The sequence below is a fragment of the Cyclopterus lumpus genome, chromosome 14, assembly GCF_009769545.1.
Source record: "Cyclopterus lumpus isolate fCycLum1 chromosome 14, fCycLum1.pri, whole genome shotgun sequence".
Classification (NCBI taxonomy): domain Eukaryota; kingdom Metazoa; phylum Chordata; class Actinopteri; order Perciformes; family Cyclopteridae; genus Cyclopterus; species Cyclopterus lumpus.
In genome coordinates this window covers 11,370,556-11,492,979 of record NC_046979.1, presented here as the reverse complement: position 1 = coordinate 11,492,979, position 122,424 = coordinate 11,370,556, and the positions used below count along the sequence as shown (strand labels likewise).

The 122,424-nt window shown below is 40.8% G+C and overlaps 11 protein-coding genes across 16 annotated transcripts; 8 read left to right on the top strand and 3 right to left on the bottom strand.

The window, feature by feature from the left end:
* Positions 1-20,289: 20,289 nt before the first annotated feature.
* si:ch1073-15f19.2 lies at positions 20,290-25,875 on the top strand. The gene is given in 9 exon segments (XM_034550178.1): positions 20,290-20,432; positions 20,671-21,009; positions 21,497-21,600; positions 21,762-21,918; positions 23,694-23,932; positions 23,934-24,153; positions 24,834-24,856; positions 24,859-24,944; positions 25,125-25,875. Coding segments are annotated over 9 exon segments (1,395 nt in total). The 5' UTR covers positions 20,290-20,350; the 3' UTR covers positions 25,270-25,875.
* A 1,285-nt stretch (positions 25,876-27,160) lies between these two features.
* Positions 27,161-30,237, top strand: LOC117742802. 3 transcript variants are annotated; one of them, XM_034550439.1, is made up of 7 exons: positions 27,161-27,275; positions 27,648-27,752; positions 27,835-27,877; positions 28,030-28,145; positions 28,506-28,564; positions 28,733-28,812; positions 29,345-29,420. In XM_034550439.1, exons 1-6 carry the CDS (start codon positions 27,269-27,271, stop codon positions 28,787-28,789), a joined length of 387 nt encoding a protein of 128 aa, XP_034406330.1. In that variant the 5' UTR covers positions 27,161-27,268; the 3' UTR covers positions 28,790-28,812; positions 29,345-29,420. The 3 variants fall into 3 exon arrangements, with proteins under 3 accessions (XP_034406330.1, XP_034406328.1, XP_034406329.1); XM_034550437.1 differs by lacking the exon at positions 28,733-28,812 and having other exon boundaries at positions 29,345-30,237; XM_034550438.1 differs by having other exon boundaries at positions 28,733-29,437.
* Positions 30,238-33,083: 2,846 nt separating this feature from the next.
* timm10b (translocase of inner mitochondrial membrane 10 homolog B (yeast)) lies at positions 33,084-35,279 on the top strand. Its single transcript, XM_034550113.1, has 3 exons — positions 33,084-33,368; positions 33,464-33,559; positions 34,038-35,279. Exons 1-3 carry the CDS (start codon positions 33,339-33,341, stop codon positions 34,686-34,688), a joined length of 777 nt encoding a protein of 258 aa, XP_034406004.1. The 5' UTR covers positions 33,084-33,338; the 3' UTR covers positions 34,689-35,279.
* Positions 35,280-36,342: 1,063 nt separating this feature from the next.
* On the top strand, positions 36,343-43,905 carry ilk (integrin-linked kinase). Its single transcript, XM_034550919.1, has 13 exons — positions 36,343-36,486; positions 37,108-37,267; positions 39,648-39,813; positions 39,922-40,017; positions 40,162-40,258; positions 40,375-40,458; positions 40,541-40,626; positions 40,720-40,829; positions 42,246-42,373; positions 42,532-42,653; positions 42,779-42,878; positions 43,103-43,233; positions 43,382-43,905. Exons 2-13 carry the CDS (start codon positions 37,179-37,181, stop codon positions 43,529-43,531), a joined length of 1,359 nt encoding a protein of 452 aa, XP_034406810.1. The 5' UTR covers positions 36,343-36,486; positions 37,108-37,178; the 3' UTR covers positions 43,532-43,905.
* Positions 43,906-44,618: 713 nt separating this feature from the next.
* smpd1 (sphingomyelin phosphodiesterase 1) lies at positions 44,619-49,928 on the top strand. 2 transcript variants are annotated; one of them, XM_034550798.1, is made up of 9 exons: positions 44,619-44,860; positions 44,952-45,217; positions 45,864-46,184; positions 46,452-46,732; positions 47,102-47,275; positions 47,553-47,724; positions 47,974-48,050; positions 48,451-48,596; positions 48,676-49,928. In XM_034550798.1, exons 2-9 carry the CDS (start codon positions 45,002-45,004, stop codon positions 49,092-49,094), a joined length of 1,806 nt encoding a protein of 601 aa, XP_034406689.1. In that variant the 5' UTR covers positions 44,619-44,860; positions 44,952-45,001; the 3' UTR covers positions 49,095-49,928. The 2 variants fall into 2 exon arrangements, with proteins under 2 accessions (XP_034406689.1, XP_034406690.1); XM_034550799.1 differs by having other exon boundaries at positions 44,642-44,809.
* A 310-nt stretch (positions 49,929-50,238) lies between these two features.
* On the bottom strand, positions 50,239-56,344 carry tpte (transmembrane phosphatase with tensin homology). Of its 2 annotated transcripts, XM_034550988.1 has the most exons (19): positions 55,897-56,344; positions 55,488-55,578; positions 55,292-55,372; positions 55,145-55,192; positions 54,877-55,038; positions 54,316-54,435; positions 53,311-53,410; positions 53,097-53,160; positions 52,900-52,964; positions 52,675-52,735; positions 52,506-52,587; positions 52,101-52,189; positions 51,909-51,970; positions 51,733-51,813; positions 51,299-51,404; positions 51,110-51,207; positions 50,935-51,030; positions 50,767-50,837; positions 50,239-50,672 (listed from the first exon to the last, which is right to left on the bottom strand). In XM_034550988.1, exons 2-19 carry the CDS (start codon positions 55,532-55,534, stop codon positions 50,570-50,572), a joined length of 1,536 nt encoding a protein of 511 aa, XP_034406879.1. In that variant the 5' UTR covers positions 55,535-55,578; positions 55,897-56,344; the 3' UTR covers positions 50,239-50,569. The 2 variants fall into 2 exon arrangements, with proteins under 2 accessions (XP_034406879.1, XP_034406880.1); XM_034550989.1 differs by lacking the exon at positions 55,488-55,578.
* Positions 56,345-57,358: 1,014 nt separating this feature from the next.
* si:ch211-287a12.9 (fibrinogen-like protein 1) lies at positions 57,359-60,078 on the top strand. The gene is made up of 9 exons (XM_034550509.1): positions 57,359-57,440; positions 57,522-57,620; positions 57,872-58,139; positions 58,288-58,447; positions 58,597-58,694; positions 58,831-58,919; positions 59,006-59,131; positions 59,224-59,288; positions 59,544-60,078. The coding sequence occupies exons 1-9, from the start codon at positions 57,435-57,437 to the stop codon at positions 59,722-59,724; spliced, it is 1,092 nt and encodes a 363-aa protein (XP_034406400.1). The 5' UTR covers positions 57,359-57,434; the 3' UTR covers positions 59,725-60,078.
* A 277-nt stretch (positions 60,079-60,355) lies between these two features.
* Positions 60,356-65,542, bottom strand: LOC117742998 (thrombospondin type-1 domain-containing protein 1). Its single transcript, XM_034550710.1, has 7 exons — positions 65,472-65,542; positions 64,254-64,648; positions 63,485-64,145; positions 62,432-62,593; positions 61,854-62,271; positions 61,234-61,771; positions 60,356-61,139 (listed from the first exon to the last, which is right to left on the bottom strand). The coding sequence occupies exons 1-7, from the start codon at positions 65,521-65,523 to the stop codon at positions 60,507-60,509; spliced, it is 2,859 nt and encodes a 952-aa protein (XP_034406601.1). The 5' UTR covers positions 65,524-65,542; the 3' UTR covers positions 60,356-60,506.
* A 3,532-nt stretch (positions 65,543-69,074) lies between these two features.
* vps36 (vacuolar protein sorting 36 homolog) lies at positions 69,075-73,972 on the bottom strand. Its single transcript, XM_034551052.1, is given in 15 exon segments — positions 69,075-69,471; positions 69,866-69,942; positions 70,080-70,164; positions 70,542-70,606; positions 70,751-70,816; positions 70,958-71,077; positions 71,079-71,093; positions 71,311-71,388; positions 71,590-71,622; positions 72,002-72,088; positions 72,605-72,694; positions 72,823-72,937; positions 73,338-73,408; positions 73,501-73,569; positions 73,796-73,972. Coding segments are annotated over 15 exon segments (1,149 nt in total). The 5' UTR covers positions 73,892-73,972; the 3' UTR covers positions 69,075-69,389.
* A 223-nt stretch (positions 73,973-74,195) lies between these two features.
* Positions 74,196-82,488, top strand: proser1 (proline and serine rich 1). Of its 2 annotated transcripts, XM_034550537.1 has the most exons (12): positions 74,196-74,830; positions 74,917-74,982; positions 75,291-75,359; positions 75,573-75,667; positions 75,786-75,879; positions 76,205-76,315; positions 76,605-76,706; positions 77,245-77,323; positions 77,571-77,663; positions 78,799-80,122; positions 80,639-80,783; positions 81,259-82,488. In XM_034550537.1, the coding sequence occupies exons 1-12, from the start codon at positions 74,786-74,788 to the stop codon at positions 81,382-81,384; spliced, it is 2,349 nt and encodes a 782-aa protein (XP_034406428.1). In that variant the 5' UTR covers positions 74,196-74,785; the 3' UTR covers positions 81,385-82,488. The 2 variants fall into 2 exon arrangements, with proteins under 2 accessions (XP_034406428.1, XP_034406429.1); XM_034550538.1 differs by lacking the exon at positions 77,571-77,663.
* A 1,082-nt stretch (positions 82,489-83,570) lies between these two features.
* On the top strand, positions 83,571-87,123 carry stoml3b (stomatin (EPB72)-like 3b). Its single transcript, XM_034550114.1, has 7 exons — positions 83,571-83,696; positions 85,570-85,673; positions 85,783-85,855; positions 85,948-86,030; positions 86,119-86,322; positions 86,544-86,678; positions 86,835-87,123. Exons 1-7 carry the CDS (start codon positions 83,633-83,635, stop codon positions 87,021-87,023), a joined length of 852 nt encoding a protein of 283 aa, XP_034406005.1. The 5' UTR covers positions 83,571-83,632; the 3' UTR covers positions 87,024-87,123.
* Positions 87,124-122,424: the final 35,301 nt, after the last annotated feature.

Here is a 122,424-nt window from a genome sequence, read left to right as displayed (position 1 = left end):
TTGATTGATTCAACATTTACTTAGTATAGATTATGGTTTAATGTTTCTATTTAATTTGAAATCTATCTTAGCTCGGCAGTGCAGTTGACATTAGCTTAGACACTGTCGTATCTTTCAAGCGGCAGTGATGTTGAAGAATGAGGATGAAGGAATCTCCGCAGACACTACACTTCTGATTGTCATAGCCAGTAACGGGGGGTCTCTGGACATTTGAAGACTACAGATAGAAATAGCAACGCTTTCGTCAGACATTCAAAATTGTTGAAGCAATATCATAGAAAGATTTACCCGGCAGGTCATAGCAGGGGGTCCATAACGAGTGGATTCGATGTGGAGTTGGAGAAGAGCATGTCAAATAGACATTAAAAGCTTCAAGAACACTACTTGCACCAGGGAGCACAGAAAAAACTGTAAATGAAAGGAGAAAAAAAAAAAGAAGATAATTGATGCCAGTGCCCTCCTCTTCAAACACCCAGAAATGTAACACAATTGACTCTACATCTGAACGTTCAACACATGCAGGAAGATAAAGGCAGACTCATGAAATCTGCATATAAATTCATCTAACCTTTGATAAAATTACCAAATTTGTGAGCGGAGACAGGCTCAGACTGTTGTCTGTACAATGTATGGTACTGCATGTACTGGTTGCTCCAATGGACTTAATGGCGGTCTTGACTATGATACAATACCTAATCGACATAACTGATGGTGCTTATAGCAGTCGGACTGAAAAACCACTTGCCCAGGGTTCTTTAGGAGTTTCTCAATTTATTTTGCTTATCATTTGACAATAAATTGCTTCCCCAGTCCAACGTATAGAACAAGATGGATGTTGCACTTTGTCATTTGAATAGTTGTTCAGAGGCAGTTTGAGGCTGCCCAAAAGGTCCCTTTCACAGCTTCTCCAAATTCATTCATCACCCTGTCTTCCTCTCCCTTATGTTCTGTGTCGCTGCATAGTGCACACTACTACTGGCACTGAACATTGAAGCTAGAGCAAAATTCTGTAGTGCAGACACATCGAATATGGATGTAATAACAAGGGACCACCGGTTATTGAGTCATAACTACTGCTATTTGACCCTTTTATGCTTTCACTGCCTCCAGCTACATACAGTAGGTAATAGATAATAACATGAATGCTGTTGCTACACAGGTTTAGGGAGTACATGGAACGGTGTTACATAATTAGGATGCAAACTAAAAAATGTATTCTGTCAGAGTTACAGAAGGAAAGATGTGATAATATGACTGATACATTTAGTAAAAATGTGGATAATTAGCAAGATTACAATTTTTAAATAATAACAATAATAAATGCATGCACATGTTTGACATGTTAGCAATCCAAACGTAATGGGAAGTAACTAAGTCAGGATACTTTAATATTGTAATACTTGCATTAGGTTACTGACTACATTTTATTGCAACGTAGTGAGTCAATTATTAATCATTACAGAATACAATAACCCTTCCAAAACTGCTGCTATGATAGGTGTCTTCAGGACCAGACTTTGCCATGTTGATACACACATGCACACACACACACGCACGCACGCACGCACGGACACACACACACACACACACACACACACACACACACAGACTCACACACAGACTCACACACACACACACACACACGCGCAGACTCACATACAGACTCACACACACACACACACATGCACGCACAGACTCACACACAGACTCACACACACACACACACACGCACAGACTCACAAGGTGAAAACAATTTCAGCGTCACTGTCGCGGCTGGTTAAAAAAAACATGAAGAAAACGTTTTTTACATGCCTTTTATACACCTATTAAAGACAATTTTGCAGCTCATTTAGATACGAACAGATGCTTTGTGATGATGTTTTGCATTCAGTTTAATTGCGGCACTATCCCATATCTCCCTCCCTTCCTCTTCCTTTCTTTTTTCTATTCTTCTCTGTTGCTGAGTGCTTACTGACAAACTAAACAGCTCCAATAATAGAGTTATCCTATATTTGGTATGTTTTAAGATAAAGTTAGTAACAAATAAAAATATGAATATAAAATAATTATTAAATATAGGGCACCCTGTTGCCAAGGGTCAACCATGAACTGCACCGTCCTGGGTTCAAGTAAAAATGTCTGCTGTGAAGTCAATTCAGAGAATGCACCTCAGGCTCATGAATTACACGTCTGAAATGGAAAGTAATTTCACAACCTAACACCTGAAATTCAGCACAGTCACTGGTTTGAAATCATACGCAATCACATCCAGAATATGTCTCCATTACTGTTGATAGTACAAGTCTGCAGAGCTGTTACATGTCATTCTTGTGTGTGTGTGTGTGTGTGTGTGTGTGTGTGTGTGTTCACAGAAGAGGATCCTCCTGGGGCCTACATATACAGTTTCTTTTTTTTGTGGAAGTTATTAAAATCCCAAAAGCACAATAACTCCCCCTGGTCATACTCTATCAACAGTTCTACCACCTCTAGCTATCATTAATATGTGGCCCATGTGAGATTTTACAAAGTAAAATTCCCCTCAGGCCAAAGGAGTGCAATCCTCAAGAAAGGCCACACACACACACACACACACACACACACTCACGTTTTTTCTCCGGAACTATTGACAAAATCTTTCTTATGGAATTTAGAAAGACCCTAATAAAACGTGGTGATGCAAGTATTGTATAATTGAAATAACGTGATACAAAAAGTATATGTCGTAGAGAATTTACACTGGCATTAAAATGCTTGTACAGAAACACAATTTGTGTCCGAAATTGCCTCTTCAATGCAATAATTAACAAACAATATTGCTTGCCCCTTCATCTGTTATATCATGTCATATGTAGTGAGTAATTTGGTTTGTAATTAGAGTGAACTCGGGTGAATTATGAAAAACACAGTCATATGCAGTTTTAAAACCTTACAAAAATCATCAACAAAAACGGATTGTTTAACATAGAAAGTTAATTAATTTGTTCATGGTAAACAAGTAAAATGCTTTGAGTAAAGTCATAGCACATAGTTAAAAATCGACATGTCTACCCAAAGGGCACAGCACATGAGATCCTCTTGGCTATTATCATATTTTTCCATCTTTAAAAAAAATAGATAGAAAGGAATAAATAGATAAATCGATAGCCTCAAAGCAAATTCATGTTGACTGACCCTAAGCACGATAAGCAGGTATAGAAAATGAATGGATAAAGTCATCGTATTTTGGTATTTTAATATTAGTGTGTCATTCCATTTTTAGACATAATTTAGCATGCTGATTTTTCAAAAAAATAAAAAGTTCTGTACCCTTATTCGAGCAAAGGTAAAACATCAACATGTTGTTCATGTAGATTTATTCCACTCAGAAATTAGAGGTGAAGGACAAGTAGAAAGGACAGTGTTATTCATCAAGGTGCATCTCAAGGGGCCCGGCTGCTTTACATTGCAAAACTCACTCTTGAGCTGGTAAGATTAATAGGAGTTCTTCTAATATTTCCCTGTGGAGTTTTACAGAGTGTTTTTGCTTTGTAATTCACTGAAACCTCACTTCTTGCCCTTAAGGACAAACAGCAATTTCTCAGGTTTTTTCAGCACGGTAGCCAGTTTATGTTTGCAAATTGATTTCATTCAGCTGTAAAAACAGCTTTGATCTGTGAAAACGTCCTCCCTTTGTGATGTTTATCCTATATGCACCACTAAGCACGTATTTAAAAAAGAAAAGAAAAAGTAATTGGTTTTCTATTAGAAGGGATTCATTTATGGCACTTTGTGTCTATAAGGACATAAGTACATGTTGAGAACACTTCATGCAATGTATTGAATGTCAATTTTAAAAAGCCACCCAACTCATAACATAGCAGCAAACCACTATTGGGAGTAATGTCTACCTAAGTAGAGAATGAAGTCTTTCTCCCTCTGTTTGTGCCATGTGTGCCTTTTGGTGCATTTTAAAGCACAACTGATAGCGCAGTCCCGCAGAGGCATAGCTCCCACCCTCTGGTTTTCCCTCAGGTAAACACTGGTAGCTCTGTCAGCACTGTTACCTTTGTTTGCACTGTTAGCTGCAAGCCATTGGCTTAGACGTTGCCATGTTGAAAGCTGCGTGGAGGAACTACATGTGCTCTTCAATTTTGTATTGAGACCCTTTGAGGATACATTTATACTTTATTTGTAATATGTGTTATTCTATTTGGCCCACGAATTCTCGAATACCAGCTTTTGAGGAGAAATATTTCTCCTTGCATCGGTAAGAAAAACGACTTAGAACCTCAAATTGCCTGAGAAAGTCAGAGCTGTCACATCCTGGCAGCAGGCATCACACCTTAATCCCAGATTAAGCTTTGAGGCAAAGTTACTCAGAGATCAATTTTAGCAGCATTTGGTATGCATCAATCAGTATTTAAATGTGACTTTCAGATCCTCAACCGCACAATGTGTCTTGTGAAATGACAGAACGGATTGCATTAGACAAAAATCTGACTCATTAATAATACATCAATATGTATCCGCTCAAGTGTGTCTCACTTTTTTTTGTATCTACTTTGCTTTTGTGTCTAGATTTTTATTCTTGAAACAAACAAAAAAGGGTTTGTTTCAAACTAAAATGACATGCTCACGGTCTGTGTGCATTTTTGTAATTTGTCACAAATATTTCACTACATACATGTCTAACAATTATACAAATAAGGCCAATTCGTTTTTAGATGCTTTAGAAACATGAGGTCTTAAAAATCTACATTTGAGTAAATATGTTGCAGACAATTACATTTTTTGCAGGATATTTAATCCTTTGTTCATACTTGACTTGTTTCTTTACAGGACTTGTAAAAAGGCCAGCAAGTAGTCCATAAAGAAGAGTTTACAGTACAATCCCTCCTCGGCATTGTGGAGGTTGGTTTATGGCTTCTTTCCAGTTACACTCGTTGTCTTTTTGATTCTTTACAGTTCATTTTGTTTGTACGCCCACTGGCGTTTTGGAGAATGCAACGAACATCGCATTGAGCATAAACTCCCACATCCCCATGAAGGGTCCCAAAAGACATGATCAAATGTGCAAATTATCAATGATTAAGACAAATATATTTATTAAAATTGCATATATTTTGTAGTAGGATTTGCATTTAATTGTTCCAAAATATTATTGTACCCCTCTAAAATGGCAGCATGAACCTAGAGTGTTGTCTGTCTTTTAATCCTTTGAAAGGCCCCTTCTCCTCGAACTTTGCTGTTTTGGTAATTCAGTTTAATTGTTTTAACTAACTTACTGAAAGAAAAGCTTGAGCAAAATTGCTTGAATTCATAATAAATGTAAAAATGTTACACTGTTGGAATATCATAGGAAAACTATACAGAGTTTAAATTGATAAGTGAACTGGTACGTGGGATTTTTTTTAATGATTTAGTTAATATTGCTTCCCACTACTAATACTACTAACTATTTGCAATATTTTTATGTTGATTGACTGAGTGATAATCCTCAGATTTCTGTTCAGAATCTCAGTAAACATGATTTGTTTGTCTGGAGGTTAATGGAGCTCAGTGAGGAGCTGACATTTTCTGAAATTCATCAACAAGATAAAGAGACAAACCGGGACACACGTATGCATATTGTAATAGTGTCACGGTGACTCTGTTCAAATTCAGTCCTGTCTATGAACTTCAAAGAGATAATATATGTTCCTTCTGTTCAGACAAAGGCAAACTACCCTATTTGAACACTACTTTCCTGAAAGGTAATTTGATTTATTTTTCAATGTTGACCATCTTTTGTGTAAGATACAGTGACACTAATTAAAAACCAGAGTCAATTACCTCTTCAACATTTTTGCTGACCTAAATTTGTATTTTTTGTCCATTCAAGGTTTGGTGCAGAAAGACATCAACAATGAATGCCAAATTGTCTCCAATAGATGAATCTAGTTAATTTTGGTTGACACCTTGACTTTCTCTTGTGGCACCATCTGAACAAATTATCTTCACGTAGAGGAGAAATATCCAACTGTATTTGGCATAAAATTGAAATGCATGCATTTTGGAAACGTAAGGATTATGTTTGTATTTGATTACTAAGATCTTTAGGGAAATGTACTGTGGACAGTGGGCTCTAATGTATTTGGTGACCCCCCTGAACTTTCGTCTATCACTAAATTCAGCCCAAGTGGATGTGATTCAACAGTTATCAGCTATATTTTTCTTCATAAAATAAAAATGACATAAACACATATTGTGCAGTGTATAGTAAAGTATACTTTATACATATATGCATTGCCACTACAGTAGTTATGTGAGCTCTCCATAACAGGTCTGATGACAAAATAAATAATGATCCTGCAGCAGCTGTTAGCACTTCTGATTTTCATTCCGGTGTGCTTATCTGATCAGAGTGACTCGGGATGTTGTGCAGCGATAGTGGGCTATAGGAATGCATTCACATACAGTAAAGGGGACGTACATATGTAACATAATTAGACGTGACAAGAATGTCTGTTAAAATTCAGATTTCATTCTGGCCTCCTAAAGACCGCGTACTGCATTTAAAACATTTACCAGTTTCACTGTGGAATCTGATTAGAATGAATGGCTTGTGGAGCAAGTCTAACTGCATGTGCTGCATTCACAATAATGGAAATAAAGGGTGAGAATACTGGGCAGATCAAATGTGAGTGAGAGCGAGAAGGGTCTCTGAACAAGTAAAATAGACATGTGTGTTGGACCATATCAAAGCCCTTGGTTTATGTCTCTGTCTGTCTCTCTTGTATTTCGCTCACTAAACTTCGGTATAATATTTTTTTCACTGATACTTCACCTCTGTCTGGCATCGGCAAATTATACAGAGCAGAAAAAGAATCCTCTTTCTTCAGGCAACTCTCACCAAATAACTCCATCCTATCACGCACTGTGACACTGAACAACCTCTAGTGTCTGCTAATGCACAGAGACTCCTATTGCATTCATAACAACATCAACATGGCCAACACCGGACTGGTTTTCAAATGCAGGGCATACTGGCTTATCTTGGACGGCTAATAACTCCAAAAAGATAGTTGACTGTGAAACAGCATTATCATTTTTTTGTACATCTTAAGAGTACAGCGTCCTTATTCAAGCTATATGGAACTTTATTCATCACACAGTGCAAACAGTTTGTGTCCAATATCTAGTTGTGTTCTATTTCCAATGTGTGAAACATTAACTCTGATGTTAATGTAGAACAGTAGGCGTGAAATACTGTTGACCACGGCCAGAAGGATGTGTTCCTCCTTATCAGCCTCCAATTGATGCAGTCTGACAGCTTGTTATGGGTGGTGACCGATTATGTTTATGTTTTTCTTTTGTGCGCTTACTGTAAGGCCATAGATGAGTAGTGAAAGGTGTGCAGATGCCTAAGGAAAGAGGTAAACTTCTTGCAAGGTAGTGATCTGTGTCACAGTGTGATATTTTAGAAGACGCAGCTTCCTGGACCACTGAATGAATCTGATATGTCTAACTGGAGACTCGACCTCCCCAAGTGTCAAGCAGAGTTTGTGTCTTCCAGTATTTATGCTCCAAAGGAGACTGTGAACATAAATTGAAGTGGTAAAGGCTGTGTGTGTATTCACATAAATAAAAGCGACAGAAAAAGAGAGGCCTTTCTGTGCAAAGCAAAGGAAGTCAAGGTAAGGGTAAAATCAAATCTTGAGTTAATGAGAAGTGTTTTCTGCTCAAGAACCAACTTCTGCAGCAACACTTACAGTCGTAGAAGAGCTACAGAGCGAAACCGAGCAGAGGGAAGCAGAGCAACTATTCATTAAGACTTATTCTGTTTATTGAGGGGGACCGTTAGATCATTCCCTTGCGGAACAGCAGCACTGAGTGCATTTGGGACTGCAGCGCAACAGCAAGCTCTCCTGTCACAATAAGAACTGTCACATGATGCTTCCAGGGACCACACAACCAAACCACCACTGCACAGTAATCTCAGCAAAGGGTGGAAGATGGTAATGTAAAGGAGCTTCCTTGTGGATCCTTGTGGAGAGTCAGTTGTGTTGGACCCAATGCAGATGAGTTCTCAAAGTCAGACTGGATGTATAAATGCATTTAGAATCAACCCTGTCTCCTGTAAAGGACATTTACTCTACATACAAGTCAACTGTTTTTCCAAGAACCTTTTAAGCAATGAAGCCGCTGAGACTGCATTCTGTAAAAAGTGAATTTTTTCGAGTGAAGAAAGTGCCACATTTTGTTCCGCATGCATGACAGGAAGGGTTGACATGTCTTTCATACCTAAGAAAGTGTTTCGGTTGAATGTTAATAAAGTCAGCGTGTCTTGTCTGGTGCTTCTTGGTATTGTTTACTCTTTCCATATTTAGCCAAGGCCACAATATTCCCCCTAATCTAAAACTCTTTGAATAAACTCATTAATATAAGTCACGCTTTTGTTGCTAGAAGCTGATATTGTGGTTAAACAACATAAATATATAATCTCACAGAGAGTTTTGCTGATACATTTCAGATGTATAGTTTTGGACTTGGATACATTAATTAAAAATAATTCTTTATGTTAATAAAACAATACTTGGATACATTAATTAAACATAGTTCTCATGATGTTAATAAAAATAAGATTAAATAAAAAGGAGACCTTGTTGTTAAGAATATATTTGGAATTGGTAATTTCTTTCCTTTTATAAGAAGTGTTATTATTTAATTTTCTGTTGTAAAGACACGACTGAGCTTTAATGGTCACCTATTAAAATGTTTGCCCATATCTTCCGAAGGATTTTATGACAAAAACTGTAATTTCTGTTATCATTTTCCATTTAATAATTCGCTAACAAAGCGGCCCAAATGTGTACGACCTAGGTCTTTTGTCAGGAAGCAAACAATTGTGTTATGGTGAGGGCAGCCTCTTGAACTTGTTTCTCTTCATCATTTGGTAAACATTTCATATATGCAGAAAATAAATATCCATTGGTTCAACCATTATGATGATAAGGGAGTGAAAACAACCCTGACACATTCCTTCATATCTTTTTTATCAAGGACACCAAAGTGGTCTGCGGACAGTGTATTTTAAATCCCTTTCTTGTCTTTGCTATGTATAGTTGCACTCTCCCTGTGTCCGTATGTTGCATTGGCATCGAGCCTACACTTCAAATAGAGAAGCCAGCCTACCAGCTGGGAGTCAGGAAGCACACATCATGACCACGCCATTTCTCAGCATGAGGATACTGGCGCTGCTGTTGCTGCTGTGCTTTACAAGCGAACTAACCGGCTGTTCACCTGGACAAGAGCAGAGGCAGTTGCATTAGCAGGCTGGATGTGGCTCGAGGAGTCAGGTACAGATCCTGCTTTACAATACCGAGATGTCTAATGTGTAAACGTCTTGGACGTCAAATGTGCTCTCGCTGGCAGCATAATAAAGATGAAGAGAACACTCCTATTTATCCTGTGGTTTTACAAGTGTGTATCTAGAAGGTTATGTAATCCTCAAGTCTAGCGCTAACCTGCAGGTTGACATTTTGTGTGAAACGTCTTAACAGGTATTGGAAGAATTGGCATGGAAATATAGTACAAGCATGCATGTCCTTCTCAGGATGGATTGTATTTACTTTGGTTACTCTCTGACTTTTCAGGTCAAAATAAAAATGTGATACCGTTTAGAGAGCCCAACTTCCATGTTGCCACGAATCTGATACTGACAGCCGGTGCTTGAGAAGCACTACTGTACAAAACTGGGATGCTGCGGCCTCGAGGCCAGAGAAAGCCTGTCAATCGCTCTGCAATCATTCTGGCATCTAAACTTCAGCGAAAAGGAGATGCTGGAGCAATGTCCTTGCTTCTGGCACTGCACACTTAAAAATAAGCCACGTGAGGCTTATAAACTTGAGGCTAAGTTTGAGAAAGGGCGCGTCAGTGGTTAGCAGGTCCGTGTTACAATCAGAAAACCGGCGGTTCGATCCCCAGCGCCATAGTCTATGTATCCTTGGGCAAGACACTTAACCCTAAATGGCTCCCCCTAGCTGTGTCTACGGTGTATGATTGGATACAAGCGTCGGCTAGATGAAATGTAATGTGTATTTTATCAACAATTATATAGCTTTTCAATGAGGTAATTTTTTATCTAATGTTGAATTACAAAAAGTGGTACATGTTTGTATCGTTTCTCAGCCTGATTATTGCAACACACTTTACTTGGGTATCAGCCAGGGTTCCCTTCGCTGACTCTAGTTGGTACAAAGCGCTGCTGTTCGACATCTTACCGGGTCAAAGAGGCGTGATCACATCATACATTCGTTCATTTCCCAACACTGGCTCTTTTTTTTTATTGATTTAAAAAATGTTATTGGTTTGGTTTGAGGCTTTAAATGTCCTTCCTTTTAAATACATCACTGATTTATTAACCTGGTATGTGCCTCTCACCCATTAAGATCTGCGGATTCTGCAGAGTTTGTGACAAAGGCTGATGGGGCTTTTGCTATTAGTCTCCACACACTACTGTACTCAGACACACTATGAAGCTTTATGTTCTATTTGTGAAAGCTTTTGGAAATGTTTGATTTCTATTTTTATATAATGCTATCATTCCTCTTTATCTAATCCTATTCATTTTTATTGTATTTTCATCATGAATACTCATGTCCTTTAGCCTCATTCTCATGTTATCTTCCTTGTGTGGGTTTATTTCCTTTTGTAAAATACTTTCTAACATTGTTCAGAAAACCTTCTAACATTGTTCAGAAAGCATGATTATAATTTGCATGTTTGTAATTGGTGACTGACAATACCTGCATGCAAGTGTATGAACATGGGAGATATTTGAGTGTTTTGTTATTGCCCAACATTTTTTGGACAATGATTTTGTAGTTGTCAAGAACCATAATCTCCCAAATTCAAATAGAATATACAGATGTAAACAATCAAAAAAATATAAATTAATGTCATAGCTTTTTCTCAGTCATTCAATCTCCTAGTTTGAAAGTAACAAGAATGTACATTTAAAAATATGTATCTATTACATACTGGTTTTGTAGCAATATCCTGAAACCTGCCCCAAATTATTTAAATTGTTTTCACCTCCACCTCTTAACATTAAAAACTTCTTGATATTTCATATCAAACTAAAAGGAAACTGAGATCATGTGGGATATAAATTGATACTCTTAAAGCTGCTCAATGGTTGTGAAGAAAGTTATTACAAGTGTGGATCTGTCAGTCGGAGGAGCTGGACTGGAGACTAATCGGGGAGGAGGGGGGGCGATCAAAGTGAAATTAGCCACAAGGACATTGAATCATGTCTCAATGTGACTCTGTTACGCCGTGCCAACACAGAAGCACCTTATGTCACTCCAAACACGGCTGCCTAGTTGGCTCTCTGCTGACTTCCCTTAAGAGTGGACCACAGAAACCTCACAGTGCTTCGTTTTGCAGTTATTCATATAACAAGGAAGGTATGAGTCGCCTTTTGTATTCATATGAACAGCCCTCCATTAGTCAAGAAGAAGACGCTGAAAACATCATACCTGCGCTATCTCAGGGTCATTTTTGACAAACCCTTGTCGTTTGACCCCCATGTTAAGCAGCTGTCTAGATCTTGTTTCTTCCACCTAAGAAACATCAGCACATTGAGATCTGTTTTATCTTCAGCTGAATTAGAAACGATCGCACATGCTTATATCTCTTCTCGTATCGATTACTGTAATGCATTTCTCTCCTCTCTCAGTAAATATGCGATTAACCGGTTGCAGGTAATCCAAAATGCTGCTGCCAGAATACTGACAAGCAGGGACGTCGTTAGGCCTGTTAAGCCCCCCAAAATAATTTGGCATTATTGGCTTCAACATTTTTTTTTTTTTGTGATGTCATTAAATGAAACTATTGTTTCTCACATGGACACGTTATTTATCACTCTAACATGCTACATATGTGCATGCGTTCTGGTTTGTATGTTTTCTCCCCCTTCAAATTACAATCCAATAGCCCATCATCATACTTAACAATATAATGCCTGGGCACTAGGACCTTAGCGAGGCTGCTGCGATGACTCTCACTCTGCCAAGTATCCAGGATTACAGCCAATGAGGTGACCTAAAAGTAAATGATGCACGGAGTGAAATTGTAAGTCCAGGTAGTTAAAGAATGTGGCTGTCGGTAGTTTTAACGAGTGTTACCTGCTTACATTCAGGTTTACTTGAGGCAAATGAAAGCGAATTAGAAACTGTCTTCATTGAGCGTGAGTGTGAACGAGCGAATTCGAAATACAAGAAATAACTATCGACATCTCTCTATTCTTTGCATTAATATATATTTTTATTTTTTCCATATTTGGTATATGTGACACTGAACTAGTTAATCTCAGTGATAGTGTCAAAATGAGCATAAAATATCACTTTGACCTGGAAATTCTGTCTCTTAAAACAATGTCAGAAACAATGGATATCCGGGGCCCCAAAAAAGAATTGCTGCGCACGCAAACATACCCATGCGTGCCGCTCCCCTTGGGGCTTAGCCCCCCCTTTCTTTGAATCCTACAAACACCCCTGCTGTCAAGGACAAATAGACGGTCTCACATCTCACTGATACTCAGGTCTCTTCACTGGCTCCAAGTAGAGCATAGGATCCACTTTAAAATCCTCATTCTCATATACAGAACACTGCCAGACTCCTTCATATGTTGCTGAACTACTTCGCCCATATTCAACAGCCCGCAATCTCAGATCCAACCTCCAAAATCTTCTGTCAGTCCCACCCGCCTTAAAACTCGTGGTGACCGAGCTTTTGAGGCAGTAGCAACAAAGTTGTGGAATGCCGTGGCTGCACCCATAAGGTTTGCTGATTTAATACTGTCATTTAAACACTAACTCAAGACATACCTGTTTACACTGGCGTTTGTTTAATTACATATTTTATGGCCTGCTTTTTATCTGTTTTGTTTATTTATTTATTTTATTTGTTGTGTTTTTTACTGCACCATCTTTTACTGTTGAAATGTTTTTGGCCCCTGTTATTGTCAATTTGTTTTATTTGACTACTGTACTGCACTTTGTGACCCTTTGTCTGTGAGAAGTGCAATATAAATAAACCTTTCTTACTTAGATTTTAGTAGGAGTAGAAACTGTTAAGAATTAGTCGTATAATAAATAATTAAAACCATACCATGTATAAAAGTGTATAACATCAATATTGAAGCATGACTGTGATTGTTGTGGGGGTACAATGGATATTGCCCTTTATTTAAGCAGTATTATGATCCAATGTGCCCTATTTTTTTAAATGGTAAAATACATACTGAAATGGACAGGGGCCTTAATGTGACCAATACTAATGTTGACAAACATGTGTTTACAGCACTCAGTGTGTTTACAGCATGTTTACAAGAGTGTGTTAAATGTCTGTCTGCTTTTGTGCATGTGAAGTAGCAGAAATTACTTAAGAGACTAATTCCATGACAGAGTACTGTTCTCTCCACAAAGGTCATGTTATTACAGAAAGGTTCATAAGGAACATGTGTTTTTGGGATGTTGTCTGATGTTCTAGGTAAGAAGAGCCACCCCCCTCAATGATTGTAGTGCTTTATTAAAACACATGCTACTGCTAATGCCACGACACACTGAATACCAACTGGAGCACATCGAGAGACAATATTACCAGACCCCAGTGGGAGCCCACTTGGTCGTACAAATACTGCCTCTATGATTGCTTTGGATTGGACTGGAAGGAAAAAGCTGGAGAGCAGTTGTTTACTTGTCCCCTGGCCCAAAACACACACACACGCACACACACACACACACACACACACTTCTGAGCAAGATTAGATTTAATTTCTTTGTCACCATTCCAGTCAAATGATGGGTATAAATGCACCCTCCTCTGCAAATCTTGTCTCACAGTGCACTCTCAGAGACCTTGGACACGTTGTCAAAAACTTGAACCCTCTCAAATATCATTGTAGATGATAACAGACAAATTACCCACGCAGAGAAAATTCTCAGACACAAGCTGTTTGTGTGCGTGTGTGTGCATGCATGTGTGTGTGTGTGTGTGTGTGTGTTGAGGAATCATGCTTTAGCATCAGGAAGTGGTATTAGTTTGATAGACTGAGCTGGGGGTTGCTACGTGAGTCCACACATCCATACTGGGTCCTGGGTCTCACAGATACTGCAACAGCATGTGCAGATGTTCAAACATCTGCACCATTATTTAGCATGTTTGTACCTACCTCGTTGTAGGCTACCTTGTTGATTCTGACAGTCAACTATAAGCTAACTTACGTTTAAAGTTATCAAGGCTGACATTTAAAAAGGAAGTTACCTTTTACACATCCAGCAGACACAGTATGACATTAACATTCCTTAGGCGTTGTTATTCTAAACATTATGAATGTAAGACCAGTATTTACTCTCCTTGTACCAGGGGTATCCACCAACGTATTTACTGTAGATTAGATTAGATCTACTTTATTCATTCCCAGGGGGACATTTCTTTGTAGCAGCAGCAGGCATGTTTACAATATATACAATACAATAAAATAAAATAGCAGGGCATATTATATTTAAGAATTTAAATAATAAAGGAAATGAAAACGGTGCAAGGGTGCAAGGGTTAAACAAAATGTTAAAATCTCCTCAGCTTGTCTTAACCACAGATCTTTGCCCGCCTGTTGTCTTGTGCTGGACTGGTAGCATACAGTGAGTTGAACAGAACTGTACATGAAACAATGAGCTAAAAATAGGCTAGCTTGCAGAGAGTGGGTCAAGTATCTGTGGATTTGACACTATGAGTCACTAATTTAACATAATACATATTAATCCATTTGATCCCACCTGACAAGATTACCTTACCTAAAAGTAGTTGTATTCCACCGGTAGTTCCTTCTGGGGGAGCAGCTCAAACGCTCAGAAAGTAAGCTGAGGTTTAAAGACGATGAATTACGGCAACTAAGGAATTCCAGGTGCGTTAAGACTTTGTCGTGAGAATTAAGGTACAATCAGTGGATGATGAGAGACAGCAAGGAACCCTGAGGCATGACAAAGTACAAGATGGAGCTGCATTTATCACAATAGGAATGAGCCAACAGTTGGAGCCTGAGGTTCTCATCTGTTGGGTTAGTTCTTCCTCAATGCACTGGAGACCCTGAGGACTGAGAGACCCTGAGACGTCACAGTATAATGGTTCTGTACAATAGCAAAACATTAACAAACTCCAGTACCTTCAGTTTTCTGGCTCATTGCTTGCCTGATTGTCGAGGCACTGGAAGATAAATTGTAATAACTAAAAAGTACAAGTCAACATCCTATTTCCGAAAAATATTTGTGCCGTCAGAGAGATCAGTGTAAATACATGAGACAGTAAAAAGAAGGAGCATGTCTTTCCCACCGGAGGGAGTCAACGGAAATAAAAGGGATTTAAGATAAACAAGAGAATTTAACGGCTTTCACAAGGAGGAAATATGACTTGAAGCTGTTGTTTGTTTAGCTTCATAAGATCAAAAAAACAATGTGAGATATACCAAGAATAACCTCCTCTTCATCACTGGAGGAATGTGGCTGGATGCCATTCCTTTTGTTGTGCAGAATAGCAAGGGGGGACATTTCTACATTCACAAACCTACATTGCCAACACATTCACTTGTATTCACCCTGCATGCTGTGTTTGATAGAGATATATTATTCATGTCCAGGGGATAATTGGGGATTATCGGTTCTAAGCTGACATTTTGATGGCTTTTAAAAGAACACAGATTTCCTCTGAGAAAACCAATAGTGTGTTTCTAAGTATAGTTGTATTACGAGTATGTTTCTGTAAAAGAGGGAGCCATTACGAAAACAGTATAGAATAAAAAGGAAGTAACCTCAAACTGAAAGGAAATTTCCCACCTAATTAAATCAATCGCTTTCTGTTGTCTAAACTATTTAATTAGGCATTGACTTAAAGTTGCTGGAGCTGTTGCTACATTATTTTTTTGGTTTTAGTTTGTCTTTTGTGAATGAAAGGTCAAGAGATATTGGTTAATTTTGAAGGGGGCAGAGGAGCTCATGCGACCCTAATTGATAACATACTCCAACAAACCCACTGATGATGTATGATGTATAATAATGTATTCACACTGTATACTACATGTCTGCACTTCATTATTTCACTGTTCAGTTCACTACAGTGTCTGGTGTTGCTTCTTACTGTGTCTTTTTGTTCTTTTTTTACAAAGTTGGAGAGTGATGAATACATTGTTACATTTCAGTTTTTTATACCTTACACCCCCATATTCTATTCACCATCTTAAACCATTAATTCAGTGGCCCATTGTGTACAGTCCTGACAAGTTACAAAACAGATTTTTTTGTCCACCACAATGGCTTTCTCAATTTGTCTCTCCCTCAGTCACTCTCGCCCCCACTCAGGAAGTTTGATGTTGTTCTGAGTTTGGGGTTTCTCTGCCACTGCTGTGCTTGCTGTTTGTGCACATCCATTTATTCTTCATAAGAAACCCTGAACATTTTACCAAATACCATGAGGAAAACAGGAGCTGCACATAAAAGGAACAATTTGTGAAAAAAGGTGAACACAATCATTGTAAATGTGTAATTTTCTGGATGGGTAAAGCCTTCCCCCAAAATAAAGGCAGTATCAAAGTCCTCCCAAATGTTGTGTTTCCGCACTCCACCAAATGGCCTCATGTTGTCATATGTCGGTTCACTGGCTCTGCATCACATTGGTTCTATATAGCTAAAGATGCAGGCCTACTGAAGGTGGTATGGGTATTTGTTAAGCACACCCTGACTTAACTCTGACCTCTTTTTGAAAGAGTGCCGTCTCTCTGTTTCCTGTCTGCTCCGCCCACATTGCAGTTCCTGCAGCACCTACACCTGAGAGGCATCAGTCAATCAGTGGACTGGATACAAACTCCCATAACAGTGCTTCTGCCTCGTCCCTCTCTGAGCTGTGAGCGCTCATATCTTTTGAACCTGTGTTATCATTTTGCCTGAGTGCAGGCTACCATTTGTCATAATTTTGGGGAAGCTGTGTAGAGGTTCTCTGCTATTTACTGTACCTTGTCATTTCAGTTTTCTCCTGTTTTGTGGATAGTTGGGGAGCTCAGTATTGTTTTTCTTTTTGCTTCGGTAGGCCTGTTGAACGTATTTTCTAGTTAACATTATTTTGGCCTGAGAGACACTGAAGTCCTTCCAGGCTTCCATTTTAGTTGGTTTATCTTTGTTAACCACAAAGTGTTTCAACTGCCTTTAACATTTCATTTTTGGTTCAACATTTGCCAAGGTTTTCTTATACCCTGATGTGACTTCCTGTGTACTCCCAGGCACTATATAGGCCATAACAGTATTTCCAGAACGTGATTTTGGTAACCTCCCAGAAATGTCATGTAGCATCACTAGTGTAAAAAGGTAGAGTTAATGTTAGAAGCAAAACGTTTTTTAAGCCACACTAGCTCTAAGGATAGGTTTTAGTTGAGAGCAAATATTGGATGGATTGTCGTTTGACATTCATGGTCTCCAGAGGACGGAGCCTTATGACTTCCCCTGACATTTCATGTTGTCCAATATATACATTTATGACCAAATAGCAGCAAAACTTACTCCCATCAGCATCAGCTATACTTGTTGTTTAATAATAGTGTATGTTGGCATGTTAACAAGTTAAATTGAGGTGGTGAACCTTTTCCTGCTAAACATAAATATATTAACATTATAGCCTAAGCATGTTAGCATCACGATATTAGTATTTAGCTCAAAGCAGGTTGTGCAAAAGCTGTCCTACAGCCACAAAAAGCCACTAGTATGGTGGTATAGAGTAGTGTATGCTCTGAAAATGACATAACTACAATATCCTACATATCGTATTAATAACATTGATATAAATGCATGAAATAAATAGCAGATTTTTCAAACTGTCAAGTTTTTTTCTCAGTGGGAATAATTAGAGGGACAAGCGCAGACATGGTAAAAGAAATACTACTAATAAAATAAAAACATATGTGCTATGTTGAAAATGTCCAGGTTGTCCATCCCATCAGAATATTTCACACTGCTAAACTCCGGCATAAAATGTTACACAGGTTCCTATAATAAAAGTGTTCCTAGTTAGAACCATATATATATATATATACTTGTTCACTGAGTCTTCATCTTGCTTCCTTTAAAGTTCTAAGAACATTCACATCCAGATCACGTGTGCACCGTGATCAATATTCTGATGTGATTGTTAAAATAGATAGCACGTTCATTATCTTTTGAAAGAAGGTATAGAATGTGAAAAAAGTACAAGTTACCCTCTTTGTTATATTTTGCACTAGCCTCTCGGGGCACTGACTGGTTTGTAGTCAGACAATCTGTCCAATATGCCCATATTTAAATAATTCATTGCCTCTAAACATCCCACACATTCAGAGAGATAACTCAGTGCTCGCAGCAAAGCATATGGGAACGTGGATAAGTGAGCAGTGCAGAATATGTTTAAGTGTGGACACACACACACCCCTTGAGGTCAGCAGTCACAAAAAACACACACACACACACACGGATACAACTCTCTACACACGGAATAGACAACTAAGTGTTCTCGTGCAAAATGCTGCAAATACTTCAATTTGGTGCAGGTCATAGGGCAGGAGCCCTCAAGCCCTCAGTGTGGAACTATTAGTGTGTCAGGAGGGGCAGGGTGCAGCAGCAGGTCACAGCACTCGTTCCTTTTCACCATGCATGAAAGCAGCGAGCAGAGCCTACCTAGAGCAGTAATTCATTTGGTTCATTATTATTTAATTGTGAAGGAGAATAGTTCCCATTTAACTTTTCTGTCTTGAACACTAGGAAGTCATTACAAGCTACTTATCGTCCAAAATGCCTGGCATTTGGTTCCCGACATTATTTGTAGGCCACTGAATGAAGTAGTCTCGGCGATGTTACATTCTGTCAGAAATCCCTGAGATTTCCACGCCTCTCCAGAGAAGCGATGATGCCCTTTTTAAATAGAGCAACACTGCGAAGTCCCGTTACACTTTGATGAAACACTGAGAGAATACTGATATAAATCTTCCTTTGAAAGTCACTCTTCTACCTAATTAAATAAAGGTCACTGACTGTAAAGTTATTAATCATCTAAAGGCATTGTGGTCTACAGGGAATCTTCAGAAAATATAAATGGGAGAGCTCATAATATGTGAAGATAAAATGAATGAATGTTGGACAAGCTGTTTGGATAAAAGTATTTTGTGATATGAATAACGGTTACTTTCTTTCTGATTGACTAATGAAATGTAATACTTCTGAAAACATGGCAACCCATTCATCAAATAAGTATCTCAACAAGTTTATTTTGTATCCCTGAAGAACATTTCCACAAAAGTGCATTTGCCTAATATAAATATAAAAAAACTATAAATTATCAGTTATACCTATTTGAGGAATATAAAGCCATCTCTGCAAACAAATTATTCCATTCTTTAAGAATTACTTTGCGCATCAAAAGTTCAGTGTTCAATGTCTTCCAGGAAGAATGTCCCTCATCTCTAAATAATATTGTGTCAAGCTCCGAGACATTTTTCCCACGAACAAGCACAGAGGACAAAACAAGGCTGTCATCTGAAGGCCAGATGATAAAGCAATCAATTCATCATATTTTTAAAATATATCATTTTTATTATTATTTAATGCAAGTTAGTGGCTCACCTTGAATACAAGATAAACCAAATGAGGGGAGGAGGAGAGGAAAGGATTGCCAAATGTAATCTCTTGAGTATGCATTGACCAACAGATGGAGCTAAAAGAAACAGACATCATAGATACAAACCTGCAGGTGTGTGTTCGGAGTGTCTCTCTGTCGTGCCTGTAAGACTCCATTTTTATTTGCATTCAGTTTCTCATAAAGACATTGTACTAAATCAAACTTTGAGTTTATTACAAAAATACAGTTCACATAATTAAATACCATATCATTTAATTGTTAACCTGCACGTTTTAAATGACTTGATACTCATTTATACTTTATACTCGACTTATGCAAAAATAAGTTTATTAAATAAAGCATTAATCTTTCAGTCTTGTTTGTGTTTGTGTGTTCCCTTGGTATTGCCTCATAGATGTTTTGACTCATCAGTGATGTAATGTCAAAATGAGTTAATTATCAGCATCCTGTTAGCTAGTCTAGAATAAAAGTACAAAATCACGAGGACTGCAGTTATTTATTTCTGCTGCAAGTATCCGCTTTGCACTAGAGGTTTTCACCGCAAAGCTACAGCGCTACACATATGACTCATTCTGTGTGGCTTCCTGTGAAGATAAGTAATCCTGCACTCTGTCTCTCTCTGTCTCTACCCCACTCTTTAACCTCAGTCGACAGTCTACTCTCTGTCTGATTGGTCGTTATGAGTTTGGGGAGCTCAGACATGGCGAGAGCCGCCCTGGGAACGGCCTTCTCTCTCCTGCTCCTTGCCTCAATTATTCAAGGTAATCCTGGACCACATGTGCTGTCATCATGTCATGTAATACATCAGCAACGATGGGATATTCACCATGGGTTGGACATGTGTATTGGCTTTTGGTGTGACAAGTTGCCTCAGTATAATGCTATGATTGTATCTGCCTGCATCCCAGCGGACTGCAGTCTGTAATACCAACTTCAAAGTGGAAGTGATTTTGTCTCCTCGCTGTTCTTGCTTCCAATGCCATCTGATGTGCTCAACAGGGCTTCAGGAGGTTGAGAGGCTCCAATATGAAAGGATGGAAGCAGTAGTGGGCCAGAACGTTACCTTGCTCTGCACTATAAAAAAGAGTCCTGATCTCAAGATCGTCAGTATTGAATGGAGGAAGAACAAACATGAAAGCACAAAGCTGGCTCTGTACAACCCAGATAAAGGACTCGTTCTTTTTTGGCCTAACGTCACCATGCAGGTTGACAACACATCGATGTGCTCCTCTCTTCAACTTTACGGGGTGACAACACAGGACAGTGGTATCTATGTTTGTGACATGGCAAGTTTTCCTCTGGGCTCCATCTGGAGGGAAACAGTGCTAGAGATCAAAGGTAAGATGGAGGCGAGTACATGCAAAGCGATACCTACATAACACAACCAGACGCTGCAGCATAGAGATGTGCAGTAGCTTTCTATCCTGATGTCCAATTCATACATTTCATGTTACTCTCGATCGCATCAGAGTCCGTTCCTCTGCCAATCTCAATATTTTTTTGCTTCTGAGCAAATGCATGTAATAATTGCAAAAACACATCCAAAAGTATGTATTTTCTTCCCTCTGTTTATCTTACATTATTTGTCCTTATCACTCATTTAGTTGTCCAATGATGCAGGCACAATATGCCCTTTAGCTGTAAGGGTACTGAAGGGGTGTTATAAACAAAAAAAAAAAGGGCAGAAGAGGCTGTTCATGTGTGTTGCATCTAACATAATTGTTGTTGCTAAGTGTCATTTGCTGTATTCATTTTACAGCAGATGTTTTAAATAGGCAGTATTGTGTTGTCACTCCAAATTAATCTGATATTTTCTCTCTATTAGATGACATAAAGTGTGATGTGGAGAGCGCAGTCGAGGTCCATTCTGGAGAAAATGTGACCATTAAATGCAGACTGATCCCTGATGCAAAGTATAAGTGGACTAAGGTATCGGAGACATCTGTTAATCAGCCCATTTCTGACCTTAATTTAATTTTCATGCATCGAACGTCAAGATGATTTGATTACCTCTGACATTAAAACCTACAATACACAAAAGATCTCTGTTTGAAAAAGGTATTTTTACACATAATCTTGTTCTGCCCTAGAACAAGGCGCTGGTGTCAGACAATGAATCTCTGGAGCTCTGGTGTGTGGCTGATGCTCACACAGGGGTTTATACACTGACTGTCAGCACAGGAAACCAAAGTCTGCAGAAAGAGTTTATCATCACAGTGCTAACAGCAACCACAAGCTTAAATATAGGTGAGCCTCTACATTTCTTTGCTGTTATGTCTCTCGTGTCAAACTCAATTTCATCTTTTCCTCAGGGCTGGATTAACAATCTAGTAGAGGGCCCAAGAGACCGAATGACTTAATAGACTGCACTCGACCAAAGAGCTGATACTTGACTTGTTATTATTATACTGGAGCTCACTCAATTTAATTTTTTTAATTAGCAAAAAGGAAATAGAGATTCAAAGGATGTTGAAGCTGCCAGCCATGTTATGAGGACGCACTAGTAGCTGTGAATAAATTGGGGCGCTACAAAGGTTTAAGAGGGAAACTTGTAATGTTTTGCTGCAAATCAATTGCCTCGTGGGACCAAGCTCGACTGAAACAGTATTCACAGTTTTAAATTGTAAAACAACCAAACTGCATGTTGTCTGCCACCCACTGGTGATGTAGTTTGGTAGAGTGCCATCAGGTGCCTGTGCAGGAAAGTAATGCTCAGCTGTCTTCTTTCTCTTTGTGATAAGATAAGATAAGATATGTACTTTATTCATCCCCCAGGGGGAAATTACTTTGAAGCAGCAGCAAACATGTTTACATATAGACAATGAAATAAAATAAAATAGCAGGGCAGGACATATTTCATATATATTCATGTTTCTCATATCAAACTATAACAAAAGTAAAAACGCAAGCCACAGAGAAAGGAAGAGCAGGAGGGGACTTTGGATGTCTATCTACTTTCAACACAGCAGCCTGTATTCTGACACTGGGTGAGAGCACAATCTGTTGGACATACAGGAGTAGTACAGTCCAAATGAAGGCTTGAAAATACTGAATTTAGATGCTTGAAACACGTTGCATTTGATCACAATGCACCGCAACATTGGATTGCATTTAATATGCTTTTCTTAGTTACGTCGAATGGGGTATGGTGTACCATGTCCTGGTGTAAACGTGGGGGTACGCAGGGAAGAAAACAAATAGTTGAAAACAACTGATGCAAAACAGATTATCTAATGTACTCAATAATTAGGAATACATTAACACCATAAGATTGTATTTGCAATTCATGGCCACGCTTATTCCTCAGGAACCTTTGCCCATGGTTTCCTGGTGCAGGTTCTTGAATAAACCCTGTTGATTATGCACAGAGTGGCCTTGTAAATGCCAACTCTGTCCATGTTTTAATGATGTTCAACTATGCACTGTGGGTATTTTAAAGTTTTGGAGTGCATCACTTATAGTTCCGACTCCAGAGTCAACTTTCCAATGTTAAGCTTGTTAAAGGAATGGTTCAACATTTTGGGGAAACGTGTACAAAAACCAAGATGTAACATCGACACTTGCCATTTTATTGGAGGTTAAGTGCTGGATTATATCTTAGCCGGTAACAGTTGCCAGGCAACCCGCAGAGAGGTCAGGAAGTAAAAATATTGTTCCAGCACATGATTTGACTCCTTTTACTGCTGTAAAACTACAACCCACATTTCTGTTTGTTCAGATTAATCAAACTACACTCGTAGACCGATTGGCAATAAACAATTTCCAGTCGTTATGCTTTAACTAAGCAGCTACATTTGAATTCTTACAGATTTGAGTGGCATCAAACTATTTCCAAAATATGCCAATTAGGTGAATGCCGCCAACAATTTCCTGGCTACAGTTAGTGAATCCAAGTGCAGTTTTCCATGTCAGGTCTTTTTTTGAAGTAAGCACCATGAAAGCTTCCAGAAAGTAGGTATTTGATTCTGTGGATGGTTTATGGTTGCTGACAGCACATTTATTCCATGTTTTGCTACTTTCAGATCTTGTGACAGTGCCACCACAGTCTAACGTAACTGAGGAGGGCCTTTCCACATCAGCGACCACTGGGCTTTCAACAACTGACACCAATGTAACTTGGACCATGAATATGAGCACTGATGTAAAAGATGAGAATCCAAACTCCAAAAATGTCTCAGCTGAAGAGCATATGACCTCTTTAACAAATCCTACACATGTCAGTGTCACGCTATCCCCTATCACACACACTGACCCCTATCATTTTTAACAACTCCAATGATCAGGAGATACACCCAACTCACGATTCTAACACGGTCACTCTTTCTGACCAATCAGTGGCATTCAATCTATCCACAACATTAAGTTATGGTAATAAGGTTTTCAGATCAACATATGAGACGACGAATGAGTCCATGGAAGGCAATCCTGGTGCATCCCCAACTCTGAGCACTGGAAATACAACGATAGTCATTGAGGATGAAGGTGATAATTACTATTTAGCACACACATTTGATCCAGGTTGGCAACGTTGTTACATTTTCCTCCCTTGAATCGAACATTCTTAGGTTAGAATCTGTGACCATGATCAACCGTGCCATGCCCGGTCTTTTGCCTGAGATCCTACATCTTTGTTTGCTTGAAAAAGGTTTAGTGGTGCTCTCAGATTGTTTTGGGCACATTTTGTGCTCTAAAGGGGCCGAGAGCAGCAGCAGTGATGGCAATAAAACAATAGAACATTTTTTTTAAAGAAGCAAATAACTCAAATGCGCTAAATGCTCGAAGGCCAGACCCTCTTAAGAAAAATGCAGATAAATAACAGCCGCAGTTTCTTTGATTTCACCATTTGTATCTTCATCACATATGAAGGCTGTGCAGATTCCAGTTGTATCAGCTTCTGGCTAGATGCATTTTAAAAAGGTAGAAATCTTGTTTAAAAAAAAAAAAACGTCAACTTCTGACTGCCACCTGCTGAGGGGGAGGATGGCAAGACACTTTTCTGCCTCAAGGCAAAAAAGGTGTTGTAGCTTTAGAATTATTATCCATATTTGTTGGAGTCTGCAGGGTTTCACCAGAGCAAGCTGATTGACATCTTAGAAACATATCTTTTGCTGTTGCTGTCCTCCCAAATGACACTATTTTCCCTGACTGCATTTGCTTCTCAGGTACTGGTGGGTGCACAGCGTCATCCTGTTGTTGTCGTTAATCATTGTTCCAATCCTGGTATTGATAGCTGCGGCTGGCTTCCTCTACTTGAGACAAATAAGGAAGAAGAGGTTAAAACTCTATCCATGCAACTACTCTCGACACCTGCTGCATTTATTCTGAGTAATGCACTCATATCTCTCTTTTTTCCCAATAGAAACACAAGATCTTTAAAAAACGTATGCTTTTTGGATAACTTTCTAGCAATGGCACGAGTCAATATTATACTCTCTCTCTCTCTCTCTCTGCAGAATGGATCTACCGCCTCCGTTCAAACCTCCTCCTCCTCCAGTCAAGTATACAGCTGCAAGACACCATGCGATTTCAACACAGCATTCAAGATGTGACTCTGTGATGGAACCTAAAGATATGAAACAAATGTGTATTAATGTATAATGACAAATATATTATTAATGGCAGTTGATGCATTGCAAGTTCCTGTGGGGATATAGTGTGTGCGCTGTATCCTATTTTGTTCACATGCAGAATTGCAAAGTGTATCACTTGCAGTTATGGTCAGTTAAAACTGCAGTTACAACACAGACAATTGTCCTAATGTGACTCACTGGAGGGGGTTATATGCTTTTGTGTATAGCAGTGGTGTAAAAACATCATCATGTTTTCTAACCTTTATAAATATAAATACAAGTTGGTTTAATTTGACTCTGGGCGGCTGTGGCTTTTTAAATTAAAAGATTGTCAGCAGGAAGGCTGTGGCTACGGTGAACGGGTGTGAGTGGTTGGATAGTGCTGAAGGGCATCAGTGTATAAATGGATGAAGACATGAAGTGTTAAAGCACTTTCAGTGGTCGGAAGACTAGAAAGGTACAAGACAAGTACAAGTCTATTGACCATTTAAATTGACCTTGAGCAATTACACTGAAGGTGCTTGTCTTATTTACTTTTGTTTGTATGGTATTCTTGCAATATTATATATTTACATTGTCTTTTTTAATAAAGTCCAAGCTACTATATCTTATGCAGCAATGAATAAACATTTTATTTCCAGACAAACAACACACTTTGAACTATTTGGCTGATTTACTTTCCAATTATGTCTTTCATCTCTTATAGCTGCGATTTAGGTTTTCTTGTCCAAGATGTCCAATGACTCACTCTTTTACCTTTTGCAGCTGTTTAGTGCTGATGCAGCAAATTGACGGACATATTTATATCAAAAGACCACTGTTGTCCACATGTACCAGAGTGACACTGGAGAGTACAAAGTGGGACTTAAACCACACATTACATGGGCTAAATGTTTAACACATAACATCTACATGATACCAACACACACACACACACACACACACAGGAAGTGTGAATTGGAAATGTTAATATAGATTTTCATAATTTGTAGTATTTACAGGTTTTATACATTTCTTTTATTCTTTTGTATTGACATTACATTACATGTCATTTAGCTGACGCTTTTATCCAAAGCGACTTACAATAAGTGCATTAAACCATGAGTCCAAACTCAGAACAACAAGAATCAAGCAAGTACAATTTCTTCAATAAAGTTAAACTACAAAGTGCTATCAGTAAGAGACATTTAAGTGCTACTAAAGTGTTAAACTACAAAGTGTTATCAGTAAGAGCCATTTAAGTGCTACTAAAGTGCTACTACGGCGCTACCTTCCCTATTCAAGGTATATTATATTATTGATTATATTGATTGTTTATTTGAGACAAACTAATTTAGTATGTAGACCACACTAAGTGGGCCTCCCTTGATTTGGTAAAAATATTTTTTACTGAGAAACCTTTCAAAACTGCTCTTGTTTTTCTTCTGACTTTCCGACCGCAGTAGCAAAACCACAATTATACTCTGTGTAAGGCAAACTACATTCTTGATATACATAGCTCTGAAGCCCCAAGCACACACACAGCCCGTGTAATATATAAAGCTCAATTGTACTGTATTCAAAACCAAATTCACAGAATTAGGTTCAGTAAGTTAGGGCTATAATTGGGGTCTTTTTTCATTTCCAAAACATGTAAACATTCTTAGCTCACAAATAAATGAAATGAAAATGTTAGGTTTTTAGGGTGCAAAGTCGTATTTGCTTGTTTGTTTATGTGCTGACATTTTGTTATAACAATAAATCTATTTAACTTGCTAATGAGATATTTCTTAAGATAGTCATTTATTTTAGATTGTATTGTACCTCACAACGGGACTGAGACTGAGTGCCTCAGAATGAGGTTACATTGCTTCCTGTTCGTAACTGAAGAGCAGCCCAAAAAGCAGTGTGACAAGAAAGAGGTAAGAAACGCAAAGTAAAAATAGACTACATTGTAGCTCACCTCACTGACTAAACACGGTGATGCCCTGTAGTCGGAGAGCAGTCGTTTCAGACAGACAACCAGATTTGTTCAAGACGGCTGGAACATGACAGGTAGGCTGTCCTAAAATTAGATTTAGATCTACAACTAAATAGTGCTCCTTTGCAATGCTTTTATTATGCTTCATCAAATGATTTATTCAACTTAGAAGTTAAGATACATTTACAATAAAACTGTGGTTACAGTTGAAATAATGAATTTCCTATGAAATGTGTCAGTATTGTTTAGCTGAAATTGCTACAGTGTGTATTTCTGGTACAGTGCCTAGAATGAATAACGTTCTATAACGGCTACTTTCCGTTTTTCCTCCAATTTCACATCTTTAAAGTCAGGGATTGGCATGGTTCAGGATATAATAGCTTTTACCTACATCTCACAAAAAAAAAAGAAAAATAGTGAGTAGTCGTTTTGTGTTTGTCTTTTAGAATCCCTCAACATGCTAGGTCTGGGGCTGTTATCTCTTGCCTTGTTCATCTCTTTGATGCTCAATGTCATCTTCTGCATCAGACGACGGACCAAATTGTGCAGAGGTACCGTATTGTTACACGTAAAGTCATTGTTTTTGTTGTTGTCACCATTGATTCTAAAGCTCTCAGTATTTTGTTCATGCAGACACTGACGAGCGCTGCTTCACACACATTTGCACAGCAGAAAGGTATTCTTTTATTTATTTAATGAGGCTTAAACGTGTGCATGTTATTCAGTCCATTAGGTCTAAATTTGTAGTAAGAAATAAGTATTCCAGTATTTCTTTTCTTTTTGATGTGGAAAAATACTTAGAAATTGTTCTTCCATATTTTGTTGAAGCCCGTCTCAAGATGAAGGCCATCATTTTCCTAACCTCAATGATGATGAGCAGCAGGACAATCTTCATGGGCAACATGAAAATCCGATCTACGGCAACATCAGCTCAGATAGAAGAGGTGAGCACCGACTGCATTTTGTCATTTAACTTAAGATTTATAACAAATCACTGCATCTTTCAAAGAAATTATTTTTCTATGATTTGTCTACTATATATTTTTAATAATAATGACAATTTTATTGTTTCCTTTTAGAAACATTCAGTGTGTATTTAAACAAGACATTCCATGCAGGTTATACTTTAGATACATGCATAAATAAATGCATTCGGATAAAAACTGTATATCCTTTAAGACCACTGTTTAAAAAAATGCGCCGTGTTTGTTGAACCTTTAAGATATTTCTCTTTTGTCATTTGTGTTGCATGTGTGTGTATATTGCGATTACAGATGTCCAAATCCTGTGTTTTACTTGTTCAGATTCCATAGACGTCTGCTATGAGATAATGACCATGCAACACACAAGAGATCGTATGAAGGTAATGGCTTTGACTGTATACTTAGACTTCTGTCTGTGATGATATTACTTACTGTATCCTATAGTGTATCATTATATCATACATGTGATAGCCTGTGCAGGGCCTGAACTCATTATTGAGTTATTATTTTCACAGATCCTAATTGCACAAATCTTTGCATCTTTGCAGGGCCATCCTTCAATAAGAGGGACGGCTGTTCGATCCCCGGCTGCGCTAGTCCACTAAACCCCAAATTGCTGTATGAATGGGTACGAATGCTTAGTTTGAGTCCTGATGGGCAGGTGGCACCTTGCATGGTAGCCCCTGCCATCTGTGTATGAATGAGTGAATGTGTCAAAGTACTTTGAGCAATCAGAAAACTAGAAAATAACTTTTCAAGTACCATCTCCAATATTTAATATCAATAAAGCAACAGCTGGCTTTATGAGTTCTTTACAAAGTATAATCATATTCTAGACCAGTCGCTTGACTATAATTTGTACATCTAATATATTTGTTGTTACATTCACTAAAATGTGAGGGCATGTATGTGGTGTAAAAGTACACACGTCGAGTACAGACTAGTTCACACCATGTGGAAAAATTTGCTTTCATAACGGAAGGCAGCACCATAGACATTGTGGTCACGATGAACACAATTAAGCACATGTTCTAAAAATAAACTAGACTTTCCGAAATACATGAGAACCTACAGCCACAGCCACAATATCGAGATATAGCATTTAAACTGCAGCTTTTTTGTTTATTAATACAAACATTGTGTCTCTTGTTTGACACAAGTCTTTAGAGCCTGACCTGAATTATGCCTCGCTGGATCTAAAGATGGCAAAAAAACGCATGAAGAAGAATCGCCACCTGCAAGGCCATGCTCAGCGAGGGAGCACACTTCCAGATGAGATGCCAGTCCACCTCACACCCTCTACGAATGCTTTATTTGAGGTGGAAGCAGACATGGATGCTCACCTTCCTTCCAGAGACACCAGCACCATGGTTTTACACAGTAGCATCTACCTGAACAGTCAACAGATAGCCCAAGAAACACAGGAGATGGAAAGAGAAAGGGGCATAAACATGGAGAGGGAGGATGTGGGTTGGGAGGGAATACGAAGGAGGGAGGATGGGCAAAGCACAAGGTGGAAAGGAGGGCAAGGGAGTGAGGACAGAAAAGATAGACAAGATAGTAATGATGCATGCACACAGCTGGCCGAGGTAGAGGCTATTTCATCAGCAGCTTTAGCATGATAGTGACCAACAAGATTAGACAGACATCGAATTAAGATGTTCAGAAGTAAAGACACCTGAAAAGTAAAACTGATTGTCCTTTACTGTGTCTGCAAGGATGAGAACTATGTCACCTTCAATATTCAACGAGCGGTGCGCAATTTCCTTTTTGTTGCGAACAAACTACTGATTGAACTCTTCACACTGAGTATCTCAGGAACTAACCGTGTCCTTTCTGTGCAGATGATGTAATAAATATAGAGGATATAAAGAGAAAAGGAAACTGGGTGACATTTAGAGGTCAAGGGCCACATGGAAATGTTCAAATGTATTGCGAAAGACAACGAAAACAGCATCACAGGACACGAAAGAGCGCTATTGTTTTGATGCCTCATAATCATACATCAACAGAAGTCTCAGAAATGTGCGAAGGGAAAAATAAATCATAATTTTTTTTCCATGCTGAATCGCCAAGCTTTTAAACTTTCATGAATAAATGTTGAATAAATGTCGTCTAAGCATTTGTTAATCAGCTTTTCAGTCATGTAATGACTGTAGACAGATATTAATATGAAGATAGATTTAAGCACAAGAAAGTATAAAAGTGAAGTGGTATATATAGTGCAAGAAGTCATTTTATTTTCCTTGTTGGCATATTGTCATGTAAATGTCACACACAGAAGATTTTCCACATCAAAGTTACGATAATGGTCATTAGCTTCATAATCTATTGCTCGTGTCCACTAATGCACCGTCTGCTGAAATGGTTCTTTCCCTCTCTGTAATCCCCACTTGGGGAGGATAATTTACTGCCCTCTTATCTGCTGAGGGAGCTGAGCTCTGAAGTGAACTCAGCAGTCAGAGACCTGCAGGACACTAACTGGTTGTCAGCTTTTCAAAAGCCGACCATGGCCTCTTTCCCCTCTATGGATTACACAAATAACAATGCAATAGTAACCGTCACATCTTGGTATGAAACCAAAAACTGAAAATATTTGCCACGCAGAACGATTCACAAATACATTCAAATGCACACAAATAAATTACGATTTATATAAATCCATCCATCCATCCATTTTCAATACCGCTTATCCTCATTAGGGTCGCGGGGGCGCTGGAGCCTATCCCAGCTGACATGGGGCGAAGGCAGGGGACACCCTGGACAGGCCGCCAGTCCATCGAGGGCACATAAATGTAAAAGAAAAATCACAAATACATTTCTGCATTTCTATGTGGATTTGTATGTATTTATTTGTCGATCGCACTGCATTTGTTTGTGGATTGCTCCACATGTCTGTGTGGGATTTATGAGACTCCCCTGCTGTGGCTGGATTCATAAATGCGGAGGGATATACAATTAATGTCTCTCTGTGTGCATTTGCAATTATTGAGACTGATCTGACCCCATATGACAATAGCTTGTTTTTACACTCACAAGCAGTGAAGCTGATCCACCACATACCCACATGCCCTGCTTGGAACTCTTGATAGCAATACATCCCATACAAATATGTTGTATAGTTATAGTAAGCAAGGCGAATGTAAGAACTGTGTGACTGAATGTTGCCATACAGTAACTAGGTTGGAGGACAAATGAATGAAATGCATTGAAGGAGGGAAGTTCTACTTTGACCTAGTTTGGCTGAATAGTGATGTGCCAGGACTTCAGGATATAGGGGAGTCCTTTTAATGCATGTTAGGGAGGTAATCGGCAGTGGGTATGAGTGGGATGGGGCTGCACGTGAAAAGTGGGTCATTGCAAAGTCAACTCCAGGTCAGCCGTCACACACACACACCTGATCTCACAGTAGACATGCCGTCACACACACACCTGATCTCACAGGAGACATTACGGCTGTTTAGTCTGCAGGTCAAACGCTGTCAGAGAGGTGCAAGTGAACAGTCTTTGATTAGACTGGCCTCTTGAGGAAATCTAAGACAGATGCATTTACATATTTTTAAATATCATGTCAGTCTAATTACACAGAAAAAAATACACTCAAAACATTATGCAGAGCCCTTTGCAAACTGTCAAAGTGATGGAGGGCAGAGCAGACGGACTGAGTAACGTGACAGTGAGCTATTTAGATGTGTGGCTCAGGGTTGTAGTAAGCAGCCAGTAATATAATATCCATCTCTTTCTCAGTTACACCCAATCAACTTGGGATATAAACTGAACAGGCAACATAAAGAGAAGACCCAAAAATCAGTTACAGTTATGTGACAGTAAATATTGTGAGTGCATATTTATCAATATGTGGGGTGTAGGGCCATAACAACAAACAGCTGGTCAATGTAAAGCAAAGAAAATCTATACAATGTTCACAGTGTTGTTAAGACTGTGTCAAAGGGGAACCTCCGGTTAGAGGATGTAGTGCGGAGACGCGCTCCCGGCTACTTTTTATATTTGACCTTTAAGGCCTCCTTTGTGTCATACTTTTTAATATACAGAAAGTGGTCAGACCCATCCCCAGGTGAGGGGATGCACTTCGCCCTCGACGGACGCCATTACAACAGCTGTCCTCCCTGCACCACAATGAAAGAAGACATGACGGCGCTGATTCAGACCTCCTCTCTATCATTGCAGGCCTCCATGGACGCGTTACGAGTGGATGTGGTTTCATTCAACAAACGTCTCACCGAAACAGAACCTATAGTGGGAGAAAACTTTGAGCGGCTCCCTTCGGCTGAATTTGGGGCCCACATTAATGTTGGGATACAATAATAGGAACTGGACATGGACACCCCCCATATTCTCATTTATTTATTATTTGCATTTATTGTTAATTGTTTTGTTTATTCACCTGACATTTGTTCATCTGCAATATAAACTGAAATGATTTAGGTTAATATTTGGTTACAATTAGTAACGTTCATACAGGCACTTAAATCAGCTCAGGGGTCCTTTGTGAAGCAGGCGAGGGGAGACTTTGTCGCTAAATCTGTTGACTTTCCAAATCCTCTTTTTTTTTTTTATCAAAAGCCAATAGCGACAAATCTAGCGACTTTTTCTTGTGTAATTGGAGACTTTTGGATACATTTCATGTCAAACTTTGTGATATAAAAAACATGACAACTCGAAAGGCAAAGCCTCATAACGGTTCCACTCAAAGCAAGATGCAATTAATGAGTACCAAAAAAAATCCTATATCATTATATTCCTGTCTCCATTACAATTATGAAAATTAGGCGATGGCGTCATTGGCGACTTCTGTCGACTTTTCGGACAGCCAATAGCGACTTTCCTTACTGAGGAGTTGGTAACACTGCGGAGTGACGCATCTTGCAATTCGTAGACGATCTTTGTTAGAAAAAAATGGCAGCGCGCATGTGAATGTCATGCCATCCTAAACCATTCCCTAAACCATATTGCGTTTTGGGTGCAATGTGTTGAAGCTGACGTATAAATTAAATCTTGCGTGATTGTGCTGTCATTCACCCCCCCCCCGACAGCTACATATCGGGGAATCAATAACTCGCTCGTTTCTATCTTTCGATGTTAGCATTTTAGCTAACTACAACATTACGATAGTCAACTTGGGGCGGAATCACGATGGAGCCGGAGCAGCAGCAACTGAGAAATGTAAGTCTCATTCAGATACAGTGGCGGATACTTTGGGTATTTATTTGTAAAAGAAGCCGTTTGATTGTGAGTTTGGGTGATTGTGTCTCCTACAGCTCCGGGATTTCCTCCTGGTTTACAACCGCATGACTGAAATTTGCTTCCATCGATGCAGCAGCAACTTCAACTACAGAAACCTCACCATGGACGAGGTACGAATCATATGTGTTTCACTTCGACGCGTCACCTTTCACGTTAACTGCCATTTGTGTGCTTGTAATCTTACAGAACATGTCCAAATCGGCATAGACGCACAAACATGACATATCCAGATACGTTTTGAATATCCCAAAAGCATAGGCATGAATACGCCTGGCTTGGTGTCAATTCATCCCAAAAGGTGTATTAGGTTGAGTTCGGGGCTCTGAACGAGCCAGTGACTTGGTTTGTGCATATGGGTCATTGATGGTGACATCACAATGTAATATTCTACACAACATCATGCTTTCACCTTAATATTACATTATGCTCTAGTTTTAAGATTCTCATTTATTGAACCTAATACAAACCATGAAATACAGAGTCTGTGGACATGTTAGGCTTTATTTATACGGCACTTTTCCAACCCGTTTTTTGTTACAAAGTGCTTCCTTTTAAGTGATCCACTCATCATTGCTGTTGTCCATCCAGGATCAATGTGTGGACAGCTGTGCGGGGAAGCTGATTCGCTCGAACCACCGCCTGATGAGCACCTACGTGCAGCTGATGCCTCGGATGGTGCAGCGCCGGATGGAGGAGATGGAGAGCAAGGCAGCAGAAATGGCCAAGGCAGCAGAGGCTGCCGCAGCCGTGAATGTGGAGCCTCCTGCCACAGAGGCCTCACCAGCATCTCAAACCCCCATCGCCTCATCTCAACCCATGCAACTATTGGATCAACCTTTTTCCTCAATGACGATTGACGATGCTGGACCAGGGGCCCATGGCTCCGTCTTAAAGCCAGGAGGGTTGAATATTCCAGTTGAGCTAGACACTGTCATGTCCAATTCCACGACAGCATCAAAAGTCCAATTATCAGCTGCAACACCGCTCACACCTGTGATCGAATCAGCACATTTCTCTGTGCTTAATGGAGCTGGCAATGGACCATCTTATACAGCAGGTTTACCTCTGCCGCCAATAGCTGGTGCCACAATTGAGTCGGATATCTCTGTGCCTGTATTTACGCCATTTAAACCAGATGTACCCTTGTCAACGGTAGCTGCACCGACAGTGTCTAAATCCATTGAGAGCCTGTCGGGGCCCCAGAGGGCCCCAGAGGTTCCCCCGCCGTCGGGCCAGTAACGACGGCCCGTCCGGGTGTGTCTCCGGAGGTTAAGCTGTAGTGCTTTGGCCTTTACTCCCTCCACAGAAAAAAACAAATGTGACATTGCTGAAAATAATTGCTGATTAATAGATTGACATGCATTATACAATAACATAAACTTTTCAACAACTATTATAACTGAACTCTTCATGTCATATTGTCTTTTTTCTGAGTATATTCTCTCAAATGGGAACATTTTATGTTTTTCATATTTCAAATAAAGACTTTTAGGTTTTTCAGTGCTTGTAGTCACGGTAGGCTGTTGACTAATCAACATAATTTTAGATTACATATTTACTGCCCCCTGATCTGACAGGAAGATAACATGAACCCCTATGGTGACAAAACAATCAAGCATGTCACTCTTGATAAGAATATATAGTTATTTGTGAGTGTCAGAAATATTAACAAAAACAACTATGCAGACATTGCAATCATAGGTTTAAATGTTTTTTCATAGATACAAAACAAGAAGGAAGTTATTGTAACCATATGTATGTGTGTGTACTATGTCAGTTGAAATTATATGATTTAGTGATGCTGTCAATAAAAGCTCCATATAGATCAAAGCTGCCTCCTTGATCGTCGAGGCTTGATCGTGTTTGGACTTACATCGGCCCGGGGGACTCAATCTAATGACACCCTGAACACGCTCATTTCTAATAACTGTTTGAAAGGTGATCATCTTCAACAATAGAAATGAGTGCATATTGCTTTTGTCATGTATTTGATTGAAATGTTCCATTGACAACCTCTTAAAGTCCTGCTGCCGCTGGATGTCCTAACACAGCAGTGGTCTGGGCCTATCGTGCCACGCTCTCACTGTTTTTGATCACTCAAACTTGATCAATAACACAGTAAATATTCTTGTCCTAGTAGGAAAACATTAACAATGGCTGTTCTATTCAAGAGTCACAAAACGTCATGACAAGTGAGTCAGCAAGCACAGAAGCTTTTCTTTCTGGCATGTCAAAAAGCATAAGCCTGACCAATAAATCAGCCATACATATGTATTAGCTGCATGTTGGCCAATGAGCCGAAGAGCCAAAGACACCGTTACATAGTTTGACTGCCAGAGAGAGTTCTTCAGATATGTTTTTAACTCTGAAAGCTCATAATCAGCACAGTTAGGCCTTAGGAAAGTCATGTTGACTAGTCAAAAGGAAAGCCCAGGTGTAAAGGATGTCATTATTGGTCATTAATTGTATTAGTGACACCTGTGTTTTTTTACTAAAACTATTTTCATTGGGTTTTTCCTCACGAATGTTAATATCGGCTATGAGAACAATCTAGTATTGTTCAGGCTCCAACTATGAATCACATATCGTATAGTGATGGTAAGGACACAAATAATTGCACATCTGTCTATATTTCCTCCAACACACTTTGGTCGTCGTCTTGATAAGCAGTTTGTATTTGTATTTCTTTATTACCATGCATTTGGAACACAAATATGAAGTTCGTGTAGGAAATTGACAAATGACAGAAGGTTGACCACATCCGCCACCACGCCTGAAACTCGCTATTTTGGGCCCCGTGCAGTTGCTTTGCTGGATGACCGCTTTGCCCCCAGCAGGGGGCGCTGCTGCGTCAGTGTCGCCGGACATGGGCTGCCAGTAGCAGAGCTCCTCTAACTTCTCACCAGTAGCCAACATCAACTCTAGGAGCGGGGCGTGGACTCCGACCGACTATTCTCTGCTCTTACATTTCAGGAGACGACCGACTTTCTGGGGGGAAAAGAAAGAAACGGACAAGAAACCGATCGATTCGCAGCTGGTAAGAGTTTTGAGAATGTTTTTTAATTTTTTATTGTAAACTAGTTTTGTTTCTATTGTGGTTGCGGAAGTTTTGTTGTGGATGTCCAAATTCACTTTGACTTTTTAACAATAGATCTCAAAGTGATCCGATAGGCCAGCCCTTCCGATTTAAACGGAGGTGAACAGAGCCGAGGGGAAATATGGAAATGTACAGCTATATAAATACCTCATCATTTCATTTCACTATACTCTGTCTGGCTTTATGTTTCTTTGCGCAGCAGATTGGTGTAAATGTTGCATTTAACTATCATGAGGCAATGACTCGAAGTTTGGTTTATGATTTTCTTAGGAATATACTGAAACCATAAGCTAAAAAACAAAACATAAAGTACACGAATCAGACACAGGGCTACATCTATGGGGATAAACACATTCATATGACACTATGGGACATTGACCTAATGTAAGAGAACTTAGAGACAGCGTTATGTCTGTTTACCTGCCAAAAGCAGTCCTCGTGGAAAAGATGTGCAGTGCTTGGCAAACTCATTTGAACCAATGTATGTATTCAATACAGTTATTCAACAGCGACATCACAAGCTCTCTTATACAAGGAGTCTTTGTTTAACACCTTTTGCAGACTGCATGTTCCTGATCTCCTAAAGCGACAGAAAGAGCAAACCGTCAAGAGAGGCAAGCCCCAGCACAACCATGGATGACATCTTCACACAGTGTCGAGAAGGGAACTCTGTTGCGGTTCGTCTGTGGCTGGACAACACAGAGAATGACCTTAACTTGGGGTAAGCGGATTAATCAAGCAGTCACTTTAGTCGTGTACACGAAGACGACAGTCTTCATCATCTCTCGGATGTGAGAGTCTGGCTGTAAAGTCCGTGCAGTAACAAATTGAGTACAGTCCTCTAATGAGTGGGGTTGACTTTATAGCAAACGTACCACATTTGGTATGGCGGGCGAGTGAGTATGCGCTGGTGTGTGTGCATACAGAGCAGTCCTTGGCACATTAGAGGTGGTCAAATAGTTTCCATATTGTGCTCCCCCTGCAACTCCACACACACTGCTGAACATCACCCAGCGTTGGTAATTCCACTCCAGTCGTTTCCCTCTTCTTCTTAGATTTCTCTCCTTGATGATGTCATCCCCAAAAACTGTGTCTGTCTAAAAGCAGTGGGTGATTCGTGGAGGTTGTGCAATGACGTGAATTAATCCTGAAATCAAACAGACACTTTTAATTATAGTGCTGAAATGATTTAATCGATTTTTCGAAAAAGAATCGTATAATCATTTTAATAAGAGTATTACGGGTTGTGTGCTGTTGGCCAGGCGAAACAACCAGTTTGAAGATGTCACTCTGTTCTCTAGGATCAAGTAATGGGCTTTTGAATAATGAATGAATCCTAAATATAAGTGATAATGGAACAATGGACATGAGTTGCAGTCCTATTAGATTTCTAAAGCAATGTTTAGAATCATCAGAGCACTTCTGCCTGTTAACATCATTTCTTTGCCAGAAAGGAGCTAGACCTCACTGCTAAAGACCTCGGTTATCTCATTCTTAGGCCAGGCCATATATGTGCAGTTTGTTGACGCTGACTTGGAGGGCTGCAGTGCTGCTAGCCAACCACGCAACAGCCAAGGCCATTTCCTCTGTTCAACTCCATACAGGGCCGGGCCCTCGCTGAGAGAGCTTCTCAGGCAGCGAGCTGCAGTCCCACATAAACATCTGAAAGACCAGTCATTATGCCTGAGGCCCCGCTCTCGCTGTTAATAGGAAGAGACTCGATTGTTTGTGTCTTTCTTTTCTTCAGGATATCCAATAGTTTGTAGTTAGTGTTTTGTTGCTAGGAAAATGTGCTTTCCCCCTAATTCTGATGCTGAAAGTAGGAACTGGAGAGGGAGTCCACTGAGACAAACATTAAATGCCATTTCAGATCTCCCCTGGGAGCTCTCTCTCTCTCTCTCTCTCTCTGTCTGTCTGTGTGTGTGTGTGTGTGTGTGTGTGTGTGTGTGTGTGTGTGTGTGTGTGTGTGTGTGTGTGTGTGTGTGTGTGTGTGTGTGTGTGTGTGTGTGTGTGTGTGTGTGTGTGTGTGTGTGTGTGTGTGTGTGTGTGTGTGTGTGTGTGTGTGTGTGTGTGTGTGTGTGTGTGTGTGTGTGTGTGTGTGTGTGTGTGTGTGTGTGTGTGTGTGTGTGTGTGTGTGTGTGTGTGTGTGTGTGTGTGTGTGTGTGTGTGTGTGTGTGTGTGTGTGTGTGTGTGTGTGTGTGTGTGTGTGTGTGTGTGTGTGTGTGTGTGTGTGTGTGTGTGTGTGTGTGTGTGTGTGTGTGTGTGTGTGTGTGTGTGTGTGTGTGTGTGTGTGTGTGTGTGTGTGTGTGTGTGTGTGACACAGGAAAGCAGAGAGAGGGAGACTCTCAGAGAATGTGAAGAGGAGGATTCCACTGTGTATTTTCCGCTCTGTTTTTTCACTTGTTACTTTTTATAGCACACAGGGTTGGCCGACTATGAGCTGTCTGTCCACAGAGCTGGATTCAGATTTGACAGAGAATGTGACTAACTGCTATTTCACTTTAGTGCGAGCTAGTAATGCAGCTATTTCCTACAGGGTACACAAGCCCTCTTAAGGGTTCTTGTTAAATAGAGTGTAGAGTTTGTGGCTTTGCGGGGAGTTGTGAGAAGCCCCAGCAGCTGCCCCGGGGTCAGCTGATGTAAAGGAGTCACTTGGGTTAAGGGGCCCGTAACACATAGGTGGTAGCTTGGCTCCTTGTAGACGGCAGCAGCGTCATGTACGCTGTCTGCGTCTTTGCATATGTTCGCAGGCATTCCAGCTTGCACTGACATATTTATCACTAGCCAGTCGTCGGATGGATGAAGGCGGCCGGCAGCACAAGGAAACGTGCTGAAGTTTAAATAAAGATTGGTAGGTAGTAGTGTGGCTGTGTGTCGAAGAGCAAACCACACAGACAGTGTTTTGACAGCTGGTATATACTCAGAGTTGTTAAGAGAGCACCGCATTTGTCCAAATATTGTCATTTTAGAAAAACATTCTAATCAGACCTTGTTTATAAAAATCATCAGAGCTTAAATGATCACAGCTTAAAGATTGATCACCTTTCATCTTTTAGGAATGCGTCCTCCTTTGCTCTTCATTCTTCATTCTTGTGTTTTAGTGACGACCATGGCTTCAGCCCTCTCCACTGGGCATGCAGGGAAGGGAGGAGCGGAGTTGTCGACATGCTCATCATGCGAGGCGCTCGTATTAATGTGATGAACCGCGGCGACGATACTCCATTACATCTCGCTGCCAGCCATGGACATAGAGACATTGTGGCAAAGGTAAACACACTATTTGGTTACAACTGGACCCTTCATGCTCAGTTTACATTGTGGGGGAAAAAACTGGCTTTGTTGCTTATTTTTGTCTCTCTGACCTGTGAATGCCAGCTGATTCAGTGCAAAGCCGATCCCAATACAGTCAACGAGCATGGAAACACACCACTGCACTACGCCTGCTTCTGGGGCCAAGACGAAGTGGCAGAGGTGCAGTACAACACACACACACATTGAGACGCTCCTGTTCTTTTAGCACAATCTGTTGCTGGAAATGCCCTCTTCTGGGGAGAAGCTGACCATACAGTGCACATTTTTGCTAGTGTCTTTGTTTTCATAACTCCTATTTTTTAGGACTTGGTGACCAGTGGTGCCCAAGTGTGTGTATGTAACAGGTATGGACAGACCCCTCTGGACAAGGCCAAGCCTCACCTGAGACAGCTGCTTCAAGGTCAGAGGTCATTTATGGGCATTTTAACACCCAAACCCAAAAAGTACATAATTATATTGGCAAAATAAGGATAAGGATCATCACTTTATTGTTGTATTGTTTCTTCTTTCATGTAGAAAAGGCAGAGAAATTGGGTCAGAGTATGACCAAAGTACCCTATAAGGAAACTTTCTGGAAGGGAACCATGCGAACACGACCTCGTGAGTAAAATTCCCCTCATGAAAGGTACTAATCATCGCATCAAATCAGGATGTTTGATTGTTCCTGCTTTGGCTCTTTCAGGTAATGGTACCCTCAACAAGCAGGCTGGTATTGATTTTAAGCAGCTTTCGCTCCTGGCAAAGATCAATGAAAATCAGTCTGGAGAGGTCGGTTGCACTCGATGTTTATTGCTGTGTCAGTCTTTTTGAATTTCTTTTCAGTTCCTTACTTGTAAACTTGGCTGTGTGCTCCGTCTGCAGTTATGGCAGGGTCGGTGGCAAGGGGATGAGATTATAGTGAAGGTGCTTCAGGTGAGAGACTGGACCACCAGGAAGAGCAGAGACTTCAACGAGGAGCATCCAAAACTCAGGTAATTTACACATCAGTTTGCTAAGAATGAAAAAGCAATGGTGGTGGTTTTGGTTAGTGCTTATGAGTATTTCTTGTGGTGTCTGCACACAGCACATAGATATCAGAGTTAATTTATAGGCTTCACATGATCACGTGCCGTCAATCTGTTTGCTAGCATAAACTGACTCTTCAGAGCCTATTCTTTTATGAACCATGTGCAGTCTATGAGCATTTGGACTGACTATTTCATCCTGGGAAACATAGTGCTAATGTGAGTATGCATATTATTGAGTGTCTGTGGTGTCAAAGAGAATTTAAGATCTGGTGCAGAATTCTTGTACAACAAGGATAAATAACTTATTTTATTGTTAGAGGTCAAGGAAATGGGTTGTGGAGGGTTTTGTGATGAAACAGTTGTTGGCAGCTGTTTAATGTGAAATTTGCTCTGCTCTACAATGTGAAAAACAAACCTCCTTTCATCTCAGTAAACATGGAATCCATTATAACATGGGATTGAATTAATCATAAGAGAAGATAAACAGTATTTTGAATTGTGTTTATGATGGTGATGATCGTTGCACCATATTATTACTCGTAAGCCCCAAAGTTGTGCTTTTTGCCATGTATGTACAGACAATTTCAAGACATATAGTGATGTTAAGACGGGTTCAGCAAGGCCCACACACAGACCTCTGCATTCAGTAAATCATTATTGACATAATTAAGGCAATGTTGTTTTGGGAGCAGCTCTCAAGCAAGTGTCTCGTGTATTCACACACAAATATCCAACATGCATCTATTAGCAATTTAACATAATACATAAATTGGCCCTGTTTAATCAATGCAAACAACTTCAGACCAACTTTTAAGTGACAGAAAAGAACTCTCAATAAAACCTTAATAGGACAAAAATGAAGAAACCTTTGAGCAGGCCAATTCAAAGAATTAACATGCAGCAGGAATTGGAAGAACTTGGCAGTGCGCTTTCAAGTTGGCTTCAGTTCCTGCCCTCTCTTAAGAATTGTAGCACACATGAAAGTACTTGGGATGAGTATATGCTAAAAGAAATTCTGAGGCAAAATATAATCTGACGTGTACTGCAAAAATGAAAGAGCTTCAGTTTAACTCTAAAAGGCCGAGGGTGATACCAAAGGGTTCTTAAAGAATTTTATTCCTTCATAACAACTTTTTTGGACATTTCTTGCCCTAATGGGTTTTCTTTAATAGGGTTTCCTCCCAACAGCAACATTTTTTGTATTCCTAATCATCTGAGCAAGACCTCATGTTTTAAGAATATATTACGGTGTACAGAGTGTAAATCCCTCTGAGGCAAATGTGCAATTTGTGATTCTGGGCTATACAAAATAAACTAGATTTAATTGAATTACTGTGTACTTTCACATTTACATTCTCTGTGTCTATCATGTCTCCATAGGATCTTTTCTCATCCAAACATTCTGCCTGTCCTTGGGGCCTGTCAGTCACCTCCATCCCCTCACCCCATCATCATTACCCACTACATGCCGTACGGATCCCTCTTCAACATACTGCACCAGGGCACTAGTATGTACTTGAATTTATAGTGGAAATGTTTTTTTTTTACTGCACCAAAGCACTATGGCTGAGGATTGCTACTGTAGATGGATGACATTGCACACCCAGCCCCACCCCATCATCTATTTAACCTGTCTCTCCTGTGTCTTGCTCTTCCTCTCCCTCAGCTCTGGTGGTTGACCAAAGCCAAGCAGTGAAGTTTGCATTGGACATTTCCAGTGGCATGGCTTTCCTTCACACCTTGGAACCGATGGTTTCACGGCTTTACCTTAACAGTAAGCATATCATGGTGAGACACTACATTACTGTCCACAAATAATAACAAAAAGATTTTAGTCAAAAGACTGCCTCGACACAAACTCACAACAAAGGTGATCCTGTGACTTATTGACCAGCCAGATATTTGATTTGCAGATTGATGAGGACATGACAGCCAGGATAAGCATGGCAGATGCTAAGTTCTCCTTCCAGTGTCCTGGTCGTAGTTACTCCCCAGCATGGATGGCCCCCGAAGGTATTTTATCCCTTTTTTGTTCTTTCTTTGTTTGCCTCCCTTCCACCTACCTCCTCCTCTCATAATGCCTTCTCAGACGTTATGAGTCATGTAAGGAACATGCCATGTGGTATAATTTAGTCCCACTTAAGTGGTAGTCCTCTGGTGTGTTACAGAACAAAAACAAACCAACAAATGAGTTATCCCATCATGATTATGAGCGCCCTTGTGCCTCGTGTTTGCAGCCCTGCAAAAGAGGCCTGAAGACATCAACAGAAGATCTGCTGACATGTGGAGCTTTGCTGTGTTACTGTGGGAGCTGGTGACCAGAGAGGTCCCTTTTGCTGACCTCTCACATATGGAGATAGGCATGAAGGTAAGTGGGTGTGTTATTTATCTGTCCACTGACTTGTCTGAAAATGCTCACACTCACATGTCTGTAACCCTCAGAAATACAGCTCCATCCCTTCAAAATAGCCATAGTTTATTACAGTTTTTAACTTGGTATCCGCCCCATTCCTCAGGTGGCTCTCGAAGGTCTTCGGCCAACCATTCCACCAGGGATTTCCCCTCATATCTGTAAGCTGATGAGGCTCTGCATGAACGAAGACCCAGCCAAGAGACCCAAGTTTGACATGATCGTCCCCATTCTGGAGAAGATGCAAGACAAGTGAATGCATTCACAGCAATCTGTACACTCCTGTTAAAATGTTGTTTTTTAATCATCAAACCACTTCACTTCAATAATGTATCTGCTAAGCCACTGTAAATAATGTCAGAGACCACTTTTGCTACACAATTTAAACAATACGTATTATATTGCTGTTCTTGTATAAATTAAATTAGAGGTATAAATGTTCTTTCGCCCATGTGCTCTTATATTATGGCTGAAACATGTTCACTGGAATGTAGGCAATCTTTTGAATCCAGTGTGGATTATATTCAGTGTCAGCGATGAAACTGATCCAAAGAAATGTGTGTAGAAACAATGCTTTTATACACGTTAGCGAATACCAATGCAATAAATGTTTTATATTTATGACAAATCCTCCATTCTTTTATTTATTTATTTATTTTTAATCATGCTCCAATTAGTTTACAAACAATAATTAACAGCACAAGGTCCGATTGATGGAAAGTCTTGAGCCAAATCGTGTGGCTTTCTTCATGGATATAGTTTTCTATTGAGATGATTCAGTTGGTAGTTCAGTTGTTGTCCACTGAGCAGTCTCAATCCACTGATGAAGCCACAAGATGGGGCTGAACGCTTCAAATGTACAGTTAGTGTGGCCATTGTGCTTAAAAGTTACTGTCAAATAACTTTTTCTAATGTCTATAGTGAACCTTCAAGCTCAACTCACAGGCTACGGATGCAGATTTCTCAAAGAACTTCATAATTGAATTGCTTTATATGATCCATAGTCCTATTTTGATCAGAGTTAACGACATATCACAGCAAATCCAATCTCGACGGATTATGTTGGGATGCTGTAAAATGAATGTGGGAGAAGGTGTAATTTGGGTTCATGTTGGGAATGTAGCCTATCGTTGAACTGTTTTTTAGAGTAAGCGTAGGCCTACTGTGTAAATGATGCACCATTAAAGTGCTGAGAACACAAAGTAAGCTGGTCTAAATGATAACCTGGGCTGCAAAGTCCAACGCATTCCGCAAAAAACGACTAAATTGATCTACTAGCTGCAGCGTGTTACAATTTGCTCAGCACTAAAGTGTGCCACGTGACGAGTCAGCTGACTCTCTGTGCTTTCATAAGAGCAAACGGGGAGCTCGACGCATCACAACAAGCAGCGAGTCGTCGACAGGCGCGCGACTTTGTTTCTGCCGGCTAAACCTTGTGGAGGTGGAAACGGGACTGCCCTTGAATCTCCTGAGCGGCATTTGTCCTCCTCTCTCGGGAAGGACGACGAACACCGTCCGGGGCTGCACTTTTGAGGTAACTGTGGTCAAAAAGAGGAGCTAGCTAGCGACCTTTTCCGCAGGTTATGTGAGTATACGAGTCACTTCTTTCAAGTGTCAAACGACCCCTGCTGAAGCATCACTTCCTTGACCCTTCTCGGCTCCTGTCCCTCGCGCAGACCGCCAACCCTCGTATTCCTCGGAGGACTCCTGCGGTCAAGTCAGGGCGATGAAGCTGCCGCGCTCCTCCGGACTGGTCGTCTGCGCTGTGTTGTTGATGTGGCCGCTGTTCGCCTCGTGTCACCCCGCACAGACTTCAGATCAGCAGCAGCCCAGGTTGCTGTTCCTGGAGCAGTTCAGCCGTCAAAGTGTGGGATTTAACTGGAGAAATGCCACCTGCTTCTTCTGCAAAACGGTCTTCAGCATCCTTGATGTCATCCTTCTGGTAATGTTCGAGCACTTCTCCTAACTAGTACCCTTCACGACCAAGGTGGTTTTTATGGGATATCTTGTTTGAGATTATTAACTTGATTAAATTAATGCAGTTTATTAAAACATCCCTGCTGCAAAGCCCATCTTTAGAAAAGGCTATATTCAATTTGAACTGCAACTTCTAAAAAAACATTGATTCAACATAAGGGTCACTCTGGTAGAAATGATAATTCATTACAATCCAACAACACCAAAAATACATGAATATTTTGTCTTCTTTTAATTGATGTCATCCCAAGTTAACTGTATTTCTGACTTATTTATACAGGATTACTCCAGTTTGACAATGTGACGCTAGGGCTGCCTTATGGAGATGGTCCAGTTCATGTTCTTCCTCATTAACATCCTCTTTGTGTCTGAATTGGAATAATTCTAATTGAATGCTGCACTCATCCAACAGTGACTCGTGCGTATATAATGTCAAGCATTACATTGTGGTCTATTGGTTTGGAAATTTAGATCTAAAACATTTAAGCGTGGCTTTTTTTTCCTGGGAGTTTGAAAGGTCCTTCGACATGATGCTTACACACCTCAGAGTAATCTTATTTAATTGTATTTGCACACCTTTTCTCATCGTGCTTTTTTGTTTCTTCTCCTAGAGCAACACAAATGAAGAGCGGGTGGCACATGCAGTAGGAGAGGCATGCATTCGTCTCCATCTGGCTGATGAGCAGGTGTGTCACGATATAACAGAGTTGTTCAGGGATGACTTCCTCCGGGCTCTGGAGCAGTCCTTGCTGTGGCCCACTGAAGCGTGCGCCCTGCTTGTGGGCCCTTCCTGTGGCAAATTTGACATCTATGCCCCGTGGAACATCACCCTGCCAAAGGTCCAAAAGCCCCCTGTTACACCACCTGTTCTTCCCAAACCTGGCTCTCCGCAAAGCAGGGTCCTGTTTCTAACTGACATCCACTGGGACAAAGTGAGTGTCATTGAGAGATTAGCCAAAGACGAATTTAAGTGAACTAATCACAGCAAGTGCTGGTACAGTTTTATACTAGCAAATGTGGTTATAACCCCTTTCTTTACTTGTTTGATAACAAAATACTAAATTATTTGTCGCCCCTCAATGTTCATCTATCACAAAATATGTGCATTAAATGCAGTTTTAAGTTGATAGTGCACGGTATAAATTCCAGGACCGCAATCTACCCTCTAAAACCCCCCAAAAAATCCTCTCCACTGACAGGAGTATTTAGCCGGCAGTGCCGGAGACTGCAAGGAACCTCTGTGTTGTCGTAAAGACTCGGGCATTCCCAGCTGGCGGCAGAGGGAGGCTGGGTACTGGGGAACCTACAGTAAGTGTGACCTGCCTCTGTGGACGGTGGAGAACCTCCTGGAAAACGCTGCCAGAGACGGACCCTGGGACTGGGTCTACTGGACCGGAGACATACCAGCGCACAATGTTTGGTCTCAGACCAGGAAGCAGCAGCTGTCAGAACTTACGGTCATCTCCAGCCTCATCCAAAAGTAATTTTCCTTTAGGATTAACTTGAGTATTTTGACATGAATTTAATTGCTCCTTTCACACATGACTTAGTGGATGTGTAGTCTCACTGTTACTGCTGATAACTTTACCATTTGGTAGTTTTTAATAGAATAACCATGTTACTGCAGTATAGACAAAAAAATAAAAAGCCACATCGAGGCGGTGCTTTTATATTTGATCTTTAACGTAAGGTGTGCAGCATAAGTCGCCATGGCCAAGTACCCCGATAATAAGTGAGAGAACCAGTGTTAACATTAAGTTGCATCGCTTGCCCCAAATCATTCTTCATCGTACAGGCCTCTAGAATTGATCCAAACAACTGTTGACTCTTACCTCTATCTCCTGTCCAGACACCTGGGGCTTAACGTGACAGTCTACCCTGCTATAGGGAACCATGAGAGTACACCAGTAAACAGCTTCCCCCCACCATTCGTTCATGGCAACAGATCCTGCACCTGGCTCTACAACACTATGGCAGAGGAATGGGCCCTGTGGTTACCAGAGCAGGCTTTGAAGACTTTAAGGTTTATATTTTTATTGTAATGTTTATTGTGTGACATTGCTGTGCAGGTCATGCCACCTTGTAGATAAGTCATAAGTGCTGTTGTAACAAAGCAAATGGTTATGTGAGATCATAAGCTGTTTTTGTCATTTTGTTTCACCTTTTTTTATTTTTACATCCCACTTTTCACAATCAGAAGTCTCATTTCAGTATATTGTTCCCTATTGGAAAGATTTTGACTGGTGGCCCAGAGCTGAAATTAACATTGAGTCTATCTATTTCTCTTGCTGCAATTTCAGATATGCAGGCTTCTACACAGTGGAGATTGAGCCTGGTCTGAGGGTGGTCTCTCTCAACATGAACTTTTGTGCGCGAGAAAACTTCTGGCTGATGGTGAACTCTACTGATCCTGCAAACCAGCTGCAGTGGCTGGTCCATATTCTCCAGGCCAGTGAGGACAAGGGAGAGAAGGTGAGTACAGCAGCAGCAGCAACAACAAAGAGGAATGAAGATATTGGGCTAGTTTGGTCACTAAACATTGTAAAGCCAATCAAACTTGGTGTGGTCCATGTCTTTCTGAATGTGCTGCATTCTAGATGTGGGTAAAGATGATGGCTTTGCTATTTTTACCTCTAGTATATTCCCCATATAGTTGGTATTGAGCATGAGATTGCACATTTTGTGCAATAACTTTCTGTGTCCTGTCATATTGTCTTCTAGGTCCATATAATTGGTCACATTCCACCTGGCCTGTGTCTTGGCAGCTGGAGCTGGAACTACTATCACATTGTCAACAGGTTGATCATTTAGAACTAAAGATGCAATATCCCAGAACTTTTTGAAATTGCTGTAGTGCAGTAAAGACACTTGAAGGAGCAGTAAATGGTTTGTGTGCCCTGTTTACTTGCATGACTGAGCAGAGTCCATGTGTATGGTACATCAATCCTTTGTCAATAGTCTGGGGCTCTTTGAACAGATCGTTGGTTACAAAACAAAATGTGTGTATTTTGATTGACTTGGTACTAGCAACACTTGTTTGACTTCCTCTTTGTTTGCACTGCTAGATCGGATCTTTTGTGTCAGCTTTAGTTAATCAATATGTTCTTCTTTTTAGAGGTCAACAAGATATTGTGGTTAAAGTTGCTGCATGTGACCGATGAGAGAAGTTGTAAAGGTTTCTCTTGACATCCCTTTCAGATATGAAAGTACAGTCACTGGACAGTTTTTTGGCCACACACATTTTGATGAGTTCCAAATGTTTTACGACGAGGCAACCATGACCCGCCCATTAGGAGTGGCATTCGTTGCGCCCAGTGTCACTACTTACATTAATCTTAACCCAGGTGAGTTAAACTAGTACAATGACCTCCCAACATTCAGAAGCAACACACAGCTAAATAATGTAATTGTTTCTCTTTCCAGGTTTCCGTGTCTACTATGTGGATGGGAATTACCAAGGCAGTTCCAGGCTGGTACTTGACCATGAAACCTACATCCTCAACCTCACAGAGGCCAACCACAGTCCAGGAGCACCAAGTATCCCCGAACCGAACCCCAAATGGACCCTGCTGTACCGCGCTACCGAGGCCTACGGTCTGACAAGTCTGTTCCCTTCCGACTACGATGGGATGCTGCAGACCTTCATCAAAGACGACCGGGCCTTCCAAAAGTTCTGGTACTTCAGACATAAAGGACACGTGTCGGAGGCCTGCAGGGAGACATGCAAAACCACGCTGCTCTGCTTTCTGCGAAGCGGGCGATACGATGAGCTGGAGCAGTGCGACTTGCGCAACGGTTTTGGAGGTAACATGGCACGGGCTGCCAGAAAAACCCTCTGTTGACCAGAGGGTGTTAAAAAATATGAAAAAAATTACCAAATCTGAAATTGTGTTTTAACTATTATATTTTTTAGCTGGTTGTAAGGAACCATAGTACACAAGGAATGTATTGGTTTAAGAGCAAAGTTACGAGAGCTCCTAATGTGAACCTGACATAATGGATAATGGCTAAAGAACTTGGTTATGCCTTGCGTTATCGCTAATGTTTTTCCAAAGACGTCTGATTGCAAGCCTTGGGTTTGTCAACTGCTGTTTTGCAATACCAATTTTGTAAAGACTGCTTGAAATTGTCCTGAAAGCTGTTCTGTTTACTTGACATGCAGGAGTTTGGTCAACAGTCATAATGTATGCAATTCTATTATACTTGGTGCCTTGTATTGGGAAAAATTGGCAAACACATCTATCCTTAATCTTGTCTTAAAATAGCATTAATTTAATGATTCAGTGTCCTTGAAGATAAAATATCACAAGACACTATCAATGTCTTGTAACTTGTGGCTACGTTGTCAAACAAAGCAGTACGCTGCTTACTCTATAGAATGTGGATTAATGATCTCAGCCATCGCTTAAGGTTTGAGCGTTGCAGTCATTTTCACTTTAGCAACTCTGTGGGGATTTAGGCCAGCAAAGTATTCACTATATCAGCACATCTGCCTCAAGACTTCAAAAATAAAGGTGCCGTTTTCCCACTGAGGTTCAAATCTGTCTGCACTTTAGGTTCACAAGCACAGGAAATCCGCTCAGTCTTTGGTGTGACCAGAAATGCAACTTGTAAAATGAGCAACAATTTAAAGTGACTGGATGGTATAAGCTGATGTATTAAACTAATTAAAGTGCTTTGTTGTGATAAAATGTATCAAAAGCCAACTTCATATTTTAATGAATCGTTTCTGCTCCCTGGCCTTTTGATAAGGCAAATACAAGTCACATGCAGATGACAATCCCCTTACAGAAACTGAAATGTCTCGGCATGTTAACTGGTTTTCTCCCTGAGAACATTCCCACCCGAGTCTCGTCACTAAACACTTTAGTAGCTAGACATGGTGCTTTTAGTTTTAAAATGACTAGAGGGGATTGACACTGGGAAGTAGTTCATGACTCAAATGGACTGTCAAAGACATACAGCCCAACTGCTCGGCATCATAAAATCAGGTACAAATGTTTATTTTAGGACACCCAAAATAGTCACCACACAAACAGATTCAGTGGTAGACACGTAATGGTAATTATTCCACACGCCCCTCCATTATACATTTCAGTTAAGTGCCACGGCTCTAATCAGAGCAAGACTACAGTATACAAGATGTGATTCAATAGAGGACTTATGACCCTCAAGCTCAAGCAACATTTGAACATAAATCATGTTAGGCCTCTATGAACTCTTCATTTCTTGAGTTAGTGTTCAATCTACCAATTTCTGCTCGCTGTCCATTATTACAAGTACGACTAACAAGCCATTTAATCCTTTTCATCTTTTATTATGGTTCTGAGAAGAGCATAGTGACGCCAAAGTCCTCCTTGTACAGGTCCCACATCTTCGGCTTGTGTGGGTTGTCCAGCTCTTCTCTGGGAAGAAACAGCCTTTGGAGGAAATGAAGAGTTCAGTCAGCACTAATGTCACAATAGATAAACTATCTAGTCAAGAGCTAAATAAGTCAATGCATCAGAGATTTACCTGTTGTCCTCTATGAAAGACGTATTGAACCAGAAGTAGAACGGAACGTCTTCGTATCCTTTCGGAAGACCCTGATGAAAAGGACACGCACACGCACACACGAGACTCAAGCTCAACACCAGCTTCACTTGCATAATGTAGTTCGTCGGTGTAAATGAAAGCACTCACAGCACTGGATTCAAACATGACCTTCACATCCCCTTCAACCACAGGCCCATTCTGCAGGCTGATGACTGTTGCATTACTGCCCACATCAGGAAATACCTAAAAAAAAATAGTCACACTCATTCAACAAGTAAACCAGTATGACCCGATGAGTGCATGTGCCGAGTGTGTGACTCACTGTGCAGTTTTCCCGTTTGGCACACACGCATTGAAATACTAGCTCTTTCTTCACAATTATCTTAACCTTGAGATCACTGCCATCACCTTTACCCACACCTGGGTGAAAGCAAAACAACAAACAAGTAGATATTAACACAGACCCAAAGAGTTATGTAAAGCATAACGTCACATGGTTTGCTGGGTTCACCTCCTATGGAGTGGATGCGGATGCTCTTGATCATGAGGCTTTTAGGTGGAGGCAGCCGCCTGTTGAACTTGGTCTTCATGGTCTCGTAGTACCCCACGTACCGGCTCTGTGGTTCACACAGACGCAACATCTTCAAACAGTGTGTGTGGTTTTGTACGGAAAACTAGTTCGTAGCTAAATGTATGGCAGATTATACAAATAAATAGAATATACAGTATATATGGTAAATGAGGTTACCAATGGGGACTGTAGTAACTTGCAAACTATTTTAAGTTCCTGTTTGTAAAAAGTAAGTCATCACTATTTCTTGCTTTCACACCTTCTGCCAGCCACAGTTAAATATTTCTGGCAGGCGCCAGTCAGACTTTTTTTAAAAGTCCTGAAATTGTCAAATTTCTAGATAAATGCCTCTATTCCATGCATCTTGCTCCAACCTGAGAGGGCGTCTCCACTCCCTGAAACTTAGAGCTCTGACTCTTGTCTGTCCTCCTCTCACCAAAATACTCCAGACTGTCCTGGTGGACAAAGAGAAATGAATATCAGGAAGGATTTTTTTTTTGACGATTCAATAACCCTTCCTTTAACAAATGTCAAACTAAAAGAGACATACTTTTGCACTCTCAAACTGGTCACTGTCAATAAACCAGGTGCACACCAAAGTACCTGTGCGACCTGTGAAAGAGAGCAGTGAGGAAGTGTGACATTTACTCATTTCAAGCAACCGCACACCAAACTAATGTCTTTGTTCAAGTCAAACAATTCACAAAATGATAATGAAACAAGTCGTGATCTTTGGCGTCACCTTTCCCTCCTTTACAGTGAATAGCGATGATGTTTTTGGGATCAGCAGACATCCACTCCCTCACATTTGCTGTGTATTTCAACATGTCCCTAAGACAGATACAGTCGTGGGCAACACATTAGGACTTTGAGATAAGCTGGCAAACTATTGTACAACACATGACGGTAGTTGGTAATACATCTTGTTTCTGTATGAGCTCAGAATACTAAGACAGCACACATGCCTGTAATAAAAATAAATGTTATTGACACCAGCAGTCATAACGGTAGTGTCAATAATGTTGGTCTAGTGCATCAATATAGTAAGTACAGTAACAACAAACGCTATCATAGATCTGTAATCTGAATTATTACTTAATTACAAATGAATGGGAGGGGTGGAAGGAAACAGAAAAATGTTACTCACTCCAATGAGGGGACATTGTGGTCATCAATGAACACCCGCTCAACCTTGTAGTGGAAGAACTGGGGGTCGTAGCCTTTCTCACCTGGAAACAAAATATGAGATCAACATGTTTTGTGTACTACATAAAAGGGGAATGCAGTGCACGTGACGAGAGGAGGTGCCAACTTACTGCAAAGGTTGTAAACTTTATAGTGGCCTTCATGTTTAGTGTCTAGGAACCTCGCCACCTCCTACACAGAAAGAGGAATAGGTTGAGACTCCTGTGCAGGTGTGAATACTTAGAAGTCTATGGGTCTACTTTACGTTGGAAGTTCTTTGTAACAATGGATTAATTTTGGAATTGTGAGTGATTAGTGACGCTATCTAACGTGGACCCTGGTTGTGTCAGAATTACCCTGATTGGATTCCTGTAGAACGACTGCTTCCCAGAGGAGGGAAAAGACATGGCGATGACGCGGTCTAAAGTGGGTAAAGATGCAAACAAATGTTCCATTGCTTAAATGGTGTCATTTTTTTTTAAAGTCATCTAGATGCATTTTCTGACATGCATTTATGGTATTTTCGGGGCATTAAACAACATGTAACATCTACCTGTGACATAGGTAAGGTCAAGGTCAAATCCATCCTTTTGATAACGCCGCTTGTTCTCTGAAACCTGAGAAAAACAAGTTAATTACCAGGAAATAGTAGACATCTTTCTTCTCTCTTGATGCAAACTATTTCTATACCACTGCAAAGACTCCAGTGAACGTTATACTACATTAGAGATTCACAGTTTACTACGTATCCATGGTAACAACCTTACCATCCTCCTGGTGACCTTCTCCAACTCTTTGCTCTGAGCGGCCAGTCTGAAAACCCTCACCAGGATTATTATTCTCAGGAAACGGAGGAACGACACCACCCTGATGAAGAATTAATACAAAATAGAAATATAAACATTAACGGCCTAATGGCATCAAGTATGATGTACGCGACATTATTTTAGGGGTTAATGTTTTTTTTTAATTTTTTTTTTTTTTTTTTAATTAGCCAATTCTTTTGTAAGTATTGTAGGGTGATGTTGATGTTTGCCAATATGGTGAACATATTACATTACTTCAAATATTTTAAGATATCGGTAGGCCTATACTCAAAATGCAAAAAAATATAGTGTTGATGTTCCCTGTATTGATTGTATATTGTTCACTCTGAGAATAAACTAAATATAATTTTATGAAATGCTCTGCTTGATATGAAAAATCTCTTAAAATCATTATAAAATAATCCACTGCAGAAATAGTATTATTATTGCCTTTAGGCTCGCAACATAGTTACAGGAAACATTATTTTGATGTACTGAAAGGGTCCCCAAGATTTGGTAATTCCTACTGGACATAGGCTTTATGAAATTAAATAATAGTCCTGCACACCCACAGGTGTTTTCAATCAGGTGGAAGCTGGGAACTACTCTTTGGACAGAGACGTAACTGGTCACACACCAGCAGGTGCAACACAAACAGGAGTAGGAAAGAGACGTTAACCAAGCACAGTTTGCACACAGTCCTGAGTCTAATCAGGCCACATAAGTGAAAACACCTGTGTAGGTGGACTATGAGTGCATTTTTAAATCAGCAGAACATCAATTTGAGGATCATTTCAAATGAATCTCCAGCTTCGAAATTCTTTATCCACTACAAATGCACCCAACAATCCACTACAAATGCACGCAACAACTGTAGCGCTATATAAATTAAATGCATTATTATTATTATTATTATTAACTGTGTGAGCCACTTCTAGTGTTAGCTGGCGATGTAGAGGGAAGTACCTGGGGATGAGGCTGGCTCCCGACAGGTCAGAGAAGGTGTAGATCATGGTGACCACCAGCGTGACGACCACAACACAAGCGTCTACGATGTTCAGCTTGGAGCTGAAGTAGACTTTGAACCTATAAAAAGACACAACATGAGACAAGTAACGTGCAACATCTAGTGTGCGTCTGAAACTCACATTACTGTAGGAGAAAGCATTTAAAATCAGTGACACTCATTATGTCCCAAGGAAACAGCCCTGTACATGTCATACATTTCCTGTCAAGCTTCCTCTTCAGAACTTCCTGTTTAACAGCTAATCATACTTGATTTCAGCTGACAGGGCACTCCGGGGATGTTTGCTTCACTCTTTTAAAACATTTCTTGAACTCACATTTACTAGCAAGAGATAACTGAAGGCATGTGTAAACCAAATGGAAAATACTGGGTGCAGTTTACAATATATTGCCATCCAATACAGCCACACCACAAAATAGTGACTGAATTATCCCCCTTCCAAAAATAAGTAACAAAACATTACAAAAAGGTATGCTTTAGAAGGGGCTCTACTCACTCACCCCTCCACATAGACCCGCAGGAGAACGTCAGCGAGAAAGAAGAATGAGATGGTGAGGGACACGGCCTCCAAGGCATTGCCAACCTCTCTGCTCTTGGCTGGCAGGGATAAGTCCACAATCACCAGCACAAAGTCCACTAGGATCAGTATCACGCCAAAAATACTGGACGAATAGACAGATACACTTAATAATCAGCAAACACTACATGGCATGGAAATAATCAGCATTGGCAATTATACTCCAAAAGGAGTTCCCAAAGCAGACCTACCGAAATCCAAAGGACATAACAAAAGGTGTAATCTTCTTCCGGACATTGCTGCAAAGGATAAAAGAAAGTTTTGCCACTAAATATGCTCCTTCTGAATATAAATGTTGTATACCAAACTGTGTGCAGTCCAAGCCCGTGTACGCTTACTGATACGTTGTGTCTGGGACCATACTTTCATCCTTTCCATCGTCAATCTCCACTTTAGCATCCTCCATCTTTGCAACGTTTCTAACAGACAGGTAGATGAGATAAACATGATACGATAGACACAAAAAAGCAGGCCGGAAAAGACACCATCACCACATTCACATGGAAAAGCCCCAGCACACATGGCATTCCGCACCCATTTACACCTGAATCCGACCCCGGACTGAAATAGACCGAGGACATGGTGTGTGGGTCTTCCTTGTGGCTTTGTTCGGAGCGTGTGGTTTCTGCATTTGAAAACAAGAGCGGAGAAAGATTAAACTCCCTTGTTCAGCATGCCGCTCCAAAGTTAATGTACAAATGAGAGAGACGAGCCAGAGGACTACCAACTCGTCTTGATATAAAATGCTGCATCTTTCACATACATCCACTCTTTGATAGAAAGAAAAACACTCGAATCAAACTTTTTAAAAGAATCAGCATCCAGGATACATTAGTGCTCCCTAAAACAAAACAAAACCACACTAAACACACAAGCAAGACATTTGCAAATTGCTTTGAAAAAAAAAAGAAAAGAAAAAGTGCTACAGACAATTCAATGTTACCTCGAAGAAAACTGAAAGTCACAGGATTCAAGCACACAAACAGTCTCAGCTCCTCTGGGCTGAGAGCCCTCCTTCCCACAGTCCCTTCTTCTCCTGCAACAGTTTGTTTATCCGTCGAAACCAAGAGATGCACTCTCGCCGCCTGCTTACAGCTGGGACTGTCATTCGTGAAAGTATACGGGGAGTTTGTCTTGTGACTTCTTCTCGTGAGGACAAAGGACGACGGTTCAAAGGTTAACCGGGTAGAGTTTTTTTTTCTTTTCTCTCCATCCACTGTTGCTCTTGAGTTTTTTTTTTTTTTTTGCAAACGTAGCGGTTTCGGACTTCCTGGAGCTCAGTGAAAAACGCTCAGCCCTTTCCCCCCTTCCTCCTAGTTAATCGTTACACATCTTTCCGCCTGAGAACCGATGTGACGCGTCGTCTGTTCCGAGCCTTACCGTACCCGTCCCGTCCCGTCCCGTCCCGTCTGGAGCTGCAGCCCCCTCTCTCTCTCTGTCTCTCTCTCACGCCTCCCTCCTCCTCTGAAACATCTGGTTTTAATTAAACGCGTGTTCAAAGTTGAGCTGCAAACGCATTTATAACGTTATGGTGTCAACGTTGTGTTGGACGATCGCTTTTTATTTGCAATAATAATTTGTATTTGTGGAAAAATATATCTATATGTATATAGATATATTCAGTTAAACGTATATATAGGTATATATATATATATATATATTCAGTTAAAGGTGAACCATTAAAGAAAAGTCCAACTTTGGCAAAATCCTACATTACATGTAAAAGACGCTGCAGTCTGACACAGAACAATAACCGTATTGAACTACTCTTTTATCTGGGTTTCTACGAGCTTAAAAACAAAGTCAAGAAAGGCTATATTCAAAAGGGACAAAAATGATGATCAGGCTTTCAACATCTCCTCCTAAATCCCCTTTTCTCTGTACTTGGTTGCTGAACTCTTTTTATAGCATGTGATTAGAATATACTAAGTTTATTGTACACATACAGGAACGTCCACTTTCACTTTCTTTATTCTTTCTGATCCATTAGCCTACTTGGAATCAATGTCCTGACACTTTTCTTTTTAACATGTAGGAGTGACTTTTGAAGGCTTGTTTACCCACATGTTCAACTGAACCCACTGTATAAGGGTCACTTTGATTTCTGTTTAATAAAGACACCATGTTCTATTAACATGGATTAATACATACACATTTTTTTAGAATGATTTTGTTTAATAAAATTTGAAAGGAAACAAAATTTAAAAAAAATTTAAAGGGCAGTACTTCTTATTTAAGAAATGGAGTCCTTCCATGTGAACATTTGCAGGTCTGGGATCAGCTACTCTTCCCAAATACCTAGTTTATGATGGAGAAGGAAAGCGTCAAACTGGCTGGAGTTTAGGGTTTGGCAAGGTTGGTCAAATCTGGATCCGCTAATGTGGACCAGGCAGAACCGGCCAAGCCTATAAATAATGTACTGACACATTTTTAGAGGAAAAGAACACTGAACCTCGAGCAAACAAGGGGAGGCTTCGTGCAATGAAGGTAGGCTTGTGGCGCAGATACTTTGAAGAACGTTTGAAGAATTGTAGTGTTTGTTGTATCTTATTGTGTCTAAAATTTCAGACTGGTATAGAAGCAAAGGACCTTTTCCCAAAAGTCATGGCAGTGCTGCTGTTGTTGGCTCTGGTGTGCCCAACCATGGCCTCTTCCACACCATTGTCTGTATGTAGCTTATCCTATACTTGTTAAGGGCTTCTGTATCTTTATTTTAAAACATTGGGTTCAAAAAGCATAAATTGCAGGCAGTGCTGTAAAAAAACGATCATTTCTAGAAAGTCCAGAGTCATGATGAATCAAATATGTTTAATAAATACCTGCTCTAGGTGCGGCCCTTTGCTTTTGCTGGCCCGTCTAGTATTAAAACGAGTGTAGAAATGTCATGTTTAACTTGAAATTGCTTTTCCTCATTGAAGGCTCTGGAATCGTGTGGGCCAGAGGTTGCTGCTCTCAAGCGCAGCATAAGGAAACTGGAGAATAGACTCTTTATCGGGAATTGGCAGGTTGAGTACTTGCAGAAGCACAAACACTTCTGGCCATTTCAACCTGCTTTGGCTAATACTAAAGCTGAAACTGACACTGCCCCTGGTGTAAACCACAGCAGCAGTGGGGCATTAGACAGCTCTAACAGGACACAGATTGTACCGCTTCCACCTGGAGGCAATTTGATTGTCTATGACAAAGGTAAGCAACAATAATTTATAATGATAATAATAATAATCATTTAGTTTTGTGTCTATTTTAAGAATTTGGAACATCCAATAAGTGAGTTGAATGGTAAGGATATCTTACCAGAGCTATCTTTACAGCCTTTTCAATGCTATCTTCCTAGACTGCTCTGAGCTGTTTGACCGACTGAGACCACCAAGCGGTTTCTATCGCATCAGACCCAAATTACACCAGGAACCTTTTTTGGCCTACTGTGACATGGAGGATGGGGGAGGCTGGACGGTGTTTCAGAGACGTCGGCATGGAAAAGTGGACTTCAGCAGGTATTTAATTAAGCAAAGAATGTAGCCTACTATATGGTAATATTAAATATTAATATTAAAATCTTTGCAAAGCATCATATTACAGTGTAGGTGTTGTGTGGGTGAGCTGTTTCATGTGAGGTAATATATGTGCCTAATTCTCTTTCTAGAGACTGGGTAGACTACAGAGATGGCTTTGGTGACTTCAAACTGTGGAATGATGAGTTTTGGTTGGGGAATGAGCACATGCATTCGCTCCTCTCAGAAGGTCAGATATGATTTAAATCCCAGAATCAATTTTAAAAAGCAGTATTTTATTTTGAAATATCTTTTTCTGTAATGTTCTGCCGGGTTTGCTGTTTTTTCTTCTTCTTATTTCGTGCCTACATTTCCTTGCCCTGAAGGTAAGAACCTGGTAAAGATAGATCTAATGGACTGGGATGGACAGAGAAGTTATGCATTTTATGAGAACTTCAAGATCACAGATGAGGCCGTAAGATAAACAGTTTTACAGTTCTGTTGGTCTCAGAAGTCAATGTGATTCCCAACATACAATACATCCCTTAATGCCTATTCCAGGATAAGTATCGTCTCCAGTATGGGGTGTATAGTGGGAAAGCTGGAGACGCTCTGACTGGTAGTGGGGGGATGGTGGAGCAGTGGTCTGCTTGCCTCAGCGGGATGCAGTTCAGCACCAGAGATCAGGTTCGCCCGCTATCCATTTCTCCCCATATATCATGTTCTGCTGACAATGTGCAAATGATGACTGTGATAACAGTGATGATGGTCATTGACAGGACAATGACCGCTACCTTCAGGGCAGCTGCGCTGAGGAGAATCTGGCAGGTTGGTGGTACAACAGGTGAGACCTTTCAAATAAAACCTAGTGTGTATCACTATTGCTCTGTGCGTTATCTTCCTTCTGCCGGAATTTTGCACAAGCATGACCATATTTCTGGATTTTCATATTTAGAGGAATAAAGTTAGAATTTCTCTACTGAGTTTTGCTCTCCTTGATAAAAAAATCAATTACATTTAAAACACAAAGCAATTGCTTCACTTTGTCTTCAGGAAAATGTAGCATCCTTAACATTGTGTACTTGCTTTGTATCTATAGATGTCATGCAGCCAACCTAAATGGGAGGTTCTACCGCAAAGGGAAGTACAAGGGCCCGAATGATAATGGTGTGGTGTGGGGGACCTGGAAAGGCCTTTGGTATTCCCTCAGACACACCACCATGAAGGTGCGGCCTCTGGTTTTCTTGGATGTCACGGGCAGTGGAGCAGGGGAAATTTAAAAATGGCAGGCTTCATATTCCCTTGTGTGATCCAGAATGAAAAATGAGGGGAAAGACTGATGTGTTTAAATTCTTTGTATTTGAACTTCAACCTTTGTTTTATCATTTAAAACCATAATCAAATGTTGACGGAACAGTACTATTTTCCAGTAAGCACTGCTTTCTATTAAGTGTATAATATTACTCAAACAATAAAACAAACAGCATCTCAGCCACAATGCTTCCCTGATGTTCATACACCTGCATACTGCAGTCACACATCACTAAACAGTAAACATCACAGTGAGAGTGACTTTAGTAACAGCACAATGTTATACAATGGGACTTCACAGCATGATGAAATAAGCACATTCAGGAATGTAGAACAAGAAGACTAACCTGTCCTGTGTACTGTTTTTAATGCGGTCATTGACAAGAACTCCACATTGCACACAGATGTAGGGACAAGGCCATATCACTTATTATGGTAAATACTGCCCCAGTAGTTGATACACAAAGAAACCGACAAAGATCATATGTTAAATCATAATGCATAGAAAATTTAGAAAAATTAAACAATTCAAATACAAAAAAATCTATGAAAAAAAACGTTATTTATAACAAAAATAAAATGGTGTTTTTCTCTCTCCCTTATATATAAGCAAACTTCCAAAATCTCAAACATACAATACAATCTTCATTGATATGTGTGTCTCAGGATCACGTCACAGATATGGCAGAGAGGATTAGGTTAGGAATGAATGTAATTAGCAATAGAAATTCCTCCCTGGTACTACAAACCTCTACACCTCTTCGCCCACATATGCTGAGGACAGATCTAGGTCCAACATCCTCTGCTCTGCCTCACTCAGCCTGTAGGGGGGGACACCACTGCTGCCATAACCTCCAGACATGGGCAGAGAGTGGCAGCGACCTTTCCTCTGCTCCGAGGCCGATACACTGAAGGTGGAGCTGCGCTGCCGCCCCTTGACCCCGGAGTACGACTGAGCGTCCTTTAATTTCCGGGCCAGGATGTTCCTCTGGATAGGCGATGGCCCACGACGGTTCCAGTTCTGCTCAGCACGCTCTGCCCGATCCACACTCAGGCTGGCAGGCCTCGCGGCTGGACCCCCGATCCCTGAGATTCCCTCTCCACCTCCTGCCTCACCACTCCTTTGCCTATCCTGAGAGCCACTGACTTCTGCATCCGCATGTTTCGCTGATGCTGAAATGCTGTTGGTTTTGGTTCCTATGTGTTTGAGTTCATTGTTGTAAGAAGGAGAAGCTGTCTCTATCCAAGGCTGCCTCTGGTAATTTATCTGGGGTCTGGATTTAGCCCACTCTAGGGCCCCGTGCTCTGGAATGGGGTAAGAGCTGTATGGCTGCCGTCCTGCTTTATTCCAACAACTTCCTTCAGGAAGGGTCCGAGATCCAACCTGAAAAGGACAATGTATTATCTATGTTAATTAAGAAACATTATCTACAATATATAAATACATATGAACGCATGAATAAAGCTGGATAGTTGACCTGGGTCAGACTCCTTTCTCTAAACGGTCTGCAGTGTCCAGAGGATCGAGGTTGGGGTTTGGTGTCATTAAAACTGGAGGTCCGGCGGAAATTTGGATTTGTATTAAAGGAGTTTGCCTTCCCTGCATCTACTCCTCCTCCTCTGAGACCTGCAAACCCACTTCTCTCTACCATCTCCACCCAGTCAGCAGTGCGGTCACGCCATTTTGAGCTGCCCCCACTTGCACGAGCAGAAGGACCCAAGACAAGCTCCACTCTGGGACTCAGTCTGTCCGGCGTGAACCTAGAAGTCTGCAATGGCAACTCAGAAAAGGGAGTTGCAATCTGAAAATGATTGTAGTTAGTGTCTTCCTGGAGGCCCACGGAGAGTGTGGGATGAGCAAATCCACTTGGTGTAGGAATGGAGGAGTTTGTGGGTGAAGCAGATGTCCCTAACACAGTGTCATGGACTGGGCTTGAAGAGACATGGTACATCTGTGTTGCCTCCTTTAACCCTTTCTTCTTCATTTCTTTCAACTGCTGCTGAGCCAAATGGTACCTAGATAGACAATATTGTCATTTATAAGACTGTGGAGTGACAGAAGACGTTGACAATAATGTAAAACATAATCTAAACATACCCAAATATTGGTGGCATCATCTTCTGACCTGTAGGGGACAGCCTTTCTGGGTCCTGTGAGAGAGGAATCACCGGGGTCTGTGAGAGAAGCTGACCCAGGGAAGGCCTGTCTTTCTGGGCTACACCCACAGCTATGCCCCCCGGTTGGCCATGGCCGTCAGACAGGCTGGGTCTTTGGAGGCTGTGGCCAAAAATGGACGCCTCATCAGAGAGCTTGCGCCCTCCAGGGGAATGCATGGAGCCTCTGCGTACAGAGCTGCACTGAGGGGTCTTGCAAAGCTTTCTCCACAAAGTCACCAGAACCGTAGCCAGAATCACAGCCAGGCAGAGGGAGATACCAGCCACCACGACCATGTTACCACCCAGAGGGGCAAGTCCGACAGCCCCAGGGGTGAGGGATGGAGAAGGAGTGGGCAACACTAGGAGCAAGAAAGGGAGACAGTTATGTTAATATGTGCAGTATGCTCAAAGCACATCTAGTTTTTTGACGAAGAGAAAGTTCAGGAAAAATGAGCAAGTAAAAATCAAGGGACAGAGAGAGTAAAACTGGAAAAAGAGATAAGGGATGGAAAGACTGACCGACACAGTCCTCCAGCGAGCAGAGGGACTGTTCCTTCACCATGCCAGTACACTGCATCCCTCCCACACCTGAGGGCAGCAAACACTCACGCACTCGTTCCCTCACCCCCTCTCCACAGCTCACACTGCACACACTCCAGGGCAGCCATGAGCCCCATGACTCTGCAGAAAAAATATATACAAAATAGTAATAAATTAAAATAAATTGCAGATAAATAAGTAATTGTGCAAGCCTTAATTATGTGCTGCTAATATCAATGTCATGCAATTCTACGGTCATTTTGAGGGAATAAAAAGCCAGTAGAAGTATAATAAATAAGACCCTTCTACATGGAGCTGAAAAAGAGCAACCATCAAATCACATGACACCAATCAGTTAATGCTTCATCCCCAAAATAGACAAAGTGAGGACACAGCAACAAATGCATTTGAATATTTATAATGTGAGAGTGCAATGGTTTATTATTAGTTATTATTTACTAATTAGTAGATGGCCTTCAATTTGGTGTTGCCTATATACACTTCAGTATAATGACACTTCAGTATAATGTGACATTATGAGATTAGTTACAGTAGAGTGCAAGATCATGTACAAACGTTAAGTGTGATCTTGTTATGCAGTTGAGAAATAAGAGGTCATCCTCCACCTCAAAAACAAACACAAAAGGTGAATGTTTCAGTCATGCCTTGAAATAGCGATTAGTGATGTGGTCTTTATGTTCGCTTCTCAAAGTTTGATTTTCATGAAAAACAATCGTATGAGGATGAAATCTTTTTTTATGATGCAATGTTCTATCTCAAAAGGATATTGCTATTTATAAATATTGAATGACGGCGCGACAATGAGCAAGCAGACACAACATCATGACCCAGAAAGCAAAGCAACTAAAAATAATTCAGTCATTATTCATTTTAAGTTGAACACCTGTGCTTTTCATATTCTGGCCGGTCAAACATGTCCCCTATAAAGAAAGCCCTCTGCCCACTCCTTAATTAAGCCATTATTTACCTATTGACTGCCCAATGAGAATGTCTCGATCTATTAAATCTCACCTGCACTTCTGTGAACCACCAAACAGGTCTGTGCAGGACTCGGGGAGCGACTGAAGTTGAGAACAAAGCGAAAGCAGTACTTGTTCCTTCCAGTGTAAAACACAGAACAGTTGAATTCTGTCTCGTTCTCTCCCTGGGTCAGCCAGTTAAAGGCCAACGGGGGTGAAGAGGGCTCCTCTGGTCCCAACCCCATCAGTGCTGTTTCACCTGCTTCCATCCCAGGTGAAACTGCAATCCCTCTCGTAGCACCTGCATCCTTATACAGTAAAACCTTCCCATTGATGTGAGCACACGGTGGAGTTATCAGTTTAACAGTCATAGTTCCTTCGCAACCACTCCTGTAAGCGTTGGTATTTTCCACCAGCAGCTTATAGGAGAAGATGCGGGACAGGTACAGCGGCCCAGAGCTCTTCACATCCTGTGCTTCATGAGGAGACCGTAAAGCCACTCGTATGAAGTCTCTTTCTGTGAAGGGGAAGGCGCAGGACAGCTCGACACTCTGGGAACGGAGGGGTTTGATTGGGTGTCGTGTGCGGGCTTGGACCTTGTCGATGCTGATTCGCCCTATCTGGTTGTACTCTATGTAGCTGACTTCCAAGAAGAGAGCCGCGTCAATGCCCCTGGAGCACGCCTGAAAGTGTTCATTAGTGGCTATCCCAACCTGGAGAGAGAGAGAAAGAGAGACAGAGAGAGAGGCATATTAATCACTCTGGTCCTCGTTCTGCAGCACAAACCTTAGTGATTAAAGTTTGAGGTCTTTTCTTCTTGCCTGAAATGATCCTGAGTGGTTTCCGGCCCTTTCCACAGCGATGTGAAAGGTGGGCCACTGCACCTGCAGCTCTGAGCTCCACCACCAGGTAGTGCTCTGTGCGCTAATGTCCTGTGTGTCATTAGCATGAGAAGCAGCAGTGATGCTGGTCTGCTTCAGCAGGAACCGGAAAGTTCCTGCATACAGGAAGCAAGAACAGTTGAACTCCACCCTACCGGCCGATTGGATGTCGGAGATGGTCCTGGTCAGAAGGGTGGTGTTGGTTTCCGTGTTGATCAGAGAAAGGCTTGTATTGCGGATGGTGCTGCTGTTGGATTTTGTGCTGAAGTCCACAAATACACTGGCGTTGCTAAGGGCAACGTGGAAGGAGGGCCAGATATTGAGCCCTGCAAAAGCTACAGGAAAGGATGAACAGAAGTCAGATAAGGCAAAGAGAAAGACTGTTGTACAAGCATCTTTCTGAGTATATGTACACTATGGATAATATTTAGTCTCACAGATTGTTTTGTCTGTGTGTCTGTGTCTATTTATATCGGCTGCTTTTTGTCCATCTGCTTTTTCATTGTTTTTGTTTTTCTTGATGTGACTTTGCAAGCTGTTACTGTGGCTATATAGGTGTGTTTCTGACTCAGTTTACTGCAGTGATTCAATAACTTGACATGTTCTATAATTGATATGTCCTAATATCGGTTTAGGTCTGGACAATATGTTAAGTTGTCTACTTAATGTTTGGACTGTATAGTAGTATAATAGGAACTGTCATTTTTAGTTGACACACATTTTAGAAATCAATCTGGGATAAATATGATATGTTGTGTCACTCTTGACAACATAGCAATTGTGCATCATGATTTATGACACCAAAATCCCATGCACAATTATCTAACAACAAACGATGTAAAGGTCTATTTATATAGTATTTCCCATGTCCAGGTGGCATCCAGTTAAATTGCAATAGGCCTATCAGCAGCCATTATTTTGAGAGCTATTGTGCTGTTTAGTGTGTAAATCCTGTTGTGAAGACCTCACATCCTCCCAAAGCAAAGAGGGTGTGGGCAGAGGAAGCGGCTGACCCTCCATTACACCCTTCATTCCTCTGCGTTTGCCTCCAGGGTGGTAGAGCACATGTAAGTTAAGTTAAGTGAATTCAAAATCAATGATCCCGCCAGCCTTTTTTAAACATGCAGTTGTATATTAAGATTGTCTGGTGACACTCACCATATCCCATGAGTGCCAGCAGAAAGGGCAGCAGTGAGACAGCCTGTGGCATTCCGATGTCCGTGCCTCGGTATTCTCCTTCACCACATGACCGTCCTCTTCCACCATCCCTAACCTCTACAAATCAGAGGCCACAAGAAGGCAGCAGGCAACAACCAAGAGTGCGTCAGACAGAATCAGACTTGGAAGATGTAGTGCACTGATCTGAGGTCAAACAGGAAGGCTGCAGCATGAAGCTCTGAGTTATGAAGCAGTCCATAACAAATATTTATGAAGTAGTGCCAAATCCTTGTTGTTTGGTTGCCTGCAAATTGTTCACTTATTTTTTCTCTACTGTGTCCTTAGAAATGTAGACTTTCAACAATATTTCTGGCAGCAGGCTGCTGCCTGTATTTCACACTCCCATTCAAATCGCAGCATAGTGGTTTACTTTGCACATAGCACGGATCATAGACTGCATATACAGTCTATGATCATCGCACAACTTAAATCAGTACATTACGCTACTTGAATGCACCCTATAGCTGGATCACAAAGTGTGCCTAATATTTATTCTTAGGTGAAGAGTTTAATAGTCAACTATTTAATACTCATCTCAAAATTATCCGTGCTTCGCGACAAAGAAGGCTGAATCTATAAAATTTGACTTTCTTTTGAATATATAATACATAATAAATGTCTCCACAAATATGAAGCGTATCCATGGTTCTAAACCTGGGTTTTAGTGTAGGCTTTCTAGTGCTTAGACCAAGTGTAAGTTTAACATCTCGGACGCATCTGTCCACAACCCTCTTTGCTTTCAGGTGGACCATAAAGCTTTTTACTTACATGTGTTGTCGACTCAGCACAGCATACGTCCCTTCCGATTGTCCAACACGTCAACCGACAACAACAGTCCCTCCATGTGCTGGTTGAAACTGATGCTACTAATAATGACAGTCTGTCAGCGGGACCAGCGTCTTGGACCCAACTGAGTTCTGAAGAGGCGCGCGCCGGTGACCGAGCGCGTGCGCGATCCGCTCACAGTCACTTCACGGTCAGCAGCGGGGCGGATGGAATATTATCCACCACTGGCTGTTGTTTCTTCCCAAAACGTACAAGCACAGTCAAGACAACTGTGCAGCGGTGAACTAACCAATAGGCTTTTTCAGGAAGCAATTCAGCGATAAATATAAATGAGGAAATGTGTTAAACAAATATGTATAGCCTTTTGTATCAAACAATCACCTTTACTAAGATGCATAACCCGTTTCTCAAGTTCCTTTTTAACTGTGTTTACAGAGGAACATTATGCAAAATGAAACAAGTTGTTCTTACAATTGTGTCCTGAACTTCTTTGATGAAATTGTTAGATATTGTAGCAGACTGTCTCATGTGTCAATTTCTAAAATATTGGTTCTCAAGTATACGGAAAAACCCATGCATGCAGGTTCATTTATATACAAGAAGATGTTTTGCTACAGGCAAGGGCCAAAACAAAAGCACAAAGGACAGACCCATTCCTGTCCTGCTGTTTAAAAATGGCATTATACTGTATACAAGTAATAAAGAGATTGTTATCACCGCAGACTGCGGTCATGCGAGCCGGCATCCGCGGATACTCAGTCAAGTGAGCCGCCACTTGAAATGTAATGCACCTCTATTCATGGTGTTACGGTACGAGGGCTTGTGCAGCCCAAAATACACCGAGATAGACCCATATTTAAGCAATGATTTGTCGAAATTCAATAATAATATTCATAATTTCACAATATTAGCAGATCCTTAAAAGGTTATATTCTATTTCCACTAGATTGTTGTTCATGAGGTCCACTGCTATGTTCATGTCTATTTTAATGAGATTTTACTGTACAGATTTTGTGAAAATTAAAGGCAAAGTCGGCTCAAATGAAATGATGATATTCATAATTGCCCGATATTTTAACTGTTATTAAAGCAGCTCCTTAAAAGGTTGCATTCTATTTCCACTGGATTGCTGAGGACCTCTGCTGTGTCCATGGTTATTCTCATGAGATTTTACTGTACAATTTTTGAGAAAAATAAACACAAAGTAGCTCAAAATAAATAATGCTATTCATACCTTCCTAATATTTGAACAAGTTGTATAGCAGATCCTTCAACGGTCTGCTCTGCTGTTGTTTCAGATTTGTTATATCAAATTGGACAAATTATTGCTTGGGAATAGGTCTCTCTCTATGCTTTTTGGGCTGTATAAACCCTCGTACCGTAACACCATGAATAGAAGTGCATTACATTTCAAGCGGCAGCTCACATGACCGAGTATCCGCGGACCACTCACCGGCAGGCACCTGGGTCATCAGAGGAAAGTGACTACATGAAGAAATATGTGAACTCCAACAGCTGGATATATAATTCCCTCCTTCAAGAGCCATTCACAGATGTATTTATTTTTTTTGTAGGAAGGTGTGGAAGACTGTCTAAAAATAATCTCATGACAAAGTCGTATGGAAAATCAGATAGAGCATTGTGTATCTCAATAGGCCCGGAAGGCAGGCTAAAGACAACAAACATTTACACATTGCAGTTATAACAATAAATAGAATAACTATGCCTCACAAACATTCAGATGACCTTCACCCCACATAAGATGACTGACAAGTTATTCTTCTATTATCCATTGATGAAAGAAAACCTTACTGAGATTTGAGCAGATGACACTCAGCCATTCAGCATCATGGGCTCACTTAAAATGCACCATTGAGTAAGTCCATACCAACATGCAAGAATAGGACCTATTTTGTCTTGGAAAATGTTCACAAAAAGTTCAATGTCATGCATGAATCTCTAATTATAACGATCAGACCCGCCTCCGTTTAACTCTTGAAACAAGGAGGTATATAAGTGAACTATACATGGCGGGGTAATCTAATCAGCTGTAGCGCTATGTGGACCTTCACATTTCCTCAAGAGACAGCTGAAAACAGGAAGCTTCTCAGAAAATGAAACACCCTTTACTGTTCAGTCGAGTTAACAATGGGAACAAAGAACTTCTTATTCTGTGTGTAAGACGCTCTTCAGGGACACACAGAGATTATAAATTAAAGTATAAACAAACTTTTAGACATGAGGTTAGACCAGATGGGATTCATTACGATATGCTGCTATCTCACTAATTCATTATTACTTCTGCAGTTACTCTTTATATAATTTACTGTGAGTAGGATTTTACAAGGGCATGTATAGGGTGCTTACCTTCCAACATAACCTCTGCAATGAAAGGATTAATTGTCTATATAATTACATTTGTTTTCAATGTGAACTAAACTAACAGCAGACCAGGTATTTTTATTGTATCTTCTTTATCTCTTCTCGAATGTATTATTATATTCAAAGACCGTTTGACTGGAGAACAACGGACCACAAATCACATTTTGATGGAAAAGATTGAGACTTAAGAAGTAGGGTTCCTAAATTCTTTGTAACCTGGATATGTTCTGTCCCTCCTCAGAAGACGAGACAAAGCTTCATTTCTTGTTCATTTATTACAGAAACGTACATTTTACTTTGGAAAACATGTAATCACTTGCTATGTGCCTTTCATAACAATCCATAGAAGAATGTGTGAAGAAAATGTATATCCCATTAGATCAATTTTCCCAGAACCTATTTATTACTAAATGCACATGATGATGACTCCATCAAGAAGAGCAAATCTGGGAACACTTTGTTGCATGTACATTATTTAAGCAATTCCTGGAAAAGTATCTCTTTGATAAACTTTCGAAGTAGACTCCAACTAATAGAACACCAACTGTTAAAAAGTCATGACCAGACTGAAAAGGTACATTATCCCGCTCACAGTAGAGCGGACACTCGGCTGTGCACTGGCACGCTCATGTAGTGGCGATGCATTAGTCTCTCAGCAGATCCTTTTCAGCAATAATGACTATGAACAGGTCAAAAGAGGTTTGGGTAGAATCTCAAACCCTCAACAGAGTCATCTCGACACAGGTGGCCCATCTTCTCAGCCAGCAACAACCTGGAGATGAGGAAGGAACAGAGAAGAGCACACATGTGACTGAATGCAGCGATGAAGAATAATACAATGAGAAACAAAAGACAACTCTGAATATTCTCAATGTTATAACAATCGGGACGACTGTGGCTCAGTGGTGAGCAGGGTCGTCCTTCAGTCAGATCCCCGGCTTCGCTTGTCCATGTAAATGTGTCCTTGGGTAAGACACTTTGCTCCCAAATAAGCTGTGCCTACGGTGTATGAATGTGTGTGAATGGGCGAATGATGACAAGTAGTGTGAAAGCGCTCTGAGTGGTCGGATGACTAGAAAAGCGCTGTACAAGTACAGTTCCATTTACAGTATTGTGTTATAACATATTAAAACAGACTGCCTGTATCAATGAGATTCACAACTTACCTTTCTTTCGAGAGAAGAACAGAGAGACCCAAGAGCTTTGCAAACTCCTCTGCTGTCAAAGAGCCTTTGTCTGACACCTGTAGAAGAAGAAGAAGAAGAAGAAGAAGAAGGTGACTTATCTCAATATACATTCAAAGAAATAAATCCAATGCAGCATGCTGTTTGATCTCAAGCGTGTCAATGTCAGTATAATATTTGTATTGGTAAAGCTTACATTGTCCAGTGCTGAGGCTATCATTTCCTCTTCGCTGTGAGACTGCAGCTGGACCACCATCACACCACTGTCAAACACACGCAGCCTACAAAGAGGACAAGATGGATGAAGGAAACAGTGTGTGTGTGTGTGTGTAATTAATATTGTTTTATGAAGCTAAAATAGGGCGCTGGCTGGAGAATGGCAACCAGTTTGCGGGTACTAGGACCAACGTGTTGCGGAAACCGGACAGTGATTCTTTTGAAACACTGGGAAGTGACAGGAAATGACAATCGCAGAGGTCTGGACAATACCTCCAACAACAGGAAGTCAGACAGGAAGAGTCTGGCCTCTGGGATACAGTGCAGGCGTCAAAGCTGCACTATACCCCTTTAATAAACACAAAGCCTGATCTATATATGAATGTATGAAAGAGGGCAGAGATAAATTAAACAATACAATACAAAGACAAACAAAACTCACCTCAACGGGAGCTTCAACGACTCAAACATCTTGCAGGCGTTTACCAAATCTTCTGGAGATAAAAGCTGCGGAAAGGGAAAGGAAAGTGACCTCTGTGTCTGACTGAATGTATAGAGAGCAAAGTTGTAGATTATCAGTTCAGCTGGAGTGAAAATACATATATCAAGTACGATGTTCTGTTCTTTAGTGTGTGCATCTGTGAGCATTACCTCCATCCCTCGAGCGCGGTTGACGAGACAGTACACCTCTGTAAGAGCCATCATACCCCCACGCTCCTGGGAGAGTAGGTGGAAAGAGAGCAAGAGCAATAGTCAGAAAGTCAGAAAATGGAAAAGTAAGTAAGTAGATGATTCAAACTAGAGTTTGATCTTAGGCTGTGGAGATGTAAAAACACATTGAACAAAATTCACGCCTACCTCAAGAGGAGCCTGTAGCATATCGTCCAGCTGCTTAGCTAGCTGCATATGGTAATGTGTACCTGATCCATGCGTTTCCCTGGTAACGGGGTCAGCTATACCCATGCTCAGCAGGTAGGACCTTAAACCGAATTGTCTATAAAAGCAGAACATACCTGTTAATAAAAACAAACAAAACTACTTGAAAAAACATTGTGGGCAATTAAGAGTAAACTAAATTACATAAATTGTGTGCATAATGGTCCAGTGAGGTTCGAGAGAACTTTATGATTAGTTATTGCTGTATGTACAGTAGTTTGAAACCACGCCTATTGCACTCCTGTTTCTGTTTCTGATTATGCTTCAGTTCTTACCTCATCTTCTGTAATGTTTCCCTGCTTGTCTTTGATCTTGTTGGCTATAGATCTGGACAGCTCCACCATCTCCTTGGCCTGTTATTTAAAGTAGGCAATCATTCAGCAAATCCCACCGCGTAGCCAAATATGAGCTTTACACAGGTTTTATATCTATGGTTATGATGTGTGAACAATCATACAGAATCACGGATAACATAAGAAGACTTCAAAAAGGTAAATAATTATATATCAACAACCACAGTAAAATATGAACATACAAAGGAAAACATTCTTTACCTTTACCATCAGCTTACTGAGATCCTCGAAGGCCTGAAAAAAAGAGACGAAATGGGTAATAAGGCTCATTCACAATTTTTAAAAATATCATGGCTACATGATTTAAATACGATTTAAATATAAGTTTACAAAAGCCCCACCCATCCTCGGTATCTGTAGGATAAAACAGAACATTCTCCCTACCCGACACCCAAAACATTCTTTTTCATTAAGCTTAATGCATGTCATTTTTATTTGATTTTATTGTATTCAAATTCAACACATAACTTAATGGATGCTGAATGAAAGATTTATGTGTTACAATAAATTCCACTCTGTATTCTCAGTGTTTTCACAGTATTATCTGTACAAATATGGGTAAATAAACACCTTCAGCTGGGAGCTTTGAGGAGATTTTTTTGCTTGACAGTACCTCAGAAATATTTTTGTCCGTTTCTTTCCTCTTCTCCTCTATCTTCCTCTCAATGCCAACAATCCCCACGGCACGTGTTCTTCCTGCCTGCATGACCACAAAGGAAAGAAAAACACACGCACTTTTAAAGAAGCCTGAAAGGGCAAGGAAAGACAAACAGTGAGGAGGGATCACATTGTGGTCAACCGCTGTTACAGTACATAAATCAATTTTAGTGACTAGTGTTTGTCCACAATGTATGTAATCGCATGTAGAGACATATGACATAATGGAAATGAAAGGACAGAGTAACAGCCAACACAGAAGTGTATGTTTACTTTGTCGTGAGCCCTGTTGTGGGATACTATACTTAAATTGATGTCAATGTCAATTTCTACCAATTGAGCAATAAGTGTCACTATTATATTATTGGTGAATGAATCCAGAGGCAGCATTTCTGACCTGGACAATAATATAGTTAAGCCCATTGATGTAGAGACAACACTGCCACCCTGTGGTACATACATTGAATTGTACATCCCCTAATAAAATGCTGAAAGGCAGTTTGGCTGGTACAGTTAAGATTCTATTCGGATGGGAAGGAGCATCTGTTCAGCTTCTGACCTGAGAGCCCGTTCCTATGGGGATGGGCTGTGAAGCTGGTGTATTCTCCCATCTCTTCCGAGTCATTTCTTCTGTTAGTCTCCTGTAAAACTGCAAGCAAATGCCACCACGTTAGTTCCCAAACGTAAACAATCCACAACAGTCACACTTAAGAATGCTCTTGAAGAGATAAAAGGGTAAAGCAACAAGTGTGTAACTACTTGTATCAGTGGCACTACCTCAATCTGCCCGTGTTCTTTGAAGGACAGCTTGATGAAGGAGTACTTGCTATGTTGGTAGGGCCCTGGCTCCTTGTTGGCAGGTGTTGCTTGCAGGTGGATAACTATTTTTGCACTACAGAATAAGAGATGTCAATAGTTAATTATCCATGTACTTCTTTCGAATGGTGCATAAAATGATTAACAACATTAAAAAAAGAATAAGTTCGACCTACAATTTTTTCACAGAGCTTTCAACTGCAGGGGGCTATGATATCATCCCCAAATACAACCAGCAGTTATCAAGTGACCAAAGTTTCACAATTTATTTATGTGACTACAACGGAGCCATCAACAATATGCATTTGCCAGCTCCAATAAGAAAGCTATTAAACAAACCATGATTAAAGGTTTTGGGGTAAAATTACACATTACGGTATAAAAACGCACAAATCGTGTTGTTTGCTAATTTCTTAATGCAATTCTGAAAGCCTACTTCTCATTTCTGTGCTCAATATTTATTTACAGACACTCACCTCTTTCCTATTCCTGCAGCCTGCTCCTCAAACAAGAGGATCTGTGACAGGGGCATGGCTATGCAGCATTCCTACAAGGGACAATAGAAATAAAGTCATCGAGAGAAACAATACACGTCTGTAAACAATGACACCAGTTCTCTCACAATCACTGCTGTCTTACGTGGTTTTTAACGTCCCTCCAGATCAACCGATGGGTGCTCAACAAGGCAACCCCAACGTCGAGCTTAGCCTGGTCCAATGACAGGAGAGTACATGACGTTATGTTCTTATATTTCTTCACCAACAACCATAATTATGTAGCTACCTTAACTTCATCAGCACCTCGTGTGCACCGTCAATACTGCCGCATCATTTAGTTAACGTTATCTTACATTGTTACATTGTTACATAAACGTTTTTAGCTACTGTATTGTTGTCAGGCCAAAAACTTAGCGATCAGAAACACTAAACTATACCTTATCATCACCGTCATACAGTCTGACACCTCGTTGCTGGATCACTAAAGTTTCGTTTATTTCCAAGAGACCATTTGACCACGAAAAGCGGTCCATTTTTACTATTAGAGACGATTATTGTCTATTCTAAACTCTGCTGCCGAGACCCATTTTTATGTTTACTTCCTGTACGCTATTCAGCATTGCCCTGAATATGCCTGCCAAGAAACACTAACATAGAACATGAAATAATAGATCAAATAGAATCAATTGAACTGATGATTGTGTTGCAAATAAATCAAGTCGGAGAATTAATTAAATCACCTAACTACGAGTCATTTTGTTATATCTGCATACTTTGCTGCATGGTGTCTTTTCTGACAGGCTGCGTTTATAGGGGTCCTTTCCACTGTTGACGTTACTAGCGCCAGCTGTCAGTGGAAGCTAGCAAGACTGCTATCGTTCCTAGCGCGTTATTTTAAAAATTGTAATGATTTATTTTTTACACTTTCAGTCTATATCGCAATTGTCGCTCGCACTGGATTTGAACTAAACTTGAATTAACTAATGTCCCAAAAAAATCCGCATTTTCCAGTGTCTTTTTGTTGAGTTGTGCACAGAATTAAGGATTGCTATAGCGGGCTAGCTTGTTGTTAGCTGCGGACAAATCTGGTGCAGGCAGGTTTTGCACTGCTCCTCTTGTTTGGCAGTCATTGTTCATGGGCGGAAGTTGTATTTTACAGAAGGACTGTAAATATCTTGCAGCTTTATTAAGGAACTACAGTATACGGATTTACTGTAAATATGCAATACTTTGAATTATGCTTTTGCAGCATTTTGATTTTAAATCAGTAGCGTGGACGACAGCATGGTATTTCGACTTTAAGGCACCCGAATGCGTTTTATCTCAAACCATCCTATCTTCTGTATTGTAAAACGTGTTTTACCAATTGCTGGTAAAACAACTGTATTTATTGACCAAGAGGCGAACGTGTATTTAAATCCACAAACATGGATAAGAAATCATTTGATATAGTCTTGGATGAGATAAGAAAGGTAAGGAGTGTCTAATTACAAATCTTTTGACCGATTTGAAATTGTGTCGATTTCGGCGTTTGGTAATTCTTTATTCTGTGTTTCAGTGTGTCCTGACCGATCAACGGATCAAAGCCATAGAGCAGGTGCATGGGTATTTCTCCAGTGAGCAGGTAACTGTCCAAACAGCAACACAGCCATGTAATCATACTGCGTTTCACCACACTAGATATACAGGGTTCCCACACAAGTACAGTTGTTAACATAATGGAACTATTATGTATTTGCAATAGTTGATTTCATGCAAAGTAAAGGCTACAATTGGTTACAACAGAGGAACACTAAAATATGGTTGTGTCAAAATATATATTTTTATCAATAATACTGGTAGTCAAAACTGTCATGGTCTTTCATACCACCATACTATAGCAGCGCAGCTCTTTTGTTTATGTAAGTTGTAACATGTCTTAAACATCTGCAGGTGATGGAGATACTGAAATATTTCTCATGGGCAGAGCCACAGGTCAAAGCAGTTAAAGCTCTGCAGCATGTGAGTAACACGCATCAAAGCAGCATAAAGTTTACATTATTTTACATTGCTAAATTTAGTTTTCTAAAAATGGATATAGTTGAATTGTGTAAAAACAACATTCATATTAGTAGGGCTGCAAAAAGTTATTATTTTGTGGTATCACCACCTCATTCTGTCATTGATATGTTTTAAAGCTTTAGTGAAACACGTTTCTCCTTCTGTTGCCTTTAGAAAATGGTTGCAATCCCGACAACCAAAGTTGCAAATATCCTGAATTGCTTCACCTTCTCAAAGGACAGACTGATTGTCCTGGAACTAATTGCTTTGTGAGTACATTTTTGAAATTCAAGCACCCTGAATAGATTGTAAAAGAACATAGATCCAATGTTGTAATATCAGCCGATTGGGCAATTAGTTTTAATATAAATTTCTGTTCTCATACAGGAACATTTCAGATGCTCAAAATTATCGTCCGGTGGAGGATCTGTTTCGCATACACTTATCTGAGAAGAAGCGGGCTCGCAGGATACTGGAGCAAGTAAGTTCACCTCTGCAAATTTTATTTCATGGTGTTTTTTTGTGTTCTAGGTATTTTAGCATAGAAAACCCTATTTGCAAATGTTGTGTCTTGGTATCAAAAGCCCCTGTGGAATCGCTGTGGTAGCGATAGCCCCAGCAGGGCAGTCGATTGATGCAATTTAAAGATAATAAAACGGTCTAAATTGATGTTTTTAGAATAGCAGGGTGCATGTGTTAATGCATTATCTTTGACATCCCTACACATTTGAATGTTTCAGTGCATGCTGTAAATACAGGCAAACACACACAGTTTCTAAAATAATACTTCACTTATGTGCCACTAGGTATGTAAGGTTGGCTGCAAGGCTCCTGTAGCCATGATATCCTCCTGTGGTATGATACCAGGAAATCCATACCCTAAAGGTAGACCCAGCCTGGTCAGTGGCACATTCCCTGTAAGTATGTGCATGGCTCTCCATTAAGCTTTCCTGAACCACTAACAACTTGCACTGTCTGGATGCCAAAATATAGAAGGTTAAGTTAAATCTAAATTGTGAATATTTTACTTTGAATGTTTTACTTTGTATACTTTTTTTGGTAAAAACTGTGTATAGTAGTGATAGTGATACTGAGTTTGTTTATTTGTCTTGTGATTTGAATTTAAGTGCCAGCAAAAAGGTGGCACATCTGACCCATGTTGTCTGCTCAAAATAAGCCTGGCTTTGCTCTTGTTTTTGATCACAGGGAATTCCTCCAGTAAAGAAAGACGCAGAGAAGAAAGAGGATACTTTTAACAATCTTGAGGGGAAAGGAATTTCTGCTCGAATCATTGGACCTTTCAAACCTGTAAGCACAAGAATAGGAATCACAGACCGTTATGCGGTTTCTCTGGGGCATCCTGCTACTGTTGCACCATCCTAAAGGGTCAAGGCCTCACATGACTATTAACAATGCTCATGCTTAATAAAAACTTGTCATGGCTTAAAAGCTAATGATAGACGACTGTGAGTGTGCTAAATGGACTGGAGTAAAGACTGTAAGCAGAATAATGGCAACACATACATAAATAAAAGAGTAAGAAAACATTAACATACACTTAACATTTAGATGTTAAGTATGGAAATCAACTTTGCACATTGTATTGGTGACTGATGAGGCTATAAATAATGTTTGACATTATATTCAAACGACCACCAGCATGAAAATGTCTCATTTTTTAGGCTTTTATACAAAGCAGTGGTTTCATCTTCCACCTGTTTCCTTTTGGTTTTCACTGTGTTTTAACAATGTAATCAATGTGTAAGTAGTTTTATATCACTTTTGAAAACTTTCATTACAGATAGCTGATCTTTTTTTTTCTTCTTTTTTTCTTGTCCTTTTCTAGTTTCCATCGACCTACAACCCTCATCGGCCAGTGCCGTATCCTATACCACCGTGCCGACCCCACGCCACCATCGCACCAAGTAAGAAATGACCCTCATACCCACACATACGCCTGCCTTTCCCCGCCCTGTCAGCCAACACTGTTTACACAACTTGACGATGAGAAGAAGACGGATATGTCAGATAGAGGGCTCTCAGACAATTGAGGATTGCTTAGTGTGTGTGTGTGTGTGTGTGTGAATGTGTGTGTGTGTGTACGTGTGTGTGTGTGTGTGTGTGTGTGTAAATGTGTGGTGGACGCTATTAATATGTGCAACTACTACTCAGGTGCGTACAACAACGCAGGCCTTGTTTCTGTGGGAGGGGTTATAACAACCAGCGTGGCCCCTCCCCCCTACAACTCCACCCACAAAGTAGCAGGTATGATTTGTTGGAAGCGCGCGTGTGTGAGAGCAAATAGACTTTCCTTGAAGCTTGCTGCCTAACTCTCTGGCATGCTGCGTACCTGCGCTTCTCAGGTTTAATGCCTTTATCAGGTGAATAATGTGGCTCTTACTTCTGGAGTACACTGAGTGACCAGAAAAATACACTGCATCGTACATTTTAGTGCAACCCAATGCAGAGCTGTGTACTGGATTGCTTTTGTTTTAGGGTTGTTAGAGAGGTTGATTCAGTTTAGCAATATTATTGTTATGGGGGGTGTTGCCATATGCGGTTGCTTAATATCTAATGGAACCACACTTCTGATCTTTTGATATAATCCAGTATTTGTTCTCCTCCAAGTATGTGAAGAAGACGCAATCAATAATTCAATATAAATACGTTTCAATATAATACAGTCCTGAACAACACTACAGAATGGTCAAAGGCAAGGCTGTTGTATTGTATTGCAGTACAACATGAAGGTACTTTTGTTTTCTGGTCAGTCAGTGTAGAAGAATGCTTTGATGAAGACGGTGTGGTCCAGGAATTTAAACTAATGTCATTAATCTTTTTCTTTCTGGAATCATCCTGTGGGCTGGCATTTAACATGCATTGCTTGGGATAACTTGTATTTTTTTTTTAATTCACTCATGCTTCTCATACGTTTTCACAGTTGAAATACATCTTTTAGGGCCTTTGGGGAGACATATGGCCACACGCACAAAGATATCTCAAGTTGTGCTAAATTGACAAATGTCCAAAGGAGAGTTGAGATCAGCACAGTGTGTGATGAAAGTGAATATGCAGTTACCAAGCCAAATAAATTACTTAAACATTTCCCCAAAGGTAAGAAGAAGACATATTCCAATCTTGACTTTTTTTTTTTTTGTATTTCCATATAGTAAGTTGCACGCAGGGATGCTCGCTGGCTATTCCTCCATTTCTTCTTCGACCTATAGTTTGTCGGATTTTAAACTTTTCTGTCTGTGTCCTGGAATGATAGTTTTGAACGATAACACCAGCGATCAGAAAAAAAGCAATTATTTAATGCAAATATGTGGTACACCTATGTATTACTATTATCTGAGACGACGATCTTTTTCACCAACTTTGATATTTATTTCCCTCTCAGGTTACGCCAAACCAGGCAATCCACAGCACACCACACCAGGAGTCAACAGCGGGCCCCTCCTCATTCCTCATGGGTCCACGCCTTCTACCCCGGTCCCACCTCAAGCTTCTTCTGCTCAGCCACCTCCAACAACGCCTATCACACCCGTTTTCCCTGGCATGGTGCCCTCTCACAACCCTAATGCCCCCTCCCCTGCTCCGTCCCCATCCGTGATCAAAGCAGGTCCACAGACCCCCGGTGGCCATGTTACACCTACACCCTCATCTGTCATTAAATCCCACACACCTTCAGGCACCCCTTGTGGAACTCCTGTCCCCGGCAGCGGGGGCTTCTCCACTTCCCCCTTCCATGCCATTTCCCGACCAGGCACCCCTGCTTCCTCCCGCAGCGGCCCAGACCCTTTATCGCAGACAAACTCCATGGGCTCAAATCAGCAGAGGGTTTTTTCTCAATCCACAGATAACCAGTCAGGACCCACCCACCATGGCATACATCCACAAGCAGGTAACCCCTCTGGGTCAGTGATCCGAAGTTACACCCCCTCTGGACAATCCACTCCAGTTCTTCCGAGCTGTTCCACCCCAGGTCCAAGTCCCAAACCCTCCCAAGCTCATTCAGCACAGATTCAGGCTGCCATGGCCGCGGCTGGAGTCATGAACAGACACACTGGGGGTAGTAACAGTGGCAGTAACAGCCCTGTGCCCTCTGCTTTTAAGGGCACCTCTCGCTCGGGCACACCTTCTGTGAGCTCTTTTGTTGTGCAAGGTTCTGCCCAGGCTGCCCTGGCACGTTCCTTGGGTCTATCACACCCAGGTTCTCCTCAAGTCTCTCTCTCTAGTCCTGTTGGTATGACCGGTTTCCAAGCTCTGTCCTCTAGCCAAGGACCCTCTCATTATCCTGGCCTGTCCCCCTTTTCTTCCCTTTCATCCTCTCTCCCTCCTTCATCCATGCCTGCAATGCCTCCCACTACCAACATTTCTAACCACCCACAAGCCTCCATCTACTCAGGCATGGCCTCTAATTCTGGCCCTGGTATAGCCTCCCCTTTCGGTCTGGGCCTCACCTCTGCCCCCTCTTTATTCCCAGGCCTTCCGCCTGGTGCTAGCTCTGCTGCTTTCCCAGCAATGGGGGTTTCAGGAGGGCATGGTGCTGGGAGCCCTGTGTTGTCTTCATTCATGGGTCTGCCAGGGGCCTCTTCATCTTCAGTATCATCTCCACTGCATGCGGCAGCCGCGGCGGTAGCCGCGGCCGCAGCTGGAGTTCCATCATCATCACCAGTTTTACCAGGCTTTGCATCTGCTTTCAGCTCCAACTTCCAGCCTGGGTATGTGAACTTTGAACATTTTTACTTTACAGTATTCAGAAGCCGTGTTGCATGGATAATCTAAAATGTACCTAATGATTTTATATTGATTTCCTAATATTATGTAATTTACTGTTAACATGAAAAGACCATAGCCGCTACTAAATTGAAATGTTGAAAAGCTCTGTGGAAGTTATTGCTCTCATATATTTGTTATCTTGTCAATGAACAAGCGTTGCACAAACCACATCATCGCCATTTGTTGACATTTCATCCACTCGACAGGCCGGTGGTGTCCTTCTTGCAAGAGCTATTCAATGAGCCAGTATGTTATACATCATAATAGTGGTGCATTTAATTAGTATAGCGGCACAGAGTACAATCAGAATATCTTGTAATCTTACACTCCACGATGTAACTTGACCAAATTGTTGAACAAGTCCTTTTTTAAATACATACAGAATACATCGTTACGGAATAATGTTGCACTGTATACTATTACAAGAGCGATTACAGTAACTGTTGTGCGTATTACAGGTTGAGCAGTGGACTCCAGCCTCCAGGAAGCAGCGGGTTCCCCGGCTTGCTGTCCTTCCCGGGGGTGCCGGGCTTCTCTCCCTCTGCTTCTCCTGCAAACCTCGGTGGCCTCCACAACCCAGCCATGCAGTCTGCCCTGCTGCAGGTACACACACACACACACACACACACAACTCATTGACACCAGGACAGCAGAAAGTCTCTACATCTTCTGTCGCAAACTAAAAACACATCTTTTTCGACTATACTTTGAATAGGGAAGATAGAGCCGTAGTAGCACTTAAATGTCTCTTACTGATAGCACTTTGGTAGTTTAACACTTTAGTAGCACTTAAATGTCTCTTACTGATAGCACTTTGTAGTTTAACACTTTAGTAGCACTTAAATGTCTCTTACTGATAGCACTTTGTAGTTTAACTTTATTGAAGAAATTGTACTTGCTTGATTCTTGTTGTTCTGAGTTTGGACTCATGGTTGAATGCACTTATTGTAAGTCGCTTTGGATAAAAGCGTCAGCTAAATGACATGTAATGTAATGTAATGTACTCTGACATTCAAATAATGTTACTATGCCAGTTTGATACATGTTACAAACCCAGATTTTCTTTGTCTTGTTGCAGGCTCATCAAGCATCTGCGTTGGAGAGCTTCCCTCCTCAGCCCAACAGTTTCACCAACTATCCTCCAGGCCCAGGAAACCCCTTTCCCCTCCAACCCGGCCTGCACCCCCAGTTGGGTTGGCAGTAAAACCCACAACACACTTTGAAACATTGAGTACACTTACACGTCGATCCCCACCGTACACCCTGCCCTACCCCTGAGCAGTTGACACAATGTATTTTTTTGATCTTGAACCCTGAAGAACAGAGGACAGATTGGAGCGTTTCAATAATGTGTATGTTACAGCCAGATGATTACTTCTACAAGTAACACTATTGTGAAAACAGTCGAAATAGTGTGTGGGGGAGATGGCATATTTCCTCTATTATTCATAGTGAACAGTTGTAAATATCAGTTGTCAAAGTTGTTAGGTTTTACAAGTAGACCATGAATGGTTTAAATGTTAGCTGGACTTGGCTGTTTTTAATCAAGTTTATCAACATTTTTAGTGAATAATGAATTATAGAAATTAAATTGAAAAATGTACATGATATCATGTAACGAATTGACAGTATGCTCATGTAGTATTTCATGCAGTCACAGTGGGAAGGACTTGCGTATGATACTGGTTGAGTATTGTGTTATGACATGAATTCTTTTGGTGGCTTATGTTATATTGTGCTATGTGACGCAGTCATATTTTGAGGGGGGAACATCATAAATATTTTTTAATCCTCGTTCAGTGTCATGGGTGGGAGTGTTGCTTGCATTTGGCAGTTCCACTCATGTCTGTTAAATTTCAGTGAACACCCGTGCAGTTTACTGTGATTCACATTGCATATGTTTACACATTTCTTTTGACAGATGTCACCCAGCTAGTGCTATGATTACAGTTTTGACCAGATGTACTGTATGCAGATGTTTCATGAGATCAAGCTTGATTGATATATGGACTTGAAATACAATGTCTATATTCTTCAGTAAGGCTTTGCAACATAGTGAAAACTGTAATTTTACCTCATTTACTGTAAAGCTCAGTACACTCCGAGACAGTTGAGAGTAATAGACACGCTGTTTGATGCCCTGTGTTTTCTTTTGTCCTTTTTGTATTTGCACCTGTTTTGTTATTTTGTCAGTAAACTGCTGGTTGCTGTAGCTGTATCTCTTTTAGTGCCGTGGCTACCATTGCTTTTAAAGAGGCGTAACAATCATCACCCATTTATGTTACTTTTTAATAAAATATCAAATAAGGCCTCTGTCTTGTGACTTGAAAGTGCTCAAAAGTGACCAATTAATGACTAGCGCTGAAGGCTGTGGTAAACATGTGTTAATTGATATGCAATTGTTATTCTAGTTCTATAGTTATTTTATTCAACCCCCCAGAATGTCCCCGTTTGACAGCCTACTTGCAGTTCATTTATGGCTTTAAAGTGTGCGTATCATCATCCTTGATATTGCTCAACACACAAGTGATGCCATCAGTCATGTGTTAATTAGTCAGGACACTCCTCACTGGAGCATTTTTTTCCATTTACATATTTTTCATTCTAGCCATATTTTGTCAATTGTTTTATCCCTAACATAATAGTTTTTATAAGTATACATTTTTGTTTAGTTTTTATAATCTCAATAAGTAATGTTAAGAATTATTTCACCATTTAGACCTATACCTTGCTATTTATTCATAAGGAAACTAGTGCCATTCATGCAATAACATGTCCCCATGTAGTAGAACAAGTGTAGAAGACATTTTGTTCATTCCAATCATCACATGATGTCCACTCTGAAGAGATAGGTATTGTAGGTATTGATTTGTTCATAAAACATTTATAAACTTGATTCTCCTGAAAATTAGCTCATTTTAAGATTTTGGGTAATACTTTCTCATTCTCCTCATGGGGCTGTGGAGAATGAGGGACTGTTAGTTTCAATCATCCCCGCCCCAGTCAATGTGTCCTTGAGCAAGACACTTAACACTGAATTGCTTTCTGTTGTTGTTTCTACGGTGTATGAATGTAACATGAATGTAAGTCGCTTTGGATAAAAGCGTCAGCTAAATGACATGTAATGTAGTAGGAAGTAAAAAGAAGGAAAGTGAAGCATTGTATTCTTTACTTCTGCTTCAGAGACATTTTAATACATTAGATACAAAATGCAGAAAACGGTATGTTCTTTTTTTTAAATTGGGTTGGCATTGTAAGATTTACTATGCAATTATTGATTACCCAGTTATGTGTCATCACTGTACTTTGTTGATGATCAACTCCATATCGGTGACACACCTTGACCCATGTTATAATTTAGCATTACAGCTTTAAAAGGCTGGATGACTCCCTCCTCTTCAGATACACTTCATAACTCTCAACACACTTCCCCTCTCAGTTCTAACCGGCTCATGGAAATGGAGGACCAAATGGAAAGCCAGAAGAGAAGAGGAATAAGCAAAGATCAGTTAATATGTAAGGTATTTTCCTCTGAGCTTTAATGTTATATGATTAGTTGTGTTAAAAAGTAAAATATTACCAACAGCAGACGTTCAGGTTAACAGTTTAGTGTTTGAAGCTTATATCAACAAAGGAGATATTTGCTCTTCCATGAAACATGAGTCGACCTTGCGTTAGTTACCATTATATTGTTACGTGAGCAGGTGGGCATTATGTGTGATGTATACGCAGGAGCTCACCTGTGTAGGTAGAAAGCAGCTAGGGCAAAGTATAACTCTGTTGTCATAGAGATAGAAATCACATGCCACTGAGATAAGAGTCCCAAAAGCATGTGACTCAGAGTGTTTGCGTGTGTCTGAATCTGTGCTGTTTGAAGTCAGGGGATAAGGAGCTGTTGTGTCAAACCGTTGGCTTTTTATTCAAGTCCTTGTATGCACCACCAACCTGTTGGACAGGATTGTGTGACACATCATTTACATGCAATTACTATTTCCTCCATTCAAATAGGTTTTAGTGCAATTTATTTTTAAACATATTTAATTGAAAAAATATAAGCTATGTTCATAATATTGTAGAAATCCTCACAAAATATGCATTTCTTTATCCACTAACTATCTAAGATTACATGAAACGGGAAATTAATTTTCAAGGCTCTCTTATGTGCACTAATACTCCTTAGAAGTGTAGTGTGGCAGTAATGTTTCCTTTAGTTCAGTGGTTCTGGGGCGCAGTGGTATTACAGGTGAGGCGCAGGAGGATTCACATATTACACAAGTTCAAAGTACACGGATATAAAACTAAGTAATTAATAACTACATGTTGAAGTGCCTGTACCTGACGTTACGCCGCTAACAGGTTACGCTTGCGCATGCGCGACGGCGAAGATTATTGCCGACTCGCTGATTATTGCCGACTCGCTGATTATTGCCGTTTTGCCAAAAAACAATCTTTGTGAGATCGGCTTTTCTGCTGTTGCCCTTCAAAAGAAGAGCTCAACATTGAGCATGAATTGAGAGTGGCCTGCAACCCGGTTTGACACACTGCACTCATTTTGTTTTTCACAGGTTACACGTTATTGTTTTGAAAATGTATGCAGTGTAAAACTCTTTATTGCCAAATATTTGAACTTGTTTTCTTTAGTTTTTCCACAGGTTGCACTTATTGTTATTATCTTGAAAATATATCCTATGCAAAACAGGTTAATTGTAGTCCCAGTAAGCTATTTCTTTGCCAGTGTGCTTTTTTTGCACTTGTATAACTTTATTTGCATTGTTCTAACAACGTGATTGCACATTTGGTTTACTTGAAAGTGATTGCAATGTTCTCTATTCTAGTATTTGCAAAAGCATAGATGGAGGAGTCACAAAAAGTTATGTCAATAAAATGTCAGCATAGACCATTTTGTTGGGGCGGTGGGGCGTGAACATTTTTCTTCCTCCAAAGTGCGGTGTGACAGAAAAAGTTTGAGAACAACTGCTTTAGTTCAACAACAGGAAACTGCATTGTGGTTTGACCTAGTAACAGATGATAATGTTGCTGATGATACTAGGACAAAGAAAATGACAACAGCAGCAGTGCAACAACACGCTACTCTTTGTCTGAGAGTTTCTTTGTGTGTAAACTTCCAGTTTCAGTGTTAAACTGATTCAGTCTTGTAGTTAAAGAGGACCAAAATACATCGCCTCCAGCAATTTTAAACTGGTTTCTGATCAGTGACCTGGGGTTTTATGGCAGATGTCCATATTTTCCCCCATTATGCCCTAGTGACTAATATCTTTCTTCTTGTTGATGCACCTCTATGATTAGGAGGCTGTCCTCTCCATGTCATTGTGGCTTTAGGGATTTCACAGTATGTTAAACAGACACTGTTGTCTCTCTCTCGCTCTAGCTGAACGGACAGGGTCTTTGGGATGCATTGGTTGGTTCATAGTCATACTGGCTGGCTTCTTCACCATGATATTCTTCCCCATCACCATCTGGTTTTGTTTGAAGGTGAGTGAACAACAAAAGAATTAGCACAGTGGGTTGAAAGGCAGAAGCCGCTACTTCCTTTTTTGCGAGTTTGAAAGTGAATGGAGCTCGTGCTGTGGTCTTCTTGCAGATTGTTCAGGAGTATGAGCGCGCTGTCATCTTTAGACTGGGCCGCATTACGGACAGGAAGGCCAAAGGACCAGGTACAAACAATAAAAATGATAATATTTATTTTCAGATTGATACAATATAGTAATGTCAAGTTTTCTTTTTTTAAACTTTTGTTTGTCCATAGGAATTTTCTTTGTTTTGCCGTGCACCGACTCCTTTGTGAAAGTGGATTTGCGAACAGTTTCATTTGACATCCCACCACAAGAGGTAGGGTTGGCACAAAGAGCCAGACACATTGATTTCAGTTCTACTTCGTGGACACTCACTAACAAACTATCAAATATTACTATTCCAGATCCTGACCAAGGACTCAGTTACAGTTATGGTGGACGGAGTGGTGTACTTCCGGGTCAGTGACCCCATTTCCGCTGTGGCCAACGTGTCTAATGCTGACTCATCCACCCGTCTACTGGCTCAAACCACCCTCAGAAATGTGCTGGGGACTAAGAACCTAGCTGAGCTCTTGTCTGACCGCGATTCCATCGCTCACAGCATGCAGGTACAGTTTTGGGCTGTCATCTCTGGCCCCAGATATAATACATGCATTGGGTTTGCTGAGAGCACCACATCATTTTCAAACATTCTAAAAGACATTTTGGTTGTCTTGTTTTTCTTGATTTTTCATCTCCAATGGACAGCTTGATGTGATATGGAATAATCAAGGAACCAGTTGTGTTTTAAACTACAGGTGTAAGCTCCTCCTCTTTCTGTCTTTTGCAGTCCAACCTGGATGAAGCCACAGACAACTGGGGCATCACGGTGGAGCGTGTGGAGATTAAAGATGTGAAGCTGCCACATCAGCTGCAGAGAGCCATGGCTGCCGAAGCAGAGGCTACACGAGAGGCCAGAGCCAAGGTAAGGAGGACATGATGACACATACAGACACAGCACATGCATCCAGTGCGTTGACAATCATTTACTGTGAAACACAATGTATATTATTTTCAGGTGTGTACTTTTATGCTAGTTATTGTGTGCCATCCTAATATCTCTTTCTTGATTTATGTATAGGTGATTTCCGCAGAGGGTGAGATGAATGCATCCCGTGCCCTGAAGGAGGCCTCACTTGTGATCGCAGAGTCTCCGTCAGCCTTGCAGCTGCGCTACCTGCAGACTCTCAGCACCATCGCAACAGAGAAGAACTCCACCATCATCTTCCCCCTGCCCATGGATATGATATCTCACTTCATGCGGAAGTGATACCACAGTTTGTTTGTCCTCTAAAGTCACTGTCAAATCAAACATGTATTGGAGAGGATCAGGGTATATTTCTAAAATAAACTCTTGGGATGCAAGTAGATGCTCTTGTTGTATGGTCAATATTTCTTCAGACTGATTTAGAAACACTTTTAGACATAGAGTCAAGCTGTGATCAAGACCTGCTGACAGTGTGATGTAGATCAGCATGGCTCCCATAAATTTAACAACATTGATTATAATAATAATAATACATTTATTTATTTAGCACCTTTAAAAACAGAGTTTACAAAGTGCTCTGCATATAAGCGAGGTAAGAACATAACATCAATACAAGTAAACATTTCAGAAAATACATGAGGCAATGAACACAATAGAGGAATAGAAAATTACAAATACAAAATAAAGCAGAACAGACAAACTAAAATAGGGGAAACAAAGAACTGCATAAAAGGACGTTGGGAGTTGCAGTAGTCGAGTCGAGAGAAAATGAGTGCATGAATGACTTTTTCCAGATCTGAGCGTGACAATATGGGTTTGATTTTTGAGATTATTCTTAATTGAAATAAGCAGGACTGGACAATCTTTTTGATCTGTGATTCAAAATTTAATTGAGAGTCAAACATTTCACCCACATTTCTGGCAACAGGTTTTAAATAAGCAGGCAGGGGACCAAGTTGACTCTTGATGAGACTGGTGTTATTGTTTGGGGAACTGAATAATATGACTTCTGATTTGGAGTTATTGAGCTGAAGAAAATGTGGAGCCATCCAGCAGTTAACGTCAGATCAATCTAAGACAGCAGCCAGGCTCTCTGGGTCACCAGGTCTCAGCGGAAGGTATATCTGTGTGTCGTCTGCATAGCAATGAAAAGATACGTTGTGTCACTGGAGGATTTGGCCGAGTGGAAGCATGTAGATAGAAAATAAAAGTGGACCTAAAATTGAACCTTGTGGTACACCACAGGTAATGTGAGTCGTGGAAGACGAGTGATTACCTATGGTGACCGAGTACGATCTTTCTAAAAGGTACGAATAAAACCAGCCAAGTGCAGTGATCGCTTAACATGTTGTGATCTACAGTATCAAAAGCTGCACTAAGGTCTAAAATAATTAAAACGGCGCTCTCCCCCCTGTCTGCTGCTAAAAGGAGGTCTTTAGTTACCTTGAGGAGGGCAGTTTCTGTGCTATGAAGTGCTCTAAAACCTGACTGAAATTTCTCAAATATATTATTATGATTCATAAAAGCTAGGAGTTGTGTTGAAACCACTTTTTCTAAAACTTGATGTTTTGAAATTGGCCTAAAATTGGAAACAACAGAAGGATCAAGCTTAGGTTTCTTTAAAAGAGGTTGTACGATTGCATGTTTAAAAATCAATGGGAAAGTACCACTTGCTAAGGAGCTATTTGTAATTAATAAAATACTGGGCCCTACAGTGCCAATAACCTCTTTGAGAAATTTAGTAGGAATAAAATCAAGGCTGCATGTGGCTGATTTCATTATGAACATGTATAATGAATGGTGGCTAGAATACATGTAGCAGGTAAACACACACACACACCTTTGAATGGAGAGCAAGACTTGTCAGTAAATGAAACACGGACATCCCACCACTTTTCTTATATATTTTTTAATACTGTGTTCTCCCCAAAAAAGGTACAAATGAAAGCATCAACATACTTTGTATACATTACATGTTGAACTATCTCATTACTCGTCCTCTAGGCCTCCTACGCTACGGTTACAACCATCACAAATGCAAAGGTAAAAGAAGAGAAAGTGAGAGCGAGAAACAGCAAAGACAGGAAAAACATGCTTCTATTACTTTGTTGATGCACTAAGACACAGACCATGTTGTAAATCTATTTACATTCAAACCTACAATCAGTGCCAGAAGAAACATATTCACAAGGGGGTGGTTGTATAGCTTCCCTCCACAAATTCAAATGATGGTGCTGGAAACATTCACCATAACAGCGTTTAAACATCAACGTTGGCGTTTCAATCCCTAATGGATGAGATACATTACCCATGTCTCTTGTGGGGAGGCTCAACCAAGTGCTACATATTAAATGGCTGCTACATGGCGGTCAGACAAGAGGTTCTTCTATATCTGACAAAATCACATGAATGACTGTGATAAAATGCAGTCATATAACTGTTTTACATTCAGCGTATAGTGAGACACAGATGTCCACAGGACACATTGAAGGGCCATTGCCAGTTCATTGTTTAGAAATCATAGTCCATTCAAAAGGGAAATATTCATTTTAAGATGAATTCTGTGACGTGATTTGTAAACAATAGTTTTTGTTGCATCCTTGCAGACTTGTTTTTCTTTGCACCTGAAGTGACTTTTAGGACGCACAGTAGGTGAACTGCAACCCTTCAAAAAGAAAACACAGTGACTCTCTGACTATTATATTCTTAAAATTGATCGTTATGCAAAGACATTCTCAAAAATCATTAGTGTAGGTATAAAATAAGTGAGAATTGAGATACGTTTTTCTCAAATCCTATGCTGTATTTAACATTCTTTTCGTTTAAGAGCGTATAACCCTGTGTACATGTCCTACAAAAAAATCTTGAAGATCCATGACAATATTTTTACTTCATCACGACCAAAAGTACTGGTATAGCAATTTAAGATTGACTTAAAAGTCTATTACTGTCCTGGAAAACCAGCAACCCCAAAACGTCATCCTTTACATGCTGGTAAAACATTACATTTACTTAATCTGTAACTTAACAGAGAAACGTTTGACTGACCCGTGCTTCCCATCAGCCAACACAGACTCACCCTCATCCCTTCTCTCTGGCAATGCTGATGTATTTACAGCAGCTCATTTACATGTGTGGTCTGAACTTTTTTTTTCATGTATAGATCACTGAGATTAAACTGTGCGATACCGTAGGGTTTCATTGAAAAAAAAAAGATGAAAGATTAGGACCCTGAGGGTAAGTTTGTCTGTAGAGTACAGTAACGAAGCAAACCATAATGCATTTCTACATACCCACGGTTGGTTTCTCTATTGTACTACATATAAGACAATTATGTAGGGACATATCTTGAGTTTAACGTAGAGAAGCTATACAAAGGGAAAAATAAGTATTTCTAGTCTAAATTTAGAAAATAATTCCCTGAATGATATATATATATTTGTGCACACTGAGAATTAAGTGCAGCTTGCAAAAGTTTTAAACATTATTGGAAGGATAAAAGTGTCGATCAGATAAAGAAACCAGAGGCATCAGAAGAGGTTATAAAGAGGTTTACAAAGGTTCAGAAAGAGCGACACTTATCTTTGCAACCCAGTCACAAAGAGGCAAACCGAGGGTTAACCTGTATTTTGTTTAACGTACGTAGCTTATATACCAGTTCCTAGCACAGTGCCCCAAACACTATCTATGTAAGTGTGATGACAACAAGTTAGTCTACCTCCTCTCTCCTGTTGTACGTCACTCCACTATTTGTTTCCTCCACACCTCAAACTTGATCAATAGACAGACCACAGCAATACTAATAAGTTTACATTAAGAGGCTTTTACAGTACGTACTTGCTTAAATAGCAAAATACATATAAATTAAAATGAATAGAAACATCACATTAATAAATAAAAACAATCCCAATAACATTTAAAAAGCTTGGAGCTCCCTGCTAACGCTGCTTCTGCTGTTGTTGCTGCTGTTGAGCCACGGACACAACGCACTGCACATTCCCGCTGAGGTAAATTCAAAATGGCAGACATAGTTGACCTGAGGGATCCCAAAAGTGAAGAGTAGCATCTCATCATGTGTTGAGATGCTGTAGGAAGACCTGGCAAAGGTTTGAACATTAAGTCAAACAGCTCAGGGTTCCAGGTCGGGTCGTCCCACGCGAGTCAAACTATCATCGTTGAACTGATTTTCAAAATGTTGAATGCACCTCGGAGTGACTGAAAAACAGGATTCACGAAATGTATTGTTGGTTGTTCTCTGCTGGTGAGACGGCAGGACTATAAGGCGCTTTGTTGGGCTTTTTATTTCAGATAGAAAGAATAAATAAATAAATAATAATTGATTATGAGAAAGTGAGAGAGTATATAGCTTATTTTATCGAGGACATGGACGTGTTTTGAACACACCAGCGTTGTGTTCTGGTGACCCGAGTGTGCTACTTTCCATCTATAGTGAACTGTCTGTGCGGGGCTCATGACTCATGCAGGGAGCTTTCACTACATGTCGACACGATCTGTGTCACTATCATACAGTATGTACAGTCTGCTTTATACAAGTTGGGGACAGAGAACTCAGCTGCAGTCATCTACATCCATTTCCCATTACACTATTTAGCTGTGTGTACAAAGCTATGTTTCACATGATGGACACCACCAGCTGCAGAGGCTTCAACCTCGGGGCTTTGACACTGACTGTCCTGTGACTACAGTCCTCGTTCTTCTCCAACATGTATTTCAGTGGCATTCACGTTCAAAAAGGAAGGAGGAGAATTATGGAAATAAACGAGAATGTGCCAGATAAGAAAATAAAGGAGAGAGACGTGAGCTTATCTCTGCAATGAGCTGAGACAAGCGGCTGAATTGCAGCGATTGGCTGTTGCTCTGTGTGTGGGCGTGGCCGGGCCTGGGGAGTAATTCTGATTGCTCGTTGCTCTGTGAGTTGGTGTGGCTGGTCCAGGGGAGAGGTTTTGATTGGTGGTGGCTCTGTGGGAGGGGGAGCAGTATTGAGCCTGCTGGGGACAGCCTTGGTAGTGGGTGGGGGAGTCCCACCCCGCTACAGGTGAGGAGGAGAAGAATGGAGATGAGGGGGCAGGGGAGGTGGAGAAGGAGCGGTGCAGCGGGGAGGAGGCGGGGGATATGAGGGGGCTGGTCTGGAGACGCCACAGAAGCTCATCGTTGTTCCGACTCAGGCGCTTCTTCTCAGTGCTCTCCTTCTCGACTGAATCATGGAGGTTGGCGTTCTCCTCAGACAGTTGCCTGCCGGGATAACAGCAAAGAAAAAGCTAACCGTGTACAGTTTACAGCATGTACAGTTTAAATCAGGGGGTTACAGAGTAGAGATTGACTTGATGATGACTGAATGTGTCTTACCTTGACAGGACAAGGTTATTGTCAATACGAGCCCTCAGATCTTCATTCTGCTGCTGCAGAACCTGGACCTTCTCCTCGAGGAACACGTTCTTATGGGCCTGCTCGAAAGTGAAATAGGACCACAATGTAATCTTCATTCACCAGACACGCGGACCATCGTGTGTATCCAGGCCAAGTGTGCATGCGTGTGTATGTCAGCAGTTTTGAGCCTACCACTTTTTCCAGATCGGAGATCTTCTTCTCTTGCTGGTGAATCTGCTGGTTCTTCATTTCCACGACTTCCTTCAAGCTCTTCAGATCTTGTTCAATGTGCTGGTACGGAGCCAAAGCATCCTGTGACAGACATAAAGAAAGACACAAGACACAATAAAGTTAGGTAGTGGTCTGTGAGTGTCTGAGTATTTATCTTACAGAGTAGGTGAACTCACAACTATCTGTTCATCTGTACTCCTCCTCAAAGCCTCCTCAAATCGTTTGGCTTTGTCCCTCAGACTCTGGTTTTGAAATGTGAGGGTATCCACTTGATCCTGAACAAGCATCCACACACACAAACACAGTAACATACATTACCTCAGACATCAGTGTGCGTCAACCAAAAAATGAAACCATGAAGTGACATTTTTATGGCAACATACCTGGAGAGAAAGCCTGAGTTTCTCAAAATCTTCCTCCAGAAGCATCTTCTGTTGCTCATGAGCTTTCCTTAAGTCTACGCACAGATACAGAAGCACAATAGAAAAAGAGCATTTATGTTGTTTCCAGCAATGCTGGTGTCAAATTGTGTTTTCTTTTTTTAAAATAAGGTTTAAAATCACACCTCTCATTGTACGGGCATGCTCCTCGTGCAGTGTTGCCATGGTAATGTTATGCATGTCTCGGAGCTCCTGAATGGCTGCCCGGTGGTCGACTGTCATCTCCTCCATCTAACACCCACACGCACGCACACACACACACACACACACACACACACACACACACACACACACACACACACTTTAATACTGATAAGGTGTCATGGGAAAAAGATCTTATCAAAGCGAACTACATTTCCACGTCTCCCATGATGCCTTTGTTTCTTTCACCTGTTCCTGTTGCTGAGTCCTCAGCTCCTCCATCTCTGACCGATGCTCCTCCTTCAGGTGGTCTGCCTCTGCCGAGTGACACTTCCTGAGAACGTCCTCCACAGCAGCCAGCTCCGCCTCCTGCTGCTGCTGGAGCTCCTGCAACTCTCGTTCAAATGCCTCCTCCAGCGCTGTCTTCTCCCGATGGAGTCTTTCCCATTGCGCTGCATTGAATGCTGTAATGAAGCAGAGTGTATCTTATTATGTTCTCTTAGAGAGGGAAGACATTGTGCATTCATGACTATACAAACTGGGGTCAGGGTTTAATTCATTTTCATTCGACCAAGGTCAAATCAAAAAATAATAAAACCTCCAGTTGAGTGTCAATAATCGGAAATGCATTGTATGTTTTGTATGCAGAGAATGATTTATTAATCCTTTTAAAATAAACAAAGTAGAATTATAAGAGGCTCCCTCAAACTCTTGTAAGAACATCTTACTCACTAATGATCCATCGGTAGTGTTATTAGTAGCACCTGCTGTTGCCTGATGGGATTGATTAAGGTTTTTTTTATGTGTGAGGTAAAATGTTGGTTCTCACTCACCCATTTCCTCTCTTATATTTTGCATTTCCAACGACAATTTCTGTTGATTTTCCTTTGTTGTTTTATTCTGAAAAAAAACAACAACATTTGATCAGATTCCAAGTAGCATTTATAAAATACGACACAGCCAGTTAACTGTAATGTAACAAGACCACAAACCATGCGAGCAGCTCTGTGAGATCCATACAGTGGGGCCTTGAGTTCAATGCTATTGTCAGCGTGCTAACATGCAGACAGATGGGGGGGGGGAACCATGTTCTAGCAACAGTCCAACGAAATGTCTACTTTTTTAAAATCATAAATCAACGATTGCTTGAATGAATGTTTGTGAAATATATATAAATAAATATGAAAATTCAAAAAAACTAAAAAGAAAAGACAAGAGGTCTATAATATGTGGAGACATACTCTATAGAGAAGGAGGTTAAACTGAATTTAAGCTGCATGACTTGCTTGAGAAAAACACTACTGTCGATGCCTATTGATGAATAAACTCATATGCATGGATTATATATAGACTGCATGCTGTTGTCCAGGTCTATGCAGACACTGTACTGCCAGCAGAGGGAGCTCAAACCTACTCCAACAGGTAGACACTGAAAGCGTTATTGTCTTAACGCTTATTGTATCTACACTATGGGCTGGTGACTGTAGCACTCAGACAGTAACCATAAAGAATCCAGACAGTCCCTCGGCAGTCTGGCAGCCGTAATAAAGCGATCACACCTCAGAGGCTAAATCATTCCATCAGACACAGAGAGCTGGAGGAAACCAGCAGTGACACACTGAACTCTGGAGGACCCTTCGCAATCACTCTGGCTCCCCGTGCTACTCGAGGACCAGGAGGTGAATCTCATCCCACCTCTCAACTGTATGTGTTCTTGAGTTATTGTACGTGACAGCATGTACATTCCAGGCTCTAAGTAAATGGAAAGGTTGAAGCACTGTTGTTTATCTATCATAGGATCCTATAGCTTAACCTTCAGACCATTTCTGATAGTAGGAGATTGGATTGTGGGGGGAAATAGACATAACTATGATAGCTGGTAAATGGCATATTAATTTGCATACATTGTATTATTCAAGCTGGCTACCTTGAGGCAGTAATGCTGAGTGGTGATAATAAAGGCTTCCAGACCCAAGGAAGTCTTCCTCAGTTCTTCTTTTAGAGCTCCCATCTGCCTCTCCTGCTGCTCACAGCGTCCCTGTAGCCTCTGAACCTAAGTGTCAAGGAATAAAACCTCGGTGACAAAGAATAAATCCTTGATGGGGTGCTGCAGAATTTCTTAGCAACTCACCTCCTCCCTTAGCTCTTCTTTTTTTCTTTCCTCTGCTTGCCTCTCTCTCTCTTTCTGTTGAGCCTCCTCTTTCTCCCTCTGCAGGTTCTCCTGCTGTTCGTGCTGCAGCCTCAAGGGGGCCCCCAGGGGAGCTGACCCCCGCACTGCTGCTGCGGGCCACTGCCCAGACTGGACTGTGGGCAGAGAAAAAAACAAACATAGCCAATGTAAATGACTTAGAAACGTTTGTGTTAGTCTGTATTGTTTTTAGAAAAAAAACATTGTAAATATATATATAATTCAAATTATACATGGTATCTCCCATATGCCATTAATTAGTCATGTACTAATTCTTAAATCTAACTAGGACACATCTATCTAAGAAATAGGTGAGTATGGAATCAGAGGAGATTTGACTTGACCTATTGCTAATGACAGTGCTCACATGATAAATGATAGTGTGTTAATTGAATCTTTTCGAGGCCTTTGGGGTAATTCCCAGTCCGGTGTTCTTAATGATGGACCACCAAATCTGATTGAGCAGCAGTATGTGATAATATATAATAATAATAATACATTTATTTATATAGCACCTTTAAAAACAGAGTTTACAAAGTGCTCTACATATAAGCGAGGTAAGAACATAACATCAATACAAGTAAACATTTCAGAAAATACATGAGGCAATGAACACAATAGAGGAATAGAAAATTACAAATACAAAATAAAGCAGAACAGACAAACTAAAATAGGGGAAACAAAGAACTGCATAAAAGGACGACATCACTTAAAAGCAGTTCTATAAAAATGGGTTTTAAGAAGTGATTTAAAAGAAGCTACTGATTCTGCTAGTCTTATCCCCTCAGGTAGGTTGTTCCAAAGTCGAGGGGCTCTGATGGCAAAAGCACGGTCACCCTTTGATTTAAGCCTTGACTTTGGAACAGCCAGAAGGGCCTTGAAGGGCCTTGAAGGGCCCCACCGGAGGATCTAAGGCTGCGAGCTGGCTCATATGGGGCTAACATTTCAATGATGTAGCTTGGGGCCAGACCCAGGCATGCTTCAAAAGTGAGCAGCAAAATCTTAAAATCAATTCTAAAACTAACAGGGAGCCAGTGGAGAGAGGCCAGGACTGGAGTAATGTGATGCCGTCTGTTAAAACCAGTGAGAACCCGAGCTGCTGCATTCTGGACTAGTTGGAGGCGGGAGATGGATTTTTGATCCATGATCTGAGCGTGACAATATGGGTTTGATTTTTGAGATTATTCTTAATTGAAATAAGCAGGACTGGACAATTTTTTGGATCTGTGATTCAAAATTTAATTGAGAGTCAAACATTACACCCAAATTTCTGGCAACAGGTTTTAAATAAGCAGGCAGGGGACCAAGTTGACTCTTGATGAGGCTGGTGTTATTGTTTGGGGAACTGAATAATATGACTTCTGATTTGGAGTTATTGAGCTGAAGAAAATGTGGAGCCATCCAGCAGTTAACGTCAGATCAATCTAAGACAGCAGCCAGGCTCTCTGGGTCACCAGGTCTCAGCGGAAGGTATATCTTTGTGTCGTCTGCATAGCAATGAAAAGATACGTTGTGTCACTGGAGGATTTGGCCGAGTGGAAGCATGTAGATAGAAAATAAAAGTGGACCTAAAATTGAACCTTGTGGTACACCACAGGTAATGTGAGTCGTGGAAGACGAGTGATTACCTATGGTGACCGAGTACGATCTTTCTAAAAGGTAAGAATAAAACCAGACAAGTGCAGTGTCCTTGATGCCAACCCAGGTTTTGAGGCGATCGATTAAAATGTTGTGATCTACAGTATCAAAAGCTGCACTAAGGTCTAAAAGAATTAAAGCGGCGCTCTCCCCCCTGTCTGCTGCTAAAAGGAGGTCATTAGTTACCTTGAGGAGGGCAGTTTCTGTGCTATGAAGTGCTCTAAAACCTGACTGAAATTTCTCAAATATATTATTATGATTCATAAAAGCTAGGAGTTGTGTTGAAACCACTTCTTTTTTTTTGGAAACAACAGAAGGATCAAGCTTAGGTTTCTTTAAAAGAGGTTGTACGATTGCATGTTTAAAAATCGATGGGAAAGTACCACTTGCTAAGGAGCTATTTATAATTAATAAAATACTGGGCCCTACAGTGCCAATAACCTCTTTGAGAAATTTAGTAGGAATAAAATCAAGGCTGCATGTGGCTGATTTCATGTGTGATATAAGTTGGGATAAAAAGGGCAATGATACAGGCTGAAAATGACTAAAATAGTTTTGAATGTCCCTACTGGTATGTAAAACTTGGGTTGGGGGGGTAATTTGTTGTCTTATTTCATTTACCTTATTATTAAAATAATGTAAAAACTGCCTCACACTATTGTAAGGCATCAATAAAATGACAGGGGGAGGGGTTTATGACCTTGTCTATGACCTTGAATAAGACTCTGGGGTTTGAATGATTGTTTAGAATTAAATTGGAGAAGAAAGAGGTTTTTGATTCTTTAACTGCCTTTTGATAGTTATTCATTGCCTCTTTCCAAATATTATAAAATATGTGGAGGGCAGTTTTTTTTCCATTTTCTTTCCTTTCTCCTACAGTCTCTCTTAAGTTCTTTGGTGGATTCATTTAGCCAGGGCTGTGGTGTTCTGTTTAACTTGTTGACCTTGTAGGGGGCAACAGAGTCCAGGACAGTCTGACAGGTATGATTAAAAAGAGAGACCAGCTCCTCAGAAGCAGCAGTAAAACGCTCTGAAAATTTGCTAGCAGACATGGAATTAAAAACCCGGCAATGGGCAGGTGTACTGTGAGTTGTGGGAAGTTGGGATAAAACCACACTGAATAAAATTGCTTTGTGATCAGACACACAGATATCCTTAATTACGAGGTCGAGGATGTGACCCTTTGAATGTGTCGGCTGTTGTATTGCCTCAGTGAGGTTAAAATATTCCAAAGTGTCCATTACATCTTTGACAAGAGTCTGAGACGAGCATTAGACATGTATGTTAAAATCCCCTAAAATAAGAATGTTGTCATATTGTGACATAAAATAAGCTAAAACTTCGGCAAACTCTTGGATAAAAACACTGTTAGACTTTGGCGGTCTGTAGATTATAACAATTATGACAGGGTCTTTAGAGTTAACCATAACACCAAGATGTTCAAAAGATGTATAGTTACCATGTGAGATGGGAGAGCATTTGAAACCTTTTCTATGAATAATAGCAACCCCCCCTCCTCTGCCTGACAGCCGGGGTTGATGAAGGTGGGTAAAATCAGGGGGGGTTGCCTCTATAAGAGGACTACAATCTCCCTCAGATAACCAAGTTTCTGTGATGACATATATACACTGTCACAGCATGCTTGTATGAGTGTAATATGTGTATTGTGTTTGTGTGAAAACATTAGACACATTAAGTAAAGGCCGTAGTCAAACGCAAACATGGGGAGGCCATTTTCCCTTAGAGGGGGCACAACAATTAAGCTACAGTTGACATACAGGCGGGCCATTTAACCTCTGTGTGAGTCACCTTGCAATGTAATGTAAGCAGATGAGCCTGTGGAGAGACAGCATCACCTGGATAGGCGCCATTCTTTTAAAATGTACCGTCCATGTATGTTCACACAGACATGCGTGTGTCTCCAATAACTGAATCCCTGCAGCTCCACATCACCTGCTTAAACCATTTAATTCAGGCCTGCTGATGCATGAAGCATGGTCTCCATGACAACGGGAGGCTTGACTTTGGGCGCAGGGTCCCAGGTAATGAGTGCCAGATAGGTTAGATGGAGATAGGGGTAAAATGAGGGGAGGGCTACGGGTCAGGGGTAAATGAAAAAGAGAGTAGAGGGACAAAGAATTCAGTAAGAAGGGGGGGAGGTACCTCAAGGAATGATTTGATTGTAATGGTAGGCGTTTTAGGACAATTTAGCTCAAAGAACAAATCGAACACATATGTATTCTTTCGTGTATTTTTGGAGTACAACCTAAACTGGGGGGATTTCTCTTTAAAAATGTAAAAACTAAACATCAAAAGGGAAAAAATATGTATTTTCATGGAATCTAATAATTCAGGCTTTGCTTTGAAAATATCAGTAAATGTTTCAATATTGCATCTGCATCAGTGTATTTGACTTGAAGGTACATTAGGATGCCCCGCCTTTGAAACGACTGTGTCTCCCTCTTTTGCAGACACACACACACACACACACACACACACACACACACACACACATACACACACACACACACACACACACACACACACACACACAGACACACTTATATATTAGATATTAGATATCCGTATAGGTTTACCTGAAAGGTTAAAGAGAGATATGTGAATACTAAATGAGTTTATGAGGTTACTATGACTGAGTGTGAAGATAGCATGCAGGTGACGAGGGGTTGATGGAAGAAATAATGATGCAAGAAACAATGAGGAAAAGGTGATGGCAGCCCTTGTGGGGCTTAGACCTTGTGTGTATTTACGTTTCTATCCAACAGTGGACTGTTGGCATTGTTACTCATTCACCAACAGGGAGTCAGCAGGTTGACTAAAACCCTCTGGTGAGTTATTATTTTGGCCAAGAGGGTGTGCGAATGTCTGGTTTAAATCCATGCTCAGCACTGCTCTTGCTGGCTGGATTATGGATTTTATTGACTCACTCACACATATTGTTATTAACACTCCTCCATAGTGTGAATGTCTTGCAGTCCTAGGCAAGTCTTTCAGACTGTAGAGGGGCTATTCCACAGGCTACTTAGTGAAGAAACCTCTTAAGAAATCTCTTGAAACATGATTTGTTTTCATATTTATGTAAGAAAATATAAATTCTCAACTTTAGTGGATACTTTAAGCTCCACGCTAAACACAGAAGGCAGGAGAGTAACACGTATTTTACGATCTAAAAATGGGAGGAAAAAAAATTAGGGACAAAATAGTCAGCAGTAGGATCTTTTCTTGACAGTTGTAGTTAATCACATAAAAATGATATGACTTTGAAATTGTAGTAGTCCCCTGTTGGTTATGTAGGAATGTATATGTGTGTCCCTGCAGGGTGTGGTTAAGGGGTTATTTAATTTTAATTTCAACATGCTGACATTTTTCTGTCCTGAGCCGCTTCAAGTGGGAGCAGTCAACTTGTATTATCTGTAAGCCCACGTAAACAACAGAATAGCTACAAAACGAAAACTAATTTTAAGATTTATATTTTGTGACTGTGTGGGAGGAGTCAACAACCAGCAAAAGATGCAGCAAAGACGACACTCGCACTTTACTGCTCAGTGAAGTGAGCAAAGAGAGAGTTGTTGCCTGAGGTGTTGTGTGTCATCTCAGATAGGTAGGCCCCCTGCAATCCTATGAGAAAATGATTTTACCACTGGAGAGCCATGCGGAGAAAGGTACAGACTGCATGGAGCAAATCAAAGATATTTGAAGCTGCTTCTCGGTGTGGGTGGATTAAGAAGAGGTCATAAATGTAAGGACACTTTTTTGAAAGGTTTGGCAAGGTAGACAATCAGGTGGGCTGGTTCAATAAGATTACAAGCCACTGTTTACATATGTTCATTTTGTTTGTTTGGATAATAGGAGGAAAGACTCACCCGGGGACTGAGGTTTGGGAGGAACCACCGCCAGCCTCTTTGGGGAGGAGAGAAGGGAATGTGTGACCTCTGAACTCCGCTGAAACTCCTTCCTGCCAACTGTCAATCAACACGGATACAGTGAGGCTTACTATAACCAGACATTTTTTGTAACAACATGAATGTAACAGGAACACTTTAAAAAGCGACGTGAAATGTATATATCGCATTATGTCAATCCAAACTTCCACCTACATACACACACAAGCACCAAACCAAGCAACCGACTTTTCTCAATTTATTTTCCATTTCTTTGCTGATTTTTCCGCTCTCCTTTTTCAATCTTTCTGTTACTCTTCTGCTTTCATCTCCAGCTATCTCACCCCCTGCTGCGCTGTATAACTATGTCCCACGGGACTCTGGGTCAAAGAGAAGCAGAGCATACTGGCAAGATGTGCCCATCAACGCCCTGCTTCCTGTTCTTCACACTTTGCAGACAAGACAATCAGGAACTTTGTCACAGAGTAGGTGGAGTGTGTGGGAGTAGAGAAAGTAACTGGATTTATTAAAACAATAACTGTGAGATGCCATACCCAGGAGAAAAAATAAATCTGCGATGAAAAAAAACAGATGATAGTGAAAGAGGACATTTTTAGTTTCAGGAAGTTAGCAGGGAATCTGTTGTGAAGCAGAGAGAAAGGAGAGAGGCCTTGAAAAGAAACTAATTAGACCTGTAATGGGAGAGAAGCCTCTGATCCTGAACAAATCCCCCAAATAACCCTGGAGAGATACTTTCAGGCCTGCAGAGACAGTGTGTGTGTGTGTGTGTGTGTGTGTGTGTGTGTGTGTGTGTGTGTGTGTGTGTGTGTGTGTGTGTGTGTGTGTGTGTGTGCGTGTGTGTATGTGTGTGAGTGTGTTCACTGTGTTGGTGTGGTCATGCAAATGTGGCTCATTACCGCCAAGTGAACCCCACACTCACACACACACACACACACACGCACGCGCACACACGCACACACGCACACACACACACACACACACACACACACACACACACACACACACACACACACACACACACACACACACACACACACTATCATGTACTGTTTTGGCAAGAGGTAGCTGAGAGGTCTTTAGCTTAGCTGAACACAAAGAGTAGAAGCATAAACAGATATCAGACTTTAACAAATACATAGACATTCCTTCCGGCAACTTCACAATGATCTTGCTCAGAGTTATTCGGCTACAGTTGCAGGATATTTTCACACAGTGCATTCCAAGCACAGATAGTGCAATCTAATTCTGCAGCATGGATGAAAACATACTGGATACTATAGATATACCAAGAGTCTACAAGCATGGCAGTGTGTTTGAGAGGCTGTGCAGTGTTTTGAGCTAATCATATTAGCTAACATCAGCATGCTAACATGCTCACAATGTCGGTATAATAGCTCAAATGTTGCCTTGGTTCAGCCTGCTGACATTACGTTTTTAGTCTGAAACAAAGGGGTAGTGCCTTGTTTTGGACTCTGTGCAAAGAAGGTTTTTGTTTGAAGCTTTCAGGGGCGCAACATGACGGATGTGTTGGTTCGACGGATGTAAGACGTACATGCAGATGAAAAAAGTAGTGTCTGTGCACGACTTGCAGGTTGACAGGGACTCCCTGAGGTATTTCTTCATCAATAATTTACAGCGCATTTAAAATCAGCAGGGGCCTACAGAAGCACAAGGTGAGACATGTTCTCACCGTTGCTACACTGTCTGCATTGCTAACACACAGACCTGACAGGGGTGGGGGACCTGTTGACAACAACACAAGGATGATCTCTACTTTAAAATGTGTTATATGTGATATTCTGCTAACACCACATCAAGGATAGCAGAGTTTTTGTCTTTTATTCAATCAGCTATACTGTAAAAGTTTAAAGAGAGGAAATAAGTGTGAGTGAGAGAAGTGTGATACTAAAGGCCGTCTGGGTTTAATTTCCATGTGTGAAGAGCATCGCCGCTTGTGCGCCTCCTCGCCTCTGAACAGATCGCATTGGCACCGTCAACGAGGACAGTTGTGACCCGGCAAGCTCAAAAATATTCATTAGCAGTAGAACGTGTTACATGGGTGGTGTTTTATGATACTTAACGATGGCTTTAAAAGCTGAAGATGTATTTTCAGCTTTCAAACCTTGTTATTTGAACGTTTTCATGAACAGGAGTACACTGGAATATAAGGCCGGAATGGACACTTGAAAGGCAATTCCACCCGTAGACATCTCTAACGCAGTTCAACACATTCTGTGAGTGATTGTGTAAGTGAAGTGTCCAAGTGTTAAGTTAGTGGGTTCCAGTATTTTACCAAAATTACTTTCAACAACCCTTGAGAGCAGCAGCTTGTGCTGAGTTATGTGCTACACTGGACTGTATATGGAGGCAAAGGAAAGATGAAATACAAATTGGGCCGTTTATGCAGTGAGAACTGCCTCTTCTACTATGGATTCCTCATGATACAAATATTTAATGTATTCTCTCTCAAATGCATGAAGCTCAGATTGTATGTGTATCTAGGGGTGAGTTCCCTGCCCGTTCCCCTTATGAACACGTCGTTAATTCTGCACAACCGGAAATGCACATTTTGACTGAATTTAGTCCATGTTGAAATGAGTCTGAGCCACATTACAGAATGACAACATCTTTTTAGTAGACTAAAGATTGTTTAAAAAAACAAAGAAATAATTCTGTAGTTGAACCGAGAAATGCACTCTGTTAAAGACTCCAATAAAGACTTGGACTGACCTCCAGGAGAACTTCTTGGCTGGGCGGGCAGGTAGCGCCGGTGAAGAGCTGGAGTCGAGGGCGGCTGGAGGCTGTTGCTGCGACAAGGTGCCCCTCTCTGGTGATCAGTCGACGGAGGGCCGGTGGTCACTCTGTGAAGAGGAGGATCCTCACTCACACTCAGACCTGGAAAACACAAAATTACTTTTAATTTGTTAGGATATATCAGAGTTCCTTTTCTGAGTTGCTATATTTCATCTGCTCCTTCCTCCTTTTATAATCACATATTGCTTTTTCTACAGTCAGTATAGGGCTGTGTTATGTCTGAATTCAGGTTCACTAGACTGAGAAATGGTTTGTAACCTCTGGGTCTCGCTGCTGCTGCTATCAATCTTCCTTTTGTTAACCTGTAGCAGCGCACTTATCCTGTACAAACGCATGCCACACACACATGTTTTACACAGGGCACATACACAGGAAAATACAATGCACACTCACACATTAGCGCACTGATCATCGTTCATCCTGGCCTCTACTGCAGCTATAATCTATTAAATTACTAGCAGATAGTTTACACAATTGCAAGCACACATGCACTCTCACGCACTGGGTATATCCTGCTCATCTCCCCGATCAATAATGCCACAAAAGATTGCCTGCACTTCTCCACCGTCTTCAAGCGGGGAGGAACAATTCAATATAAAGCTGCTTGCAGAAGCCATGAGATTGGTGATTAAGACGTGTAGAACAATCTCTCCTTATCCTCAGAAATCAGTGCTCGTTGGAAAATGTGATCAAAAAATATATATATATATATATTTTGAGAGCAATAGTCTGCATTTTCTTTTGTTTCTAGTCCCTCAGCCACTCTGGATTCTAATAGTACAGGACGTCATCTATTCACACGAGCAGCCTTTCCATTGGTGAGTTAATTATACCCACTCCTTTTTTTGCTCCCTCCAACATTTGCTGCATTGTGTCAATATTGTCGTAAATAGTGAGCTTAAAAAGCATGTCCGCAGCCACTGCATATGTGATCAGACCATAATTTGGATGAAATTACCATTAGCATTGTATTCTAAGAAAACACATAGCGGTAAAAAGACACAGCGGTTATTTCACAGGGTATGCTTGACAATTCTTGAAAAAGAAAAAATAGGGGAAAATGATTGGTACACATAATGTAGCCAGGCAAGCAGTTGACAACATGCAAATCCAAATAATAAGCCACCGATTGAAAGTCAACTGAAGGATTTAATTAACAAAGATTTATACTTTGATATTCTCCTCTGAAAATAATAAAAACGAAATAAATAATTAAATGGTATTATTTCTTAATTTGGCTTTGACAAAATGTCCCCCTATCCCATCTCATCATGTGTCCTATACACTGGTGTCATCAATCTCCTTGACAACATACATGCAATAGCAGTGCTGAAGCATAACCACACAGAAATCCTTCAACATTACTATTATTCAACCAACCACATTAACTAAGCATGTTTATATACTGCTTTAGATAAATCATTTTACTTTCATTTTTTTATTTTTTATTCAGTCAAGCACTTTCATTCACACACACACACACACACACACACACACACACACACACACACACACACACACACACACACACACACACACACACACACACACACACACACACACACCTGGCAGCAAGCTATGCACTGTGGACAGGGAGAGCCAGGTACTGAACCACCAAGCCTGCTGGAATGTGTTCACTGAGCCACAAGAAGGTTTTGATGATAGTAACTTTGAAGTGAACGAGTGCCCGAAGCAACTGATGATGCTAATTATATGTCAGTGCCAAATGAATAGCAAGATATTTCAGAATTGGAGCTAGAGTATGACAATGATAACTCAGATACTTGAAGATATCAATAAGTACTGAACATATTTGTTTTGACATCTGTATGTGAAAACAACAGCAACACAAATTGATCGTTGAACCAGACTTCAGTAATCAGGGTAGTTGAACCAGACTTCAGTAATCAGGATAGTTGAACCAGACTTCAGTAATCAGGATAATTGAACCATACTTCAGTAATCAGGATAATTTAACCAGACTTCAGTAATCAGGTTAGTTGAACCAGACATCAGTAATTAGGATAGTTGAACTAGACTTCAGTAATCAGGATAGTTGAACCAGACTTCAGTAATCAGGATAATTCAACCAGACTTCAGTAATCAGGATAGTTGAACCAGACTTCAGTAATCAGGTTAGTTGAACCAGACATCAGTAATTAGGATAGTTGAACTAGACTTCAGTAATCAGGATAGTTGAACCAGACTTCAGTAATCAGGATAATTCAACCAGACTTCAGTAATCAGGATAGTTGAACCAGACTTCAGTAATCAGGATAGTTGAACCAGACTTCAGTAATCAGGTTAGTTGAACCAGACATCAGTAATTAGGATAGTTGAACTAGACTTCAGTAATCAGGATAGTTGAACCAGACTTCAGTAATCAGGATAGTTGAACCAGACTTCAGTAATCACTCGCGCTGGAGAGGGGGCGTTGCTTATCTCCGTGGAAACAGTTATAACTTCCGCCATCCACCATGGAAGATATAACCACTATTTCTGCTTTATACTTGTTGTGGACATCCCACAAACGCCGGAACATCTAATGCCCTCGTGTTTGGATTCATAACATTAATATCATATATATATATATATACATAACATCACCCATAGGCTCACACAGCTCGGTGACTTTCACCGACTACGTCTATATAAGTGGATGAAAATCCTCTTTATTCGCGTCCATTCATCTGTGCATTGACTTTCATGAATCTACTCGCAACGCTTTTGGTGTGAAGGCAGCATAAGTCTTGGGAAAATGTATCGGCTCATTTTGAATGTGCCTGCTGGCAGTCGGCTTAATGGCATGCATCATCCAATGAGATGAGACAATCTAAAATTACGCACGTGCCACGTTACTGTAACAATGCGGAGAAGAGAGACGTCGGGGACTATTTCCAGCATACTTTACTGTACTTTACTGTGGTAGAGGTACTAATACACACTGGGAAATACTCTTTACTGTGGTAGAGGTACTAATACATGACACCTGGATATGTCAGCAACAGTAGTGACTACAGGTGATTTAATATTCATGTATATATGTACACAGCAAGAATCAACTTTTCAATTAATCGTTGCATTCTTTAATGCAACACAGTTCCTAATATAGTTTAATCAAAGTAATGTGTGTGTAGAGTTGTTGCTGTTAGCATCATATTTATATTTCCACCTCATTGTGCTGTTTCTTGAGTAGTGCCTGTATGAGGAGATGTAGAGTAAAGGGTTTACCTTCCTACCACTAGATGGCAGCATACCATACCTCGTTGATTGATTTGTCACACTTAAATCCTGCATTGAATGGTACAGAAGAGGTCAAAGGGCCAAGATGAGAATATATACTGTTGTGGTCCAAATGCCATTGAGATACAAAAAGTGTGACTACATCTTACAAGAGCACAAACCAGATGAATTGGTTCTATTTACTTATTTGCTACCATGTTACCGGTCTGGTGACCCCTCAGAGTGACCTCTGGAGCTGTCGGGAGATGCAGACCATCATGCTGGATTTGGGTTGGGAACCAATGCAACAGATTACCAGCTATTTAGCATGTTGGACAAACCAGCATGGCACTGTCTCATAAACATGAAGTTCCCATCCCATAACACTGGTATGCAGAAGCCTGCTTTTGGAACTGTTAAACTGTGACCGTAATCTGATAGGAAAAATCATTTCCCTGAAATGTAGTAGAGATTGTTTAGTGACATTGGAATGTCATTTTTGTGGGAGATAGGAATGTTTTGACGGGTTATAGTGAGAGAGAGACGTCATCATCTTACATACAATATTAGTTTCCTCTTTCGGTGTAAATTTGATTCATTTGACCTATCATCACAAAAGGTCAAAGGTCACATTTAGCCTGAGCACACTATTTTGGGCTTCATAGGGATTTAAATGATCAGATCCCTTCCCGGTAGCAGGTGCTTGTGATTGTATTCAGGCAGTAGGACACATCTATGAAGGCAAATCACTGTCAAAATTCGAGACCGCTAATGAGAGCCACGCACGCGCGCAAATCAAACAGCCGTGCGTGTAATTTACTTTGACGAGCGCTTTTACGTCACTCCGCGAGCAAAAGACCCTCTCGCGCGAGCAGAAGTCGCTCGGAACTACATATGTCTTACAATAATGTAAATACAAAAAAAGATTATCACAAATGATATCATTTTTCAATGCAATCATATTGGGATGAAATATTATGTTTAAAAAAAAATATTTGCCAGATCATTCAAGCCAACAATGCTACAAATGCTCAGCCAGTTCTAGTGTTGTGCTCTCAAGTTGTAGCCTCATGTTTGCCGTTGTCCTGTGTAGCTCTGCGTACCCGTGTGCTCCACTCAGTTCTCTGCCTGCCTTGCTAGTCTGCGTTCTAGCCCTCAGCTCAGCCCACTGTCTCTGCCCCACTGCACTGCAATCTCTGGATCCACTTTCACCCATTTTCTCTGGTAAGTGCTTGTGAAGTTTTTCATACCTCTGTACGAGTTCTACTCTGGTGTCCTAAATCCACTTCACACAACAAGAAATCATATTGAGATATATTGCACCAATTCTTAATTAAATGAGAACATAGTTATTACTTTTAATTTGTCAAGTATTTCATTCACACAAGTATACACAAAACCATGTGGTTACTTCATATCGACTATGTATTACCAGAAAAAAATGCTATGACCTCAAATGCTTTGACTGCTGCTTCATTCTCTGAGTTGACACAGATCAATTAGCTGGTTGATATGAACTGAGATGTGCTCATTAGTCATCAGCCAAATATATAACAAACAAATTCCCAGAGCACAGAGAGGAAGAGTAAATGGTGGCGCGATAAAGAATGCTGTAAATTATAAAAAGGATAGTGCCATTCAGGAGCTTAGAGAAAAATTTAAGTTTCATTAATGGTAAAAGTAAGCTGATAAGCATCACTGATTTGCAAAATGCCAGCCGATGACGGATAACAGAGCATAATGAAGATGGGAAGAGGCTGGCTGTGGATGAGGAAGGAGCAAACAAAAGAATATAAAAAGAGCTACAAAGAGGAGCCAGTGGGAAGCTTAGCTTTTTATGGAGACTGATGAAAAATACCAAAGATATTAAAAAGGGATCATGAGCATGGTGAAACAGTTGAGAACAAAAGGCGCAAGGTTTTTCCAGCTCTGTGGGAGGCCAATTTATTGGAGCAGATTGCACCTCACAGCAAAAAATAATGCCAGTCGAATAATGCTGACTCTTGTATCTGACTCCTATAGACAGAAATTGATAGGTATGAGGTTTGTGTGTGTATCTTAAGAGTTTCCCCTTGGTGTATAAGGAAAATGTCAATGTAGCTGCATGTCACTTGCAAAAGTTTAAATTGATGTGAAATGGCTAAATTCATAGGTGTTTCATTTAACTGACGCATAAACCATTCTGTGCTCGCCAGCTAAATCAGCACATTCACATTCTGCAAAAGAATGAATGGAGTCCTAAAGGAATTGCTCTTGGTGTAGTCCATCCAGGTTGCATACACAACACTGATGTGATCTGGAGCCAGTGCACAGACTGCAGTGCTGACATGCCAAAGAAATGGCTATTCTACAAAAATGTATAGCCAGCCGCTGGGAAATAAATACTCAAAGTGTTACTGAATGCTTTGAGAAACAGACTCATAGGACAAATGGACTCATTGGGACATTTATGGGATGGCTGGTAAGCTGGTGGTGGGTATGGTGTGAGTGACGCAGAAGTTATATAAATGTAAAACACGTTTGGTGTTCACCAAAGGTCATGTGGGAGAATCCAGTTTTTTAATTCTTTTAAGTAATGTCTTTTTCTGGCCACTCTTCAATAAAGCCCATTTCTGTGGAGTGCATGGCCTAAAGGGGTCCCATGAACACATACTCCAATCTCCTCTGTGGAGCTTTCCAGCCCCTTCAGGGTTATCTTTGGTCTCTTTGTTGCCTCTGTGATTAATGTCCTCCTGGCCTGGTCCGTGAGTATTGGTGCTCTCTTGTCAGGTCCGATGTGCTGCCATATTCTTCCCATTTTGTAACAATGGATTTAATGGTGGTCCGTTATATCATGCTACGCATAGATTGCACAGAGGTGGACTTTATTTCCCTAATTATGTGACTTGTGAAGGTAATAGGTTTTTTACATTTTGCTTCACCATTTTTTACTAAAATCCAAATAAAAATACATTTTAATTCCAGGTTGTAATGCAACATTATAGCAAAAATGCAAAAGAAATTGCAAGTCACTGTAGTTCATAACTGATTTAATTGAACAATGTTCTGGAAGAGGTATTCAAGCCCTTTTTTTACTGAAAGAAGTAGCAATTCCACATTGTAAATTACATCATGTGTTTTATAGATGTCAATTGAATCAAGTTATTTTAATGAGTAATGTATCCATGTATATTGGAAATGTACACAAAGGGAGAATGGATACAAGTGGGAACACCTGGGTCTATAAAGCCCTGGCTTTCACTAGCAGCCACTTGTGTGTTGCTTTAGTTTATCACCATGTCTTGTTTTCCACCTTACAAGACACACATGCACACACACGCACACGCACACGCACAGACACACGCACACACACACACACACACACGCACACACACACACACACACATACACCTGCCACTCATTTATACTTACACCACTGATTATCCCAACATCCACATCTTAACAACTATTTGTCATTGTCATTTGGTTTCGATAAAGCTGCTTTTGGTCAATGTCAATTTGTTGTTCATCCCTTTTAGTTATGGCTTCCTGAGCCACTTTCACGTGCTTGTAAAGTTTTTCATACCACGAGTTCTACTCTGGTGTCCTAAATCAACTTCACACAACAAGAAATCATATGGCGATATATTGCACCAAGTTGCTTTGACTGCTGCTTCATTCTCTGAGTTGACACAGATCGATTAGCTGGTTGATATGAACTGAGATGTGCTCATTAGTCATCAGCCAAATATATACCGAACAAATTCCCAGAGCACAGAGAGGAAGAGTAAATGGTGGCGCGATAAAGAATGCTGTAAATTATAAAAAGGTCACAAGAGTATAAACCTGAAATAATATAATCCCACACACACATTTTTAATTGGTTTGAAGAGAGACATAGTGCTTATACTCTTATCATTTTAGTCGATTTTGAAGTCTGACCTTCAGTGTGCCTGTAATATTAGATGACATATTCACACAGACGGATGTCAGCTTCATTCAATGCTCTTCAATACAGGAGACATCGTGTGTAATTAAGTTTGACGTGTTGTCCACACCAGAGCCCACAATTTGTCCTGCCTACTAATCTAAGCTTGCTATCATCGATTTGAAGCTTTTAACTGTCTCGCTGTCACTATTCATTCATAAAGCACTAGACAGTATTTCCTATATTTGTCCTGTGATCTTTTCACATTTTCGCTATGCTTACAGTATACACCACACATCATCTGAATAAAGTTGCATCTTGTCTCAAGGTGAAGTCTGGAAATTGTCTAAGCACCGAAGCAACATGTTTCTTAACATTTTGCCAAATTGTATGTCCAAGCAGATCGGTGTCAGTCCGTGTACTTTTTAAGTGCCTGAACATGTGCCATAATGCAAGATACACTGATGATTTGCACAAATGTAAAATGATATATTACGCTTGAGTCTGAAATGAGCTTTAATTGCATGCCAATCAGTGTCAAGTAAATTAGAATCATGGATATTGAGTTCAAGTTTGAGAGACATTGTTTTTCTCTGAACTCAAAACACTTCCAACAGCTGTCACACTGTGCATAAAGGTGTGTCTTGAATGATAAACTCCTCCTGATGTGATGTTTGTGAAAGTCAAGGTTAAAGCTGCACGCAGAGCCCAAAGTGAGACCAGACTGTGAGATAGATTAGATAACACTGGAGCTGACGGAAGCATCCACAGGACTCCTGTCTTCTGCCAGGAGATTAAAGGTCCAGCTCCACCAGAGGGAAATGTGGCCCATCTTATGGTCAACAAGAGAGCGACGCTCCTTCGTGGTAATTGATCAAGTGGCATAACTATGACATTCAAATAAATGTGACTTTTACCATTTTAAAGTGTTATTTTAGGACTTGACAATCTCAAAAGCATGCCTAAGGGTAAAGATCTTCTTATTAATGAAAGACTGAAATATTTCTATTTAAATGAATGTTGAGATCCACTAGTACTATCCTAAATCTGCTGCGCACAATGGTAGAGTATAAATAAGAATATTTGAGAAAAATGTCTCTCTTTTCAGTATAGTGCTGAATTAGTATCGCTTACATGTTTATCTGATTTTGATGCCCCTGTTTTCACATTCTCAATGTTTTTGTCAGTATGGACCATCAGTTAAGCTCATAAACCATGAATTAGATGGAGCTAGATAAAATACTGGGAGTTTATCAGTTAGCAACCACTGTCTTCACTGTCACAGCTCTGCTTCTTCAATAAGCCTCTGCCATGTTAGTTTTTCACTCCTCAGCCACAGAATGGCAGCCATATCTAATTGGCCCATCTAATTTGTTTCGCTTGTGTGTGTGTGTGTGTGTATGTGTGTGTGTGTGTGTGTGTGTGTGTGTGTGTGTGTGTGTGCGTGTGTGTGTGTGTGTGTGCATATGTGTGCGAGCATGCACCATAGAAACCATCTGTTCACAGTGAGCTAGCATGAGTCACAGACCATATCTGAGCCATGGCATCTGGGGGTATAGCATCCACTCTCCTCCCCGCGCCAATCCCTCCATGCATCTCTCTTTCCGGTCTTTCTTTTCTCCACATTCTCCCTTCCTCTCTCCCCTCAACTAATTTTGTCTCTTTAAATTTGCTCTCATCACTCCATCGCCCTTCAGCTCATCTTCTCCCGTCAGCTGTCTGCTCAGTTTTCACTTCCGTTTATTTTATTTTCACTGAAAGAGAAGAGTGATGCCGGTGATAATGCTCGAATAATACAAAGTTTGTTTTGGCGATTGAGTTTCCATCATGGAGTCAGCGTGGCTCAAAGGCACAGGCTTCATCAGCTTCCTTCTGCTGTATTCTCCCATCAGCTATGTAATGGAGTCTGTCAATCAGAGTGGAATTAACACTGTATCCCCAAAGGTTTCTTACAAGCATAGATACTCTCTCTCTAATGCACATACACACATCCCTGAAACCCCATAAGGGACGTCAGCGATGGCACTAAAGGGAGGATTGGGTTAATGGCTAATCAATGTCCTATAGAGTAACCTGTAGCCCCCTCGATGCCAGACAAACACACACGTAAATGCATACATACAGACGGTAAGAATCCATCAAGGCCAAAACTCCAAACATACTGGGACCAAGTCATTCAGACTCTGGAGGAGATCTTAAGCTATAAGATCCCCAGGGACCCACGGATCATCTATCTGGGGCTAATACATGGTGATCTAATTCATAAGAAAGACAATTATCTATTTAAAATCTTGATACTAGCAGCTAAAAAGGCCATCACAAGGAACTGGATTAAAAGTGACCTCCCCAAGCCAAGGACAGTGGCTGGACATCGTGGAGGAAATACATAAAATGGAGAAAAAAAATTCTCATTTACTAAGGTTAAAATCAGGGACCCATGAGCAGCGCTGGAGAAGTGGATAGCATTCAAGGTATTAAGTGACCAGAAATGAATGATCCCAAATAGTGTAAAGAGCGATTGTTGACCCCTTATTGTTTTTCATTTTCTTCTTTTTTCTATTTATTTATTTTAATCTTATTTTTTGTAATTTACAATGTTTTGTCGCGTTCTTTGTTACTCGAAAAAAAAATCTATAAATAAAAAGTTTAAAAAAAAAAAGAATCCATCAAGGCCAGAACAGTGTAGCTCAAAGTCACCTTGGTTACCTGAGTGTGGGGGTGTTTAAGTACTTTCCATTTTATTCTCAAGTATCTGATTTGTTTCACTGAAAATAATCTACAGTGTGTCTTGAAGGCTAGTTACATAATATAGTGGTATCTAGCCATGCAGATAGTTTAGGTTTTATTTCAACATTTTTTATTTTTTTTTGTACATAAAGTATATCTTTGAAATTTTACATCTGTGTGTTTGACAGGAATTGTGTGTGTTTGATTGGAAATCAACAGAAGCTGTCAGCGCTCATTGGAACTACTTTCTAGAAATAGTCCCTTTGAAAACTAAAGTGTGTTCGGTGGATTATTCCAAATAACTGGAACATCGTGTCTGGGAAGAGATGAATCTGCTTTTTTAAAATGTCATTTGTTCAATGCTGAGAGCACAATCTTTTATTTAACACCACATTATTTGCGTGGAAGCAGAAACTGTGAGTAATTTGGGCAACCCAACCCTTTAATACTGTGATTCTGAACTGACGTCTGTGCAACTTACATCAAATTCTTTTTCCTCTGCCTCTCCGGAGACACATCATTTCACACACACACACACACACACACACACACACACACACACACACACACACAGTTACCCATTGATCAGAGCAAGTTGAAGAGCTACGATAAAGGCGAGTTTAAACTCCTGGGATCCTTCCTCTAACCCACTTTACTGGAGCCTGGCAATCCTTTCCTCCCCTTCACTCTATTCCTTAATGACTTCTCCTATCATCCAGAGCCCTAACGGAGTCTGTTTTGCTTGCTGATCAATAGGGAAAACGAGGAACTGAGTCTGGCCTTTCTTCTCTCTGTCAGAGGGAGGTACTGGATTGCTGCGGTTCTCTCAACATCCTTGATGGGAGCATGTGTGAGAACTCATCTGTCAATCCTTATGTTCTTTGATCTGAGTTGGAGCGCAGTAAGAGGGGGCAAAGATCCCCCGAGTGGTCGAGGAAAATCTTAAACAATCACCACATCCATACATCACGTATACTTAGATGCATTTACTGGCACAGATACACACAGATTAGACCAAATGTACAGCCTTTGGGAAATCAGAAACAGAAGATTGTTTGCCAATCTCTCAATTTGTCAGTGCACATTGGTATTTCACCATCTTGGTTCGAATCACAACATCCGTCTATGTGCAGTGTGCGGTTTGTGCAGTGACTCTGAAACATGGCCCAATATTTCTCACATTGCCCATGGGCAACATAGGGATTTCAAAATGCAATTGTTGGATACAATTGACAATATCTAATATTCAAATCAGGGAATAGGGGTGACATTTTGTTAAAAGTTAACAAAGTTTCCTAAATTGCCCTGGAGTCTCAGCATTTAATCATCATGCAGGACTCAATCTTTTAAGTTAAAGCTGAACTTCTCCTCCTTCCAGGAAAAGGCTCTCCCACCCACGACCTAACTATTAACTTCAACAACTCAGTGCTGGTTCCGACTCCGACTGCCAGGAACCTCGTAGTGACGCTCGACAGTCAACTCTCCCTGACTGCCAACATTGCTGCAATAACACGCTCCTGTAGGTACATGCTGTACAACATCAGGAGAATACGACCCCTCCTCACTCAGAAGGCGGCACAGGTTCTGGTCCAGGCTCTGGTCATCTCACGGCTGGACTATTGCAACTCCCTCTTGGCAGGTCTACCTGCTAATGCCATTCGACCTCTACAGCTCATCCAGAATGCAGCTGCTCGACTGGTCTTCAACCGACCGAAATTTACCCACACTACTCCGCTCCTCCGCGACCTTCACTGGTTACCGGTGGCCGCCCGCATCCGCTTCAAAACATTGGTACTTGCGTACCGTGCTGCGAACAGATCGGGTCCGGTCTACATCCAGGACATGGTCAAACCGTACACCCCAGCCCGTTCACTTCGCTCGGCTTCTGCCAATCGGCTTGTAGCTCCTTCACTTCGAGCTAAATCACGACTGTTTGCTGTGCTGGCTCCTCATTGGTGGAACGAGCTTCCCATTGACATCAGGACAGCAGAAAGTCTCTACATCTTCCGGCGCAAACTAAAAACACATCTTTTTCGACTATACCTTGAATAGGTAGCACTTAAATGCTGTAGTAGCACTTAAATGTCCCTTACCAATAGCACTTTAGTAGCACTTAAATGGCACTTACGGATAGTACTTTGTAGTTTAACTTTATTGAAGAAATTGTACTTGCTTGATTCTTGTTGTTCTGAGTTTGGACTCACGGTTTTATGCACTTATTGTAAGTCGCTTTGGATAAAAGCGTCAGCTAAATGACATGTAATGTAATGTAAAAAGCACTTGTTCATTTCTGCTATCCAGCCCGTTTCATACACGGTAATAATTTTGCAGGAAACATTGTGAACAATTAAATGAGACGAATAAATCCAGGTCAAGAAAAGAGGGTAGTTTTCAAGCTAACATTATTATAATTTTTTTTAATGTTTCATACATAAAAGTCAGACAAAAGAACACCAGACAACCTGGTTCAAGCTCCCCTCATGCTTGCACACTGGGAGAGGAGCTACAGCCCCGTTTAGTCTGGAAGGTTCAAGTAGAGTAAAAGTTCAAATGCCTCTCAGCTAAAGGTCAACAGCACCACACAGAGTCAAAAGGGAAAGTCAATGTTCCTGCTCGCTCACAGAATTGAACATCAAAGGTCCTTAATCTTTTGCCTTTCATGTCTATCATCCTTGACTCATTTGGTCTTGCCATGCAGCAGCAGTTCAACAGCAGGAGGAGGAACATTGTGCTACAGGCTCTACTTTTACAACTTCTATTCTCTTGCATTATGCTGGCAGGTGTGTGTGTGTGTGTGTGTTTACAGATTAAATATTTCTAAAGTGGTCCAAATGCCAAAGGAGGTTTGGATTACAGGTGACACTGGAGTAAAGCCGGACAGTAATATTGGCAGCTGCTTAAATTGACAATATGCTGACAAGCATGAGTTTAGGTCAATATGTATGTTTATTTTCAGGATTTAGTTGATGCACTTGTTCCAGTAACATAAATGTCTGATGGATTTGTGATCTTTGGCCAGCAATGTACAGCAGAGTCTCATTTCATTGATTCGAGATATTGATATTTGCTTGGTAATTTATTTATAAAGGTACTGGGCAAATGATGCTATTGTCTGCTGGAAAGGGAGGGCTAAATGCAATACTGTCAATTGAGTTGCATTTGTCTCCATCAACAATTAAAACAGATATAGAACAATCTAAATATTTAGCTGAAAGCATAAGTTGTATCTAAAATATGTTTGAGATCAGGGTTTAAAATCTAGGAGGGGATATTATAAAATGTTCGACAGAAAATTCATGTCACCATGTGCAACAGATTCAGTTCACGTATAGGGATCAAAAGACCAACTGTTCACCAACGCTGCAGCTAATGGTTGTTCTCTTAATCAATTGATTCATTGTTTGGTCAGAAGAGAGGAGGAAGCTGGAACCGGTAAATGCTTGTGAATTACTTGAACAATTAATCATTTCAGCCCAACACATGCTAACACACTTGGTCAATACTCACAACGTAATTAGAGCACTAATCATTGATTAAGGCCTTTCATCTAAAATGGTTTAACCCAAACATGCATAAACTGTTTAGAAAGGGATGGAGAATAACAATCAACACTTGAAATGATGAAGGTACTTGCAAATGACAAGGTATGAGGTAGGAGTTTTAATTAAAATCTATAGGCCTGTATTAAACGCATAAATAGCTTTAGAAAAAAAGAAAATCTCCACATTTCTGCCACATTTTTAATAAAGAAACCCACTGCTGTGGAAACCCAAGGGAGTCCTTTTGTCCTGTTCCACAGTAGCCAAAAGGGTGCCTGCCCCACATTACCGCACCGTTTGTATTAATTTCCAACCAATGAGGGAGAGAAAAGAGGGAGGAAAAAGTGTGTACAAAAGGGGGGCAGGAGGAGGAAAGGAGTGATGACATAACAGGGGGCCTGACGTGCGTGAGAATGGAGGTGCTTACGTCAACTGTAACTGGGAGAAGAAGAGCAAGCATTCCCTATGTAGGTCACATTAAAAACACATGCAGCTACAAATACAGCCAACTAACCAACCAGCCTGCCAAACTGCATTGAAATCCCCACTGTGAGTACAGCTCCAGTTCTCCACAACTGTGAAAATGAGCAATATCCATCCTGTACTGTCATCTCTGCTAAAGATGACTGGATCTGCAGCTAAGAGCTAGTCAAGAGCCTGTTAAATTACTGATGAGACTGGGCAATGACGTGTGCTTTGTTATTTTTTCATAGATTTAAGACAAAAAGGCTGAGCTGTCAAATGGGGGAAGTGTTTTTTCAGTGTATGTATCACTGAATTATCCAAGTTGTGGGAAGTTATCTGTTCTACTTTTATAAAGTGTAGTCGTTCTGCCTTCTTGTCTGTAATATCACACCAACTTTGCAACATGTCATCACCTTTAACTCATGAGTCTAAAGAATCATCCGAGGGCAAATTAAGCAATTACGTCACAATGTTCCACACCTCTAACCTTAATGATTATGACTTTAATTAACATTAGCGGGATCTATTTGGGTCAATCATGTGTGATACATGCACATCACACAGGGAAACTGTGTGTCATCATAATACCCAGCGATTGACGATAAGTTGATTGCAGTGGCACAGTCTATTAGCAGAAATATTCCCTATATTGTGTGTTACAGAAAATGTGCTTTGCAAAACAGCAGCCCGTTATTATTGACCTCGTGCTTGTGTATGAAAACACAGGGTGAAGATAAATTGTAAGCAGGGGTGGAGCACGGGAAGAGAAAGCTAACTGTAACATAATGAATGTGGGAGGGGGCCGTTTATGCAAACTATATTCATGATGGGATAGAAGAAAGCAATGAACACAGTATGGTGATGATGACAGTGTACTTCTGAAAGTACCATTGAGATTTACAAATATTGTATTGTATTGAAAATTGTGTATCGAGTGGACTCACGGTGAGCTGTCCTGCTGGGGTCACTCTGTGTGCTGTCAGCAGAGTGGGCCGAGGAGGCGGATGAGACGCTGGAGCTCCTGACGAAGCCGAAGGCTGCCAGGCGGCCGGCGGGATGGCGGCTGGAGCTGAAACCTGGGGGGCGCAGGCCTGACTGGCTCGCTTTGGGAAGCAGAGACCTGGAGGACATGACCTGGGGCTGTGGTGCAGCAGCAGCAGCAGCAGGAGGGGGAGGAGCATGATGGGTGAAAACCTGGTCATCTGTTCACAATGAAGAAAAGCACAATAAAGAACCATGTTGTCATTGTGAACACCCAAATATTACTATATACTGTTAAATGTACATGTGGTGTCCTTTTAATGAACTGATATTACAGCAGCAGCCAGACAGTAAGCAGACAATAGCAAACTAATCATTTCAACTTATTGCAAAAGACTATGGCGCAGAACCGAATAGTTGTGGGACCCTGTTTAGAGCTGGCCGAAGCTACGCTATGATTGGCTAGTCAGCGGTCGAGGGCCGGGACTAGTAGAATTGTCAATTAGCTGCATTTTGCTTACTTTGTTTGAGCTGCAGGCTGTGGTGCTGAACGGACAGCGCCACAAGAGTAGTGTGTGTGTGACTACTATAAACTTATTAATCACCAGTTACATACCAACACAATGTGCGCATTCAGCACAGCCTTGATGTTTATTTTCCCTGTCAATCATTCATCCTCCTGTGTTGACTAAGCACTCAGTGGTTACCAGGATGTTGTGTGTTATGACTGATTGCTACAGCAAGCAAATATGATAACAATATACACAAAAACCTGGTAAAAGCTGCTTTTGGCTCAGACCGTGTTCACAGACTGGGCTGGCGACCAACAGCTTCTCTAATGCCAACACTGTTATGATGTTCGATATGACACCCACAATTTAGAACACAGATTATATATCTTTCCAATACATTCATGCACGGTTTGCCTGTATTTATAGTGCATTGCACGATAAGTAATTCCTCGTTATTAGAGGCATTACATTGATTCTGCAGCTACCCAAACTGCATAAAATCTGTTTCTCTACCATTCAGGGTTAATATAAAAGAGAGAAGAAGAAGAAGAAGAAGGGAGAAAACATATTTACAGCAAAAAAAGAAAGAAAAGACAGGGAATCAAAAGGAGGATAAAAACAGTAATCACAGCTATAGTGGCAGCTATTCTCAGTGAGCAATGGGGCTCTCGGTAATCTATGGTTCCCGACATCCAAAACGATGAAATGTGCAGGCATGAACAACCAAGGCTGCAGACATTTACACGGAATGGGCAAATCCTCAGGCCTGGGATAGAAACCCCAGCCTGCAGTACACGGTTTAGATCCTAGACAGAAGAGAAGAATTATCCCCTGCTGGCTGCAGAGATAAGGTAGGCCGCCCTTCTTTCCTCAACTATTTGGCACAGCTGTGGGCTCCACATGCTACAAGGGAGCCGCCGCATTAATACGAGAAAGGAAGAACTCTGAGAAGGAGAATACAAGCTCTGTTGGTAAAAGACAAAGTGGGACAGTGCGAGGGAGAAAAGTCTCCAGTGTATCTCCCCTCCAGCTTCATCAGCGCCACTGTTCGCACTCATCACCTCTTTCCTCAATATCTGCCTGTGTCCCACGCGTTCTGTTTATTAGATTGGAGCTCGCTCCTCTTCAGTGAGAAGGTCAGGATCATTAAAGATAAATGTCCTCATTTTCCTCCTGCTCCCCACCACTCCACTCACCTCCTCTGAGAGACGAATGAGGGAAGTGAGCCTGACAAACACCTTCAGCCTAGATAGCACAGAGCTAAGCTCTTGGAAAATGAAGATGCATATTATTCATAACAATCTAAAAAGGAATAGGAAGGGAATGGAATAATTAATATGACTTTGACGGTCCTCTCTTTCTGTTCTGTCCTCTGGTTCTATTCTTTTACTCCCCTTTTTTTCGCTTTTCTCTTGCGTTTGTCACTTTCTAATTCTTATTTATTTGAACCTGCAAAATACACTGCCTAATAAAGCAGCTCTCAAAAACTACACAAATAGGACAAATAAATCATCAAATAATGATTTTGATAATGCATCATAAATCACAAAACCCTGGGTGTTTTCCTGGGCTTGCAGTTTTCTCCCTTAAGCTATTCTAAAGATTTGAATAAAACGTTCCCCTTAGGTCTGAAAAACCACCTACAGTCTCTCGACAACCCCAGAGAAATGAAAACATCTTCAACCATTGGTTTTCCCTGATAGAGAGAGTATCCTTACTTGAGATGGATAATGTAAATTGGGCTCTGGAAAGTCAATGGGACAGGCAGCTGGGATAAACTCTATAAGGACCAAGCCATTTTAATTAAAGCCCAAGGTGAGTTACGGCAACCTGCATGGATTTCCTCCACAAAGCGTAAAATTGCATATTATTAAATGTGATACTTGAGTGCATTGCAATCTCTGCAGAGCTGCTCGAGCAAAGCACGGGGCGTCGCTGCTGTGAAGACGGGCAGAGGAGAACCTCAATATGCAGAAGTTAGCTTCATCATAAACGTCCTGTCCTGTAAGTGGAGAGTCCTCATTATCATAACAATAGACATGCAGTTTAAACCCTACATAATAATTATGTGAGTAGTTAGAGTACTCTAAATACAGTATAATTACTATAATGTGTGTACGCAAGATGGAGAGAATCCCCTTCACAAAAGCCTGAAAAGTTGTAATTCAAAGTGATGAAAAGAACAAAGGAAACATAAAGTGCTTAGTGGGACATTTTTAAGGGTTATGGCTCAGATTTATTCAGGAGATGGATGAAAAAAACAACAATAACAACAAAATTCCCTTAAGTACATAGCCATACAAGAACAGCCGCTGATACACACAATGTCGACCCACGCTGTATATACAGTACATATTTTAGCTAGTGTTGATCCATACGTCGGACAGGGTATAGCAGGAATGAGAGATGATTCCAGCGAGAAGATACTGGCGTTACTTAAACCTTAATTGCTTTGCACTTCAAAGCCTGCAGTTCCCAGAGGGCCAAGCAGCACTGAGACACCATACATGTGTATTAAAAGGGATTATGATAAGAAAGCCAGGCAAATCATAACAGTATGCTGATCAATTCAGTATGTGCAGTTTTGAGTTGTGTGTGTCTTTGAGTGCATGTATGAACACGTATGTCACACTATGTGAGAGAGCGGATGAAATATGCATGGAAGTGATAAATGGCATAGCAGGCCAATGAGCAAATTCCATACTTGGGTATTCCAGCGACAGCCGAGCTGTAAACTAAATCTTACTTCAGAGGTGGTATGTGAATTAGAATTTCGCTGTGTGTAAAAGTGTGAGCAAGTTTTTATTAGTGGGGTATTTCTTTCTTAAAACCCTCCAATCAGATCAGCCAAAAGGAACCTCACAGAATGTATGTTGATAAGCTGCCTTCATCTCGGGCCAATAGCATTGCTCTGTGGCTCATTGCTGTGGTAAGGTTGCTCTCCCTGGTGTGACCAATTTAAGGTTGCTGAAATAAACTGTAGCTCAAAACAGGCCATCTCCGTCTGGTATTCTTTCTGCTCTAAAACATAATTTGGGGGAAATCTCTTACCTGTGTTATCTGTTGTTTTTTGACTGGTCGCTGGGCTGACAGGTTGGACTGGTTGGCTGAAGACCAGTGCTGACCTCTGACCTTGACTGGGTCCTCTGCCCTTGGCTGAGCCCGTGGTCATCCTGTGGACAGCTCCCAGACCCAGACGCAGACCTCTGCCAGAGCGCAGGAGGCTGCCGTTTCCTCCGGCCGGAGTAACCGCCCTCGACTGCAACGCGTCCTCAGCTACACACCCTTTAAAACTGACAGATCTTCCCACCTAAAGATCAGAATAATGAAATTAACTTAAAAATACTATCATTTAAACATATATACTGTGCCATAAGCCCTAAGATTGAAAATAAATATTACTTAATTCAAGCAAAGGCTCATGGTTAATGTGAATAATGATTGAAATATGATGAGGCTGATCATTAGTAGAAAATAGTAATGGATGACAAGAATTCCTACGACTATGATTCCACTTAATATGGTTGATGCTGTAAGTCGAAGTCACAAACAGTCTGATGACGTGCA

Coding starts and splice junctions, on each gene's coding strand:
- LOC117742802 (XM_034550437.1), top strand. Junction 28,146..28,505: donor CATCAGCTCAGATAGAAGAG/GTGAGCACCGAC, acceptor TTACTTGTTCAG/ATTCCATAGACGTCTGCTAT. Junction 28,565..29,344: donor ACACAAGAGATCGTATGAAG/GTAATGGCTTTG, acceptor GTTTGACACAAG/TCTTTAGAGCCTGACCTGAA.
- timm10b (XM_034550113.1), top strand. CDS start 33,339: ATGGAGCCGGAGCAGCAGCAACTGAGAAAT. Junction 33,369..33,463: donor AGCAGCAGCAACTGAGAAAT/GTAAGTCTCATT, acceptor TGTCTCCTACAG/CTCCGGGATTTCCTCCTGGT. Junction 33,560..34,037: donor GAAACCTCACCATGGACGAG/GTACGAATCATA, acceptor TTGTCCATCCAG/GATCAATGTGTGGACAGCTG.
- ilk (XM_034550919.1), top strand. CDS start 37,179: ATGGATGACATCTTCACACAGTGTCGAGAAGGGAACTCTGTTGCGGTT. Junction 37,268..39,647: donor GAGAATGACCTTAACTTGGG/GTAAGCGGATTA, acceptor CTTGTGTTTTAG/TGACGACCATGGCTTCAGCC. Junction 40,627..40,719: donor ATGAAAATCAGTCTGGAGAG/GTCGGTTGCACT, acceptor CTCCGTCTGCAG/TTATGGCAGGGTCGGTGGCA.
- smpd1 (XM_034550798.1), top strand. CDS start 45,002: ATGAAGCTGCCGCGCTCCTCCGGACTGGTCGTCTGCGCTGTGTTGTTG. Junction 47,276..47,552: donor CAGGCTTTGAAGACTTTAAG/GTTTATATTTTT, acceptor CTGCAATTTCAG/ATATGCAGGCTTCTACACAG. Junction 48,597..48,675: donor TTACATTAATCTTAACCCAG/GTGAGTTAAACT, acceptor TTCTCTTTCCAG/GTTTCCGTGTCTACTATGTG.
- tpte (XM_034550988.1), bottom strand. CDS start 55,534: ATGTCCTCGGTCTATTTCAGTCCGGGGTCGGATTCAGGTGTAAATGG. Junction 52,736..52,899: donor TCTACAGGAATCCAATCAGG/GTAATTCTGACA, acceptor CTTTCTGTGTAG/GAGGTGGCGAGGTTCCTAGA. Junction 52,190..52,505: donor CACAATGTCCCCTCATTGGA/GTGAGTAACATT, acceptor TATCTGTCTTAG/GGACATGTTGAAATACACAG.
- si:ch211-287a12.9 (XM_034550509.1), top strand. Junction 58,140..58,287: donor TTTGATTGTCTATGACAAAG/GTAAGCAACAAT, acceptor CTATCTTCCTAG/ACTGCTCTGAGCTGTTTGAC. Junction 58,448..58,596: donor GGAAAAGTGGACTTCAGCAG/GTATTTAATTAA, acceptor TTCTCTTTCTAG/AGACTGGGTAGACTACAGAG.
- LOC117742998 (XM_034550710.1), bottom strand. CDS start 65,523: ATGCCACAGGCTGTCTCACTGCTGCCCTTTCTGCTGGCACTCATGGGA. Junction 62,272..62,431: donor CTCGCTGGAGGACTGTGTCG/GTCAGTCTTTCC, acceptor TCTTGCTCCTAG/TGTTGCCCACTCCTTCTCCA. Junction 61,140..61,233: donor GAGAAAGGAGTCTGACCCAG/GTCAACTATCCA, acceptor TGTCCTTTTCAG/GTTGGATCTCGGACCCTTCC.
- proser1 (XM_034550537.1), top strand. CDS start 74,786: ATGGATAAGAAATCATTTGATATAGTCTTGGATGAGATAAGAAAG. Junction 75,360..75,572: donor CAGTTAAAGCTCTGCAGCAT/GTGAGTAACACG, acceptor TGTTGCCTTTAG/AAAATGGTTGCAATCCCGAC. Junction 76,707..77,244: donor TCATTGGACCTTTCAAACCT/GTAAGCACAAGA, acceptor GTCCTTTTCTAG/TTTCCATCGACCTACAACCC.
- stoml3b (XM_034550114.1), top strand. CDS start 83,633: ATGGAAATGGAGGACCAAATGGAAAGCCAGAAGAGAAGAGGAATAAGC. Junction 85,674..85,782: donor CCATCTGGTTTTGTTTGAAG/GTGAGTGAACAA, acceptor GTCTTCTTGCAG/ATTGTTCAGGAGTATGAGCG. Junction 86,323..86,543: donor CCATCGCTCACAGCATGCAG/GTACAGTTTTGG, acceptor TGTCTTTTGCAG/TCCAACCTGGATGAAGCCAC.